The sequence below is a fragment of the Oncorhynchus mykiss genome, chromosome 12 (genome assembly GCF_013265735.2).
Source record: "Oncorhynchus mykiss isolate Arlee chromosome 12, USDA_OmykA_1.1, whole genome shotgun sequence".
Classification (NCBI taxonomy): domain Eukaryota; kingdom Metazoa; phylum Chordata; class Actinopteri; order Salmoniformes; family Salmonidae; genus Oncorhynchus; species Oncorhynchus mykiss.
The window spans coordinates 62,683,674-62,816,080 of NC_048576.1; the positions used below are offsets into that span (position 1 = coordinate 62,683,674).

At 42.7% G+C, this 132,407-nt stretch overlaps 6 protein-coding genes across 12 annotated transcripts in view; 3 read left to right on the top strand and 3 right to left on the bottom strand.

Annotated features, from left to right (window-relative positions):
* The first annotated feature begins 26,804 nt into the window (after positions 1–26,804).
* Positions 26,805–29,448, top strand: LOC110537946 (ferritin, middle subunit). The gene is made up of 4 exons (XM_021624425.2): positions 26,805–27,313; positions 27,701–27,847; positions 28,605–28,730; positions 29,019–29,448. The coding sequence occupies exons 1-4, from the start codon at positions 27,212–27,214 to the stop codon at positions 29,172–29,174; spliced, it is 531 nt and encodes a 176-aa protein (XP_021480100.1). The 5' UTR covers positions 26,805–27,211; the 3' UTR covers positions 29,175–29,448.
* Positions 29,449–42,571: 13,123 nt separating this feature from the next.
* LOC110538929 (ferritin, middle subunit-like) lies at positions 42,572–49,023 on the top strand. Its single transcript, XM_036939521.1, has 4 exons — positions 42,572–42,586; positions 43,107–43,175; positions 48,357–48,491; positions 48,809–49,023. The coding sequence occupies exons 1-4, from the start codon at positions 42,572–42,574 to the stop codon at positions 48,962–48,964; spliced, it is 375 nt and encodes a 124-aa protein (XP_036795416.1). The 3' UTR covers positions 48,965–49,023.
* An 840-nt stretch (positions 49,024–49,863) lies between these two features.
* On the top strand, positions 49,864–65,907 carry syt5a (synaptotagmin Va). Of its 2 annotated transcripts, XM_021624439.2 has the most exons (10): positions 49,864–50,145; positions 59,579–59,742; positions 59,884–59,898; positions 60,819–60,997; positions 61,192–61,281; positions 61,854–62,021; positions 62,184–62,351; positions 62,510–62,627; positions 65,023–65,156; positions 65,329–65,907. In XM_021624439.2, exons 2-10 carry the CDS (start codon positions 59,589–59,591, stop codon positions 65,536–65,538), a joined length of 1,236 nt encoding a protein of 411 aa, XP_021480114.1. In that variant the 5' UTR covers positions 49,864–50,145; positions 59,579–59,588; the 3' UTR covers positions 65,539–65,907. The 2 variants fall into 2 exon arrangements, with proteins under 2 accessions (XP_021480114.1, XP_021480115.1); XM_021624440.2 differs by lacking the exon at positions 59,884–59,898.
* A 4,856-nt stretch (positions 65,908–70,763) lies between these two features.
* On the bottom strand, positions 70,764–84,802 carry tnnt1 (troponin T type 1 (skeletal, slow)). 3 transcript variants are annotated; one of them, XM_036938026.1, is made up of 14 exons: positions 84,711–84,802; positions 78,258–78,290; positions 78,031–78,047; positions 77,483–77,545; positions 73,482–73,505; positions 72,960–72,981; positions 72,787–72,847; positions 72,496–72,612; positions 72,155–72,232; positions 71,928–72,041; positions 71,600–71,712; positions 71,311–71,401; positions 71,124–71,164; positions 70,764–71,000 (listed from the first exon to the last, which is right to left on the bottom strand). In XM_036938026.1, the coding sequence occupies exons 2-14, from the start codon at positions 78,281–78,283 to the stop codon at positions 70,955–70,957; spliced, it is 813 nt and encodes a 270-aa protein (XP_036793921.1). In that variant the 5' UTR covers positions 78,284–78,290; positions 84,711–84,802; the 3' UTR covers positions 70,764–70,954. The 3 variants fall into 3 exon arrangements, with proteins under 3 accessions (XP_036793921.1, XP_036793922.1, XP_036793923.1); XM_036938027.1 differs by having other exon boundaries at positions 78,258–78,285; positions 84,711–84,746; XM_036938028.1 differs by lacking the exon at positions 73,482–73,505.
* A 544-nt stretch (positions 84,803–85,346) lies between these two features.
* On the bottom strand, positions 85,347–101,854 carry pih1d1 (PIH1 domain containing 1). 2 transcript variants are annotated; one of them, XM_021624446.2, is made up of 11 exons: positions 101,553–101,854; positions 99,720–99,803; positions 94,930–94,990; positions 93,332–93,520; positions 87,411–87,472; positions 87,242–87,323; positions 86,967–87,063; positions 86,701–86,733; positions 86,492–86,570; positions 85,570–85,713; positions 85,347–85,446 (listed from the first exon to the last, which is right to left on the bottom strand). In XM_021624446.2, the coding sequence occupies exons 2-11, from the start codon at positions 99,798–99,800 to the stop codon at positions 85,411–85,413; spliced, it is 864 nt and encodes a 287-aa protein (XP_021480121.1). In that variant the 5' UTR covers positions 99,801–99,803; positions 101,553–101,854; the 3' UTR covers positions 85,347–85,410. The 2 variants fall into 2 exon arrangements, with proteins under 2 accessions (XP_021480121.1, XP_021480120.1); XM_021624445.2 differs by having other exon boundaries at positions 99,720–99,808; positions 101,553–101,817.
* Positions 101,855–111,974: 10,120 nt separating this feature from the next.
* The window catches only part of LOC110537960, a 30,788-nt gene continuing 10,355 nt past the window's right edge, over positions 111,975–132,407 (bottom strand). The window contains exons 2-14 of one of the 3 annotated variants that reach the window (XM_021624448.2): positions 129,807–129,876; positions 129,286–129,354; positions 128,910–128,957; positions 128,571–128,702; positions 128,296–128,425; positions 126,797–126,814; positions 126,492–126,527; positions 118,041–118,091; positions 117,828–117,917; positions 117,623–117,646; positions 113,211–113,320; positions 112,900–112,959; positions 111,975–112,786 (exon numbers count right to left, since the gene is read on the bottom strand). In XM_021624448.2, the coding sequence (XP_021480123.2) occupies positions 112,757–112,786; positions 112,900–112,959; positions 113,211–113,320; positions 117,623–117,646; positions 117,828–117,917; positions 118,041–118,091; positions 126,492–126,527; positions 126,797–126,814; positions 128,296–128,425; positions 128,571–128,702; positions 128,910–128,957; positions 129,286–129,354; positions 129,807–129,848 (840 nt within the window). In that variant the 5' untranslated portion in view covers positions 129,849–129,876 and the 3' untranslated portion in view covers positions 111,975–112,756. Of the gene's footprint in view, positions 112,787–112,899; positions 112,960–113,210; positions 113,321–117,622; positions 117,647–117,827; positions 117,918–118,040; positions 118,092–126,491; positions 126,528–126,796; positions 126,815–128,295; positions 128,426–128,570; positions 128,703–128,909; positions 128,958–129,285; positions 129,358–129,806; positions 129,877–132,407 lie in introns of those variants that run through there. The other 2 variants (XM_021624447.2, XM_021624449.2) reach the window with 2 other exon arrangements.

The window sequence follows — 132,407 nt, forward strand, 5'->3', positions numbered from 1 at the left end:
TAAATAGAATAATGGGTTTTGACATTGGTGGTGACTTTCTGAACTGTTATAGTTAGACCAACAGTTTAAAGTAATACAGAAATATATTGGTATTTGAGTTCTGATTGACTAAATTGACAACATTTTCTGGACATTTGTTGTATTTTCCCTTCAATTCATCAGAAACAACCATTCACAGCTATTTGTTAAAAAATGCCTTAGTAAGTTACACAGTATATGGAAGTTGCATAGTATAGTATATGTTCCTGCTGTTCTCTCCTTCTTCCCTTCTTCCTTTTCTTCAAATCTGGTATCAGCCGGTCTTCGCCCATTCATCACCCCTCATGTCTGTTTCTGCAGTCACAAAACTCCGCCTCCTTCCACATTGTCACTGTGATAACAGAACAGAACTACCTCGAGACAAACAATGGTGGATAAATGAAGATAGTTAACTCAGGCCGTTTACCACTGTCGGCTTTAGGAGGTGGCTCCTTAAGCAGACAACAATGCGATAGTGCGATGACTTCCTATGGGGGGGATGAAGGAGTGGGCTGTCTCGCTTCCTCATCCATCTCTGCTTGAGACTCCAGAATGATGAGTCACAATGACAAGGCAGAAATACAGCCAGGGCAGAGCCTGAGTCATTCCATACTGTAGTAGAACCAACAGGAGGTTATGACAGGAATAAGCAGGGGTGCTAATTTCACTGGGGACAGGGGGGACATGCATTTTTGTCCCCTCCCCAGTTTTATCATTGGAATGTGATACAAAACGAGGCAACGGTGTGCTTTAGGACCATGCGGATGCCTCCGAGCAGTCAGGTAGGCTGTTTGCTGTGTTTATTCGACCAAAAATATATATAAATATATATGTCCCCTCCACATCTAAAACCAATATTGCGCCCCAGGTAAAATAAGTGGGAGGGAGCAATTGGGAGAGAGGGGAAGGGGGAAAGAGTACAGACTAAAAACACTGTGTCACCCTTCAGAACTTAAATAGAAAGAGTTATGTAATGGTTAATCATTTACTGTATTACTTACGGTTTATAACTTTGTGCAGCTGGTCACATGATGGACCCTGTCATTACTTTAACAACTTAACACAGGTTCTCGGGGTTGAACATTACAGAAAAGAATTGCAATTCAAAAATGAAGACAATTCTATGTCAATTTCATTTTTAACGCTATGTTTGCCCTTCTGCTAAAATATGGTCACTTAGAACGATCTGGACTCAGGGGTAGACGTAACATAGTAAAAGTACATTCAGGATACTCCAATTAGTATGATATGTTTTGTATGGTATGTATTAATTTGTGGATGTCCATCATCAATATCGTATTATATTTTACTAATTGCAATTTTTACAATATGTTACGATTTGTTTGTTACGATTTCAGGTTCTTTGCTCTTTTACTGAGCATCTTCATACCAGTGATGAATACTGACAATTGTAGACCTACTGGCTGAGGGTCATAACAATAGAAGTTCAACATGAGGTTTTATAAAGGATGTTACGTCTGACCACAGAGGGTGTCCTTTACCGTATCTTGTAATACTGCCATGTCAATTAAGGTCCCAGCTGTCAACTCTAGGTCCATAAGAGTGAAATGGGTAACTACAGTTGATGTAGACCTTTAATCTGAGCATCACAAGTGTATTATTATACAGCCTAGAGGTCACTCAAACCCTTGCAAGTTCAAACCCCTGAGCTGACAAGGTATAAATCTGTCGTTCTTCCCCTGAACAGGCAGTTAACCCACTGTTCCTAGGCCGCCATTGAAAATAAGAATTTGTTCTTAACTGACTTGCCTAGTTAAATAAAGAGAATAAAGTCCTGCCTGTTAGGACTGGTACAAGATTTCCTATACAACGGATGGGTCCCATTATGTCTGGCGAGAAACCAAACACTGCATTCCACAATAAGAACATCATACCAACGGTCAAGCATGGTGGTAGTGAGATGGATTGGGGATGCTTTGCTACCTCAGGACCTTGATGACTTGCCTTAATAGAAGGAACCATGAATTCCACAGCAAAATGTCAGGCCATTCGTCTGAGCTGAAGCTGAAGCGCAGCAAGACAATGATCCAAAACACACGTCTACATAAATTAAAAAGCAATACATTTTACATTTTTGGAAAGTCCAGACCTAATCCCAATTTAGATGGAGTGGCCGGACTTGAAATGAGCTTGAAAACCCAACAAATTACGCTGAGTTAAAGAAGTTCTGCATGCAAGAGTGGGACAGAATTCCTCCACAGCAATGTGAGAGACTGATCAACAACTACAGGAAGCATTTGGTTGCAGTCATTGCAGCTGAAGGTGGCAATACCAATTACTTAGTGTAGGAGGGCAATTACTTTTTCACACAGAAGAATTGGGTGTTGTGTAACTTGGCTAATTAAATGAGTATCCATTTTTTTGTTATTTGTAAACTCATGTTCCCTTTATCTAATATTAGGTTTTGGTTGAAGATCTGATCAAATTCAGTTACAAAACATGCAAAAATAGAGAACATCAGAAAGGGGAAATACTTTTTAAAACTTTATTTTTACTTTTGTAACAGTACTGTATATATATACACTGAGTGTATAGAACATTAAGAACAACTTCCTAATATTGAATTGCAAACTCCCCTTTTACCCTCAGAACATCCTCAATTCGTTGGGGGCAAGGACTCGATCTACAGGGTGTCGACAGCGTTCTACAGGGATGCTGATTCGTTGACTACAATGCTTCCCACAGTTGTTTTAAATTGGCTGGATGTCCCTATATGAGGTGGATCATTCTTGATACACACAGGAAAGTATTGAGTGTGAAAAACCAAGTGCTTTGGTGGTGATATTCTAAACTGTTAGTTAGACCTACAGTTTAAAGTAATATTGGAAAATATTGTTACTTGAGTTGTGATTGGGGTATATTGGCCAAATGATCAGGAAAGTTGGTGTATTATACCTCCAACATTCATCAGAAACAACCATATTACAGTTTAAAATGCCTTAGTAAGTTACATAGTATGTTACTACTGTTCTCTCCTTCTTCCCTTTTCTTCCTAGTCTCAGGACGTTTTCGCCCACTCACCACCGCTCAAGTCTGTTTCCACAGTCATGAGACCTAGTCTCCTTCCACCATTGTCACAGTGATAGTGGGGTTCTCCATAGACACCAATACGATAGCGGTGTGCTTAGTCCTTGACTTTCATTGAAACAGAACCATTGAGGGAGTGGAACATTTCACTTCCTCTTCCGTCTTTCGCTTCCTCTTCCGTTTTTGCTGCCTAAACAATGCCGTGCTGTGTAGGCCTACAGTGGCAGGAGGAGAGTCAAAGAATTCCTCAGAAAATTATTTTTGATTAGGCATTGTCCAAAAATTGCAATATCTTGCCGGTAGACTAGCCTGTGTTCTGTTCAGTTTGAGAAGGAGAGCGTGAAGTGGAGGACCGGAGGTCAACTTTGATAGCTTGCTACTACTATAATTGATTTTAAGAAAAACAATGTTTCTTTCCCATGATGTATTTATCCAAGTTATTGACATCACAATAAGCCAGATTTTAGTTACTTACATTGTGGTGCTGAAACTTGAAGCAGCAGTCACGGCACAATCAATTGAAAATGGACAGCTGATAGTGCTGAAAATAGGCAAATTAGAGAAGGAATAATTCATTTCAACCGTCTTCATTTTAATTAGACTTTACTAACAACAAGAGGGCTTTGTGTTGGAGCCTATTTCTTCCTTTTTAAGAAATAAGAGGTAGCTCTACCTGTTTGACAGACAGAGTTACGCTGCTATATCCATCGATTTGTGGTTTGTTGAGGTAGGTTCCTTATCAATCATATGCTTATTTGCGAAATCAGCAATCAGACAATATCTTTAAGTTAATCAATCATTCATTTATTAATACAATTACAGATAGAAGTTGACAACGGGAACATGTTTCCGAGGAAGTTCTGCAAAATAGGAAAGGGTCTAAGTTGCTTTAATATGCTTGCAGTCAACCCCTACTGATGTAACTGCCTACATCAACACCTTCTACTCACGAGACCAATCCCATGCATCATGAGAGACATAGTTCCAGTGTTTTCTAAGGGCTCAGCAGTAACTTTCCACTTCCCAAGTTTCTTTATAGTGGTATGTCTGACTAGTCTCTTATCTCTTTCACTTCCCTGCGGGGTTCTGTGTCTACGAATCTCTTTTAGCCTTGAGGCGCTTTCTCACAGACACCCTGTTTTTACTGCAATAACTCACACATCTCTCAGACTGTTTCTTATAAGAAGCAGAGACTAGAAAAAAACTGTGGAACAATATTAAACCTTATATATATATATATATATATACAGTGGGGAGAACAAGTATTTGATACACTGCCGATTTTGCAGGTTTTCCTACTTACAAAGCATGTAGAGGTCTGTAATTTTTATCATAGGTACACTTCAACTGTGAGAGACGGAATCTAAAACAAAAATCCAGAAAATCACATTGTATGATTAGCAAGTACTTAATTAGCATTTTATTGCATGACATAAGTATTTGATACATCAGAAAAGCAGAACTTAATATTTGGTACAGAAACCTTTGTTTGCAATTACAGAGATCATACGTTTCCTGTAGTTCTTGACCAGGTTTGCACACACTGCAGCAGTGATTTTGGCCCACTCCTCCATACAGACCTTCTCCAGATCCTTCAGGTTTCGGGGTTGTCGCTGGGCAATACGGACTTTCAGCTCCCTCCAAAGATTTTCTATTGGGTTCAGGTCTGGAGACTGGGTAGGCCACTCCAGGACCTTGAGATGCTTCTTACGGAGCCACTCCTTAGTTGCCCTGATTGTGTGTTTCGGGTCATTGTCATGCTGGGAGACCCAGCCACGACCCATCTTCAATGCTCTTACTGAGGGAAGGAGGTTCTTGGCCAAGATCTCGCAATACATGGCCCCATCCATACTCCCCTCAAAACGGTGCAGTCGTCCTGTCCCCTTTGCAGAAAAGCATCCCCAATGAATGATGTTTCCACCTCCATGCTTCACGGTTGGGATGGTGTTCTTGGGGTTGTACTCATCCTTCTTCTTTCTCCAAACGCGGCGGGTGGAGTTTAGACCAAAAAGCTCTATTTTTGTTTCATCAGACCACATGACCTTCTCCCATTCCTCCTCTGGATCATCCAGATGGTCATTTGCAAACTTCAGACGGGCCTGAACATGCTCTGGCTTGAGCAGGGGGACCTTGCGTGCACTGCAGGATTTTAATCCATGACGGCGTAGTGTGTTACTAATGGTTTTCTTTGAGACTGTGGTCCCAGCTCTCTTCAGGTCATTGACCAGGTCCTGTCGTGTAGTTCTGGGCTGATCCCTCACCTTCCTCATGATCATTGATGCCCCACGAGGTGAGATCTTGCATGGAGCCGCAGACCGAGGTTGAGGTCTTCCATTTTCTAGTAATTGCGCCAACAGTTGTTGCCTTCTCACCAAGCTACTTGTCTATTGTCCTGTAGCCCATCCCAGCCTTGTGCAGGTCTACAATTTTATCCCTGATGTCCTTACACAGCTCTCTAGTCTTGGCCATTGTGGAGAGGTTGGAGTCTGTTTGATTGAGTGTGTGGACAGGTGTCTTTTATACAGGTAATGAGTTCAAACAGGTGCAGTTAATACGGGTAATGAGTGGAGAACAGGAGAGCTTCTTAAAGAAAGACTAACAGGTCTGTGAGAGCCGGAATTCTTACTGTTTGGTAGGTGATCAAATACTTATGTCATGCAATAAAATGCAAATTAATTACTTAAAAATCATACAATGTGATTTGCTGGATTGTTGTTTTAGATTCCGTCTCTCACTATGATAAAAATTACAGACCTCTACATGCTTTGTAAGTAGGAAAACCTGCAAAATTGGTAGTGTTTCAAATACTTGTTCTCCCCACTGTGTGTGTGTATATATATATATATATATATATATATATATATATATATCCATGACGGCGTAGTGTGGGCTACGCCGTCGTATATATATATATATATATATATATATATATAGCTAATCTGTAGTCCAGGACACTATAAATGTAGTGGGGGAGGGGTCTTATAGCCCTTCCCCTTCTTTTAATACAACATAAACGTAATCAATTATTATAATACATCAATCATATGGTGCAGCCACTATCACGACCCCAAGGTGAACCCCATCAGGTTCAATTCTTTCACTTACCATGCACAACAAGCTGAACATAACCTGGAGAGACATGACTTTCGATGCATATGGGAATATCATCGTTTAGTTTCTTTGACATTCAGAGTCTGAGCTACAATCTTCTACAGTGGAGAAGGCAAAACATGGTATTTGCTTTGGAAGTTATCTAATTCTGTCACTTTCCATTGATTAAACTATTCACTTTCTGTACGAAGATGTTTACACCCAGACAGCTTTTAGGGAAACCCTTGTGACCTTCTGTTGTGAAAGAAGAGTAGCCATCTGTTGAATCTTACATTTTTCTACGTCGGTAGACCTACTGTCTGGGGTGGAAAGGTAGGCCTACTGTCTGGGGTGGAAAGGTAGGCCTAACTTTTGAAAGTGCCAAGCTCAGATTCCTAACAGGGACAGTTTCGTTGCAAACAAGACTCACTGATTTGGCATTGGAGAAATATGACAAGATCAGTGGCGATTTTAGCATGTAAATCTTGGTTTGGGCAAACTCCCCCCCCAAAAAATGTAGATGCATGCCAGCAATGCACTAAACAATACATCAATTGCGCTATAACGGTGCACAAACTGTTAGGGCCTACATAAAGCTGCTCCAACAACAGTCCCAACATCTTACTACTGCTACACCTGGAAGCAATACAGTTCATTCAGCCTCAATTACTGCCTTTAAAAGAACACATATCAGCCTTTTCTACTGACAATTGAGATGTACAAATTATGGCATAAGGGGATGACGAGCGGATAAGAGGCAATCCGTAATTTTGATTAAGACATTAATGTGTGAGGTAGGACGAACGTAGTCAATATAACTATTTGGTCAGCACTTTTGAAATGTACAGCAACAGAATTCAGAACATGGGCCGTCCTTACAGTATTCTCCCTGTGCACCAAGTTAGAACCGTAGGATAAAGACAACTGGGAACTCTACAAAAAACAAGGTCAAATCATGAAGTCAGTGATCTTCAGGTCGGAGCTCCAGAAAGATGCCTGAGTTCCCGACTTGGAATTCCAAGTTGGATGACCGTTCAAAACGTATTTTCCCAGTCGGAGCTTATTGAGTTCCGAGTTGTCTTGAACTCACTGAAGTCTGAGATTTCCAAGTTCCAAGTGTCCAGTTGTTTTGAACTCGGCCAATGGCATGGCCAACGTGTCATGTATTGTCATGTTGTGTCTTTCTGTCCTTTCCTTTCACCCTGTCTCCCTCTGCTGGTCGTACTAGGTTACCGTTTCTGTCCCTCTTTCCCCCAGCTGTTCCTTGTCTTCTCTGACTACCTCATCCACCCCTTTTCCCACCTGTTCCCTTTTTCCCTCTGATTAGGTCCCTATATCTCTCTCTGTTTCTGCTCCTGTCTTTGTCGGATTCTTGTTTGTTGTGTTTCATGCCTGAACCAGACTATCGTCATGTTTGCTGTAACCTTGTCCTGTCCTGTCGGAATCTGCCGGTCTATCTGAGCCTACCTATGTTTGGTTATTAAAGAAGCTCTGTTTATGTTAATTCGCTTTTGGGTCCTCATTCACTCACCGTAACAGAAGAATCCGACCAAGAATGGACCCAGCGACTTTGGATCCTCTCCACTCAGCCGTCGAGATCCAGGGAGCGATGCTAGGCAGACACGAGCAGGAATTGTCTGCTGCTCGACATGCCGTTGAAACCCTGGCCACCCAAGTCTCCAACCTCACAGAACAGGTTCACCATCTCCGCCTCGATCCACCGGCCACTTCCAGGGCTTTCGAATCTCCGGAGCCCAGAATCAATAACCCGCCGTGTTACTCTGGGGAGCCCACTGAATGCCGCTCGTTCCTCACCCAGTGTGATATTGTGTTTTCTCTCCAGCCCAACACTTACGCCAGGAGCACTGCTCGTGTCGCCTACGTCATATCTCTCCTTACTGGACGGGCTCGTGAGTGGGGCACGGCAATCTGGGAGGCAAGGGCTGAGTGTACTAACCAGTATCAGGACTTTAAGGAGGAGATGATACGGGTTTTTGATCGATCTGTTTTTGGGGAGGAGGCTTCCAGGGCCCTGTCTTCCCTATGTCAAGGCAATCGATCCATAACTGACTACTCTATTGAGTTTCGCACTCTTGCTGCCTCCAGTGGCTGGAACGAGCCGGCTTTGCTCGCTCGTCTTCTGGAGGGTCTCCGCGCAGAGGTAAAGGATGAGATTCTCTCCCGGGAGGTTCCTTCCAGCGTGGATTCCTTGATTGAACTCGCTATTCGCATTGAGCGACGGGTTGATCTTCGTCACCGAGCTCGTGGAAAGGAGCTCGCGTTCTCCGTTGCCCCCCTCTCCGCATCACTACCATCTTCCTCTGCCGGCTCGGGAGCTGAGCCTATGCAGCTGGGAGGTATCCGCATCTCGACTAAGGAGAGGGAACGGAGAATCACCAACCGCCTCTGTCTCTATTGCGGTTCTGCTGGTCATTTTGTCACTTCATGTCCAGTAAAAGCCAGAGCTCATCAGTAAGCGGAGGGCTACTGGTGAGCGCTACTACTCCTGTCTCTCCTTCAAGATCCTGCACTACCTTGTCGGTCCATCTACGCTGGACCGGTTCGTCAGCTTCCTGCAGTGCCTTAATAGACTCTGGGGCGGAGGGCTGTTTTATGGACGAGACCTGGGCTCGGGAACATGACATTCCTCTCAGACAGTTAAGGGAGTCCACGGCCTTGTTCGCCCTGGATGGTAGTCCTCTCCCCAGGATTCAGCGTGAGACGCTACCTTTAACCCTCACTGTTTCTGGTAATCATAGCGAAACCATTTCTTTTTTAATTTTTCGTTCACCTTTTACACCTGTTGTTTTGGGCCATCCCTGGCTAGTTTGTCATAATCCTTCCATTAATTGGTCTAGTAATTCTATCCTCTCCTGGAACGTCTCTTGTCATGTGAAATGTTTAATGTCTGCTATCCCTCCTGTTTCCTCTGTCTCTTCTTCACAGGAGGAGCCTGGTGATTTGACAGGGGTGCCGGAGGAATATCACGATCTGCGCACGGTGTTCAGTCGGTCCAGGGCCACCTCTCTTCCTCCACACCGGTCGTATGATTGTAGTATTGATCTCCTTCCGGGAACCACTCCCCCCCGGGGTAGACTATACTCTCTGTCGGCTCCCGAACGTAAGGCTCTCGAGGATTATTTGTCTGTAGCTCTTGACGCCGGTACCATAGTCCCCTCCTCCTCTCCCGCCGGAGCGGGGTTTTTTTTTGTCAAGAAGAAGGACGGGTCTCTGCGTCCCTGCATAGATTATCGAGGGCTGAATGACATAACAGTGAAGAATCGTTATCCGCTTCCTCTTATGTCTTCAGCCTTCGAGATCCTGCAGGGAGCCAGGTTTTTCACTAAGTTGGACCTTCGTAACGCTTACCATCTCGTGCGCATCAGGGAGGGGGACGAGTGGAAGACGGCGTTTAACACTCCGTTAGGGCACTTTGAATACCGGGTTCTTCCTTTCGGCCTCGCTAACGCTCCAGCTGTCTTTCAGGCATTAGTCAATGATGTCCTGAGAGACATGCTGAACATCTTTGTTTTCGTTTACCTTGACGATATCCTGATTTTTTCACCGTCACTCCAGATTCATGTTCAGCACGTTCGACGTGTCCTCCAGCGCCTTTTAGAGAATTGTCTTTTTGTGAAGGCTGAGAAGTGCACTTTTCATGCCTCCTCCGTCACATTTCTCGGTTCTGTTATTTCCGCTGAAGGCATTAAGATGGATCCCGCTAAGGTCCAAGCTGTCATTGATTGGCCCGCCCCTAAGTCACGCGTCGAGCTGCAGCGCTTTCTCGGCTTCGCGAACTTCTATCGTCGTTTCATCCGTAATTTCGGTCAGGTGGCAGCTCCTCTCACAGCCCTTACTTCTGTCAAGACGTGCTTTAACCTCTTAGAGCTCTAGGGGCGCTATTTCATTTTTGGATAAAAAACGTTCCCGTTTTAAGCGCGATATTTTGTCACGAAAAGATGCTCGACTATGCATATTCTTGACAGTTTTGGAAAGAAAACACTCTGAAGTTTCAGAATCTGCAAAGATTTTGTCTGTAAGTGCCCCAGAACTCATTCTACAGGCGAAACCAAGATGATGCATCACCCAGGAATTAGCAGAATTTCTGAAGCTCTGTTTTCCATTCTCTCCTTATATGGCTGTGATTGCGCAAGGAATGAGCCTACACTTTCTGTCGTTCGCCCAAGGTCTTAGCAGCATTGTGACGTATTTGTAGGCATATCATTGGAAGATTGGCCATAAGAGACTACATTTTCCAGAGGTCCGCCCGGTGTCCTTTGTCTAAATTTGTGCGTAATCTTCAGGTGCAGGCATTTTCTCCTGGGATTCAGGAGAGAAAGCATGTTTCCAAGAACGATGTATCAATGAAGAGATATGTGAAAAACACCTTGAGGATTGATTCTAAACAACGTTTGCCATGTTTTCAGTCGATATTATGGAGTTAATTTGGAAAAAAGTTTGCGTTTTGAGGACTGAATTTATGGATTTTTTTTGGTAGCCAAATGTGATGTATAAAACGGAGCTATTTCTAATACACAAGGAATCTTTTTGGAAAAACTGAGCATCTGCTATCTAACTGAGAGTATCCTCATTGAAAACATCAGAAGTTCTTCAAAGGTAAATGATTTTATTTGAAGGCTTTTATGTTTTTGTTAATGTTGCGTGCTGGATGCTAACGCTAATGCTAACGCTAAATGCTAACGCGAAATGCTAACTCTAGCTAGCTACTTTTACACAAATGATTGTTTTCCTATGGTTGAGAAGCATATTTTGAAAATCTGAGATGACAGTGTTGTTTACAAAAGGCTAAGCTTGAGAGATGGCATATTTATTTCATTTCATTTGCGATTTTCATAAATAGTTAATGTTGTGTTATGCTAATGAGCTTGCTGATAGATTTACACAATCCTGGATACAGGGGTTTTTTCATAGCTAAACGTGACGCAGAAAACGGAGCGATTTGTCCTAAACAAATAATCTTTCAGGAAAAACTGAACATTTGCTATCTGAGAGTCTCCTCATTGAAAACATCTGAAGTTCTTCAAAGGTAAATGATTTTTTTGAATGCTTTTCTGTTTTTTTGTGTAAATGTTGCCAGCTGAATGCTAATGCTAAATGCTACGTTAGCCATCAATACTGTTACACAAATGCTTGTTTTGCAATGGTTGAGAAGCATATTTTGAAAATCTGAGATGACAGTGTTGTTAACAAAAGGCTAAGCTTGAGAGCTAGCATATTTATTTCATTTCATTTGCGATTTTCATGAATAGTTAACGTTGCGTTATGGTAATGAGCTTGAGTCTGTATTCACGAACCCGGATCCGGGATGGGGAGATCAGAAAGGTTAAGTGGTCCGTTTCCGCCCAGGGAGCTTTTGATCTCCTCAAGAATCGTTTTACATCCGCTCCTATCCTTGTTACACCTGACGTCTCTAGACAGTTCGTTGTCGAGGTTGACGCGTCAGAGGTGGGCGTGGGAGCCATTCTTTCTCAGCGCTCCCTCTCTGACGACAAGGTCCACCCATGCGCGTATTTTTCTCATCGCCTGTCGCCGTCGGAACGTAATTATGATGTGGGAAACCGCGAACTGCTCGCCATCCGGTTAGCCCTAGGCGAATGGCGACAGTGGTTGGAGGGGGCGACCGTTCCTTTTGTCGTTTGGACTGACCATAGGAACCTTGAGTACATCCGTTCTGCCAAACGACTTAATGCGCGTCAGGCGCGTTGGGCGCTGTTTTTCGCTCGTTTCGAGTTCGTGATTTCTTATCGTCCGGGCTCTAAGAACACCAAGCCTGATGCTTTATCTCGTCTCTTCAGTTCTTCAGTAGCCTCCACTGACCCCGAGGGGATTCTCCCTGAGGGGCGTGTTGTCGGGTTGACTGTCTGGGGAATTGAGAGGCAGGTAAAGCAAGCGCTCACTCACACTCCGTCGCCGCGCGCTTGTCCTAGGAACCTTCTTTTCGTTCCCGTTCCTACTCGTCTGGCCGTTCTTCAGTGGGCTCACTCTGCCAAGTTAGCCGGCCACCCTGGCGTTCGGGGTACGCTTGCTTCCATTCGCCAGCGTTTTTGGTGGCCCACCCGGGAGCATGACACGCGTCGTTTCGTGGCTGCTTGTTCGGTCTGCGCGCAGACTAAGTCCGGTAACTCCCCTCCTGCCGGCCGTCTCAGGCCGCTTCCCATTCCCTCTCGACCGTGGTCTCACATCGCCTTAGATTTTGTCACCGGACTGCCTTCGTCAGCGGGGAAGACTGTTATTCTTACGGTTGTCGATAGGTTCTCTAAGGCGGCTCATTTCATTCCCCTTGCTAAGCTTCCTTCTGCTAAAGAGACGGCACAAATCATCATCGAGAATGTTTTCAGAATTCATGGCCTTGCGTCAGACGTCGTTTCGGACAGAGGTCCGCAATTCACGTCTCAATTTTGGAGGGAGTTTTGCCGTTTGATTGGGGCTTCCGTCAGTCTCTCTTCCGGCTTTCACCCCCAGTCTAACGGTCAAGCAGAACGGGCCAATCAGACTATTGGTCGCATCTTACGCAGTCTCTCTTTTCGCAACCCTGCGTCTTGGTCAGAACAGCTCCCCTGGGCAGAATACGCCCACAACTCGCTTCCTTCGTCTGCGACCGGGCTATCTCCTTTTCAGAGTAGCCTCGGGTACCAGCCTCCGCTGTTCTCATCTCAGTTCGCCGAGTCCAGCGTCCCCTCCGCTCAGGCTTTTGTCCAACGTTGCGAGCGCACCTGGAAGAGGGTCAGGTCTGCACTTTGCCGTTATAGGACGCAGACTGTGAGGGCTGCTAATAAGCGTAGAACTAAGAGTCCTAGATATTGTCGCGGTCAGAGAGTTTGGCTCTCCACTCAGAACCTTCCCCTTAAGACGGCTTCTCGCAAGTTGACCCCGCGGTTCATTGGTCCGTTCCGTATTTCTCGGGTCATTAATCCTGTCGCAGTTCGACTTCTTCTTCCGCGATACCTTCGTCGCGTCCACCCGGTCTTCCATGTCTCCTGTATCAAGCCCGTTCTTCGCGCCCCCGCTCGTCTTCCCCCCCCCCCCCCATCCTTGTCGAGGGCGCACCCATCTACAGGGTCCGTAGGATTTTGGACATGCGTCCTCGGGGCCGTGGTCACCAGTACCTCGTAGATTGGGAGGGGTACGGTCCTGAGAAGAGGAGTTGGGTTCCCTCTCGGGACGTGCTGGACCGTGCGCTGATCGAGGATTTCCTCCGTTGCCGCCAGGTTTCCTCCTCGAGTGCGCCAGGAGGCGCTCGGTGAGTGGGGGGGTACTGTCATGTATTGTCATGTTGTGTCTTTCTGTCCTTTCCTTTCACCCTGTCTCCCTCTGCTGGTCGTACTAGGTTACCGTTTCTGTCCCTCTTTCCCCCAGCTGTTCCTTGTCTTCTCTGACTACCTCATCCACCCCTTTTCCCACCTGTTCCCTTTTTCCCTCTGATTAGGTCCCTATATCTCTCTCTGTTTCTGCTCCTGTCTTTGTCGGATTCTTGTTTGTTGTGTTTCATGCCTGAACCAGACTATCGTCATGTTTGCTGTAACCTTGTCCTGTCCTGTCGGAATCTGCCGGTCTATCTGAGCCTACCTATGTTTGGTTATTAAAGAAGCTCTGTTTATGTTAATTCGCTTTTGGGTCCTCATTCACTCACCGTAACACAACGTTAAATATTTATCCTTTTAAGCTTGGAAAAGAGAACCTTAAACACAAACTTGGACCACACACCAACTCCACTGAATAGTAGGCTAGTGATGGCTTTGCAATGCTTGCAGTTGGCCACTGATTCCTTCCAAACCACTCATTGTGGAATTTGCGATTACCAATTTGTTGTGCAATGTTTGTTGTGCAATGTCCAATGGCCGATTAGCACCGATACATTTTATCTATAATTTCTCCTCAGAATTTCCTTCATATGACAAGGAATGAAAAGGATTTGCCAGTAGACTGTCAACTTGATTCATGATGACTAGCACCCAAGGGGCTGCCATATCAAGGTCATTAGATTTTGCTGTGACTTAGAGTCCCCATGAGTAACAGAACACTAAGCCAATCACAGCGTAAGTAGAGAACACTACCAATCCCTACGCTTTGTATTTCCTGGCTGCCCCACCACCACCACAGAAAGCACTGAGCTAGGCTGAAACACCTGCATTTTGGAGCTGCCTTTCTCAAGAAAGCAAAAAAGAGACCATGTTTGTATGCGGCTTTATTAACTTAACGATTTTTCTTTTTTGTACATTGTTTGCAAACTGATATGTCACAGTATTAATGTCAAAATAACATGCAAAACAGGTGAGGCTCAGACAAAACTAAACCTGAAAAACAAAGCTGCTCAGAATGACAGGTCATCACTGGATAAGATGAACACATAGGCCTATCTCGATGTCCATTCTTAGCCTGTAATTTGAGTAATTTGTGTAGTATTAAAAATTATACTGCTAATGTGTAAAATGACATAGAGTTGCATGATATGTTTATAAAGGCACATTTTTCTCTGACCTGCAAATACGATGATAGATTCATGCAATGCTTTTACTAGAAATTAGATCTTTCCACCCTTACTCTTGTCCATAGGGGTCTGTGAACACACAACCTTCTGCCCTGCAGACCTGTGCACTATCAAAATTCCTGCGTTGCCATGTAATGCTGACAGGACGAAGAACAGTTTCTAAAACAACATGTCTAAGGCTCTGGTGTCTCCAAGAGGTGAGGTTAAACTGTAAGGATGTTCTGTTATCCACTTTGTTTTAATAATTGTTGGGGTCTGAGGAGTGTCACTTGTTTTTTTCTCAAGCGTTCAGGGAAGGTTTAGGTAAAATATAATTTGCTGAAGGCAGATTATAGATTATTTTTTTTAATAAAAAAACATGTACAAAAAAACGTAACATTTACATACTGTCATGTATATGCAGGGAGTCGGGAAGCAGGTGCAGAAGGAGAGTTTAATAACAATGATGCAAGGCAAATTAACAAAACAGGAGATGCGTACTGAACATGAAGACAAACCAAAACTGCCTAATGACTGAGGCTACTGAGGGCTAAATAAAGGGAAGGTAATCAAGGTGATGATGAAGTCCAGGTATGCGTAATGATGGGGAGAAAGTGTGCGTAATGATGGGAAATAGGTGTGTGCAATAATGGTTGCCAGGGCTCGTGGTTAGTAGACCAGCAAAGTTGAGCGGAGGAGAGCGGGAGTAGGTGTGACAATAACCCCTCCCGACAATGCCGGCCAGGGGGACGGCCCTGGGACGAAGAGCGGGCCGGTCCAGGCGGCGGAGATGGAAATCCTGGACAATGTTGGGGTCCAGAATGTCGGCCGCCAAAACCCAATAGCTCTCCTCTGGGCCGTACCCTTCCCAGTCCACCAGGTACTGAAGCTGACGTCGGGGGTCCAGTAGGGACCTGACGGCATAGGTAGGGGTCCCATCGATGTTCAGTTGAGGCGGAGGGGTGTCACGGGGGATGCATCAACCAGGGTGAGATCCGGTAGTTGGTGGGGAGTTGAGGTAACTTACCATTTTCATTGACCCTCCGGAGGACCGTGACAGGCCCCACAATCTCTGGGCTCAGCTTCCGGCAGGGAAGGCGGAGCGCGAAGTTCCTTGTGGAGAGCCAGATGGGATCACCAGGATGGAACACAGGAGCCACACACTGTGGTGGCGGTCTGCCTGATCCTTCTGATGGCGGACTGCGTGCCGGAACCACTCGTCAACTGCAGGGGCCCCGGTCTGGCTCAGAGTACACGGAGCCAGGGCCGACTGGTTTCTCAGGATGCAATGGAAGGGAGTCAGCCTGGTGTAGGAGTGATAAAGTGAGTTCTGGCTGTATTCCTCCTAGGGAAACAACCGGACCCACTCCCCCTGTTGGTCCTGGCAGTAACTCCCTAGGAACCACCCCAGCTCCTGGTTGGTCCTTTCCACCTGCCCGTTGGACTGAGGCCGGTACCCAGATGTGAGATTGGCCGTGGCGCCCATCTTCTCCATACCCTCTACATGAATTGGGGGCCACGGTCAGAGACGATGTCCTCTGGAAGGCCATAGTGCCAAAAGACCTGCTTGAACAGTGCCTCAGTGACCTGGAGATGGTAGGGGGACCAGAGAGAGGGATAAAATGGCAGGATTTGGAGAATCTGTACACAACAACCATAACAGTGGTGAAACCATCAGACTGGGGGAGATCAGTAACGAAGTCTATGGACAGATGGGACAAAGGCCACTGAGGCACGGGAAGGGAAAGTAGTTTCCATGCTGGAGCGTGCCCGGGGGATTTGGATCAGTCCCATATGGAGCAGGAGTTGACATAGCAGGCGACGTCCTGCACCAAGCTGAACCTCCAGTACTTTTCATAGAAGGATTGGATAGCATGGGTGATACCTGGGTTTCCAGCGGCGAAGAATGTGTGTGCCCAGGTCAACAGCCGATCTCGTACCCCCGTGGTGACGTAGATGCGTTCTAGAGTACAGGTAGCAAAAGCGGGTTTCTTCTCCAGAGCTTAGCGGATGTCCACATCTATGTCCCAAATCACAGGGCCAATGATATGGGAGGACCGACTGATGAGCTGGAGGGCACTTTCAGGACTCTTAGCTGGTGTGGAACCACAGGTTACAGGAAAGAAGGTCTTCCAGCATCCTGGTACCCAGGCAGTGATTTTCATCCTCGACCAGGAGATGGTGGGGTTATGACATTGGAGCTACAGGGGGCCAAGGATGACTTTGTGATGATGACTTTCTGCAGTGATGATAAGGAAGGGACGGCTTTCCTGGTGCATGGATCCTATGGTGAAGGTAAGTGGTGCTGTAATGTGTGTGATTGTGCCAGATCCCAATGGTTACTTTTCCAGGGCTTGGACGGGAAAAGGAGAGGAGAGCGGGTGCGGAGTTATGGTCAGGGAGGAAGCGAGGGCCTGGTCAATGAAGTTCCCTGCGGCCCTGGAGTCCATTAGAGCTGTAGAGACAACACCAGAGGGAGAGCCAGCCAGTAAAATGGAAACCAGAAAAGGTTTGGTGGAAAACGATGATGATGGAATACTGCTGTTCTGCCGTGGAGAGGTGGGTGGCCCGTACCTCCATGGGTTCAGGCTCTCTGGAAAAGAATGGAGAGCCATGCTAATGGTATCGAGGTGGTGGAGAATGTGGAGGGCCTCATCCATGGCCGTACCCAGTTGCGCCAGCTGGTCGTGGTGTTCCGGTGGAGTAGATGACCCTGTTCCTAGACCGTCTGGATGATGGTTTTCTCTGCTGCTTCCATATTGAGAGGCAGTATCCTGCCACAAATACGCAGCAAGTCAAGAAGCAGGTGCAGAAAGAGAGTGCAGCCTTATTCTAAAATGTATTATATTGTTTTTTCCCCTCATCAATCTACACACAGTGTCCCATAATGACAAAGCAAAAACAGGTTTAGAAATGTTAGCAACTTAATAAAAAAAATGTAAAAACTGAAATATCACATTTATTTAAGTATTCAGCAGTGATGTAAAGTACTTAAGCATAAATACTTGAAAGTATGACTTAAGTCGTTTTTGGGGGTATCTGTACTTTATTATTTATTTTTTGGACAACTTTATACTTTTACTTCACTACAGTCCTAAAGAAAATGATGTACTTTTTACTCCATACATGTTCCCTGACACCCAAAAGTACTTGTTACATTTTGAATGCTTAGCAGGACAGGAAAATTGTTAAATTCACACAATTATCAAGAGAACATCACTGGTTATCCCTGCTTCCTCTGATCTGATGACGCACTAAATACATGCTTCGTTTGTAAATTATGTCTGAGGGTTGCAGCATCTGTAAATGAAAAAAAAACAAGAAAATGGTGCCATCTGGTTTGCTTTATATAAGGAATTTATTTATACTTTTACTTTTGATACTTAAGTATATTTCAGCAATTACATTTACTTTTGATACATAACCCTTGTGTTTTCTTACGGGTAAAACTGACCCGCCACTATGATTTAACAGCAGAGAAAACCCCCTAAATGATCTTTCTTCAACTTGAAATTTGAGGACTTTTCCTAGAGTGACCCCAACATTAGACAAAGTGAAACATCGCCTTTGTTCATATTTCCATGAAAGCTGTACACCACCAGGGTACAAAGATTGTCTTAGGGTCATTTTTGACCCTGCAGTTTGAAAATCATTTACACACCACATAAACCACAAAGACACACACAATGAGAAATTGAGATTGTGTGCTACTGACTGAACTCAAGACAAAACTAAAACTTTCTTGTGCATGTGCAGCATCTCTCCTCCACGACCCCACAAATGACTCTAGTTCACAGACAAAATAAACATTTCTTGACAGCATTGTTTACTAATGTGGAACACAGTCAGAGGCTATAAAGGTGCTGCAGATGACAGTCCTCCCAGGTCTCTCTTTGCTGAAGCCATGAGTGCACGTTTCAGCGCCCAACAGGTTGTAGATCAGATTTTTTCCGATGTCCAGGAGGAACAAGAGAACAATGATTTAGAAGAGGAGGTGGTATCTGAAGAAGAAGAATGCTGCTGAATCTTAGCTGGAGTGTATAGGTCCCGAGACGAAGCTACATATAGTCTCTGAGATGCAGAGAGTGGAAGGGCGATTTTCAATACCACGAAGAATGCTACGATTTGATACCGTGAGAAAAGAGATGCAAAACGTGTGAGAGACAAACTGGCGGCCATAACAGAGGTCTGGGAGAAGTGGGTGGAGTGTCTGCCATACCTCTACAACCCTGGGCCTGAAGGAACAGTGGATGAACAACTGGATCCATTCAGAAGTAATTATTCTCATATCTGTAATGTAAATGATTTTCACTGTCAATTTTATTTTATATTGCTGTAATATCATTGATTTATGTGATTGTTTTCTGTGACACTGATACTAATTACTGATAGTAATCTCTTTTGTCACAAGGTTGCTGTCCTTTCTGGCAGTATATGCCCAGCAAGCCAGCAAAGTATGGCATCAAGATATGGGTGGCCTGTGACGCACAATCCAACTACGCTTGGAAGATGCAAGTCTACACAGGGAAGCCGACCGGTGGAGGCCCAGAGAAGAACCAGGGGATGGGGGTTGTGCTTGATGTGACAGATGGACTGAGGGGGCACAATGTCACGTGTGACAATTTCTTCACCTCTTATGAACTCAGCCAGCAGCTCCTGAAGAGGAAGAACACCATGGTTGGCAAAGTTATAAAGAACAAGCCTGAGCTCCCCCCTGCATTCCTAACAACAAGGGAGAGAGAGGCCTTCACATCAAAGTTTACCTTCACGCCCACCACCACTCTAGTTTCTTACCTACCAAGGAGGAACAAGAATGTGGTCCTCCTGAGCACACTGCACAAAATGGCTGAGATCAGTGATAGTAAGGACAGGAAGCCAGCCATCATCCTGGACTACAACCACGACAAAGGAGGCTTTGACAAACTGAACAAGGTAATTGGAACTTACAGCTGCAGGAGGATGACTGCCTGCTGGCCCCTGGTCATCTTACACAACTTCATTGATGTGTCCTCATACAATGCCTTAGTGATATGGAACAAGATAAGCCCTACCTGGATGACTGATAAGCAGAGCAGCTGGGAAAGGCACTTGTAACCCCACATATTCAAAGAAGGGAGCACCTCCCCCGCACAACAGCCTCTACAGTGCTTGTGAAAGCTGTTCAGGGGGCTGAATTTTGTCCTGTTCCACCTGAGGCTGCAGCTGGGCCAGGCAAGAGGAGGAGATGCCAATTCTGCCCCCCAAAGAAGGACTGTAAAATAAATACTATGTGCTGCACATGTGACAAATACATCTACAAAGTCCATGCTAACACATGCATACTGTCCTACATGTGCTAATTAGAGATGATTTGTTTGTTTTGTATCTATTATCTAATTTTATATTCATTGTTGTTGTTTATACACCTTGTGGGTGGGGGGAAAGGTTTAAAAAAATGGTAGAAGACTAGTATTTTTTAGGTGAATTCCTAACTGTACAGTATATAAGAATATAACACTACGTTACTACTATGTTACCAAAAACGTTCAAGACTATTATTATTTCCCTTCAATTAAATGCATTCAGAATTACTTTCTGCACGTTTCTGCTACTTTCTTAGGCAATACAAGTGCTATCTCTTGCAAAAAAAAATATGTTAACACCTATGTAGTTCCTTTAGCAACAATAATAATAATAATAATAAACCTCTACTTTAGTAAAGAAAACAATTATGACAGCTATGTTGTAATAAAACGAGTGGTGTCCACTGAATAACTGCAGTCTTTCTGCATTGTGAAGAGGGAAAACCCAGATATTCACAAAGTTTGTGATGCATGACAGGTTGTTTCTTCATGCGAAATAGATTTGGGGTTTAAAATACAATTAACCTGCTTCATTTTAGGGGTTTAGTGAAGGCATGCCCTTTTTTACCCTTAAGACAAGGGTAGTATACAGAATGTTAAGACTACACAAGGGTTAAGTATATTTAAAACAAAATTATTTTAGACTTTCACTCAAGTAGGATTTTACTGGGTGAGTTTCACTTTTACTTGAGTCATTTTCTATTACGGTACCTTTACTTTTACTAAAGTATAACAATTGGGTACTTTTTCAACCACTGGTATTCAAAGCCTTTACTCAATACTTTGTTGAAGCACCTTTGGCAGCGATTACAGCCTCAAGTCTTCTTGAGGTTTAGTGAAGGTGAACCTTCACTCAGTCTGAGGTCTTGAGCGCTCTGGAGCAGGTTTTCAACAAGGATCTCTCTGTACGTTGCTTCGTTCAACTGTCCCTCAATCCTGACTAGTGTCCCAATCCCTGCCTCTGAAAAACATCCCCACAGCATGATGCTGCCACCACCATGCTTCACCGTAGGGATGATGCCAGGTTTCCTCCAGATATGAAGCTTGGCATTCAGGCCAAAGAGTTCAATCTTAGTTTCATCAGACCAGATGATCTTGCTTCTCATGGTCTAAGAGTCCATTAGGTGCCTTTTGGCAAACGCCAAGCGGGCTGTCATGTGCCTTTTACTGAGAAGTGGCTTCCGTCTGGACACTCTACCATAAAGGCCTGATTGGTGGAGTGCTGCAGAGATGGTTGTCCTTCTGGAAGGTTCTCAAATCTCTACAGAGGAACTAACACCCTTAAGATGTATTTATTTTGTTGTGAATATTCTGAACAAAAATTGTAATCACTGTTCTGCAACATAAGCGTCAACAATTAATGTATTTGCTGTGCTAGATCTAAGGGATAATGTTAGCTTAATAATTGTTATTTTATGTTCAAGATCTAGAAAACCATGCCAGATTTTAAACTAAATTAGCTCTGAAGCATTTAATATAGCTGTAAAACAAAATTGGAGATTTGTATTACACATTTATGAATAATCTAAATGTTAGCATTAAACAATCAAGGCCTTTAAACACTTGTTTGACAATAATGGTGCAAATGAAATGCCTATTATGGTGTCTGACAGAGTTAACATAAATCCACTTAGTTGCATTTAATGAAAAAAATGGTTGTTCCTTTACATGGTGTTAATAGCTGATACTTTGCTCTGTCAAAATATAAACTTCACATTTTGTTAAACTTAAGACAAAAATTTGTGGAAAAAAAGTTGATTGTCCCATCTTTTAAGAATCCCTGAGCTCTAAAACTGCAACATTTTTCTCTCTGCCCCATGGCCAAAAAAAATCCATAGATTGTAGCTAACTATATATGATATAACCAAAGATTGTTGTTATCCAGCATTTCTGGACATTACAGGTTAACCTAATCAAAACACTGCAATAGATTCTACAACTAACCTGGTATTCGCTGTACTCTCTTTGTTCCCAAATCTGGAAACCAGTTACCTTAAACATGTGGGTGTCCAGTTGCAGGTGGTTCTAGAAATACCAGAGAAAATGCAGGTAGATAGCAAATCAAAATATATTTCTTAGTTTTCTCTAGTGTTTGTGCATTTGCCTGTTGCCTTTTCTTTGCAGGTTTTGCCTTACACAATCTAATGCAGGAGTATTCAATTTACCCTACGAGATCCAGAGCCTGCTGGTTTTCTGTTCTATCTGATAATTAATTGCACACACCTGGTGTCCCAGGTCTAAATCAGTCCCTGATAAGAGGGGAACAATGGAACTGGATTCTTGGTCCAGAGTTGAGTTTGAGGGGTATAGTGCATTTTAGAGTTGAAGAGCACCAACCACAGATACATGTGCTCGCTAGACCATCTCGAAGATTAAATTCAATATAGAATCAATGTGACAAATATATTGTTTTACTATTGTAACATGCAGTGAATAGAATTATGTTGTCATCTGGTTTAGAAATCAAACTCTAGTTATCTTATTGTGTAACGGATGTGAAACGGCTAGCTTAGTTAGCGTGGGCGCTAAATAGCGTTTCAATCAGTGACGTCACTTGCTCTGAGACCTTGAAGTAGTAGTTCCCCTTGCTCTGCAAGGGCCGTGGCTTTTGTGGAGCGATGGGTAACGATGCTTCGAGGGTGACTGTTGATGTGTGCAGAAGGTCCCTGGTTCGCGCCCGGGTATGGGCGAGGGGACGGTTTAAAATTAAACTGTTACAATTGCAGACCAAATTTTATACATTTCTCCCAGTTGTTTTTTAGAGAACATTGTATTGCAAGGTGTGCTACAGTATATGTGTAGAATATGCTGTGTTGGATCATTTGCATATGCATCTTAGATTTTGAACCTCCATTCTAGCATACATGACACACACATCTTTCTATATGCTTTTATTTGGCTTTCTAATCAAAGTATATGATTGAATGTTTCTTTAAGCCTGCAGCTTCTTACTTGAAAAGAGACATGTAATCAGACCAAAACATGATTTAAAAAATGGCACTGACAGATAGCTAATGAAACACTAGCCTCATGAGCAGGCAAATTAACAGTTACAGTAGCAGGCTAGGCTAGTCAAACTAACATTGGCTAGCTTAAAAAAATTATTTGGTCTAAATGGTGAACGGAGTTACCTCTTCATGGGACAATTTGTATTGCATGCTGCACTTTTCAAGTGCACTCAAAAACAGATGTTTATCTTATTTCAGTCTTTGAGAGTTCCTCAAACACATACAGCAAACAGTTTGAGTTTTCAGACCTCACTTGAGGCTGTGTTTACATCCTAGATAGAAGTTGAGTTAAAATATACTTTTTATGAGAAAATGTGCAAGAATTGAAGGTGCCAACAAATGTTATAGTTATTATAAGAATATTTTACTGTCATATACAAAAAATCGGCTCCTCCCTCAATGGGGATCGATCAACTTCACGGTTTTTGGGCTTCTGCCCAGAACCTACAGGCTACTGCATATTTTAATGAATACTTGAGTGAGTAGCCCACTATTCACATTCTATTCCATATTCTGAGCCATAGGCCTATCCAAGCCTTTACACTTAATGTAGTTGGTCCAAAGGTGGCATCGCGACACTCACTTTAATTGGATTGATAATGTATTTCTATCCCAGTTCACTTTCACTACAACAAAGTAATCAGCCTCTCTGTTTTCAGCAAGACTAACACAACACTTGTTTAATTTTATTCATTATAGAATCTTCAGCTTATTAGGACTGGACATGATTTCCTTTACAAGTATGTATGTATACTTTTTAATGAATTCATACTGCAATTAAAGTGTGTAATCAAGTCAGCAGTTTCTTGACTTTAAGTGCCTCGACTCCTATTAAGTTAATTGAGTATTAGACATTAATTTTGTGCCATATTCTGGTCTAGTGGTAATGCTGCTGACTCTGGACCACACATGGCCCTTTGCGGCATGGATTCAAACCCTGCCTACGCCTTCAGATCTGTATTCATCCTGATCTCAATAAAGAGAGAGAAAATACTAATATATATAAAGAAATTAGTAATCTCCAGACCATGTACTAACCAAACATGGTGAAGGGAACATAAATAGAATAATGGGTTTTGACATTGGTGGTGACTTCGTGAACTGTTATAGTTAGACAAACAGTTTAAAGTAATACAGAAATATATTGCTATTTGAGTTCTGATTGACTAAATTGACAACATTTTCAGGAAAGTTGTTGTATTTTACCTTAATTCACCAGAAACAGCTATTTGTTTAAAAATGCCTTAGTAAGTTACACAGGATATGTAAATTGCATAGTATAGTGTTTGTTCCTGCTGTTCTCTCCTTCTTCCCTTTTTCCTTTTCTTCAAATCTGGTATCAGCCGGTCTTCACCCATTCATCACCCCTCATGTCTGTTTCTGCAGTCACAAAACTCTGTCACCTTCCACCATTGTCACTGTGATAATAGAACAGAACTACATTGAGACAAACAATGGTGGAAAAATGAAGACAGTGGTAAACGGCCTGAGTGAACTGCCTGCTTAAGGAGGTGGCCCCTTAAGCAGACAACAATGCCATAGTGGTCTGCTTAGTTAATTGACTTCCATTGGGGGAAAATGAAGGAGTGGGCTGTCTTGCTTCCTCTTCCATCTCTGCTTGAGACTCCAGAATGCTGAGTCACAATGACAAGGCAGAAATACAGCCAGGGCAGAGCCTGAGTCATTCCATACTGTAGTAGAACCAACAGGAGGTTATGACAGGAATAAGCAGGGGTGCAATTTTCACTGGGGACAGGGGGGACATGCATTTTTGTCCCCTCCACAGTTTAACATTGGAATGTGATACAAAACGAGGCAATAGTGTGCTTTAGGACCATGCAGATGCCTCCGAGCCGTCGGGTAGGCTGTTTGGATTGTTTATTAGACAAAAAAATATGTATACACTACCGGTCAAAAGTTTAAGAACACCTACTCCTACATCAAAACTATGAAATAACACATATGGAATCATGTAGTATCCAAAAAAGCATATTTTATACTTGAGATTCTTGAAAAGATACCCTTTGCCTTGATGACAGCTTTGCACACTCTTGGCTTTCTCTCAACCAGCCTCATGAGGTAGTCACCTGGAATACATTTCAATTAACAGGTGTGCCTTCTTATTAAAAGTTAATTTGCGGAATTTCCTTCCTTCTTAATGCGTTTGAGCCAATCAGTTGTGTTGTGACAAGGTAGGGGGGGGGGGGGGGGGGGGGGGGTGTATACAGAAGATAGCACTATTTGGTAAAACACTATATTATGGTAAGAACAGCTCATATAAGTAAAGAGAAATGACAGTCCATCATTGACTGACATGAAGGTCAGTCAATCCGAAAAATTTCAAGAACTTTGAAAGTTTCTTCAAGTGCAGACACAGAAAACATAATGTGCTATGATTAAACTGGCTCTCATGAGGACCTCCACAGGAATGGAAGACCCAGAGTTACCTCTGCTGCAGAGGATGAGTTCATTAGTTACCAGCCTCAAAAATTGCAGCCCAAGTAAATGCTTCAGAGTTCACGTACCAGACACATCTCAACATCAACTGTCCAGAGGATACTGTGTGAATTGGGCCTTCATGGTTGAATTGTTGCAAAGAAACCACTACTAAAAGACACCAATAATAATAATAATAAGAGATTTGCTTGGGCCAAGAATCATGAGCAATGGACCGGTGGAAATTTGTCCTTTGGTCTGGGGAGTCGAAATTTTAGATTTTTGGTTCCAGCAGCCGTATCTTTGTGAGACGCGGTGTGAGTGAACAGATCTCTGCATGTGTAGTTCCTACCATAAAGCATGCAGGAGGAGGTGTTATGGTGTGGGGGTGCTTTGCTGGTGACACTAAACCAGAATGGCTACCACAGCATTATGCAGCAATACACCATCCCATCTGGTTTGGGCTTAGTGGGATGATCATTTGTTTTTCAAAAGGACAATTACCCAACACACCTCCAGGCTGTGTAAGGCCTATTTTACCAAGAAGGAGTGATGGAGTGCTGCATCAGATGACCTGGCTTCTACAATCCCCCGACCTCAACAAAATTGAGATGGTTTGGAATGAGTCGGACCGCAGAGTGAAGGAAAAGCAGCCAACAAGTGCTCAGCATATGTGAGAACTCCTTCAAGATGGTTGGAAAAGCATTCCAGGTGAAGCTGGTCGAGAGAATGCCACGCATTTGCAAAGCTGTCATCAAGGCAAAGGGTGGTTATTTGAAGAATCTCAAAATTAAAATAGATTAGCTAGGTGGCTAAAGTTAGCTAGGCTAGGGGTTAAGAGTTAAGGTTAGGTCTAAGGTTAAGGTCAGGAGTTAGGTTAAAGGGTTATGGTTAGGGGAAGGTTTAGCTAACATGCTAAGTAGTGGCAAAGTAACTGAAAAGTTGCAAAGTTGCGAATTAGCAAAAATGCAAAAGTTGTCTGTGACGAGTTTCAAACAAGCAACCTTTGGAATGCTAGAAGATCGAGTTACATCCTCACCCAAATGTATCCTTTAAGCATGACACTTCATTTAGTCAAAAAGAAATGCCAAGCATGTCATAGAACAAAAGTACTTTTTTTAAACAGACTAAGATGAAGAGGTCGAGGCGAGAGCATTTACTCCGCCAAAATCTGTCCGCGTGAGATAAACCCGTTTTTGTGTGGAGGTATATAACAGAGTGTCAAATTACTTGAGGATGCACGTGTGGATGCACGTGGCACGTGTCATTCCGGCAACTTTGAGCAAAACGACGTTTCGTTCTGTGTGTTGTTCACACGCGTACCTGCACTCTCATTGGCTAGAATGGTCCCACCTGATCTTGCCTGTCTTCAATCGTTGAGCACATGTATTTCCATTGTTAGAGTGGTCACTCGGCTCTCTTGTCAATATAATAAATACTCTTTGCTTCAGGTCAGTGGGATCGTCATCAAATTATCTGCCTAGTTCCTGTTGATATTCTAAAGGTGATTGGCTACGCTCTGTGAAGGTGGAATTCACTGACGTATTCCGTTTGGGACAATAAATAGAGCGAACAAAGCTCCTTCTAGTTCACAAGTCTGAGAAGACGCATGAAGAAGTTCTTGCTTCAACAGTGATTGAACGGAACTCCTCTGCCTTCGTCTCCCAATATTGAACATTCCGGATTGATAACGTAACACTTACTTGAACTGTAATAGCAAAATAGTCGAAGAAACTCTATTTTTGTACCGTTAATTTTGATATAAAAGAAAATCTGCCAAAATGGAGTCTCAGATCCGCCAGAACTATCACCACGATTGCGAAGCTGCCATCAACCGGATGATCAACTTGGAGATGTTTGCCTCCTACACCTACACTTCAATGGTAAGGCGTCTGCCAAGATGACCGTTTTGTTGATTTACCTGTGTATTATAATGCCTGGGCCTAAATGGCTTTTTTTCACCAGACCTTTTTCTGTTGGCTTAGATAATTAATAGCCAAAACTCCGTAAAGTACTTATTTGAGTTATACTTGGCAAGGCTATTAATTGCCTTCAGGTATGTATAGCATCCAAATGAACCCGGGAATCTATCCTACCTTTCACAGAGCGCGTAACAGCTCATTGACAGGTTAATTGTCAGGTTACCAAGTACATTACGGACGACTGATTCATGCCTTTGTCATTAAGTTTAGTTGCCACAAGAACTTAACACCAGTCACGTTTGGGATGTCTCTTTTCTTCTAACCACAATGTTTTGTTTGTCCACCCAGGCTTTCTATTTCTCCCGTGACGATGTGGCTCTGTCTGGCTTCGCGCATTTCTTCAAGGAGAACAGCGACGAGGAGCGAGAGCACGCCGACAAGCTACTCTCCTTCCAGAACAAGCGAGGTGGACGCATTTTCCTCCAGGACATCAAGGTGAGTCCCTGAGCGTCGAAAAACACATTTAGATTGTAGACTGATAGCAAAAAGGTCTACATAGACCAGAGTTCTCAGTTAAAGGTTATTCATGGACCCAAATGGTTCATCTATAGGGACAAATGAAGGACGCTATGGTTCTAGGGGTGTTTTTTTATTTTTTTATCTCTAAACTGTTTACTTCAAGTATTGGAGTTATTTTGAATGAGTTGTCATTAATGCTAATGCTGAGTGAGTTCATTGAGGTGTGCCTTAAGTGACTGCCCTGGTATTAGAGCAAGGCGGCTAAAGATGTGGCCTGACTGCTTACTGTAGGTCTATGAGTACAGGGTTTTGACGTCATTGGAATGGCGGCCTAAGCAGGGGGAAGTTTTTATTTTTTATTTGTGTTTCTGGGATGGCAAAGCCCTTAGTTTATACTAAAACTACATTGTCTCTGTGCTGCATGGCAAAATTGACTTGGCCATGTGTGCATACATTTTATGTATAGGTGTCCCCAGTAGGAAGTGAACCATGCCCATTGGCGTTGTAAACGTCATGCTCTACCGACTGAGCCACACAACCGGTGTGCTTCATGAACTAAAGCATGTGGTTGTTTGTGGTGACAAATTGACCCCATCTTTTTGTTAACTTGTTTCCAGTTCATTAATCCATTTATGTGCCAGATATACTGGCTAACTGGTGGCTGTTGGTAGGTATGCATTGAAACATCTGCTAGTAGTCCCTAACCCTCCGGTGTTCTCTCTGACCTGTGTAGAAGCCAGAACGTGATGAGTGGGGCAATGGGCTGGAGGCCATGCAGTGTGCTCTGCAGCTGGAGAAGAATGTGAACCAGGCCCTGCTGGACCTGCACAAGATTGCCTCTGACAAGGTTGACCCCCATGTAAGTTATGGTGGAACCACAACACATGTATGTATCACATAGAATACAGGTACTGTCTCAGGAGATGATCAGGTTGTTTTAGCTCTGCTAACTAATGACACAGGATTGTGTGACCTGCCACTTACATGCACACAATACACACACACAATGCAGCAGTTAGACATCTGCGAACACCTCATTGAGTTGTCCGTCTGCCCTTACCATGCCATTACCACCAGGCTCTTGTGTTACTGTATTTACAGTAGTATGTAGTCATTATCTTGTCTGACCTGTGTTATCCCTCTTTAGCTGTGTGACTTCCTGGAGACCCATTACCTGAATGAGCAGGTGGAGGCCATTAAGAAGCTGGGAGACCACATCACCAACCTCACCAAGATGGATGCTGTCAAAAACAAGATGGCAGAGTACCTGTTTGACAAGCACACCCTGGGAGGCCAGAGCTAAACCACTTCCATCCCCAGGCTACGGCCTCCAGCCTCAGACCAGGACTCCTGGTCTTTCTGCTCTATTCTGCTGGCTTTGCATTTATAAGGAGGGGAGAGCATAACAGCTGTAATGTTGACAAATTTGTTATTGGCAGGGAGGTGTATTGTAAAAGTTTGTACTATTCCGTTGCGCTGTCTTACTGAGCATTTCAATACTTAAAACACAAGGATCTTTTTCACTAGGTGTGACTTCTCATATTGAAGTTGAGGAATAAAACCTTTTTTGAGCTGGATTCAGTTGTTTACTGTGTATGAATGTCACATGAGACTGACGATACTTGTTGCGTTTATATATTTTTGTCCAACTGCCATGAGCCCAGTCTACCATCTGGGCATGAATTTCTCTATAGAAATGATAAATACTGACAATTGTAGTCCTACTACAGTGACTGAGGGTCATATTAGGTTGACATGAGCTTTATAAGGGCTGTTACATAACTTGTAATGGTGTCATGTCTATTCAGGTACCATAAAACAACTAGTTCATTAACTGGGACATGGGTAACTGAATTCGCTACAATTGGTGTTGCCTTTAACCTGAGCTAGCAAAGCTACTAGCAATCTATTGACCCACAGGTCGTCCCAGGGTTGATTGTTGAAGGACAATATTTGCTATCAGTATATTTGCATGACATATACTGCTCATTCAAATTAATACTTGTGTAGCCTTCAATTCACTTCCATATGTTGAGCTATAAGGCACTTGAACTGTAGAGGGATACCTGGGGAAAATTTGGACACCCTTACACTCAAATTCACCCAACTTAATGTGTGATGCTTGTAGATAGCTACCTGAAAAGTTTTACCCAAGTTAAACAATTAAAAGGCACTGCTACAAAACTGTGTATGAACTTCAGACCAATGGAATGAGCTGAAATAAATCACTATTCTGACATTCCACATTAAAATAGTGGTGACATAAGACCAGCAATTTTTACTTGGATTAAATGTCAGGAATTGGGAAACTGATTAAAAGTATTTAGCTAAAATGTAGGTAAACTTCTGACTTCAGCTGTATATTTGTTGGATAAAGTCTAAATAGCCAAAAATGCAATTTCAATGTGTAGGGGACATGTTCCTATTTCTCCCTCCTTCCCACTCTTATTCCTGTCATAACCTCAAGTTCTATGTGGACCGACTCAGGCTATGCACTGGTTGTATTTCTGGCTTGTCGTTGTGACTCAGCAATCTGGAGTCTCAAGCAGAGACGGAAGAGGAAGTGAAACATCCCACTCCCTAATGTTTTCTGTCTCAATGGAAGTCAAGAACAACGCATTACCTATGGGACAGGCTGTATCACAACCGGCCGTGATTGGCCAGGGTTTGGCAGTCATTGTAAATTAGTATTTGTTCTTAACTGACTTGCATAGTTAAATAAAGGTTCAATAAAACATTTTTAAAAATGGCCTGAGTGAACTACATTATCCAACATATTTGGTCTCAAGGCCATTCTATTCTGTTATCACAGTGATAATGGTGGAAGGAGGCGGGGTCTCGTGACTGTGGCGGTGGTGAGGGTGAAGACCGGCTGAGACCAGATTTGAAGAAAAGGAAAAAGGGAAGGAGAGAACAGCAGGAACATATACTGTACTATGTAACTTACATATACTATGTAACTTACTAAGGCATTTTTAAACTAATATCTCTTAAATGATTGTTTCTCTTTAATTTTGGAGGGGAAATACATCAACAACTTTACTGATAATTTGGTCAATATACTGCAATCACAACTCAAATACCAATATATTTCTGTATTACTTTAAACTGTTTGTCTAACTATAACAGTTCAGAAAGTCACCACCAAACCTCTCATATAACAACATTTAAATGTAAAAACCCATTATTCTATTTGTGTCCCCGTCACCACATATACATATACCTAGTGCATAGTCTTGAAATGAAATGTTTTTAAAAATATATATTTATTAGTATTTCCTCTCTTTATTGAAATAGAAAGTTATAAATGAGAGGGGGAGACAGAAAGGTGGAGAAATGTTTGGTGTTTCAGCCTAGCTCAGTACTTTCTGTAGTGGTGGGGCATCCACGAAGGATCGCTACGCCACCTTCCTGTTCAATGGAGCACAACAAATCCAAAAATGTCTTGTATGCTGCTGCATAAATGATGTAATATGCCGGAGGTTTACATACACCTTAGCCAAATACATATAAACTCAGTGTTTCACAATACCTGACATTTAATCCTAGAAAAAAATTCCCTGTTTTAGGTCAGTTAGGATCACCACTTTATTTTAAGAATGGGAAATTTCAGAATATTAATAGAGAGAAGGATTTATTTCAGCTTTTAATTCTTTCATCACATTCCCAGTGGGTCAGAAGTTACCATACACTCTATTAGTAGTTGGTAGCATTGCCTTTAAACTGTTGAACTTTGGTCAAACATTTCAGGTAGCCTTCCACAAGCTTCCCACAATAAGTTGGGTGAATTTTGGCCCATTTCCCCTGACAGAGCTGGTGTAACTGAGTCAGGTTTGTAGGCCTCCATGCTTGCACACGCTTTTTCAGTTCTGCCCACAAATGTTCTATGGGATTGAGGTCAGGGCTTTGTGATGGCCACTCTAATACCTTGATTTTGTTGTCCTTAAGCCATTTTGCCACAACTTTGGAAGTATGCTTGGGGTCATTGTCCATTTGGAAGACCCATTTGCGACCAAGCTTTAACTTGCTGACTAATGTCTTGAGATGTTGCCTCAATATATCCACAGAATTTTCCCCCCTCATGATGCCATCTATTTTGTGAAGTGCACCATTCCCTCCTGCAGCAAAGCACCTCCACAACATGATGTTGCCACCCCCGTGCTTCATGGTTGGGATGGTGTTCTTCAGCTTGCAAGCTTCCCCTCTTTTCCTCCAAACATAACGATGGTCATTATGGCCAAACAGTTACATTTTTGTTTCATCAGACCAGAGGACATTTCTCCAAAAAGTATGATCTTTGTCCCAATGTGCACTTGCAAACCGTAGTCTGGCTTTTTTTATGGCGGTTTTGGAGCAGTGGCTTCTTCCTTGCATGAGTGGCCTTTCGGGTTACGTCAATATAGGACTCGTTTTACTGTGGATATCGATACTTTTGTACCTGTTTCCTCCAGCATCTTCACAAGGTCCTTTGCTGTTGTTCTGGGATTGGTTTGCACTTTTTTCACCAAAGTACGTCAATCTCTAGGAGACAGAATGCGTCTCTTTCCTCAGCGGTATGATGGCTGCGTGGTGTCGTGGTGTTTATACTTGCATACTATGATGTCAAGCAAAGAGGCACTGAGTTTGAAGGTAGGCCTTGAAATACATCCACAGGCACACCTCCAATTGACTCAAATAATGTAAATTAGCCTACCAGAAGCTTCTAAAGCCATGACATAATTTTCTGGAATTTTCCAAGCTGTTTAAAGGCACAGTCAACTTAGTGTATGTAAACTTTTGACCCACTGGAATTGTGATACAGTGAATTCTAAGTAAAAAAAATCTGTCTGTAAACAATTGTTGGAAAAATTACTTGTGTCATGCACAAAGTAGATGTCCTAACCAACTTGCCCAAACTATAGTTTGTTAACAAGAAATTTGTGGAGTGGTTGAAAAACAAGTTTTAATGACTCCAACCTAAGTGTATGTAAACTTCTGACTTCAACTGTATATGTCTCCACCACTTCTAAAACCAAAGTTTCACCCCTGGGTGTAACGGTTTTCTTCATCTGAAGGAGAGGCGGACCAAAATGCGGCGTGGTGGTTATTCATGTTTTTAATAAAGACAACTATACATGAAATAACTAACAAAACAAGAAATGTGAAAACTCAAAACAGCCCTATCTGGTGCAAACACAGAGACAGGAACAATCACCCACAAACACACAGTGAAACCCAGGCTACCTAAATATGGTTCCCAATCAAAGACAATGACTAACACCTGCCTCTGATTGAGAACCATATCAGGCCAGACATAGAAATAGACAAACTAGACATGAAACATAGAATGCCCTTTCAGCTCACACCCTGACCAACCAAAACATAGAAACATACAAAGCAAACTATGGTCAGGGTGTGACACTGGGAATAATAGTGGGAGAGAGGGAGCAATGGGAATAGAGGGGAGGAGGAAAAGTACAGACTAAAAACGCTGTCTCACCCTTCAGAACTTCAATATAAATAGTTTTGTAATGGTTAACCATTTACTGTATCAGTATCACTTCTGTTTATAACTTTGTGTGGCTGGTCACGATGGACCCGGTCATGACTTTAACAATTAAACACAGGTCACCAGGGTTTTAATGCTATGTTTGGCCTTCTGCTAAAACAAAGGTAACTTAGAATAAGTGAGGGTTGCTGTTGACAAACAACAGTTCATAAGGGTTGCTGTTGACAAACAACAGTTCATAAGGGTTGATGTTGACAAACAACAGTTCAGAAGGGTTGTTACTGACTAACAACAGTTCATAAGGGTTGTTACTGACTAACAACAGTTCATAAGGGTTGTTACTGACTAACAACAGTTCATAAGGGTTGTTACTGACTAACAACAGTTCATAAGGGTTGTTACTGACTAACAACTGTTCATAAGGGTTGTTACTGACTAACAACAGTTCATAAGGGTTGTTACTGACTAACAACAGTTCATAAGGGTTGTTACTGACTAACAACAGTTCATAAGGGTTGTTACTGACTAACAACAGCTCATAAGGGTTGTTACTGACTAACAACAGTTCATAAGGGTTGCTGCTGACTAGCAACAGTTCATAAGGGTTGCTGCTGACTAACAACAGTTCATAAGGGTTGCTGCTGACTAGCAACAGTTCATAAGGGTTGCTGCTGACTAACAACAGTTCATAAGGGTTGCTGCTGACTAACAACAGTTCATAAGGGTTGCTGCTGACTAGCAACAGCTGAGTTGACAGAAATGACAGGGACATTTGTCCTTTTGTGATACTATGAAAATGACTCAATCTCAATCCCATGACCTGAACCATGGATTACAATCTCTCCTGGCCCATAGACTAGGGCCTACTGTCAGGGTAAGGATTTATAACTAGGCCTATATGCTTGACTTTTCACAACAATAAAAAAGGAATGCCAAGTTTGTCCACAGCCCTTTTGTAACACTGTCACTCCCAACAGTCTGAAGAGGCTTCGACTCATTGTCTCCAAAACCTTGTTTGCACTAATAATTAAAACATTACGCTATGAAGTGAGGTTCAGCCTAGAAGAGTTGGTCAAACGGAGAGCACACATTTCAAGGGCTATCTATGTTCAAAGACCCTTACTTTTTCAACAAACAATAAACCTAGATAGTAGCGCCTGATAGATGGAGCCTGTTTTGGGTAACATGTTAGGAAAAAGGCGGTTCTGTTCTCAAACAATTGGAGTAGAGGTGCTACCATACATATTAGGCCAGGACAGACTAGGGGCCGTATAAATGTATCAAGCCTCTTGTCAGAGTAGGAGTGATGATCTAGGATCAGGTCCTCCCTGTCCACGTACTCTTGGGTACATTACCTGTAAAAACAATATAAGGCCATGTTTATATGACGCCATTTCAAACAGCCCCTTATTTACCATTTTCTTGCAGGTATACACTTTTTATACATGTCAGTGGGTAACTGGCAAATTGGGAGGGGTGGGAGCAGGGGGGTGTTGTTATCACGCCCTGACCATAGAGAGCCCTTGGTTCTCTATGTTGTTGTAGGTCAGGGCGTGACTAGGGGGGTGTTCTAGTTTTCCTATTTCTATGTTGGTGTACTTGGTATGGTTCCCAGTTAGAGGCAGCTGATTATCGTTGTCTCTAATTGGGGATCATACTTAAGTTCTCCATTGTTCCCACCTGGGTTGTGGGATATTGTTTTGTGTTTGTGCTGGTTGTACCACATAAGTCACATTTTGTTGCTTGTTTATTGTTTTGTTTGACAGTTTCACTTAAATAAAAGATGTGGAACTCCAACACACGCTGCACCTTGGTCCGACCTTTTCAACATCCGTGACAGTTGTTAAACCATGGGATGTTTGCATCAAATTAGGGATGTGTTACACAATGGACATCTTAATGACTTTACCTACAAATAATCAGAACCATTCACACAGACCTGATACCTGCATTTTGGTTACAGGGTCTGTATAAATGCAGGAATCATGACTAGGTCTTTAGGTGGTTTTTATTATTCTTTGTTTTTTAACCACCTACCCCTTTCGCAAAAAGAAGCAGGGGGATTCGGTCTATGTATGAAAGGGAAATTATTCATTAAGATCAAAAAGGCAAAACTGATCCAAAATCAGCAATCTTACTCTGAGACGCTTCATACATACTGCCCCAGAAGACCTAGTTCTTATGAATACCAATGACGTTTCAACTACATGGCTGTATTGAGCAATAACCCGGCACCCTGAAAGCACCCTGTCAACAGTTCTGGAAGATCAGGTCATGTGAACTGAAGTTGTTAGGACGGTTACTTTATTACTGTAGTCTTTGATTTTCATTAGCTGTAAAAAGATTTCCACTTCACAGTTTTAGCTTAATAACCTATGTATGGTTAGATGTATGTAGCTACTGATTTTGTGTAGTGATTTCTAGGCTAATGTAATCAACTTTGATATACCACTTGTCAACTACAATACGTCATTTGAAACCGAAAGGTGTTATTGTGAAATAAAATAAAACAAAAGCCAACCTTTCTCTGTCCACTACTGTATTCCCATACCTCATACTGCAAATTGAGTTTATATGAAAAAGTGTGTTAAACCCTACAGTTTTTCTTTTGACTGCCTTCGGATAAAGGTAAATAATTAAGCTACATATGCTATTGCAACATGTGCTCTTAGAGAATGAAACACGAAGTTCACAGAACTGCGTCTCAAAGTTCAATTCCTTTAATAGCCTAAATAAAACGTAGACCTCGGCTATTTCTCAATTAGCCTATTATCCAAAATAATTGTCAAATTAGCACTATTTTCTTCTAAGGACATAATACACACATTTTGCAACAATAACAGCTGTATTTAAACTGTAGCACTGCTTTTGGTTGATACTGTTTTAGATGTTGCCAATCAAATGTTACTTTGTAACAAACATTGATTTCTTCAGGTCATGTGTATGAGCGAGATCATCATCAAATGATCCGCCTATTTCCTGTTTATATTCCAAACGCGAGGGTGGATTTCACTGACGCATTCCGTTTGGAACTATAAATGCAGCGAACAAGGCTCCTTACATTTCACAACTAGTGATGGGCTTCCCGGCTCTTTTTGTTCCCAAACGGCTCTTTAAAAAAAACAGTTTTGTGATAGTTTGACTATGATTGGTGTTAAAACAATTCTAATTAAATTATGAAATGAAATGATACTCTACCTTAACCACAATGTATTTAAAAATGCATTGGTTTGTTATGAAAAAGAATGCTGTTAAACATTGTGCATTTAAAGTTGAACTTTTTTTTAATGTATATAAACAAAGTGCATATAAATGTAACAATTCAAAACTAATACAATCTGAACCCTCACTTTCGAGCGGCTGATGCGTTTTTTTCTCTCAGTAATTATTTGTCCCATTTTCGAGAAGACCCTCTCAGACGGAACGGATGTGGCCACTATGCAGTCTCCCTGTCATGACTTTAGTAATCCGTGGGTAGACAAAGGCCTTGTTCTTCCACCAGCTCAGAGGATCTGCAGATCTCCTCCAAATAGGATCGGCCCTCCATTATGGCTGAGGGACTCCTTCGTGCTGCATCCCCAGTTGCTCTCTCGTCAAACAGCATCCAAACAGCAGACGTTTGTGGCACTACTGCTGGTGCTTCTGCTCCATCTGATCACTCTTCTTCCTGTTGCCCTGGTGCCTGAGCCAGCTGACTGCTGGGGATGTCCCTCCCTGCTGCTGAGGTTATTTTTTGAAAAGCCTCATCAATCGCTCGGGCATCACTGAAGGCTAACTTCTTAAACCTGGTGTCAAGTGCAGCGGTTTCTGATAGCATGTGATTATATTCCATTCTGTGGAACATTCTGTCTATTGTTGAACATAGGGTGTCCATCAACTCTGTCACATGTCCTGTGGTTACATTTGCTTCTCTCTGGCGGCTGGCTGTGATTCGCTGCAGACCCTTAACCAGGAGTATCATTTTTGAGGCTGTCACATAGCTGAAAAGAGAGAACAGTAACTTATTAGTTCAGGTTCATGTTTTGTCTACTGATACTACACTCTCATCTACTGCTCATATACATATATAATACTGGATTAAATAATGATGTGGTAATAACTGCTTACTGTACCTCTCGCCACTGATCTCCACAGTGACCTGCTCAAAGGGTTGCAGGACTCTGCACAACACCTCCACCACCACCTCCCATTCCTCTTGGGTCAGAGCATCAACAGATGCATTGACAATGGCCAGGGTAGAGATGATGGCGTCCTTTGACTCAAGAAACGGCTTCAACATTTAAATGTTGAATTCTACCTTGTAGTGCAGTCTTGTTTAGGCCTCATCCCCATCTGGTGGTGTGTAGACTTGGGTTTTTCAGCACCTATTGTGCACCTGGGGAAGTATTCCACAGCTGCTTTCACTTTGTCCACAGTGGGCTTCATCACCTTCAGAGCATCTCTTACAATCAGGTTGATTGTGTGGGCAAGACATGGATGATGGGTCCATTTTAATATTTTCAAGGCTTTGGTTATGTTAGCTCCATTGTCGCTAATACAACAGACCACTTTTCCATCTACTTGCCATTCTTTGACCACTCAACAGTTCCTCTGCCAAGTTCTCTGAGGTGTCTGTCGCTGAACTCAAAGCAGTCCAGAAGACAGCTAGACATCAAAAAATCTTAAATGAAGTGACATGTAACCGACATGTAAGAAGTAGTTACCCTTGATGTCCAGCAGTCAGTGGTAAGGTAAACTGCAGTAGCTTTTTGGACTCTTTCCCACACTGAAGCCTGTGTGCTCTCGTACAGTTGTGGAATAAGTGATTTTGAAAGCGTTTTGTACATTGGATTTATACTATTAATATAATTTTTAAAACCTCTGTCCTCAACGATCGAAAATGGCTGGAAATCGGTGGCAATCATTTTAGCCAATGCAATATAAATTTGGCCTTGTTTTGCTACAGACATGGACTTTGGTATAAACTGATCCATAGAAGACTGCATTGCTGTGGGTCGCGGAGTAGGCTGACTTGACTGAGTGGATACATCTTCAAGTGTGGAGGTGCTGGCTCTACCACCATCACTAGCAGGCCCGCTAGTTTCTCGAAGCGCTAGAGCTAGCTTCACAGTTGGGTGCACAGTTAGCATATGCCGGCGTATGTTGTGCGTAGAACCGGCTTTATATGAGATTTTGTTTTGGCAAATTCTACACTGTGCTCTATAATTGTCTACATTATTAGGATGCATCCAAATGCTACTGTGCTTCCGACTCATTTTTCAGCTGTTGTTTTCACAGCTGTCCTTCCTCTCTGTCCTCGGCTGCTAAGTGTGTGACTGTGAGGGAGTTGGCTCTGCCCTCCCTCACGCATCTTTGCACATCTTTGTTCCTTGTTCCTGCATCCTGCATCTTTGTTCCTGTCTGATTGACAGGAACAACAGATGAGGCTGTTGGTGTAACGGCTGTGTAAGGGAGGCAAGTCAGGCGCAGGAGAGCAGAGTAGAGTAAACAGGCACACTTTTATTCCGGTCAAGAAATAGGCACAAAATTACATCAAAGTGCTCAGAACATGATACAAAAGTTTAGAGCGTGAACATACTCACATAACAATAAACAATTACACACAAAGACATGGAGGGGAACAGAGGACTAAATACCTGCAGTGTGATTATGGAATGAAGACCAGGTGTGTATGGAACAAGACAAAACAAATGGACATATGAGAAATGGAGCGGCGATGGCTAGAAAGCCGGTGACGTTGATCACTGAACGCTGCCCAAACAAGGAGAGGAGCCGACTTCGGTGGAAGTCGTGACAGTGCCCCCCTCTTGACCCGCGCCGACACCGGCGACGGTGAAACTCCCCAGCAGTTCAGGTCCAAAACATCCGCGACCGGAACCCAGCACCTCTCCTCCGGTCCGTACCCCTCCCACTCCACGAGGTACTGAAGCCCCCATGCCCGACGCCTCGAATCCAGGATGGAACGAACGGAGTACGCCGGGACCCCCTCGATGTCCAGAGGGGGCGGAGGGACCTCCCGGACCTCAGATTCCTGGAGCGGACCAGCCACCACCTGCCTGAGGTTAATACGGTAATCAGAGGGAAGCTGTAATCTGTAACACACCTCGTTCACCCTCCTCAGGACTTTGAATGGCCCCACAAACCGCGGACCCAGCTTCCGGCAGGGCAGGCGGAGGGGAAGGTTTCGGGCTCGAGAGCCAGACATGGGTGGCCTCCCATGTCCCCTCCGCGCGCCTGAACCAGTTGTCCACCGCAGGAGGCTCGGTCTGACCCTGATGCCACGGCGCCAGAACCGGCTGGTACCCCAATACACACTGAAAGGGGGAGAGGTGAGTGGAGGAGTGACAAAGCTAGTTCTGTGCCATCACGGCCCAGGGAGCGAACGCCGCCCACTCCCCCGGCCGATCCGGGCAATGGGACCGCAGAAACCTGCCCACATCCTGGTTGACTCTCTCTACCTGCCTGGGGTGAAAACCTGCCTAGATGTACTCCTGGTTGCGGTGGTCAGTCCAGATGAGAAAAGGGTGTTTAGCCCCCTCAAGCCAATGTCTCCACGCCTTCAACGCTTTGACCACAGCCAACAGCACCCGGTCCCCAAAATCATAGTTACGCTCCGCTGGGCTGAGCTTCTTCGAGAAGAAAGCCTAGGGGCGGAGTTTTGGAGGCTTCCCCGAGTGTTGTGAGAGCACGGCTACACCTCCACTATAAACGCCAAAGAGGGATCTGGATGAGCCAGCACGGGAGCCGAAGTAAACAGAGCTCTTAACTGCCCAAAAGCCCTGTCCGCCTCAGCCGACCACTGCAACCTTACCGGACCCCTCTTCAGCAGTGAGGTAATGGGAGCAGCCACCTGACCAAAACCCCAGATAAATCTCCGGTAGTAATTGGCAAACCCTAAAAATTGCTGCACCTCCTTTACTGTTGTGGTAGTCGGCCAATTACGCACGGCTGCAATGCGGTCACTCTCCATCTCCACCCCTGATGTAGAAATGCGATAACCTAGGAAGGAGACGACCTGCTGAAAGAACAGGCATTTCTCGGGCCAGGTCATGCTCCAACAGTCGTCCAAGTACCTTGCGTACCAAGGACACATGCTCGGCGCGTGTTGCGGAGTATATCAGAATGTCATCGATATACACCACTACACCCTGCCCGTGCAGGTCCCTGAAAATCTTGCCTAAAAAGGATTGGAAAACTGATGGAGCATTCATCAACCCATACGGCATGACTAAGTACTCTTAATGCCCTGAGGTGGTACTAAACGCTGTCTCGTCTCCCTCCCGGATACGCACCAGGTTATACACACTCCTGAGATCCAGTTTTGTGAAGAAGCGCGCCCCATGCATTGACTCAATCGCCGTGGCGATAAGAGGTAGCGGGTAACTGTATCTCACCGTGATTTGATTGAGACCTCTATAGTCAATGCACGGGTGCAGACCTCCATCCTTCTTCTTCACAAAAAATAAACTTGTGATTCGGAGACATATGTCTCCATAGCCACCGTCTCCGCTTGCGACAGGGGATACACGTGACTCCTGGGAAGCGCAGCGTCTGCCAAGAGATTTATCGCACAATTCCCCCGTCGATGATGTGGTAATTGAGTCACCTTCTTTTTACAGAAGGCGAGAGCCAAATCGGCATATTCTGGGGGGATGCACACGGTGGAGACCTGGTCTGGACTTTCCACCGTGGAAGCACCAACGGAAACCCCTACACACTTGCCCGAGCACTCTCGCGACAACCCCGTGAGAGCCCTCTGTTGCCAGGAAATAGTGGGGTTATGATGAGCTAACCAGGGAAGGCCTAGTACCACGGTAAATGCAGAACCCCCTGTGTCTCCATGGCCAGGGTGATGGTGGCTTCCCTGATTGGCCCGGACCCTAATGGTCGACTATCCAGAGCGTGAACCGGGAAACGTCTACCTACAGGAATAATGGAGATCCCTAAACTAAGGGCTAAAGCTTTGTCGATAAAATTCACAGCTGTGCCTGAATCGACGAGCACCTTATGCTGGGAATGCGTGGGAAAAATCCGGCAAACAAACAGGTGGTCAACATGAGTGTGGGTGTGGTGCAGACTCACCTGGGGTGACGCCAGAGTGCCCTGCCTGTTGCCTCGACTCCCAGAGGAACTGACGCGGCACTGACCGGCACAGATGGTGCATGTGATGGCTCCTCCTCCACTCTCCCTACGCACAGCCCCTCCCAACTACATGGGCACCGGAGCGGGGGTGCTGGAAGATGGCACCGACAGAGCCTTCTCTGGACGTCCGTGGGTGACCAGCAGGTTATCCAACCGGATGGACAAATCCACCAGTTGGTCAAAGGAGATGGTGGCATCCCTGCAGGCCAGCTCACATCGGACGTCCTCGCACAGGCTGCACCGATAGTGGTCGATGAGGGCCCTGTCGTTCCAGCCTGCTCTGGCGGCCAAGGTCCGGACTTCCAGGGCGAATTCCTGGGTGCTCCTCGTCCCCTGCCTCAAATGGAAGAGACATTCCTCGAAGTGGTCCAACGCCGTGTCTTCCTCTCCCCACACGGTGTTTGCCACTCCAGAGCTCTTCCTGAGAGGCATGAGACGAGGGCAGACACTCTCTCCCCTCCCGAGGGAGCTGGGTGCACAGTGGCCAGGTTGTAACATGAATCCCTGGCACTGTGCTGCCACTCCATCATACTCCCTGGGAAGGGAGAGGCGCAATCCCACTGGGACTGGCTCCAGACGGGACAGGAGGAGGTAACCCCAGTTGAGCTGGTCGAGGCACTGGGGAAACTTCCTGTCTCTCCCAGCGGTCCATAGTCTGGACAATGCGATTCATCATGGCACCAAGATGATATAACATAGCGGAATATTCCTGGACACGCTCCTCGACTCCTCTAACCGGGGTACCTGCTCCTGCTGACTCCATAGTAGGGTGTGTAATTCTGTTATGGCTGTGTAAGGGAGGCGAAGTCAGGTGCAGGAGAGCAGAGTAGAGTAAACAGGCACACTTTTTTTCCGGTCAGGAAATAGGCACAAAATGAAATCAAAGTGCCCCAAAAAAACACGGAACATGATACAAAAGTTTAGCGTGTGAACATACTCACAGAACAATAAACAATTACACACAAAGACATGGAGGGGAACAGAGGACTAAATACATGCAGTGTGATTATGGAATGAAAACCAGGTGTGTACAAGACAAAACAAATGGACATATGAGAAATGGAGCAGCGATGGCTAGAAAGCCGGTGACGTCGATCGCCTAACGCCGCCAGTCGTGACAGTTGGTCTGAGCAGACAGTCAGAACGATTGTGAGTGCACTTGAGCATTTAGGCCTATATTATATTATATATTATTTTGTTCTTTTAAATCTTTTGATTATTCATGTCTTTGTATTTTATTTTATGTTTTAAATAGTGCCGACTCCCAACGTTAACCTACAAGAGCTGACTCGTTTGCGAACGACCCATCACTATTCACATCTGTGGGTAGACGCATCTAGAAGTTCTTGCTTCAACAGTGATTGAACGGAACTCCTCTGCCTTCGTCCCGCATTATAGAACATTCTGGATTTATAACTTAACACGTACTTGAACTGTAATAGTAAAATAGTCTAAGAAACTCTATTTTTTGTACCGTTCTGTTTGATATAAAAAATTATAAAAAATCTGCCAAAATGCAGTCTCAGATCTGTCAGAACTACCACAGCGACTGCGAAACTGCCATCGACCTGATGATCAACATGTTGATGTTTTCCTCTTATGCAGCTGGGGAAGAATGTGAAACAGGCCCTGCTGAACATGCACAAGATTGCCTCCGACAAGGTTGACCCCCACGTAAGTTATGTCTGTTATGGTGAGTGAATGAGGACCCAAAAGCGAACTAACTTAAACAGAGCTTCTTTAATAACCAAACATAGGTAGGCTCAGATAGACCGGCAGATTCCGACAGGACAGGACAAGGTTACAGCAAACATGACGATAGTCTGGCTCAGGCATGAAACACAACAAACAAGAATCCGACAAGGACAGGAACAGAAACAGAGAGAGATATAGGGACCTAATCAGAGGGAAAAAGGGAACAGGTGGGAAACGGGGTGAATGGGTAGTTAGAGGAGACAAGGAACAGCTGGGGGAAAGCGGGGGAGAAAAGGTAACCTAACAACGACCAGCAGAGGGAGACAGGGTGAAGGGAAAGGACAGAGACAAGACACAACATGACAGTACATGACAGTACCCCCCCACTCACCGAGCGCCTCCTGGCGCACTCGAGGAGGAAACCTGGCGGCAACGGAGGAAATCCTCGATCAGCGCACGGTCCAGCACGTCCCGAGAGGGAACCCAACTCCTCTCCTCAGGACCGTACCCCTCCCAATCTACGAGGTACTGGTGACCACGGCCCCGAGGACGCATGTCCAAAATTCTACGGACCCTGTAGATGGGTGCGCCCTCGACAAGGATGGGGGGGGGGGGGGGGGGGAAGACGAGCGGGGGCGCGAAGGACGGGCTTGATGCAGGAGACATGGAAGACCGGGTGGACGCGACGAAGGTATCGCGGAAGAAGAAGTCGAACTGCGACAGGATTAATGACCCGAGAAATACGGAACGGACCAATGAACCGCGGGGTCAACTTGCGAGAAGCCGTCTTAAGGGGAAGGTTCTGAGTGGAGAGCCAAACTCTCTGACCGCGACAATATCTAGGACTCTTAGTTCTACGCTTATTAGCAGCCCTCACAGTCTGCGTCCTATAACGGCAAAGTGCAGACCTGACCCTCTTCCAGGTGCGCTCGCAACGTTGGACAAAAGCCTGAGCGGAGGGGACGTTGGACTCGGCGAACTGAGATGAGAACAGCGGAGGCTGGTACCCGAGGCTACTCTGAAAAGGAGATAGCCCGGTCGCAGACGAAGGAAGCGAGTTGTGGGCGTATTCTGCCCAGGGGAGCTGTTCTGACCAAGACGCAGGGTTACGAAAAGAAAGACTGCGTAAGATGCGACCAATAGTCTGATTGGCCCGTTCTGCTTGACCGTTAGACTGGGGGTGAAAGCCGGAAGAGAGACTGACGGAAGCCCCAATCAAACGGCAAAACTCCCTCCAAAATTGAGACGTGAATTGCGGACCTCTGTCCGAAACGACGTCTGACGGAAGGCCATGAATTCTGAAAACATTCTCGATGATGATTTGTGCCGTCTCTTTAGCAGAAGGAAGCTTAGCAAGGGGAATGAAATGAGCCGCCTTAGAGAACCTATCGACAACCGTAAGAATAACAGTCTTCCCCGCTGACGAAGGCAGTCCGGTGACAAAATCTAAGGCGATGTGAGACCACGGTCGAGAGGGAATAGGAAGCGGCCTGAGACGGCCGGCAGGAGGAGAGTTACCGGACTTAGTCTGCGCGCAGACCGAACAAGCAGCCACGAAACGACGCGTGTCATGCTCCCGGGTGGGCCACCAAAAACGCTGGCGAATGGAAGCAAGCGTACCCCGAACGCCAGGGTGGCCGGCTAACTTGGCAGAGTGAGCCCACTGAAGAACGGCCAGACGAGTAGGAACGGGAACGAAAAGAAGGTTCCTAGGACAAGCGCGCGGCGACGGAGTGTGAGTGAGCGCTTGTTTTACCTGCCTCTCAATTCCCCAGACAGTCAACCCGACAACACGCCCCTCAGGGAGAATCCCCTCGGGGTCAGTGGAGGCTACTGAAGAACTGAAGAGACGAGACAAAGCATCAGGCTTGGTGTTCTTAGAGCCCGGACGATAAGAAATCACGAACTCGAAACGAGCGAAAAACAGCGCCCAACGCGCCTGACGCGCATTAAGTCGTTTGGCAGAACGGATGTACTCAAGGTTCCTATGGTCAGTCCAAACGACAAAAGGAACGGTCGCCCCCTCCAACCACTGTCGCCATTCGCCTAGGGCTAACCGGATGGCGAGCAGTTCGCGGTTACCCACATCATAGTTACGTTCCGACGGCGACAGGCGATGAGAAAAATACGCGCATGGGTGGACCTTGTCGTCAGAGAGGGAGCGCTGAGAAAGGATGGCTCCCACGCCCACCTCTGACGCGTCAACCTCGACAACGAACTGTCTAGAGACGTCAGGTGTAACAAGGATAGGAGCGGATGTAAAACGATTCTTGAGGAGATCAAAAGCTCCCTGGGCGGAAACGGACCACTTAAAGCACGTCTTGACAGAAGTAAGGGCTGTGAGAGGAGCTGCCACCTGACCGAAATTACGGATGAAACGACGATAGAAGTTCGCGAAGCCGAGAAAGCGCTGCAGCTCGACGCGTGACTTAGGGACGGGCCAATCAATGACAGCTTGGACCTTAGCGGGATCCATCTTAATGCCTTCAGCGGAAATAACAGAACCGAGAAATGTGACGGAGGAGGCATGAAAAGTGCACTTCTCAGCCTTCACAAAAAGACAATTCTCTAAAAGGCGCTGGAGGACACGTCGAACGTGCTGAACATGAATCTGGAGTGACGGTGAAAAAATCAGGATATCGTCAAGGTAAACGAAAACAAAGATGTTCAGCATGTCTCTCAGGACATCATTGACTAATGCCTGAAAGACAGCTGGAGCGTTAGCGAGGCCGAAAGGAAGAACCCGATATTCAAAGTGCCCTAACGGAGTGTTAAACGCCGTCTTCCACTCGTCCCCCTCCCTGATGCGCACGAGATGGTAAGCGTTACGAAGGTCCAACTTAGTGAAAAACCTGGCTCCCTGCAGGATCTCGAAGGCTGAAGACATAAGAGGAAGCGGATAACGATTCTTCACTGTTATGTCATTCAGCCCTCGATAATCTATGCAGGGGCGCAGAGACCCGTCCTTCTTCTTGACAAAAAAACCCCCAGCTCCGGCGGGAGAGGAGGAGGGGACTATGGTACCGGCGTCAAGAGCTACAGACAAATAATCTTCGAGAGCCTTACGTTCGGGAGCCGACAGAGAGTATAGTCTACCCCGGGGGGGGGTGGTTCCCGGAAGGAGATCAATACTACAATCATACGACCGGTGTGGAGGAAGAGAGGTGGCCCTGGACCGACTGAACACCGTGCGCAGATCGTGATATTCCTCCGGCACCCCTGTCAAATCACCAGGCTCCTCCTGTGAAGAAGAGACAGAGGAAACAGGAGGGATAGCAGACATTAAACATTTCACATGACAAGAGACGTTCCAGGAGAGGATAGAATTACTAGACCAATTAATGGAAGGATTATGACAAACTAGCCAGGGATGGCCCAAAACAACAGGTGTAAAAGGTGAACGAAAAATTAAAAAAGAAATGGTTTCACTATGATTACCAGAAACAGTGAGGGTTAAAGTAGCGTCTCACGCTGAATCCTGGGGAGAGGACTACCATCCAGGGCGAACAAGGCCGTGGGCTCCTTTAACTGTCTGAGAGGAATGTCATGTTCCCGAGCCCAGGTCTCGTCCATAAAACAGCCCTCCGCCCCAGAGTCTATTAAGGCACTGCAGGAAGCTGACGAACCGGTCCAGCGTAGATGGACCGACAAGGTAGTGCAGGATCTTGAAGGAGAGACAGGAGTAGTAGCGCTCACCAGTAGCCCTCCGCTTACTGACGAGCTCTGGCCTTTTACTGGACATGAAGTGACAAAATGACCAGCGGAACCGCAATAGAGACAGAGGCGGTTGGTGATTCTCCGTTCCCTCTCCTTAGTCGAGATGCGGATACCTCCCAGCTGCATGGGCTCAGCACCCGAGCCGGCAGAGGAAGATGGTAGTGATGCGGAGAGGGAGGCGACGGAGAGCGCGAGCTCCTTTCCACGAGCTCGGTGACGAAGATCAACCCGTCGCTCAATGCGAATAGCGAGTTCAATCAAGGAATCCACGCTGGAAGGAACCTCCCGGGAGAGAATCTCATCCTTTACCTCTGCGCGGAAACCCTCCAGAAGACGAGCGAGCAAGGCCGGCTCGTTCCAGCCACTGGAGACAGCAAGAGTGCGAAACTCAATAGAGTAGTCTGTTATGGATCGATTGCCTTGACATAGGGAAGACAGGGCCCTGGAAGCCTCCTCCCCAAAAACAGATCGATCAAAAACCCGTATCATCTCCTCCTTAAAGTCTTGATACTGGTTAGTACACTCAGCCCTTGCCTCCCAGATTGCCGTGCCCCACTCACGAGCCCGTCCAATAAGGAGAGATATGACGTAGGCGACACGAGCAGTGCTCCTGGAGTAAGTGTTGGGCTGGAGAGAAAACACAATATCACACTGGGTGAGGAACGAGCGGCATTCAGTGGGCTCCCCAGAGTAACACGGCGGGTTATTGATTCTGGGCTCCGGAGATTCGAAAGCCCTGGAAGTGGCCGGTGGATCGAGGCGGAGATGGTGAACCTGTTCTGTGAGGTTGGAGACTTGGGTGGCCAGGGTCTCAACGGCATGTCGAGCAGCAGACACTTCCTGCTCGTGTCTGCCTAGCATCGCTCCCTGGATCCCGACAGCTGAGTGGAGAGGATCCGAAGTCGCTGGGTCCATTCTTGGTCGGATTCTTCTGTTATGGTGAGTGAATGAGGACCCAAAAGCGAACTAACTTAAACAGAGCTTCTTTAATAACCAAACATAGGTAGGCTCAGATAGACCGGCAGATTCCGACAGGACAGGACAAGGTTACAGCAAACATGACGATAGTCTGGCTCAGGCATGAAACACAACAAACAAGAATCCGACAAGGACAGGAACAGAAACAGAGAGAGATATAGGGACCTAATCAGAGGGAAAAAGGGAACAGGTGGGAAACGGGGTGAATGGGTAGTTAGAGGAGACAAGGAACAGCTGGGGGAAAGCGGGGGAGAAAAGGTAACCTAACAACGACCAGCAGAGGGAGACAGGGTGAAGGGAAAGGACAGAGACAAGACACAACATGACAGTACATGACAATGTCCCCCACATTATGGTGGAACCACATGTCACATGTATATATCACATAGGATCCAGCTACTGGATCAATGGTAAGGAGACTGCAATTGGCTACCAAGGGGACAATTTTCTTGCTCTACATAGTAGTGTATTATTATGCCAGATCGTGATGAGTGGGGCAATGGGCTGGAGGCCATGCAGTGTGCTCTGCAGCTGGGGAAGAATGTGAAACAGGTCCTGCTGGACATGCACAAGATTGCCTCCGACAAGGTTGACCCCCACGTAATGGTGGAACCACATGTCACATGTATATATCACATAGAATCCAGCTACTGTATTGTCCCAGAAGATGAGCAGGTTGTTGTAGCTCTGATAACTAATGACACAGGATTGTGTGACCTGCCTCTTCACACAAACACAATAGTCCACAGACGCACGGATGCACACTATACACACAATGCAGCTCATGCATGAGTTGGACAGCTGCAAACACCTCATTGAGTTAGCTGCCCTTTGCCATTACCACCAGGCTCTTGTGTGTTGATGCATCTACAGTAGTGTCTGTAGTCACTCGTCTCGCCTGTGTTTTCCCTGTTTAGCCGTGTGACTTCCTGGAGACCCATTACCTGAATGAGCAGGTGGAGGCCATTAAGAAGCTGGGTGACCACATCACCAACCTCACCAAGATGGATGCTGTCAACAACAAGATGGCAGAGTACCTGTTTGACAAGCACACCCTGGGAGGCCAGAGCTAAACCACTTCCATCCCCAGGCTACGGCCTCCGGCCTCTGACCAGGACTCCTGGCTTCTCTGCTCTATCCTGCTGCCTTTGCATCTTTGAGGAGGGTGAGTGATGAACTGGTACAGAGCAATGCATCTGTTTCAGTTTGACAACACTGTACTGGATTTGGGAGGGAATGCATCTTGTGAAACAATTAAGTAAAAAGATCACAAAAGTTGTTGCTTTTGAGTAATGGATGTATCAGTTTATTCTGGTGAGTAGAGAGTAGCTCAATACCAAACAAGAATACCAAACAAGGATCCTTTTCACTAAGTGTATAACTGGTCATTTTTTATCTGCACTGAATCTGAAGAATGAAACGTTTTGAGCTGGAATCACTTTGTTTAACTCAAATGCTGGTTGCCCAAAGTCTACATCAGTGTGCATGTATTTATATATATTTGAAATTATTATACTGACAATTGTGGGCCAACAGTGACTTCGAGGGTCATAAAATGGGGAAAGGCTGACTTGAGGTTTAACGGACACTACCTCTGATGAACACAGAGTGGCGCCATTACCGTATCTTGTCACGGTGCCTTAATGCGTGGCCCATAAAACAACCGTCAACTCTAGGGCCATAACGGAGTGAAATGAGAGCCACATTTTCTCGATCAAATGGTGGTCTGTGGAAACGTATGTTACATGCATAATACAATTTAAATATATACATGATAGCAGACATCCTTTGAAATTGTGTATCAATAAGTTGGGTTTTTTACGGTATTCACTGGCTCCCCTCCCACAGTCTGAAGATGAACCATAACACATGATGACAATAGACCAAGGGGGGAAAAAAGCCCAGACTGACAAATGGCCTTCAAAGTAGTTCTCTCTTTCACAGCAGTGGATAGTTTTTTACAGGCATTGCACGAGAGAAATGATAGCCAAACAGATGGGGATGGAAAGATTAATTTGAGTGATGTCGGGTTTTGGTGTTTCACATGCGTTTCGAGAGCGAGTGACCAATGGCTTATAAAGTGGATGATAAGTAGTTGGCACAGCGATATTGAGGAAGATTAACGGACAGGGGGAGGGAGAACGCGATTGAGGGAGGGGGTGGTGCGCAGCGCAACAGTTCTTTCAACACGGAGTCCATAATTCATCGTTAACAAAAGGAAGACGTTTGGGTTTAAATTGGGGATTGCAATCGGGTGAGTTCTGTTGGTGTATGATCATGGGGTAGCCTATACTCCACACTGCATTTTAAAAGTGTATAATTAGACGGCCTAGAGGTCATTCAAACCCTTGTGCTATGCTCGGTAAATCTGCTAGCGAGCGGTTATGGTGAATGGGACGTCCAGTGTTACCGGTTGATGGGCACAATATTTGCCATATCTGATTAACATATTTGTTAACTGACATACGCTATTGCTGCTTTGAATTAATACTTGAGAGAGTAGCTTACCATTCACATTCTATTCCATATTCTGAGCCATCGCCTATCCAAGCTTTTACCCATAAGGTGCTTAGCCGTTTTCGCTGGTCCAAAGTTGGCGACACTTATTTAATTGGATTGATAATGTATTTTTATCCGTTTACTTTCATTAGGTGAAAAACAACAATTTTACTGTAGCTACCTCACCTCTGATTTTATGTGTGTGCACATGTCTAATGTCCACCCCTCCCCTCCCCTCCACTCCAAAGCTCCCTGTGTGCGTAACAACCAGCACATATGAAATATCGAAGTTGGCGCTTATTTTGGGTTTTAACAATTTTGGACTGGTACATTTGTGTCTTGTGCCATGTTTGCTTGGTAAGCCGTTAAATCCCGTAGTTGTATCTGTTAGTGGAGTAAAAAGTATCAAATTGGAGGAGATGTATGTACATCTTTGATGTTGGCTACAGTGTGCACCATGCATGCGCATTGCACAAGGCAGGCTTGACGACGATGACAATGGTGATGATGAAGATGAGACAGTGCACTCCAGTCTCAGATGGTCAACTTCCTTTTTTTTACTGACTCGCACAATAGAGAGAGCCATAAAGCACCACATAGCTACTAAGCCTTGAACCCTCTCAAAATCCCCCTGCCAGCTGTTCACCTCTCCTGTCATTTATTTACCACCGCTAGTGCGCTACTCTGTCCTCAGTTCCCATATGAGCCAAATCACCAATCCCAAAACTAGTCCCTCCCCCTACAGTTTTGGGGCGGCAGGTAGCCTAGTGGTTAGGACGTTGGGCCAGTATAACTGAGAGGTTGCCGGATCGAATCCCCGCGCGGGCGAGATAAAAAAAAATCTGTCGGTCTTCCCCTCAAGTTAACCCACTGTTCCTCAGTAGGCTGTCATTGTAAGTAAGAATTTGTTCTCGACTGACTTGCCTGGTAAAATATGTGTATTTTTTTAAAGACAGGTGGGTGGGTGTAAACAATAGCAGCTTTCAGTAGTTTGGGGACCAGGTTACCTGAGGGCTAACCATATCCCTGATAGCCATCCAATTCTTTCAGGTCTGCAGAATGGTGTCAATATGTGCCTATTATTTGGGGTGAGGAATCAGTTTGGGATTGGTTTTAGGATATTACCACCTGTAACAGATGGCCCAGCATAGGCCTTCTGAAGTGTTTCCCAATCGTGGTCCTGGGGACCCCAAGGGGTGCACATTTGTGTTTTTGTCCTAACACCTGGTTCATATAATCAACTCATAATTAAGTTTTGATTATTTGAATCAGGTCACTGTGTAGTGCTAGGGCAAAAACTAAAATGTGCACCGCTTAGGATCCCCAGGACCAGGATTGGGAAACACTGGCCTACATGGTCTTCCTGGTGTCTAACCCACAAAACAGACAGGTGTGATGATGATGTGTGCCATGATTGTTTCCTTCATACTCTTGTTGTTCAGGATATAAACATAGAAGGCAGATAAATGGTTCTTGGCAATCTGGTTCCCGACATGTTTTCCAGAGGAAGTCAGAAACATTTCAGATGGTCAAGGTCTCATTTTGTGATGGACACTCTAGAATTTGGGTTGATGAACTCATGTTGGAAAGTTCCGGCCTGGATTCAGTTGTAAATCCTTTCTCCTTGTCAAATCGTTTCACACCTGCTTTACTTGAAGTCCTACTCCAGTCTCCTTTTCAGCTAATTTACCACTCAATGTACTTAACAAAAGGCACATCTCAATAGATGGTTCAGGTAAGTCATGACATGGCACAAGTTGGGGGGTGGGCCTTTCCTCTTTTGTTCTCTATCTCCTCTATTGTTCCTCAAGCAAGGGGGGAAGACGATGACATCACAACTTCCCATCAAACCAAATCAAACCTTGAGTGCCCGTACTCCTTGAAGTTTTCAGTTGTGTCTAAGAAACACTATTTTGCTCAAAACATGTTTGTTTTTTTACCTTTAGTGTGTGTACATTTCAAAAGTAAAAAAAAATCAATGGAGGACGTCTTTAAGGCTAGGATCGATTAGGGATGGAATACTGATGTTGGGACAAATAAGGAGGGAACTGTCACAGGTATTGGTCACAGGAAATGCACAATTATTGTATATATACAGAACCAAAATATAAGCGCAACATGCAACAGTTTCAAAGATTTTACTGAGTTAAAGTTCATGTAAGGAAATCAGTCAATTTAAATAAATTCATTAGGCCATAATCTATGGATTTCACATGACTGGGAATACAGATATGCATCTGTTGGTCACAGATACCTTAAAAATAGTTAGGGGTGTTGATCAGAACACCAATCAGTATCTGGTGTGACCAACATTTGCCTCATGCAGCGCGACACGTTTCCTTCGCATAGAGTTGATCAGGCTGTTGATTGTGGCCTGTGGAATGTTGTCCCCACTCCTCTTCAATAGCTGTGCGAAGTTGCTGGATATTGGCGGGAACTGGAACAAGCTATCGTACACGGAGATCCAGAGCATCCCAAACATGCTCAACGGGTGACATGTCTGGTGAGTATGCAGGACATTTTCAGCTTCCAGGAATTGTATACAGATCCTTGAGACATTATCATGCTGAAACGTGAGGTGATGGCGGCGGATGAATGGCACAACAATGGGCCTCAGGATTTCATCACGGTATCTCTCTGCATTGGTTGGATTATCTTTGCAAAGGAGAAATGTTTTCTAACAGGGATGTAAACAAATTTGTGCACAAAATTTGAGAGAAAAGCTTTTTGTGCGTCTGGGATATTTTATTTCAGCTCATGAAACATGGGATCAACACTGTCCATGTTGCGTTTATATTTTTGTTCTGTTATTTGATCGATTTTTATGTTATTCCAAGGGTTTTATACAGTACACGTCAAAAGTTTGGACACACCTACCCATTCAAGGGTTTTTCTTTATTTTTACTATTATCTACACAGTAGAATAATAGTGAAGACATCAAAACTATTAAATAACACGTATTGATTTATGTAGTAAGCAAAAAATTCTTAAACAAATAAAATAAAGAAGCCACCCTTTGCCTTGATGACAGCTTTGCGCACTCTTGGCATTCTGTCAACCAGCTTCACCTGGAATGCTTCTCCAACACTTGAAGGAGTTCCCACATATGCTGAGCACATGCTTTTCCTTTACTCTGCGGTTCAACTCATCCCAAGCCCTCTCAATCGGGTTGAGGTCAGGTGAGTGTGGAGGCCAGGTCAGCTGATGCAGCACTCCATCACTTTCCTTCTTGGTCAAATAGCCCTTACACAGCCTGGAGGTGTGTTGGGTCATTGTCCTGTTGAAAAACAAATGATCGTCCCACTAAGCACAAACCAGATGGGATGGAGTATCGCTGCAGAATGCTGTGGTAGCCATGCTGGTTAGTGTACCTTGAATTCTGAATAAATCACCAACAGTGTCACCATCACACCTCCTCGTCCATGCTTCACGGTGGGAACCACACATACGGAGATCCGTTCACCTGGCTGTATCACAACCAGCTGTGTTTGAGAGTCCCATAGGGGGTCGCACAATTGGCCCAGCGTCGTTCGGGTTTGGCCGGGGTAGGTAGTCATTGTAAATAAGAATTTGTTCTTAACTGACTTGCCTAGTTATTTAAAAAAGTCCTTGCATCCCTGACCTTTGCAAACTGCAAATTTGTAACTGAATCTAGATAGGCACTTTCCAACATGAGTTCATCCATCCAAATTCTTAAGGAGATTATTTTATCTGGACTTCATTGCAGAATAACTTTAACTGCCAATGGCCCAATAGAATCAACCAGTAGCATGTTTAGCTAGGCCTATTCCAATGACCTTGGCCAGCACAAATCAATCCAAAGGCTTATACTATTGTGTGACCATAAAACCCTTGGAATAACAGTGAATTTATCCAAGACTGGAAGCGAAAAAAGAAGCCTCCAACAGAGTGGTCAGTCAGGCATGAAAACCCTAATCACTGACACAGTGATCTACCTGTTAACCAGTATCTAATCAGTAAGGCCCTGCCCTGAATCCCTGCATTCAGCCACCATGACCAGCTTAAGGGAACATACCATGAGTGAGAAGTGGTGGCCGACCCTATGCTACTCAACCAAGCTAGCCTCCGTCTCACCCGTACTGTGCGTGTGCTTGTGTGTGTGTGTTAGCGTGCGTGCGCGTATGTACAGTGCCTTGCGAAAGTATTCGGCCCCCTTGAACTTTGCAACCTTTTGCCACATTTCAGGCTTCAAACATAAAGATATACAACTGTATTTTTTTGTGAAGAATCAACAACAAGTGGGACACAATCATGAAGTGGAACGACATTTATTGGATATTTCGTACTTTTTTAACAAATCAAAAACTTTTCAGTTTTTTGGCCGTGCAAAATTATTCAGCCCCTTTACTTTCAGTGCAGCAAACTCTCTCCAGAAGTTCAGTGAGGATCTCTGAATGATCCAATGTTGACCTAAATGACTAATGATGATAAATACAATCCACCTGTGTGTAACCAAGTCTCCGTATAAATGCACCTGCACTGTGATAGTCTCAGAGGTCCGTTAAAAGCGCAGAGAGCATCATGAAGAACAAGGAACACACCAGGCAGGTCCGAGATACTGTTGTGAAGAAGTTTAAATCCGGATTTGGATACAAAAAGATTTCCCAAGCTTTAAACATCCCAAGGAGCACTGTGCAAGCGATAATATTGAAATGGAAGGAGTATCAGACCACTGCAAATCTACCAAGACCTGGCCGTCCCTCTAAACTTTCAGCTCATACAAGGAGAAGACTGATCAGAGATGCAGCCAAGAGGCCCATGATCACTCTGGATGAACTGCAGAGATCTACAGCTGAGGTGGGAGACTCTGTCCAAAGGACAACAATCAGTCGTATATTGCACAAATCTGGCCTTTATGGAAGAGTGGCAAGAAGAAAGCCATTTCTTAAAGATATCCATAAAAAGTGTTGTTTAAAGTTTTCCACAAGCCACCTGGGAGACACACCAAACATGTGGAAGAAGGTGCTCTGGTCAGATGAAACCAAAATTGAACTTTTTGGCAACAATGCAAAACGTTATGTTTGGCGTAAAAGCAACACAGCTCATCACCCTGAACACACCATCCCCACTGTTAAACATGGTGGTGGCAGCATCATGGTTTGGGCCTGCTTTTCTTCAGCAGGGACAGGGAAGATGGTTAATACAGGACCATTCTGGAAGAAAACCTGATGGAGTCTGCAAAAGACCTGAGACTGGGACGGAGATTTGTCTTCCAACAAGACAATGATCCAAAACATAAAGCAAAATCTACAATGGAATGGTTCAAAAATAAACATATCCAGGTGTTAGAATGGCCAAGTCAAAGTCCAGACCTGAATCCAATCGAGAATATGTGGAAAGAACTGAAAACTGCTGTTCACAAATGCTCTCCATCCAACCTCACTGAGCTCGAGCTGTTTTGCAAGGAGGAATGGGAAAAAATGTCAGTCTCTCGATGTGCAAAACTGATAGAGACATACCCCAAGCGACTTACAGCTGTAATCGCAGCAAAAGGTGGCGCTACAAAGTATTAACTTAAGGGGGCTGAATAATTTTGCACGCCCAATTTTTCAGTTTTTGATTTGTTAAAAAAGTTTTAAATATCCAATAAATGTCGTTCCACTTCATGATTGTGTCCCACTTGTTGTTGATTCTTCACAAAAAAATACAGTTTTATATCTTTATGTTTGAAGCCTGAAATGTGGCAAAAGGTCACAAAGTTCAAGGGGGCCGAATACTTTCGCAAGGCACTGTATATACACTGAGTGTATAATGTGATCTTGACTGGTAAATGTGATCTTGACTGGTAAAGTCACAAGCCTATTAGCCAGAAGTCTATAACCTCTTATGTTTGCCTCCCCTCACTCACCATCACATAGCTGTGCTTACTAATCCTGCGCCGTTCACTCTATCTGTTGGGATTTAACGGGTTGATTTGACAAGCCACAAATCAGATATTGTTATGGAAATGTGATTATTGGTATGGATAACTAGGTGGGATCTGTCTGTGTGACAGCAGGTAATGTTGTGGGGGTTAATGGTAGTGGCTTAGGGTGGATAAGGGATAGTAGGGGATAGGACAGGAACGGGAGCAGAGAGTGAACTGACCTGTCCCTAATTTAGTTAAGCTCTGGGATTTGGGGATTACCTTTGGCAATTAATCCTGTTACGTGTCTGTGCACAGTGAGAGGAGGACAGCAGATGTTGGAGGGTCGCAGTGTGTGTGTGGCATAATGCAGCCTTGCAGGGAGGTATTCATATGCATATGTAACAGAGCTGGTCTTGTTTGCATGTTAGTATGTGTGTGTGTGCGTGTATGTGTATGTGCATGTGCATGCATGTGTGTGTCAACAGCCAGCCTGTGATGGAGTCTGGGGGATTAGTGATGGACACTATGAAACAAGAGAGGAAGGAGGGAGGGAGAACGACATAGGGGGATATGGAAGGGAGGAGAGAGATAGAGAAAGGGTTGGGGAGCGGGAGGCAGCGGGTGAGGAGGGAGGCATGGAGGGAGGGGATACCGGACACAGACGGGACGAGAGCGATGCGGTAGATAGAGAGATTAACTGACGAGAGGAAGGGGTGGAGTGAGAGGGAGGCAGGGGGTGATGATGGGGGAAGAAAGTCTCAAGAGGCGAGTGGGATTGAGAAGAGTCAGGGAGAGAGGGATGAGTAGGAAGTTTAGTATCGGAGGGGGGGAGAGAGTGTCTAGGAAGTAAAGGGAGAGCGATTGTGAGGAAACAGAGGAAAAATAGACATATAGAGAGAGACATATTGATGAACTGGATTATAGGGTGCGAGAAAGGGGAAAGCAGACAAAAACAATCATAGAGAGAGACAGACAGACAGACAGAGAGATTTTATTTTATTTACGATCTCCATTAGCTGAAGCCAATGGCGAAAGCTGTTCTTACTGGGGTCTGACACAATGAAAAACAAAGACATTGCAGACAAAAATACTTCACAATCTACATACATTTAAAACCATTAATATGTAGACATTCCAGATGTGTGCGTGTGTGTATCTATTAGTTGCACAGACATGTCAGTACATACGCACACAAAGTAGGAGAGAGAGATAGAAAGAGAGCTAGAGGGAGACAGATTGGAAGCCGAGGCAAAGCCTTATCCCTTGAGGCTTTGTTTTAAATGAAGGGACAAACACGAGAGCCGATTGCCTTCCAGTTGTACGTTGAATCAACGTCATTGCCATTCTGTTGAGCAATCTCACAATCCTATTGCAGCTGGTTGCCTTACCATTTTACATTGATTCAAACCTCAATGCTGACTTGCAAAGTGATGTGTAATTCCTATTGGAGTCCAGAGTGAGGATATCCAGCAATTGGAACTTTTATTCACCTGCAGCCTGCATTGAGAATGACTGTAAGGAAGATTGATTAGTGAGACTACCTAGATCATATACACTGGAACAGACAGCTCAGTGACAGGAGCAAAATGTCCAACTACTAACAGATTGAATTAGATTAGAAAATGTATCTTATTTATGTTTGTGTAATCAACCAATTAATGTACGTGAAAAAAAAAATATTTTTATTGAAACAATTCTGAAAATCAACCTGCAATAGAGCATGCTGGGAAATATAACAATGGCCGTGGTTTTAAGCAAACATTTGTAATCTTACCTAACAAGCTTGTTCAAATTCAGGTCACTTCGAGCAGTTTGTTGATACAACGTAGAATTCTAAGGAGCCCAGCTGCAGTAGGATTGTGAGTGCACAAACTTTGGGCATAAATCTACCCAAGCCTTTTTAAATTCAGCTCACTTTGAGAAAAGTTTGTAGAGTGAACAAACGTTCACACATTAGCTACATTTCTTGTCCTTCTGAAGTCCACCCAAATCACAGAATAATTCTGGTTAAGCTAAATTGGCTTTTTTACAGCGAAGACAAACATGAATTTGTATTTTGACTCAACAAGTTTTTATACATTCAGCTCACTGTTAGCAAAGTTTGTTGACTGAACACATTAGCTCAATTTATTGTCTTTCTTATGTCCACCAAACTCACAGAATAATGCTGATTAAGCAATTGGTTAAGTTGGCGCTATTCTGTCACAGGGCTTTACCTACCAATCTGTCTCTTTAAAGCTGAGTGTCAAGCAAAAGGTGCATTGACTCACTTAACTTACTTACAATGTTTTGGGGGAAATGGTATGACTCAGCAGGGTACATTCTTTAAAATAAAGGTGCAAGTTGGAACCAAATAAAGTTATTGAGAGCAATTTCATAGGGTAACCATTTTAGGATCTCTAGAGAACCACGAATGGGATGGTTGTTTGAAGAATCATACAAAAATCCTAAACCAGAAATGTTTTGAACCCCCAGGACTGCAATTTAATAGCCCTGCTGTAGGGTTTAAGCCTTATTTGCATATTTTCCAGTTAATTTTAGTTTTATAGTACCACCTATAACTTTGTTTGCTGGTGACAGAGACATGGTTGTTGCATTCATTCATTTTCAATCCTGTGGGAAAGTGAGAGTAGGGACATCCAATGTTTAGTGAAAAAAATCACCCATAACCTGCATTCAGAATGACTGCCACGGTTGGGAAGACTAAGATATGAGGCGAGCTTAAACATCTTAACTGGAACAATCAATTCAGGAACGAGTGAAATAAATCCAAGTAACAGATTGGAATAATTTAGAAAAATGTATGTTATTTATATTTGAGTAGCATGAGATTAATTAATGAATCAATGTTCATGCAAGAATTTACCTGCAATAGAGCATTCTGGGAAATATGATAAAAATACCAACACTTGAGGTTCCTTTATACCAATGAGTGCTAATTTAACTCTTGAATCAACACTAGAAATGTTACATTGGAAAATAAACAGTTAGCACTGGCCAATTTCCTGTGAATGGGACACATCTGCAGGCTTCCACACATTTCAAGAACCTTTTAGAATTTTGAAGAACCGTAGATGCCAGGTCAAGGACCCCACACTTAACTCAAAGGTTCTCTAACGGGCAAAGGTTCTCCAAGGAGCTGAGGAAGAACCATTTAAGAACTTCCAGTCTCAGGGCCGACACTCGAACCATAAGACCACTGAGTTGGTTAACCTATCTAGTCGACTTTACCTACCAGGATGTTTAAAATTCATGGCATATTAAAATACTTCTTACACAGCTCTTAATGATTGCTCTTTTGTTTTCTCTGCCGTTTAGTTGAGCTGCAATGCGATTGGCCAGTGTGCAAGCGCGGGCTCGTCGGGCGGCTGAGGAGAGAGAAGAGCCGCCCCCAGGCCCCGCCCCTCCCTCCACCCACCACTCTGATCACCAGTTCAAGAACATGAAGAGCAAGTTCTTCAACGAACTCACCCACATGCCAAGTGAGCCCTGGACACAATGAACACACACACACACACACACACTCATTGCTAATTCTGTGTGTGTAATTTTGTTTCACAAAATGTCCTCTCGTCATCTCTTCTCTTTCATTCCATCCCCTGCTTTTCCTCCACTTATCCCAGATCATAAACTCAAAAGTAAGTTACTATTGTTTTCCCATCGCTTGTGCTCTCCTTTTCCATCCCTCCTCACAATAACATGTCAGATGTTATTATTCCATGGCATAAGGCCGACACAAGGCCTATGTATGTCGTGTTATACACTATGTGTACAAAACATTAAGGACACTTTCCATGACATACACCGACCAGGTGAATCCAGGTGACAGCTAGGATCCCTTAGAATGTTTGTTTTATAAAGTCTTTATATAATGTATAGTCTGTATTCCCCTGACTGTTGTTTGTAATGTTTGGAGAGAGAAAAAAAAAAGCCACGATCCCTTATTAATGTAACTTCTTAAATCCACTTCAACCAGTGTAATTTAAGGGGAGGAGACAAGTTAGAAAACATATTTTTTGAAGCTTTCAGACAATTGAGACATTGGATTGTGTATGTGTGCCATTCAGAGGGTGAATAGGCAAGACAAACTATTTAAGTGCCTTTGAACAGGGTATGGTAGTAGGTGCCAGGTGCAACAGTTTGTGTCAAGAACTGCAATGCTGCTGGATTTTTCCACACTTAACAGTTTCCCGTGTGTATCGACAATGGTCCACCACCCAAAAGACATCCGGCCAATTTGACACAACTGTGGGAAGCATTGGCGTCAGCATGGGCCAGCATCCCTGTGGAATGCTGTCGACGCCTTGTAGAGTCCATGCCCCTGACGTATTGAAGCTGTTCTCAGGGCAAAAGGGGGTGGGTGCAACTCAATATTAGGAAGGTGTCCTTAATGTTTTGTACACTCATTGTATACGTCATAACCCTACATAAGGCCTATGTACAGTATGTTGTATAATAGATGTCATAAAGGCTACATAAGTATTTTATGTATGTTATATGTATGTTTTATTATGTATGTCACAAGGCTACATAAGGCCTATGTTTGTCTCTCCTCCAGTGCCCATGTGGGCAATAGGAGCCATAGTGGTGGTGGTGCTGGCTCTGGTGGCCTGTCTTTGTTTCTGTATCTGGAAGAAGTGCATCAACAAGGGCAAGAAGCCCAAGAAAGTGCGCGAGAGGAAAGGAGGCCGAGGCAGAAGAAAGAAGGAGGGAGCCGGAGAAGGAGAGGAGGGCAAGGTGAGAGGAGACAGAGGGAGGGAGGGAGGGCAATATAGTGGGTGGTGTAATGGGTTCAAGTATCTCATTTGCAACTGTATTTGAAATGATCTGAAGTGATTTCCAGATGTAACTGTGTGAAGGGAGAGACTAATGCAGTGACTGTGTAATGATACCTGTGATAAATGATTGATATGATGTTCTCTGTCATTAAGGAAGGAGAGGGTAAGGAAGGAGAGGAGGAGGAAAAAGAGAATTTCGGAAAACTGGAGTTCACCCTGGACTACAACTTCACTGACAACCAGGTGTGTGTGTGTCCGTGTGTGTGTTTGTGTGCATGTGTGTCTTGTCCTCCCTGACATTTGACCTCCTTGATGTGAAGTGTCTGACTAATGACACGTCTAAAGAGTCTCTGACCTCTGCTCAGATCTCAGCTTTAACCTCTGACCTCTTATTTGTGTCTTCAGTGATTTATGACCTTTTCCTCTTCACGGCTCAGCATTAAAGCTGTGGCCTTTAGAGGGGACATGTTCTATCCGCTAAGCCACTCTTACATTTAAAAGTCAGTTTAAGTGCACTGCGCTATTATGCGGCTTGAATTGAATCCCGGGTAACATTGCATATATGTGACAAATGAGATGTGTACTGCAGAAGCACTCCAAAATCATTTTTGGGACGAAGTGCTGTGCCATTGTTTTGAAGTGTTACGTTTGTGTTTGGTCAAATCTCAGGTATGTTATCGCAATAGCCCTATGTGGATTGAATCCCGGCCTAAATCCGCCTAAATCATCACTGCGTTCTTACGGACGTTGTTAAAAATATTTTGTTGGCCATTGCTTACCTCTGACCTTTTCCCCCTCTCTGCCCCCTCTTTCAGCTGATCGTGGGCATCCTGCAGGCTGAAAACCTGGCAGCCATGGACATGGGCGGCACCTCAGACCCCTATGTCAAGGTATACATGCTGCCAGACAAGAAGAAGAAGTTTGAGACCAAAGTCCAGCGCAAGAACCTATGCCCCGTGTTCAATGAGACCTTCATCTTCAAGGTCAGTCTGTGGTGCTGGAGAACAGATGGCGATAGAGAGATGTGGTACTCATTCATGTGTACAGGTATAACCCTTAGAAAAGCTCTTACAGTACTGAGGTTTCTGTAGTCGAGAACGCTCGGTCCTGACCGTCTCCTCCCTGTTCTGTGTGTCCCTCCACAGATCCCCTACCAGGAGCTGGGCGGTCAGACTCTGGTCCTGCAGGTCTTTGACTTTGATCGCTTTGGTAAACACGACGTGATTGGGCAGATCTCCATCCCCATGAACAGTGTGGACCTGGCTCAGCCACTCCACGAATGGAGGGATCTGGTTGGAGGAGAGAAAGAGGAGGTGAGGAAGGATGTATTACAGTCTGTCTGGGTTTTGGATGCATGTTTTCTCTACATCTACCTGTATGTGTCTGTCTGTGCACATCAAACTGTATCGAACTGCCTGTTTTAATACATCTTTCTGTCTTCGTGCCTGTGTGTGTTTGTCTGGTCACACAGGTAGAGAAGCTAGGGGACATCTGTATCTCTCTGCGCTACGTCCCCACGGCCGGTAAATTGACGATCAACATCATGGAGGCCAAGCACCTGAAGGCGATGGACTGTGGAGGCTTGTCAGGTGACCTTCTATTAGTCCTTACACTCTCCTACCCAATACCAGCCATGCTGTGGCTTTACACTCTCCTACCCAATACCAGCCATGCTGTGGCTTTACACTCTCCTACCCAATACCAGCCATGCTGTGACTTTACACTCAACTAGTTAATACCAGCCATGCTGTGGCTTTACACTCAACTAGTTAATACCAGCCATGCTGTGACTTTACACTCAACTAGTTAATACCAGCCATGCTGTGGCTTTACACTCAACTAGTTAATACCAGCCATGCTGTGACTTTACACTCAACTAGTTAATACCAGCCATGCTGTGACTTTACACTCAACTAGTCAATACCAGCCATGCTGTGGCTTTACACTCAACTAGTTAATACCAGCCATGCTGTGGCTTTACACTCAACTAGTTAATACCAGCCATGCTGTGGCTTTACACTCTCCTACCCAATACCAGCCATGCTGTGGCTTTACACTCAACTAGTTAATACCAGCCATGCTGTGGCTTTACACTCAACTAGTTAATACCAGCCATGCTGTGGCTTTACACTCAACTAGTTAATACCAGCCATGCTGTGGCTTTACACTCAACTAGTTAATACCAGCCATGCTGTGGCTTTACACTCTCCTACCCAACACCAGCCATGCTGTGGCTTTACACTCAACTAGTTAATACCAGCCATGCTGTGGCTTTACACTCAACTAGTTAATACCAGCCATGCTGTGGCTTTACACTCAACTAGTTAATACCAGCCATGCTGTGGCTTTACACTCAACTAGTTAATACCAGCCATGCTGTGGCTTTACACTCAACTAGTTAATACCAGCCATGCGGTGGCTTTACACTCAACTAGTTAATACCAGCCATGCTGTGGCTTTACACTCAACTAGTTAATACCAGCCATGCTGTGGCTTTACACTCAACTAGTTAATACCAGCCATGCTGTGGCTTTACACTCAACTAGTTAATACCAGCCATGCTGTGGCTTTACACTCAACTAGTTAATACCAGCCATGCTGTGGCTTTACACTCTCCTACCCAATACCAGCCATGCTGTGGCTTTACACTCAACTAGTTAACACCAGCCATGCTGTGGCTTTACACTCAACTAGTTAATACCAGCCATGCTGTGGCTTTACACTCAACTAGTTAATACCAGCCATGCTGTGGCTTTACACTCAACTAGTTAATACCAGCCATGCTGTGGCTTTACACTCAACTAGTTAATACCAGCCATGCTGTGGCTTTACACTCAACTAGTTAATACCAGCCATGCTGTGACTTTACACTCAACTAGTTAATACCAGCCATGCTGTGGCTTTACACTCAACTAGTTAATACCAGCCATGCTGTGGCTTTACACTCAACTAGTTAATACCAGCCATGCTGTGGCTTTACACTCAACTAGTTAATACCAGCCATGCGGTGGCTTTACACTCAACTAGTTAATACCAGCCATGCTGTGGCTTTACACTCAACTAGTTAATACCAGCCATGCTGTGGCTTTACACTCAACTAGTTAATACCAGCCATGCTGTGGCTTTACACTCAACTAGTTAATACCAGCCATGTTGTGGCTTTACACTCAACTAGTTAATACCAGCCATGCTGTGGCTTTACACTCTCCTACCCAATACCAGCCATGCTGTGGCTTTACACTCAACTAGTTAACACCAGCCATGCTGTGGCTTTACACTCAACTAGTTAATACCAGCCATGCTGTGGCTTTACACTCAACTAGTTAATACCAGCCATGCTGTGGCTTTACACTCAACTAGTTAATACCAGCCATGCTGTGGCTTTACACTCAACTAGTTAATACCAGCCATGCTGTGGCTTTACACTCAACTAGTTAATACCAGCCATGCTGTGACTTTACACTCAACTAGTTAATACCAGCCATGCTGTGACTTTACACTCAACTAGTTAATACCAGCCATGCTGTGACTTTACACTCAACTAGTTAATACCAGCCATGCTGTGGCTTTACACTCAACTAGTTAATACCAGCCATGCTGTGACTTTACACTCAACTAGTTAATACCAGCCATGCTGTGGCTTTATACCCAACTAGTTAATACCAGCCATGCTGTGGCTTTATACTCAACTAGTTAATACCAGCCATGCTGTGGCTTTACACTCAACTAGTTAATACCAGCCATGCTGTGGCTTTACACTCTCCTAACCAATATTAGCCAGTTGTGACCTGTTAATGACATCTGGTTGCCGAAATGTTGTTGAAGTAACTCAACATGAACCACTGGGCAACATTACAGAGTTGCAGACACCACACATTAATCTACTGCACAATAATGTGTCCTCAGGTGTTCTTCATCCCGGCTCACCCTCGGTTTGACCTCTGTTTGACCTCTGTTTGACCTGTGTAACTGACATTCCTCCAGATCCCTTCGTTAAAGTGGTGCTGCAGCACCAAGGCAAGCGGCTGAAGAAGAAGAAGACGACGGTCAAACAAAACACTCTGAACCCCTACTTCAACGAAAGCTTCAGCTTCGAGATCCCCTTTGGCCAAATACAGGTCTGTACACCAAACGTCCCGCAAGGAAGACATCTTGGGGTCGTTATGACAGGTTGTCCTGTGTGTTGAACAACACAGTACATGTGGTGGTATTTTGATTTCACCTGACTTTTTTTAAATGTATTTATTTTTTAACTTGCCGCTTTTTCCACTCTTCCCTTTCCTCTTGCAGAAAGTCCAAGTGTTGATCACGGTGTACGATTACGACAAGCTGGGCAGCAACGACGCCATCGGGAAGGTTTGGATCGGCTTCGGCGCCTCAGGGGTGGGCCTCCGCCATTGGTCAGACATGCTGGCCAATCCAAGACGTCCCGTGGCCCAGTGGCACGCCCTGTGTCCCGAGGAGGAGGTGGATGAGGCCCTGAAGAAACCCCTCCGCTAAACACACACACACGTACACTGAGCATTCCTGTGCACGTTCAAAGAAAACAGCATAGGACCTGAATATTACACAACAGCGAATAAGCTCAGTAGTGCTGATCATGACACAACGGCACTACTCAAATAGAAACTTCCAAGAAAAACAACTTGAGCTACCACTCAAACACTACAAGCCACCTGTACATCGATGTAGTGCTGGATTGCCATTTCGGATCGTTTTGTGCACTCTTTCCTTACTTATTATTCTTTCGTAACTTTTTTTTGTTTGTTTGCGTATTAACTCGTTGTGCTGTATGATGTTAAGTTATTATCGTGTGTACGAGCGCGTGTGTCTGTGTGTGTTCGTGTTAAACCGTAGTACATGAAAGCTTTCTCTGGTTTATTTCCCGAATGTAATGTGAGTGGTTGTAAATAACGAAATAAATCATTCCCAAAATGACCAGAGGGATAGTCAGGTAGATTTGCCAGCTTGAGTATTTATTTCTTTAACCTTTATTACAGATGAGCCCCGAGTTACGTCATTTACAGGAAGTAGGCACATCAGAATATCAAATCAAAATGCAAGCAGGAAGAGAAACAGTATGAGTATGAACACACGCTCCTTACGGGAAAACCACATGGATTTCACATGTGATCTTGAGCAACAACATGCAAGCACATGCGAAAAAGATGATCTCATGTGAAATAAATATGACAACGCAACATTTGAGCGTAGGTGAAAACCCAGATGTAAAATATTCTCAGTGACATTTGACATTAAAGGGCATAATTTACATTCATTCAATCAGTCATGGTCCCCCATCATATTTTGTCTAGCTCACATTCTGTTCCAGGGCTAGAGGCATCACTACAGACCCTGGTTTGATTCCAGTCTGTATCACAACTGGCGGTGATTGGGAGTCTCATAGGGTGGCGCACAACTGGCCCAGCGTCATCCGGGTTTGGCCGGGGTAGGCTGTCATTGTAATATGTTATTAACTGACATGCCTAGTTAAATAAAGGTATAAAATAACATTGTGTTATACCTCATTTGGGATTTGAACTCAGAAGCTTTTGGTTAGATATACTAGATATGTGAAGTTCCTGCTGCACCACCAGGTCTATGGAAATAACATTGATTGGCTATACTGTACATATATGTGTTACTGTATGTTCTTGGTAACAAATAATTATCTCAAGGCACTGCTGAGACATTAATGCCTGGACCAAAAGGTTACAAGTTCAGATCCCGAGAGCATTTCTGCACAGTTAATATCAAGTCTCCCTGAACCCTGCTACACTTCTGTTGGTGTTGTCAGATAATCGCACAATTATTGTCTTGATTCTGGGCATCTTTTAGAAGTGCAGAAATGTATTCTTGTCAATAAATATGTGGCAGTCATGGCCACAGACCTGGTGGTGTAGCAGGAAATTCAGATGGCTGGCATCCACCTTAAGGAAAAACCACATGATTTCACATGGGAAATTACACATGTGAAATCTTATGAAAATGTGGTTTTGGAACACTTCACATGTGATTTTCCACATGTGAAATCATGTGGTTTTGGAACACTTCAAATGTGAAATTTCATATGTGTTTTTGGAATACATCACGTGACATTTCACACGCGAAAACGTGGTTTTGGAGCACTTCACATGTGATGTAATCATGTAAAAGTCATGTCGCCTTTCCGTAAGGATTAGGAACGTTACCAGTCGTCAGGATCTTTCTGCTACGCCACAAATTCTGTAGCATTCCCATACACATACATTCCCTTAGGTAATAGACCTATAATACATCTCAGCGTTTTGCAAACGAGTGCCATCTGCACTGCTATTTTAGTTATCAATTAATCTGACTCTCTCATCATTTCATTTACTTGTTATTTCAGCAATTTGAGAGTTTTCCGCGTTATCTAAAGTCAGTGGGACATATTATTTTGATTAAAAGTTACTCCTGAATATATTATATTCGTTTTTCTTGAGTTTATGAGCTGATATTCACTTTGAAGCCCAAAATATAGGAATAAAGGTGTAATCAGTTATTAGCACGGTGTTGTGGTTTAGCAGAAATATTGGAATGTTGGGAGATCAAATCCCAGGTGAGGACACGTTGAATAATTATTACTCTATAAATAAACGTACACAATGTATGTCAAATGCGTAAATTGAAAACATTGTATGTTAAAAGCACGTTGTGTATCATAATGACACATTTTCTTCATGTGTAGTGTTCCAAAAACACGTTTTCAGATGTGAAATGTCATATGGAGTGCTCTAAAAACAAATTAAATAATGTGTTTTTTCAGTAAGGGGACACACACGCACACACCCGCAGCCACACATGAACGCTACACTGACATTGGACCAATCGCTAAAACACGGGGACATTGCCTTTAAAAGAAAATCATGCTGTAACGCTGAATTGCTGCGATACGGATTGATTAGAGCCCTAATTTTCATGGATGGTTCAATCCGTGTCGCGGAAGATCCGCTTGAACATTTTGAGATCATTTCATATTGAGCCAACATATGCAGCCTTTACCATGAATGCAATCTCCGCGAATGTGGGAACATTGCCTTTAAATGTCAATCAAACTATAACGCAGATCTTCCGTGATACGGATTGAACCCATCGCTTAAACACACTGAAGTGGAAATGGCGATCAAACATATATTTCATCCAATCCCATATTATCATACTATTACTATGTATCCAAGTAATCCCATTTTGATGAAAAGAGGAGTGATACCTCACCCAAAATGAGCGCATACACATTTATGGTCATTAAAACAATTTAAAAAGTGTGTTCAGTACTGTATCTTGTAGTATTTTCTATCTTGTTAAAAATGGGTGGTGAATTTTCCACAGTGGTCGAGTTGTATTTACAATTTAAGCTTCTGAGCGGACATCTGTGGGATGGCTGCATGTGAGAGGGAAAAGACTGGATTATTTCTGTGTCCTCTTTCCTCGCTCTCTGTCAGTCTGACGCATTGGACTGGACTGGCCTCAGCAAAACATGTGAGCAGGGATTTAGAGAGAGGGGGAAAGAGAGGAGGGAGGGGGACGAGGAGGGAGGGGACATACACAGTACCAGTCCAAAGTTTGGACACAACTACTCATTGAAGGGTTTTTCTTAATTTTTGCTATTTTCTACATTCTAGAATAGCAGTGAAGACATTAAAACTTTGAAATAACACATGTGGAATCATGTAGTAACCAGAAAAGCGTTATAGAAATCAAAATATATTTTATATTTGAGATTCTTCAAAGTAGACACCCTTTTGCCTTGATGACAGCTTTGGACACTCTTGGCATTCTCTCAACCAGCTTCATGAGGTAGTCACCTGGAAGGTATTTCAATTAACAGGTGTGCCTTGTTAAAAGTACATTTGTGGAATTTCTTTCCTTCTTAATGCATTTAAGCTAATCAGTTGTGTTGTGACAAGGTAGGGTTGGTATACAGATAGATGATGGCCCTATTTGGTAAAAGACCAAGTTCATATTATGGCAAGAACAGTTCTATTAAGCAAAGAGAAACGACAGTCCGTCATTACTTTAAGACATGAAGGTCAGTCAACCAGGAAAATGTCAAGAACTTTGAAAGTTTTTTCAATTGCAGTTGCAGAAATCATCAAGCGCTACGATGAAACTGGCTCTCATGAGGACCGCCACAGGAAAAGAAGACCCAGAGATACTTCTGCTGTGGAGGATAAATTCATTAGAGTTACCAGCCTCAAAAATGGGCAATTAACTGCACCTCAAATTGCAGCCTAAATAAATGCTTCACAGAGTTCAAGTAACAGACACATCTCAATATCACCTGTTCAGAGGAGACTGCATGAATCAGGCCTTCATGGTCAAATTGCTGCAAAGAAACCACTACTAAAGGACACCAATAAGAAGAGACTTGCTTGGGCCAAGAAACACAAGCAATAGACATTAGACTGGTGGAAATCTGTCCTTTGGTCTGATGAGTCCAAATTTGAGATTTTTGTTCGTGTCTTTGTGAGACGCAGAGTAGGTGAACGGATGATCTCCGCATGTGTGGTTCCCACCATAAAGCATGGAGGAAGAGCTGTGATGGTGTGGTGGTACTTTGCTGGTGACACTGTCTGTGATTTATTTAGAATTCAAGGCACACTATCCAGCATGGCTACCACAGCATTCTGCAGCAATACACCATCCCATCTGGTTTGGTCTTAGTGGGACTATCGTTTGTTTTTCAACAGGACAATGACCCAACACACCTCCAGGCTGTGTAAGGGCTATTTGACCAAGAAGGAGAGTGATGGAGTGCTGTATCAGATGACCTGTCCTCCACAATCACCCAACCTCAACCCAATTGAGATGGTTTGGGATGAGTTGGACCGCAGAGTGAAGGAAAAACAGCCAACCAGTGCTCAGCATATGTGGGAACTCCTTCAAACATTCCAGGTGACTACCTCATGAAGCAGGTTGAGAGAATGCCAAGAGTGAGCAAAGCTGTCATTGAGGCAAAGCGTGGCTACTTTGAAGAATCTAAAATCTAAAATATATTTTTTTGGTTTAACACTTTTTTGGTTACTACCTGATTCCATATGTGTTATTTCATAGTTTTGATGTCTTCACTATTATTATACAATGTAGAAAATAGTAAAAAATAAAGAAAAACACTTGAATGAGTAGGTGTCCAAACCTTTAACCGGTTGTGTAAGGGCTAGTCAAAAGTCAAAAGTTTGGACACACCTACTCATTCAATCTTGATTTTTTACTATTTTCTACATTGTAGAATAATATATATATACATAGAGAGAGAGAGAAAAAAAGTGTGTGTGTGTGAGCTCTCTGCAAGTAGATCAGGCCTATAATTCCCTTCTGCCTGTCTAGTAACGTTATGGGTTGATGATTACTAGTATGTGCTGTAATAATGGTTTATAGTGTCAGCTAATATGTGTGTTTAAACCAATGAGTGTGTCTCATTAGTGGTCACCCGGGTGTAGTGTACCTACTGTATGTAGCTCTACAGTGGGTGTTACACATCTATCCAGCAGAGGGCAGCATTCCTCTAGTTCAGTAATGTGGGAGTAGGAGGAGGTAAGCCAGCCTTGACACTGATCTAAGGTCGATTCTGAGTCATTATACTTTCTCCCACGCTCCCAATAAAGTAATACGTGTGTGTGTGTGTGTGTGTGTGTGTGTGTGTGTGTGTGTGTGTGTGTGACAATTTCCAGAGGAACATCAAACTAGCAATCTCAGCGAGTGTGCACCGTGTTATTATCAATACATTTTTATTAGAACTTGTATTTTTGCAAGGAAACACATGAGGACATGCCAAAGAAGAGGGTGGCCACAATAAGAGAGGAAAGATGGAAGAGGGGATGGTGGGATCTCCCTCCTTTCTTGTTCCCTCCAACGCCGTCTTCTCCCTTCTCCCCCTATGAGAGCGGGAGCTTCTTTACTTCCACCGACCGCCAACCTTCCCCTTGCCATGGACCTTCTTACTACAGGGGAGAGAGAGAGAGGAGTTACTTGTCGACCATACAAACACGTGTTACTGAAAAAAAGTGGCTAAAAAGTTCATCTAAAGAAATCAAGAAATTGAATAGGGTTATTACTGTACTTACAATTTCTGGGCACTCGTGATTCTATTCAAGAGAACGATAATCTGCACACACACAAAAAAAATGAGACGAGATCACATTTGCATCAGTGGTTTCACGAATACTACACAACAGACGCACACAGTCGCTCACACATGAGCCTAAACATCTGTGGATTCTGCCCTTGGTACATGTGTCCAGGTCTTCCCACCTGATATTTCTGTTTCTTCATGTGGTCAATGAAGTCAAACTTATCCGACTCCAGCGCGTAGATCCAGTTCCACATCTCCTGAGCTTGTTGCCTGGGAGACCAAGAGAAGGTGGGGGGGGGGGGGGGGGTTACAGACGGTAACCATAGAAACACAGTTGGCAGCCAGCTGTGGGGTCTTTGGACGTGAATTGTAGAAAACTCTGATGTGGTGGTTTAAGGAAGATTTTTGGCCCATGTGTATTTGGCTTGGGGATAAGGTGAGGTGTTGCGTGATCGGCCCGGGACTCACTTCAGGGCGTCCTCTCTCAGGTTGTCGATCTCCAGTGTGGGTCGTCTCTCAGCCAAGGTCTTCTTCTTGATCTCTCTCCCCGTTAGACGCTTCCCTCTCCCACGATGCTCCGCCTGGAACATGTCAAACACGCCTAGAACTTCACAAACTTCAAACTATATAGAATGTTCTGATTCTCTCTGTATGTTCGCAACAGTCTGACAGAACATTTGACCCGCAACTGACCAACAGCGTAGATATTTATCTTAATGAAACACATTTGCTGTATGAATCTAAAAAAATCATCTGCTCCTAAAGCTAACAAGCGAAGGACAGTGGACATAAGTACCTTTTGCAGGAAGCCCCCAAAGTTGGCCCCCATGTTGGAAAGAACCTTCTTCTTCTTGGCCTCGTCTTCGTTCTTCTTTTTAGCCTCCTCGTCTTCCTTTCTCTGCCGCTCTTCCTGAGAAAGAGAGAACGCTAAAGTTAGAAAGGGAGAGGACATTCCCGAACACGACACAAGTCTACCTGTTGCTTAAAACCAGGAGTACCACAGTGGTGTCTGTTTGTCCCTACCGCAATCCTGTTCTGCCGGTCCCGCTCCTTCTCCGCTCGAACCCGCTGCACCTCTGCCCTCTCAAACCGACGCTTCTCCTGTGGGGGATGAGAGAGGGAAAGGATGAGAGGAAAGGACATTGGACTTTTTCTTATCAACTTTTTTTTGGGGGGGGGGGGGGGGGGGGGGGATCATGAGCTTGTGCGCTCCTTGACCAGGGTCGTGGTCTGTTGGGATGAAACGTAATAAAAAAATATTTAAAAAAACATGAGCATTGTTTGACAAGTTCATGTAGTTAAGGTGGTACTTCCTCTGTTCCATTTCAACACTTCAACATGATGTATACAGGAAGTTGACTCACAATTCGGTCCTTCAGCCCAATGAGCTCCTCTTCCTCCTTCTTCCTCTGGTCAAAGTGGACATCAATCAGACTCTGCAACTCAATGAGGTCCTTCTCCATCCTCTTCCGGTGGATGTCCTGAGAGAGGATTGAGATGAAATAGATTCTTATTCAGAGATGTGGTGGAAAGCGAAGCTGCATCAAACTAACAATCACTATTACTGTTCAGTGGTGAATTTGGACATTGAAGGGGAACAGCCAATCAGGACCCAATAATGGACCAATTCCTTGATATGAGATGACATCACTCACATCAAAGTCCACCCTATCCCCCTCTGGAATCTTGGGAGGGGCTAGCTGGGGCACCATGGGCCTGAGTGGGGGGAATAAGTGAAATAGAGGATGAACAGAACAGAGAAATAAACGTTTTAACCTATTTGTCACACAACACAAAGCAAAATTGCCACAAACAAAAGTGAACATACTTGGGCATGGGGAGTTTCTCCTCTGTATAGAGAGAGAGAGAAAGAGAGAGAAGAATTAACACATGAAAGCACAGAAATTGATATTCTTGCTCTCATTCTGAAGATGTCATATGAAATCCATCGTCCTGAAGAAAATAGAGGACACAAATCTCAAAAACAGGACAAAAAGTCAAGGCCATATGTTTTGAGTAAATCACACATTGATATCAAAAGGGTGTACAACAACAAAAAATATTTGAGTTATGCCTACAGATCTGAAAGTTAGTATTTGACCTCCAGAGTACAACAGGAGCAACAGCATGCACTATCATCATCATCATCATCATCATCATCATCATCATGTGTCTGTGTGTGTAGCTACAGCAACAGTACAGCTTTGTTGATGAGGTCATGAGTTAAAGAGTTAGAACATGTGATTCCTTCTTCTTACAGGCATTTCAAATCTGGTTAGATTTAATGTGATTTTTAAAAAATCAATGTGTGCCTCGGGTGTATTAGAATCACTCCCACAATCACTCTCACCTTCCTCCTCCTGAGCTTCCTGCTCTGATGTGCCAAAGGCAGAGGGAGCGAGAGAGAGAGAGAGCGAGAGAGAGAGAAAAGAGAGAGAGATATACAGTAGATATTGAGAGAAAGAGAGAGAGAGAGAGATGGGAATGGGGAGAGAAAGATAAAGATGGGATAAAAGATTGAAGCAGAAAATTTATAAGAAATATGAAAAACAGAGGGAAGGAGGGAGGTGCAAGAAGAGAGATATGGAACGATTGAAGAGAGAGTAAGTTTAATGCAGTGGTGCCGACAGGCTTAGGAAAACTCACATGTCCCATCATGCACTGAGGGCCACATCATTGACTACAATTGTGTGACCCCAACAGTTACTAGAGAGAAATGTAGTTTTCTGAGACTTGTACTGTACAAGCATTCATAATTACGTATGCACACAATCACACATGTACATACAAGAAGTAATTGCAAATGTTCTACATATGAGGATGTACACTGAGTGTACAAAACATCAGGAACCCTACTATTTCCATGACATAGACTGACCAGGTGAATCCAGGTGAAAGCTATGATCCCTTATTGATGTCACTTGTTAAATCTACTTCAAGCAGCGTAGATAAAGGGGAGGTTACAGGTTAAAGAAGGATTGTTAAGCCTTGAGACATGGATTGTGTATGTGTGCCATTGAGATGGTGAATGGGCAAGACAAAATATTGAAGTGCCTTTGAACGGCGTATGGTAGAAGATGCCAGGCGCACAGGTTTGAGTGTGTCAAGAACTGCAACACTGCTGAGTTTTTCACGCTCAACAGTTTCCTGTGTCTATCAAGAATGGTCGACCACCCAAAGGACAGCCAGCCAACTTCCCTGTGTAACACTTAACCCCTTTGTAAAGTTCATGCCCCTACGAATGTTTTATTTTTTACTTATTTTTATTTAACTAGACAAGTCAGCTAAGAACAAATTCTCATTTACAATGACAGCCTAGGAACAGTGGGTTAACTGCCTTGCTCTGGTTTTGGATTTGATCTAGCAACCAAACGTCCAATGCTCTAACCACTAGGCTACCTGCCGCCCAAGTCTAAAGTAGTGTTGTGTTGTAGGGGATATACGAATAGAGGCTGTTCTGTGGCCAAAAGGGTTGCAATGCAATATTATGAAGGTGTTCCTAATGTTTTGTTCACTCCATGCATATTGTCCCCACATAAAGGAAGTGCAGAGCATTAAAAAAGTCGAAAACTAAGCAGCGAGAGCAACAAAAACAAGCAGTTGAACACTGAAAAGTACCGCAGCGATAACAACAACTGTAAAACCCATACCGGAAATAGATTGAGGCTAAATAGAATGGAATAACCCTATATGTACTCCGTAGATATAGATCATATCATCATTTTTTATTTTATTGGCATTTATTTCTTTAATATTTTTGTTGGGATAATGTGTTCTCACCCTACCTGTGTACTCTTATTTCTCTGATAGCCAGGACCAGCACAGGGTCAGCCAATGGAAGCGGGACATAAGGGATATTGACAGGTCAGAGTGCATCACCCATTAGTCTGGCATTATACACAGAATACCTTGCTCATTAAGATACTAATGTCGTCCGTATCTCATCTGAGTGACCTCGGCTCTTAAGTCAGTCTGATTGGACAGACAGGTTCTGTCGCTGATGAGGACTTGTGAGATCTGTTCATCTCTAGATTCTTATTGGCTATTTCTACACAGTGGGCTAATCATCATTATGGCTTGACATCCTAGGCAATTCCCACGTAATCAAATCAAATCATAGTTGATTGGTCACACACACAGTTTAGCAGGTTTTATAGCTGGTGCAGCGAAATGCTTATGTTACTAGCCCTAACAATGCAGTAGAATGTCAAACGAGTACACAAATGATTTAATATGGATATATATATATATACAGTGCCTTGCGAAAGTATTCGGCCCCCTTGAACTTTGCGACCTTTTGCCACATTTCAGGCTTCAAACATAAAGATATAAAACTGTATTTTTCTGTGAAGAATCAACAACAAGTGGGACACAATCATGAAGTGGAACGACATTTATTGGATATTTCAAACTTTTTTAACAAATCAAAAACTGAAAAATTGGGCGTGCAAAATTATTCAGCCCCCTTAAGTTAATACTTTGTAGCGCCATCTTTTGCTGCGATTACAGCTGTAAGTCGCTTGGGGTATGTCTCTATCAGTTTTGCACATCGAGAGACTGACATTTTTTCCCATTCCTCCTTGCGAAACAGCTCGAGCTCAGTGAGGTTGGATGGAGAGCATTTGTGAACAGCAGTTTTCAGTTCTTTCCACATATTCTCGATTGGATTCAGGTCTGGACTTTGACTTGGCCATTCTAACACCTGGATATGATTATTTTTGAACCATTCCATTGTAGATTTTGCTTTATGTTTTGGATCATTGTCTTGTTGGAAGACAAATCTCAGTCCCAGTCTCAGGTCTTTTGCAGACTCCATCAGGTTTTCTTCCAGAATGGTCCTGTATTTGGCTCCATCCATCTTCCCATCAATTTTAACCATCTTCCCTGTCCCTGCTGAAGAAAAGCAGGCCCAAACCATGATGCTGCCACCACCATGTTTGACAGTGGGGATGGTGTGTTCAGCTGTGTTGCTTTTACGCCAAACATAACGTTTTGCATTGTTGCCAAAAAGTTCAATTTTGGTTTCATCTGACCAGAGCACCTTCTTCCACATGTTTGGTGTGTCTCCCAGGTGGCTTGTGGCAAACTTTAAACGACACTTTTTATGGATATCTTTAAGAAATGGCTTTCTTCTTGCCACTCTTCCATAAAGGCCAGATTTGTGCAATATACGACTGATTGTTGTCCTATGGACAGAGTTTCCCACCTCAGCTGTAGATCTCTGCAGTTCATCCAGAGTGATCATGGGCCTCTTGGCTGCATCTCTGATCAGTCTTCTCCTTGTATGAGCTGAAAGTTTAGAGGGACGGCCAGGTCTTGGTAGATTTGCAGTGGTCTGATACTCCTTCCATTTCAATATTATCGCTTGCACAGTGCTCCTTGGGATGTTTAAAGCTTGGGAAATCTTTTTGTATCCAAATCCGGCTTTAAACTTCTTCACAACAGTATCTCGGACCTGCCTGGTGTGTTCCTTGTTCTTCATGATGCTCTCTGCGCTTTTAACGGACCTCTGAGACTATCACAGTGCAGGTGCATTTATACAGAGACTTGATTACACACAGGTGGATTGTATTTATCATCATTAGTCATTTAGGTCAACATTGGATCATTCAGAGATCCTCACTGAACTTCTGGAGAGAGTTTGCTGCACTGAAAGTAAAGGGGCTGAATAATTTTGCACGCCCAATTTTTCAGTTTTTGATTTGTTAAAAAAGTTTGAAATATCCAATAAATGTCGTTCCACTTCATGATTGTGTCCCACTTGTTGTTGATTCTTCACAAAAAAATACAGTTTTATATCTTTATGTTTGAAGCCTGAAATGTGGCAAAAGGTCGCAAAGTTCAAGGGGGCCGAATACTTTCGCAAGGCACTGTATATATATATATATCTGTAGAAACACAACAAGAAATCAGGAAATGTCGGAACGAATCCAATTAAGAACCCAAAGTCACCTAGAGCAAGTCACATGGTTCTAGTCTAAAGTGTTATACAAGATATGAGGTGTCTTTTGAGACAGCCATTGTTAAGTAGGTGTGTTGTAGGGGATTTAGAGTGTAATTTGGGACACAACCAGTCTAAAGTAGTGTTGTGTTGTAGGGGATTTAGGATGTAATTTGGGACACAACCAGTCTAAAGTAGTGTTGTGTTGTAGGGGATATAGGGTGTAATTTGGGACACAACCAGTCTAAAGTAGTGTTGTGTTGTAGGGGATTTAGGGTGTAATTTGGGACACAGCCAGTCTAAAGTAGTGTTGTGTTGTAGGGGATATAGATTTTCATTTGAGACACAGACAAAAGTAGTGCAGTGTTATTGTACATATAAGATATCATTCGAGAGACAACTAGTCTCACCTCCTTCATCCTCCTCCTGCGGTTCTTCTTCTGGCTCCTCCTCTTGCTCCTCCTCTGCCTCCTCTGGAGAGAGAGTAAGCGAGAGAGAGAGAGAGCGAGAGAGAGAGAGGAGAGAAGAGGGGGGGGGAGCCAAATGGAGAGAGAGAAAGTCAGAGAGCAGTTCAGAGGACACAAGAAGGGACATGGAGCAATGAAGAAATCCAGGCAACGCAGTAGACATGGGGGGGGGGGGGGGACCTAAGAAAGACAAGTGTGGAGACGAAAAAGACACATATGAGACAAGGGGATGGGGAGAGACATTAGAATGATGAGTAAAGAGATAGAAGATGAAAGGAATGGAGGGAGATGAAAAGAGAGACAGAGAGTGTGTGGCTAATAGGGGGTCAGAGGCTTGGGGCTTTAAAAAGCATTTGTCAGTGGTGTGCTGAAAGCAAAAGGATCTGAGAGAACAGGCTAATAATAACAGGGCCGTGGACTGCCACATGCAAGGCCAAGTGTGGTCCAGCATGAATGACAACACTAACACCTCAGCTCAGCAACCGACTCACCTTCCGCCTGCTCCCCCCTACCAGAGAGAGAGAGAGAGAGAGAGAGAGGAGGGGGGAGAGCAAACGTGTGTGTGTGTGAGAAAGAGAAAGAGAGAGAGAGAGAGAGAGAGAGAGAGAGAGAGAGAGAGAGAGAGAGAGAGATTCAGTTGGCAATACATTCAAAATTTAAACCAGGAAAGTGACCATCACAGCATTACATCGGTAATGTATATTATTTCCATACTCACTCGTATTCCTCCTCTACATCAGACATGGCTGCACTAGAAGAAAACCGAAAGGATAGTCGATATACATCTCATACATAATCACCAACCTCTTTACAATACAATTATCTAGTAACTATCACGCACTTCCACGACACAAAAATAAAATAGGTGCTCTCCCTCCTCTTTTGACAGTCGATTTGATGGCTTAACCCCCCTGCTCGATTAGGTTACATTCAGTTCAAAGTCTTGCACAGAATTCACTACATCAAAGCAAAACCAAATCATTTTTTCCCTCATACACAAACGACACCTGTGATGGGACACCACATTTCTCCCGCTGATCACACGTATGATTGATCCCACTCATATATTCCATTCATGCTCTAAGCTGCCAGAGTATTGGTCATCCTTTTTCCCACAATAAGAGAGGATGGTGGGATCTCCCTCCTTTCCTAAGAAGAGAAAGATGGAAGAGGGGATGGTGGGATCTCACTCCTTTCCTAAGAAGAGAAAGATGGAAGTGGGGGTGGTGGGATCTCCCTCCTTTCCTTTCCCTCCCACGAGCCTCTCTAAAGTTCTTGGTCTTGACCTGTGCCCTTTGACAGCTACGTTTGGAGTTCCATCCGTGCTGCGGTCTCACCAAAAGTAAAGCAGACAGACATGGTGACTTCCGGCGCCGACAGAGATGGCCGCCTTGCTTCGCGTTCCTAGGGAACTATGCAGTATTTCGTTTTTTTACGTGTTATTTCTTACATTGGTACCCCAGGTCATCTTATGTACATATTCTTTATCCCCTTACACTTGTGTCTATAAGGTAGTAGTTTTGGAATTGTTAGCTAGATTACTTGTTGGTTATTACTGCATTGACGGAACTAGAAGCACAAGCATTTCGCTACACTCGCATTAACATCTGCTAACCATGTGTATGTGACAAATAAAATTTGATTTGAAAGCCCACCGACTGATCTTACTTCACTGGATGTCCTCCAAACCACCCACTGTATCAGCCCGGGTTGAAAGACCTAATGTCCTTTCTTTGTTTGAAAAAGAAAGAAAAATACACCCAGAGGAAGTACTGATAACTTTTTCCTGAGATGTTGACCTTTAAATGATTTAAAACAATTTGGGCCGACAGGGGGCAAGATGTGATATATTTTAACATTGTTTTCGTATTGTGTGTTTTGTGTGTGTGTGTGTGTGTGTGCGTGCGCCTTTCGTTTGTTTTCACGTTGTCGTTTGGCTTTATATGTCCAATAAAAATGTAAGAAAATAATGGTTGTTCACATGAACAGAGAAAGATACACACACTCACAAGGGGATTGTGCATGTTGGACCACGGGGGTTTCTGCTATAAATTGTCCCATGGTGCTGACATCTTTCTGGCTGACAAGCAGAGAGATTGACAGTGTGAACAGGTGAGAATGTTACGGCCCTAAACACAGACAGGGAGATACAGTTTCTGTCACTTTCTTCAGTTCCCCTCCTTTATTTCTCTCCTCTATTTTCCATCCCTATTTGTCACCTTGAACAATAGACCGGTAGATGACTTGTGTGAAGGAGTAGAGAGTAAATTTGAGGGTACACAGCAAATTGGCTCGCGTTGATTGTTCAATGTAACATTTCTAGTGTTGATTTAGGAACTAAATGAACGCTGGAAGAGTGAAATTCATACTCAGTGGTGTAAAAGAATCGCAAGCGTTGGTGTTAATAGCCAAAAGTATTGTTTTACACTTTGAAGAGTAAAACAGTCCCATCAAAACCACACCCATCCTTATATTTCCCAGCATGCTTTACTGCAGGTAGATTTTGTTTTAGGATTGTTTTTAGTATCTGTGTTTTTGCATGTACATTGATTGATTGATTAATCTTATGCTGCACAAATATAACTAACATATTTTTTCTGAACTAATCCAATCAGGTAGTAAGATTTATTGTACTTGTTACTGGTTTAAATGGTTTCCGTAGTCTTTTTTAAAATCAACGCTGAATGCAGGTTAATAGAAATTACAACTGTATGACATCCTACCTCTGGCTGGATTCCAATAGGAATTACTCCTAACTTCACTGTGTTGGAGTAAAACTAGGCCATCAAAGCAAGGCCTTATGATATATGTAATGCAGTGTCATTAAGTTGAATGATAACATTCACCTAGGTACTCATTTGGTGAAAGCCACAGGCCTTTAAATAGAAAGAATTCAACAACCGTGCCTCAGTAAATAACAAATACAGTCATGTGTGGTATCTCTACAATTGTATTTAATTATTATTACTATTTTTTTTAACTAGGCAAGTCAGTTAGGAACACATTTTTATTTACAATGACAGCCTACCACGGCCCAACCCTAAAGACGCTGGGCCAATTGTGCGCCGCCCTATTGGACTCCCAATCACGGCTGGTTGTGATGCAGCCTGGAATCAAACGGGGGTCTGTAGTGACGCCTCTAGCACTGAGATGCAGTGCCTTAGACCGCTGCGCCACTCAGGAGTAGCTTCATTCAAAAAGAAAAGGCACCATGGGAAATATGCAAATGAGGATTTAGACCATAGTGTTAAAACAACACCCAAAAGGACTGTTTAACACTAATAGGACTTAACTCTAGATTAAAACTAGAGTTGAATATAAATAAAACAGTGTTAATTAACCCAGTGTTAAATTTGCATAACACGGGCAAGTGTAATGTAGAGTACATTTTTTACACTACCAAGTGTTACATTAACACGCTAAATGTAACACTATAATCAGAGTACTTTTTACACTCTGTAGAGTGGGCCCATATGTTATCTGTGGCAGTGTTAAAATGTACTTTAAGTGTTGATTTAATACTGTAAAAATGTACTGTGATAGCCGTGGTTGGTTATACTTGGGTTTGTATAATCAAAACCTATAGGTCTAGTCCTCAGCAATACATGTTGTCATTGAATGGAAGGGCTTTATAAAACGTTACACTTGTGGCATGGGGTTGGTTTCAGCACATTAGACAGAATCCTGGTCCTTCTTTCCCCAGTCCTTTCTTCTCATCTTCCTCTTATGTCTATCAACCCGTATTCTTTGTTGTGTCTATAAACCCCTATTCTCTTTTCCCGGTGACGTCTCTCTACAAATGGTGTCAGCTGAAACAATTTATAGCATAGCAATTGCCCAGGAAATATTTATAGGGCACATAGCTGTCTCTCCCTCACTTGGTTTTGTGCCTGAAACAATGTCGGCCGTCCTAAAATGCCATCGGCGCCTCGCATAGATGAATCCATCCCGCTTTCCAACGGGGTGTCACGGCTAATGAGTTACTCAGTGTGTTTACCTAGCCAACGGAGGGGACAATGAGACGCACTGACGGATGGACGAAGGAACACATGGTGGGTGACAACATCGGTGGAGGTCCAGCGTTGATAGAGTCAGTCCAGCGCTGATAGAGTCGGTCCTGTCGTTACCTCGCTTCCAAAGCTCCGCTGTGTTCTGTTTGACTTCTCGTGCTCGTTTGTGGTACTACATTGTCATGAGTTGATAGATTTATTTATTTATTTATTTTCAGTAGACTGTGTTTATCCAACATATTTGGTTAGTTAAAAGCTAGTCCTGGTGCTGCTTCCCTCTCCCTGACCATTACCACATTCACTTTAGGACAATTATCAGCGCTAGATCAGTTCTCCCTGTTTTTACCGGCCTAACATCTGAAATCCACCATTGTTTAAGACCTGACTCTAGGCCTGTACCCAAACTTATTCCACTCCAACCAGGAACAGGGTCATGATCATGGTCATTAGGCACCAAGGTAAAATATATATATATATATATATAAAAATAAAAACACAGACAAACGGGGAGAGACAACCTGGAATTGTACAATAAGAAACACACATTTTGGTTCTGATGCAAAACATGAAAACATGCTCTATTGCGTGGCCCCAATGACCGACCCAGGAGAAGCCAGCATGGATATGGAAAAAGGGTGTGAACTCAAGCTGAGGGAGGGTTAAGAATGCCGGCCTAGCAGTAGGCCGACCAGGCGAGGCAGCGGAAGCCCACCATTTGGAGCTAAATGGCAGTTGGTTGGTAAGCGGTCCGGCAAGACAGATGGGATTTGAGGCAAGTGTAAAGTTTCTCCGGGACAGCAGCGGAGGGAGCATTGACTGTGGAATTCTGATGGGCTCATTTTAGTCAAGGACGCCGTGGGATGGGAGGCAGGGTGGTGAGACGGTGGGAGATTAGAGTGAGTCACAGCGGCTCATTATCACTGCTATAGGGGAGAGGACAGTATTAATAGTCCTAGGGAGGGAGGGAGAACGGGGATCACTGCCCCTAGCTATCTGTCTGTCAGAATGTCTATCTAACCCGGTGGGAACGAGAAGGAGGAGGGAGGAAGAAGAGAGTTAGCACAGTATGACGGACTAGCTGACTGGACGTTAGGGCTGGCTACAAGAGCTACAAGGTCAATGAGGGTCCTGGACTTATCCCAGCCGCTGCAATTAAAGTACAATCCATAATCATCCACAGGAGACAAAATACCCAAAACACAAACCATCATATATGACCAGGCCTACATTGGTCAGTACAGGCAATACTTACAGTTGAAGTCAGAAGTTTACATACACCTTAGCCAAATACATTTAAACTCAGTTTCACAGTTCCTGACATTTAATCCTAGTAACAATTCCCTGACTTAGGTCAGTTAGGATCACTACTTTATTTTAAGAATGTGAAATGTCAGAATAATAGTAGAGAGAATGATTTATTTCAGCTTTTATTTCTTTCATCACATTCCCAGTGGGGCAGAAGTTTACATACACTCAATTGGTATTTGGTAGCATTGCCTTTAAAATGTTTCACTTGGGTCAAATGTTTTGGGGAGCCTTCCACAAGCTTCCCACAATAAGTTGGGTGAATTTTGGCCCATTCCTCCTGACAGAGCTGGTGTCACTGAGTCAGGTTTGTAGGCCTTGCTCGCACACACTTTTTCAGTTCTGCCCACAAATTTTCTATGGGATTGAGGTCAGGGCGTTGTGATGGCCACTCCAATACCTTGACTTTGTTGTCCTTAAGCCATTTTGCCACAACTTTGGAAGTATGCTTGGGGTCATTGTCCATTTGTAAGATCCATTTGCGACCAAGCTTTAACTTCCTGACTGATGTCTTGAGATGTTGCTTCAATATATCCACATAATTTTCCTCCCTCATGATGCCATCTATTTTCTGAAGTGCACCAGTCCCTCCTGCAGCGAAGCACACCCACAACATGATGCTGCCACCCCCGTGCTTCACGGTTGGGATGGTGTTCTTCGGCTTGCAAACGTTCCCCTTTTTCCTCCAAACATAACGATGGTCATTGTGGCCAAACAGTTATATTTTTGTTTCATCAGACCAGAGGACATTTCTCCAAAACGTACAATCTTTTTCCCCATGTGCATTTGCCAATTGTAATCTGGCTTTTTTATAGCTGTTTTGGAGCAGTGGCTTCTTCCTTGCTGAGCGGCCTTTCAGATTATGTCGATATAGGACTCGTTTTACTTTGGATATAGATACTTTTGAACCGGTTTCCCCCAGCATCTTCACAAGGTCCTTTGCTGTTGTTCTGGGATTGATTCACACTTTTTGCACCAAAGTGCGTTCATCTCTAGGAGACAGAACGCGTCTCCTTCCTGAGCGGTATGACGGCTACGTGGTCCCATGGTGTTTATACTTGCATGCTATTGTTTGTACAGATGGTACCTTCAGACGTTTGGAAATTGCTCCCAAGGATAAACCAGATTTGTGGTCTACAATTTTCTTTCTGAGGTCTTGGCTGATTTCTTTTGATTTTCCCATGATGTCAAGCAAAGAGGCACTGAGTTTGAAGGTATGGCATTGAAATACATCCACAGGTACACCTCCAATTGACTCAAATGATGTCAATTAGCCTATCAGAAGCTTCTAAAGCCATGACATAATTTTCTGGAATTTTCCAAGCTGTTTAAAGGCACAGTCAACTTAGTGTATGTAAACTTCTGACCCACTGGAATTGTGACAGTGAGTTATAAGTGAAATAATCTGTCTGTAAACAATTGTCGGAAAAATGACTTGTGTCATGCACAAAGTAGATGTCCTAACTGACTTGCCAAAACTATCGTTTGTTCACAAGAAATTTGTGGAGTGGTTAAAAAAACATTTTGAATGATTCCAACCTAAGTGTATGTAAACCTCCGACTTCAACTGTATATGCACCAACTAAAGACAATGACAGGGTGTCGGTTTGATCTAAAAGGTACAAAAACTGATGCCACAGACAGATAAGTATATTTTTGTTAGGAATATCTTAAGATGCCAGTTTCCCGGACACAGGTGAAACTGAGTCTTGGATCAAAAAAAACTTTAGGCCAAGACTAGGCATAATCTCTGTCTGAGAAACTGACCCTACATGACCAAAACTGAGCGAGCAGCATCAAGAGGTGAAAGGTCATTCAGAACCTGGATGTACAGGAGGAGTTGGAGAAAGACTTACCAAGAGCAAGGTGAGGATTCAACGGTGTGACAGACCGATAGACAGAGGAGCCCAGGAGAATGACTATTGTCGTGAGACAATGGGAGTTTTATACAGGGGAGGGGTGGTGATGGGCAGTGTGTGTGTAGGGCAGAGGGCCATGGGCGGATTAGGAGAGAATTTTGGGAGAAAGACAACCGCCTACTGGGATTAAGAGAACGAGGGAATGACCTCACTGAACAAAAGAGGGGCAGGTGGCGAGAGAGACAGAGACACACAGAGAATGAAAGTGGAGAGAGAGAAAGGGGAGACAAAAGAGGGATGGATGAGAGGGGCATTCCAGGGCCAGAAATAAATGGCCAGAAATAGGTGGGATGAGTATTTTCTTCCATCCCTTTCCACGAATAGGGTCTTCCGTTCATAGAGGGACTCCCGGAAACAAGTAGTAAAAAAAGAGTAAAACCCATACTAAAGAGACGGTTGAATGGGGTATTGTTGGGATACATGTTGACTAACTGCAAGAGTGTTTGAAGGATTGTTATGGCTAAATATGACTGGTGTGATAATGAGAATGCATGGCTAATGTTTCGTGTGATAACTCTTCATTTATCAAAGACGAACTGAAGTGATGTGAACATAAGCGCTCACAGACGGTGATTAAAAATAACAGTTTTATTTTGATATACAACAAAGATGGACAGATATCTGACATTCAGCTTCTTCATGAAGACACCACTGGCATTGTCACCGTGAGAATCTGTGGAGAGAGAAAGGAGAGGCGGAGAGAGCGAGAGAGGAGAACAAAGAGTGTCAATATCAGACACCGTGTGTCAGTGAATAGTTGTACTGTGTTTTAGAATGTGTGTGTGTGTGTGTGTACCTGTGTGTTGGTGTTGTACTGTGCTACGCTGCTCTCCTGGTCAATGAAGAAGGGAATGAAACAGTCCAGATGAAAGAGGGAGGGCCGGGCATTCAGGACAAGCCTGTCCTCCCCAAGGTCCAGAACGAGGGAGAGAGAGGAGGCCTGGAAAGAGAAGGGAGGGAGTGAAGGAGAGAGGACAAGGGAAACGTTGCTGGCTTACATATTAATGTCATAATAAGCACCCAAAGTTGACCAGTAAAAAAAATAACTATGGGTCCTATTAAAATCACTGCCACGTATGTTGATTGGATAATTCTTTTAAAAAGGTGTGTTCGTGCAGGGCTGGAACAAAACCCAGCACATCCGGTGGGTCCCCAGGACCAGCTAAGAAGAACACTGGCATAGAGTATAGGGAGGGAGTGAGGAAGCGGTTTAACACGTTGAGAATATGAAATTAAGATGAAGGGTTTACAATAGTATATAGATTATAGATCTACGGGTGAGGAAACCGTTTGAGTATAAGTGGTGAAGGAATGGGTTTAGGACCTAGTCTATAGGGCAGGGGGTGTCGAAACTGTATAAATTATCATGATAAAATATGGCTTGCGAGGGGGTATAATCCAGCCCCCGGGTTAAATAAAAAACAAACTCAATATACTTTAAAATGACTAAATAATGGACCTACATTCATACAGTTTCTCGACTGTGTCCAGCTCGCTAATAAATCACTAAATAGTCAGAGAGCATTGAAAACTCCCAAAAAACAATGGATAGAAGACTATTCGTTGCAAGTTTTGACTGAAGAAATAACCGATTTTTAGTGCGGCCCTCCGAATGCAGCCCCTGGGGCCAAATGACTGACACCCCTGCTATAGGGGAAGAAGTTAAACACAGAGTATAGGGAGAGAGAGATGTGTTTAGGACTGGGCTTGTCTCTCACCACTCCAGGCAGCTGTATCTCTGCTATCAGAAACTCTGGATCACCTACAGGGGGCTCCACCAGCAGACAGAACTCTGGCCTGGAGATGGATGGAAAGAAGAGACGAGAGGGAGAGAGAGGTGGGTTAGCGCAAGAGAGTGAGAAAATTCATATGGTCCAGTTTGGTATGTGACAATCAAATCCACAGCGGACAACTCAGACAGACCTACCGTTTGGCTGGTTCTGGCGCTGTGCGAGTATCCCTGTGTGTGGGGGGAAAAGAAAGAAAGAAAGAAAGAAAGAAAGAAAGAGAGAAAGAGAGAGAGAGAGAGAGAGAGAGAGAGAGAGGAGATTGAACTCCTCCACATACAGACTGTAGTTAACTTTGCACCATCCTCTAGTGGTGAATTAATGATAACAGATGTGAGTTGTGTGGTGTGTGAGAGTACAAAAAAAGAAAGAGAAAGAAAGAAAGAAAGAGCAAGCAAAAACATACTTGGGTTCTATTTCCTGAATCACAGGTTTGCTCTTAGTGCGGATATTTTGTTCGTTCACAGAGCCCAGAAACTTCCTGTTCTTCAGAACCTTCCAGTCTGGGAGGGAAAGAGAGAAAAACACAGGATGTAAGGTGAAACAGATGGATATTACCTCATCTGGAGTAGAACACACAGACCATGGGTCTGATTAATGCTCACTCACTCACACACACAAAACAAAAAAACAAATCCATATTGAATCTTACACGCACACTGAAGATACAGGCATACATACCTCGGCTGAGCTCCAGGTTGTATTTGTTCTCCAGCCCCTCCAATGACACAGCGATCAGAAACTGCTGGAATAGAGGATCCTTCTACAAACACACAGACAGAAGTTACACACACACCCCTGCAAACAAACACACACACACACACACACACACACACACACACACACACACCTGGCATTTCTGGAAGAACGCTTCACTGATGACCACGTCGTAGGCTGTGCAGCCTTGGGAGTCTGTGGGCACAGGACAGAACCAAGTCACTATTTCTCGAGTCACAAGCAAGTCTTGAGATCCGAGTCTCAAGTCGAGTCCCAAGTAGAACATGTAATCTCTCGAGTCAAGCCCAAGTCATGCATTCTATGAGTTAGTCAAGTCACAAGTCAGTCAAGCAAATAAATGATCTATACATGCAATGACTGAAAATCTTTGATTAGCCTATGTAATTGTAAAATAGGGACCTTGGAGCGTTGGTAGGGGAATGAAATCAGCAGAAGACAGGTTGACGTGCTCAGAGTGTATATTATTTACAGGTCTTGGTGATCCAATGGTAAAAACGCCATATCATACAAAATATACAACTCGATTGACCAAATATACACGGTCAAAAAAGATTGCTTCTGTATCAGGGTGTGACCTGTCCTATCTGAACGGACACAGGTAGAGGGCAAGACTGCACAGCCTCCCCTTGAGAAACCAAATCGAATCTGTCTGACAGGAGCTCAAACAGGTACAGTGCCTTCAGAAATGATTCACACCCCTTGCCTTTTTCTACATTTTGTTGTGTTACAAGGTGGGATTAAAATGGATTTAACTGTAATTTTTGTCAACGATGTACACACACAAAAATAGATATATATCTATCTTGATTACATAAGTAGTCAACCCCCAAGTCAATACATGTTACAATCAATCACCTTTGGCAGCGATTACAGCTTTGAGTCTTTCTGTCGCTAAGAGCTTTGCACACCTGGATTATACAATATTTGCAATACAATATTATTATTTTTTAAATTCTTCAAGCTTTGTTAAATTGGTTGTTGATCATTGCTAGACAGTCATTTTCAAGTCTTGCTATAGATTTTCAAGACGATTTAATTCAAAACGTTAATTAGGCCAAAAACAACCCAATTCCTTGCCGATGACAAGCATACCCATAACATGATGCAGCCACCACCATGCTTGAAAATATGAAGAGTGGTACTCATTGATGTGTTTTGTTGGATTTGCCCCAACATAACACTTTGCATTCAGGATATAAAGTACATTTCTTTGCTACATTTTTTTCCAGTTTCACATTAGTGCATTATTGCAAACAGGATGCATGTTTTGGAATATTTTTATTCTGTACAGGCTTCCTTCTGTTCACTGTCATTTAGATTGTTATTGTGGAATAACTATGATGTTGTTGATCCATCCTCAGTTTTCCCCCATCACCGCCAATAAACTCTAACTGTTTAAAAAAAAGTTACCATTGGGAACCTTACATATAATTCTGTGTGTGGTACAGAGATGAGGCAGTCATTCAAAAAATCATGTTAAACACTATTGCACGCAGTGTGAGTCCATGTAACTTATTATGTGACTTGTTAAGGACATTTTTACTACTGAACTTATTTAGGAATGCCTTAACAAAGGTGTTGAATACTTATTGACTCAATATATTTCAGCTTTCCATTTTTAATTAATTTGTAAGAACATAATTCTACTTTGACATTATATGGCATTGTGTGTAGGCCCCAGTCAAAGGTTGTTTGCACTATGAAGCAAGTCCCCATCAAGGATTTGCCTGTATTTGGCTCCATTCATTGTTCCCTCTATCCTTACCAGTCTCCCAGTCCCTGCCGCTGAAAAGCATCCCATAGAATGATGCTGCCACCACCATGCTTCACGGTAGGGATGGTGTTAGACGGGTGATGAGCTGTGCATTCAAGACAAAATGTTCAATTTGTCTCATCCGACCACAATCTTATGCCTTACGCTCTGAGTCTTTCATGTGCCTTTTTGCAAACTCCAGGCGTGCTGTCACGTGCCTTTTTCTCTGGAGTGGCTTCTGTCTGGTCACTTTCCCAAAAATGCCAAATTGGTGAAGTGCTGTAGAGACTGCTGCCCTTTTGGCAGGTTCTCCCATCTCAGCCAAGGAACTCTGTAGCTCTGTAGGAGTGGTCATTGGGTTCTTGTTCACCTCCCTGACCAAGATCCTTCTTGCCCGGTTGCTCAGTTTGGTCATACGGCCAGCTATAGGTAGTTCCATATTTTTTCAATTTCCCACTGTTTTTCAATTTCCCACTGGAATGGTATAAAACTATAAATAGTTTTATACCATTCCCCAGATATATGCCTCATCACAAATCTCTCTCAGTGCTCTCCAGACAGTTCCTTGAACTTCATAGTATAGTTTCTGTTCTGACATGCACTGTCAACTGTGGGACCTTATATAGACTTTAGTATTTTTATAAATCATGTCCAAACAATTGAATTGGCCACAAGCGGACTCCAATCAAGTTGTAGTGATATCAAGGACGATCAAAGGAAATGGTTTGCACCGGAGCTCAATTTGGAGTATAATAGCAAAAGGGTGTGAATATTAATGTAAATTAGATATTTTCACATTTCCTTTTCAATAAATTAGCAACAAAGAAAAACATGCTTTCACTTTGTCATTATGGGGTATTATGTGTAGATGGGTGAGATACATCTATTTAATCCATTTTGAATTCAGGATGTATCACAAGAAAATGTGGAATAAGTCAAGGGGTTTGAATATGTATAACAAACGGGTACTTTTTCCACCACCGAACATTTCAACAAGAGAACAAGCGCTCTCCACTGGTGGGAGTTTGGAGAGCGCAAATGGAGAGACACGCCTAGGCCATTTTGACATACCAAAAGACCAGTAGGACCTATGATAGTAGGCCTAATTGTTGCTTGATGCTTGGAAGTAACGTGATGATATGTTGTGTGGTCCTCCCACTACGACTCAGGAAAACATGCAGTTTATTATGCTACACATTAAATAGGTTATAATAAATATAGAGAGGTCTTACTCTGGTGACATGATGATTGATGCTTGGCTGCCATTTGACAAAAAAATGTCTCACTCTTATCCATAATAATCTCATCATGTAGGTTGACTACTCATGGAAGGACCAGAATGGGCATAACGGTGTATATAACGCAACAGTTTTTGTGACAAAACCATCAGTAGAGTTGAAAACGCGATGGAAACCGATTTAACTTGGATTTTTTATTAGGTACATGATAATTTACATGCAAAAGTTCTTACGTGCACCATGAAATCACGCACAGCCTTTGATCCGCAATAACTCAGTTCAGAGCCTGAAACTAACTTTTTGGTCCACCGGCCACAGATTTTTTACTAGCCAAAATATTTGACATAAAAAAAAGTACATGTTTTGTAACGTTTCTAAAACAATAAATGTGTTACTAGTTAAAAGTGGTATATTGCTCAATTTATTAACATTTTTGTGACCCGATGAGGCAAACAATTTCAGCTGCCCTTTTAAGGGCAGAAGGTTACCGTGGCAATGAGGGGCAATCGAGTCATCAGTGAAAGTATGCCTGTGAGATTCTGACTAGTAACAGTTTAAGTAAATTCATAACTTGGAAAACAACCTAAGTAATGTACACTGCTCAAAAAAATAAAGGGAACACTAAAATAACACATCCTAGAGCTGAATTAAGGAAATATTCTTATTAAATACTTTTTTCTTTACATAGTTGAATGTGCTGACAACAAAATCACACAAAAATGATCAATGGAAATCAAATTTATCAACCCATGGAGGTCTGGATTTGGAGTCACACTCAAAATTAAAGTGGAAAACTACAGGCTGATCCAACTTTGATGTAATGTCCTTAAAACAAGTCAAAAGGCTCAGTAGTGTGTGTGGCCTCCACGTGCCTGTATGACCTCCCTACAACGCCTGGGCATGCTCCTGATGAGGTGGCGGATGGTCTCCTGAGGGATCTCCTCCCAGACCTGGAATAAAGCATCCGCCAACTCCTGGACAGTCTGTGGTGGATGGAGCGAGATATGATGTCCCAGATGTGCTCAATTGGATTCAGGTCTGGGGAACGGGCGGGCCAGTCCATAGCATCAATGCCTTCCTCTTGCAGGAACTGCTGACACACTCCAGCCACATGAGGTCTAGCATTGTCTTGCATTAGGAGGAACCCAGGGCCAACCGCACCAGCATATGGTCTCACAAGGGGTCTGAGGATCTCATCTCGGTACCTAATGGCAGTCAGGCTACCTCTGGCGAGCACATGGAGGGCTGTGCGGCCCCCCAAAGAAATGCCACCCCACACCATGACTGACCCACCGCCAAACCGGTCATGCTGGAGGATGTTGCAGGCAGCAGAACGTTCTCCACGGCGTCTCCAGACTCTGTCACGTCTGTCACATATGCTCAGTGTGAACCTGCCTTCATCTGTGAAGAACACAGGGCGCCAGTGGCGAATTTGCCAATCTTGGTGTTCTTTGGCAAATGGCAAACGTCCTGTGGACGTTGGGCCCTCATACCACCCTCATGGAGTCTGTTTCTGACCGGTTGAGCAGACACATGCACATTTGTGGCCTGCTGGAGGTCATTTTGCAGGGCTCTGGCAGTGCTCCTCCTGCTCCTCCTTAAACAAAGGCGGAGGTAGCGCTCCTGCTGCTGGGTTGTTGCCCTCCTAAGACCTCCTCCACGTCTCCTGATGTACTGGCCTGTCTCCTGGTAGCGCCTCCATGCTCTGGACACTACGCTGACAGACACAGCAAACCTTCTTGCCACAGCTCGCATTGATGTGCCATCCTGGATGAGCTGCACTACCTGAGCCACTTGTGTGGGTTGTAGACTCCGTCTCATGCTACCACTAAAGTGAAAGCACCGCCAGCATTCAAAAGTGATCAAAACATCAGCCAGGAAGCATAGGAACTGAGAAGTGGTCTGTTGTCACCACCTGCAGAACCACTCCTTTATTGGGGGTGTCTTGCTAATTGCCTATAATTTCCACCTGTTGTCTATTCCATTTGCACAACAGCATGTGAAATTTATTGTCAATCAGTGTTGCTTCCTAAGTGGACAGTTTGATTTCAAAGAAGTGTGATTGACTTGGAGTTACATTGTGTTGTTTAAGTGTTCCCTTTATTTTTTGGAGCAGTGTATTATTGGACAAAGTCTCACTTTAGTAGACTTTCAAGTAAATTAGGCCAACTTTTATGCCTGTGCACAGCGCTTCTAAAAATGTATCTTCAGCACCTCAATCACGGTGCACACAGCTCCCCTGCCAGGTAGTGTGTTGCTGCAGTGGGATATATTGTAGGATTCTTAGTTCTTGTGTGATTATCTACCAACTATGAAACAAAATGACAGAAAAACTTTGAAAACAGCTACCGCAGCATTTATTTTGCTATACTGTACAAAGTGTAGCCGACTGAACACCCCCGATTTAGGGTAAAGGTTTGGGGGGGGGGGGTGAAAAAACGAATGGTTTACAAGAACTGCTCCGGTACAAGTACACACTTCAGGGATAAGTGAAGCGGGTTGAAGAAGAGTATCAAACAAGGAGAGGAATATTGGGATACATGGCTGCGTTCCAATTCTCTACTGTTCGCCAGAAGTGTGCACTCCTTCGCTCCCTCTCTTGCTTTGAAAAGTAAGCATGGCTGGAGATGGTTTCCACCATATTCCTCACACCAGTCCATTCTTAAATCCAAGAGATTTACAGAAATATCTGCACCCCCCGCACCCCTACTTCCACCACCGTCTCTGGCTACAGTTATGCTATCCCTTTTGCAATCCCTTTAGCTTTGCTAGCTAGCAGGCTAGCTACAGAGGTTAGCTGGCTAGCTCCATTAGCTAATGCTATCAAAATTGTTGTGTTATTAGCGATTTTTGCCTATTCCATCGTTTGCAGAATGCATACTGGCATTTGAACATAGCACGGGAAAAGTGAATCCAGACACAATGTGGACCAGGTAGACAAATGTACTGTAAATGTAGGTGTAGATGCACTCCATGATCAGAATAGAAAAACTGCATTAACTGTCAAGTCAAGACATCCTCAGAAAGTAGCCATTCACTCACTGTTGTCCACCTCTGTGTGGGCCTCTCCGATGCTCATGGGCACTCTGTATCCTGTGGGGTCTTCTGATTCTAGGAGCTCCACTAGTGCCTCCCTGGAGAGGGGGGGCGGGGGCGGGACGGCAGCAGACTGGCAGATGTTGACAAATACCTTCCGTTTATCAGGCAGGGTGAAAGTCTTCACACACAGACCTACGGATTCAACAAACACACAGCTGTTGTTTATGCGTGTGTGTGTGTATGTGTGTACAGTGCCTTGCGAAAGTATTCGGCCCACTTGAACTTTGCGACCTTTTGCCACATTTCAGGCTTCAAACATAAAGATATAAAACTGTATTTTTTTGTGAAGAATCAACAACAAGTGGGACACAATCATGAAGTGGAACGACATTTATTGGATATTTCAAACTTTTTTAATAAATCAAAAACTGAAAAATTGGGTGTGCAAAATTATTCAGCCCCTTTACTTTCAGTGCAGCAAACTCTCTCCAGAAGTTCAGTGAGGATCTCTGAATGATCCAATGTTGACCTAAATGACTAATGATGATAAATACAATCCACCTGTGTGTAATCAAGTCTCCGTATAAATGCACCTGCACTGTGATAGTCTCAGAGGTCCGTCAAAAGCGCAGAGAGCATCATGAAGAACAAGGAACACACCAGGCAGGTCCGAGATACTGTTGTGAAGAAGTTTAAAGCCGGATTTGGATACAAAAATATTTCCCAAGCTTTAAACATCCCAAGGAGCACTGTGATAGGGATAATATTAAAATGGAAGGAGTATCAGACCACTGCAAATCTACCAAGACCTGGCCGTCCCTCTAAACTTTCAGCTCATACAAGGAGAAGACTGATCAGAGATGCAGCCAAGAGGCCCATGATCACTCTGGATGAACTGCAGAGATCTACAGCTGAGGTGGGAGACTCTGTCCATAGGACAACAATCAGTCGTATATTGCACAAATCTGGCCTTTATGGAAGAGTGGCAAGAAGAAAGCCATTTCTTAAAGATATCCATAAAAAGTGTTGTTTAAAGTTTGCCACAAGCCACCTGGGAGACACACCAAACATGTGGAAGAAGGTGCTCGGTCAGATGAAACCAAAATTGAACTTTTTGGCAACAATGCAAAACGTTATGTTTGGCGTAAAAGCAACACAGCTGAACACACCATCCCCACTGTCAAACATGGTGGTGGCAGCATCATGGTTTGGGCCTGCTTTTATTCAGCAGGGACAGGGAAGATGGTTAAAATTGATGGGAAGATGGATGGAGCCAAATACAGGACCATTCTGGAAGAAAACCTGATGGAGTCTGCAAAAGACCTGAGACTGGGACGGAGATTTGTCTTCCAACAAGACAATGATCCAAAACATAAAGCAAAATCTACAATGGAATGGTTCAAAAATAAACATATCCAGGTGTTAGAATGGCCAAGTCAAAGTCCAGACCAAAATCTAATCGAGAATCTGTGGAAATAACTGAAAACTGTTTTATATCTTTATGTTTGAAGCCTGAAATGTGGCAAAAGGTCGCAAAGTTCAAGGGGGCCGAATACTTTCGCAAGGCACTGTATGTGTGTGCGTGCCAAAGGGAGACTGACCAGGCTGTGGCCGGATGACTCTAGAATCACGAGGATTTTCACTTTGCATTTTTCCCATTGTCTAAAAGAGAGAGAGAGAGTAAGATGAGCGAGAGAGAAAAAGAGAGAAGGAAATTGATTCAATGCCAGGCACATTCTCAGCTCTTAGCTTTGCGTTGCAGAGGCAGTTGCAGTCAGGTGCATACTTTGGATTTGCATCAAATTCGTGCAGATTGCTTGGCAGAAATGGTATCAGAAGAGGAATATTAATATTTTCTTGCACACATATCCAGATGCACCATTTTTTGCGCAATGACACTGTAGGTTTGATCAGGGCTTAAGGTTGAGGATGGATAGATGCATGCAGGGATAGATGTTCACACAGTTGACTTTTGAACTGAAAATTGGATTGGGACCAGGATTATGTGCCAGGGATATGTGTATGATGCTAAAACTACAAAATTATGTTTTTCTCATTTCAAGAGCTACAGCTTAATTACAAAATCTTCATCCTTACTACGCTCATGGTTGAAGAACAATTAAAATGGCCACAAATGCATTTAACCTAGGCCCTCATATCCAGCTTCATTGAGAGCCAAAGCCAAAGTTATAATCTTGATAGAAGCTGTCAAAACAACATCATAAATAGCAATATATACAGTGCCATCAGAAAGTATTCACATCCCTTGACTTTTTCCAAATTTTTTATTAATCAAAAGCTAAAATGTCTTGAGTCAATAAGTATTCAATCCCTTTGTTATGGCAAGCCTAAATAAGTGCAATAATAGTGTTTAACATGACTACCTCATCTCTGTACCCCACACACAATTATCTGTAAGGTCCCTCAGTTGAGCAGTGCATTTCAAACAGAGATTCAATCCAAAGCCTAGCAAAGAAGAGCACCTATTGGGAGATGGGTAAAAACAAGAAAAAAAGAGAATACATTGAATATTCCTTTGAGCATCGTGAAGTTATTAATTACACTTTGGATGGTGTATCACTACACTCAGTCACTACAAAGATACAGGCATCCTTTCTAACTCAGTTGCCGGAGAGGAAGGAAACCACTCAGGGATTTCACCATGAGGTCAATGGTGACTTTAAAACAGTTACACAATTGAATGGCTGTGATAGGAGACAACTGGGGATGGATCTACAACGTTGTAGTTACTCCACAATACTAACCTAAATGACAATGAAAAGAAGAAAGCCTGTACAGAATAAAAATGTGTTATGGGTATGCTTGTCATTGGCAAGGAAGATTGGGGTTTTTTTTACGATAAAAAGAAACGGAAAAGAGCTAAGCACAGGCTAAATCCTAGAGGAAAACCTTCAGTCTGCTTTGCAACAGGATTCACCTTTCAGCAGGACAATTTTTTATTTTTTTATTTTATTAAAATAACCAAAACCACAAGGACAAATATACACTGGAGTTGCTTACCAAGATGACATTGGATGTTCCCGAGTGGCCTGGTTAGTTAAATTTATGGAAAGACGTAAATGGCTGTCTAGCAATGATCAACAACCAACTTCACAGAGCTTGAAGAATTTTTTCAGACTAATGTGCAAATATTGTACAATCAGGGTGTGCGTCGCTCTTAAAAGACTTACCCAGAAAGACTCAATGCTGTAATCGCTGCTGAAGGTGATTCAAACGTGTATTGACACAGAGGGTTGAATATTTACAGTTGAACTCAGACGTTTACATACACCTTAGCCAAATACATTTAAACTACATTTTTCACAATTTCTGACATTTAATTATAGTAAAAATTCCCTGTCTTAGGTCAGTTAGGATCACCACTTTATTTAAAAAATATGAAATGTCAGAATAATAGTTGAGAGAATTATTTATTTCAGCTTTTATTTATTTAATCACATTCCCAGTGGGTTAGAAGTTTACACACACTCAATTAGTATTTGGTAGCATTGACTTTAAATTGTTCAACTTGGGTCAAACATTTTGTGAAGCCTTCCACAAGCTTTCCACAATAAGTTGGGTGAATTTTGGCCAATTCCTCCTGAAAGAGCTGGAGTAACTGAGTCAGGTTTGTAGACTTCTTTGCTCGCACACGCTTTTTCATTTCTAACCAACAAATATTCTATAGGATTGAGGTCAGGACTTTGTTGTCATTAAGCCATTTTGGCACAATTTTGGAAGTATGCTTGTGGTCATTGTCCATTTGGAAGACCCATTTGTGACCTTGCTGAACGGCCTTTCAGGTTATGTCGATATAGGACTCATTTTACTGTGGATATAGATACTTTTGAACCGGTTTCCTCCAGCATTTTCACAAGGTCCTTTGCTGTTGTTCTGGGATTGATTTGCACTTTTCGCACCAAAGTACGTTCATCTCTAGGAGACAGAACGGGTCTCCTTCCTGAGCGGTATGACGGCTGCGTGGTCTCATGGCGTTTATACTTGTGTACTATTGTTTGTACAGACAAACGTGGTACCTTCAGGCGTTTGGAAATTGCTCCCAAGGATGAACCAGACTTGTGGAGGTCTACAATTTGTTTTCTGAGGTCTTGGCTGATTTCTTTTGATTTTCCCATGATGTCAAGCAAAGAGGCACTGAGTTTGAAGGTAGGCCTTGAAATACATCCACAGGTACACCTCCAATTGACTCAAATTATGTCAATTTGCCTATCAGAAGCTTCTAAAGCCATGATATAATTTCCTGGAATTTTCCAAGCTGTTTAAAGGCACAGTCAACTTAGTGTATGTAAACTTCTGACCCACTGGAATTGAAAGTGAAATAATCTGTCTGTTAACAATTGTTGGAAAAAGTACTTGTGTCATGCACAATGTAGATGTCCTAACTGACTTGCCAAAACTATAGTTTGTTACTTTAACAAGAAATTTGTGGAGTGGTTGAAAAACGAGTTTTAATGACGCCAACATACGTGCACATAAACTTCCGACTTCAACTATATATAATATATATATATATATATGTTTTAAATACAGTGGGGCAAAAAAAGTATTTAGCCAGCCACCAATTGTGCAATTTCTCCCACTTAAAAATGAGAGAGGCCTGTAAATGTTCATCATAGGTACACTTCAACTATGACAGACAAAATGATTTGAAAAAATCCAGAAAATCACATTGTAGAATTTTTTATGAATTTATTTGCAAATTATGGTGGAAAATAAGTATTTGGTCAATAACAAAAGTTTATCTCAATACTTTGTTATATACCCTTTGTTAGCAATGACAGAGGTCAAACGTTGTCTGTAGGTCTTCACAAGGTTTCCACACACTGTTGCTGGTATTTTGGCCCATTCCTCCATGCAGATCTCCTCTAGAGCAGTGATGTTTTGGGGCTGTTGCTGGGCAACACGGACTTTCAACTCCCTCCAAAGATTTTCTATGGGGTTGAGATCTGGAGACTGGCTAGGCCACTCCAGGACCTTGAAATGCTTCTTACGATGCCACTCCTTCGTTGCCCGTGCGGTGTGTTTGGGATCATTGTCATGCTGAAAGACCCAGCCACGTTTCATCTTCAATGCCCTTGCTGATGGAAGGAGGTTTTCACTCAAAATCTCACGATACATGGCCCCATTCATTCTTTCCTTTACATGGATCAGTCGTCCTGGTCCCTTTGCAGAAAAACAGGCCCAAAGCATGATGTTTCCACCCCCATGCTTCACAGTAGGTATGGTGTTCTTTGGATGCAACTCAGCATTCTTTGTCCTCCAAACACAAGTTGAGTTTTTATCAAAAAGTTATATTTTGGCTTCATCTGACCATATGACATTCTCCCAATCTTCTTCTGGATCATCCAAATGCTCTCTAGCAAACTTCAGACGGGCCTGGACATGTACTGGCTTAAGCAGGGGGACACGTCTGGCACTGCAGGTTTTGAGTCCCTGGCGGCGTAGTGTGTTACTGATGGTAGGCTTTGTTACTTTGGTCCCTGCTCTCTGCAGGTCATTCACTAGATCCCCCCATGTGGTTCTGGGATTTTTGCTCACCGTTCTTGTGATCATTTTGACCCCACGGGGTGAGATCTTGCATGGAGCCCCAGATCGAAGGAGATTATCAGTGGTCTTGTATGTCTTCCATTTCCTAATAATTGCTCCCAATGTTTCTTCAAACCAAGCTGCTTACCTATTGCAGATTCAGACTTCCCAGCCTGGTGCAGGTCTACAATTTTGTTTCTGGTGTCCTTTGACAGCTCTTTGGTCTTGGCCCTAGTGGAGTTTGGAGTGTGACTGTTTAAGATTGTGGACAGGTGTGTTTTTCACTGATAACAAGTTCAAACAGGTGCCATTAATACAGGTAACGAGTGGAGGACATAGGAGCCTCTTAAAGAATAAGTTACAGGTCTGTGAGAGCCAGAAATCTTGCTTGTTTGTAGGTGACCAAATACTTATTTTCCACCATAATTTGCAAATAAATTCATTAAAAATCCTACAATGTGATTTTCTGGATTTTTCTCTCTCATAGTCTATGATGAAAATTACAGTCCTCTCATCTTTTTAAGTGGGAGAACTTGCACAATTGGTGGCTGACTAAATACTTTTTTTGCCCCACTGTAAATGTTTGACATTTGCTTCCACTTTGACAGAGTATTTTGTGTAGATCGTTGACAAAAAAAATTACAATTAAACATTTTTAGTCCTATTTTGTAACAACAAAATGTGGAAAAAGTCAAGGGGTGAGAATACTTTCTGAAGGCACTGTAGGCCAGAGTCAAATGGGCATACCCAATGTGTATGCCCACTTGGCAGCAATTGGATGTCAATGGTGTTCATCTTTAATAAAGTGCACACTTCAAATTTATTTTAACACAATCATCCAAACCTGTATTAAAAGCTGTTGGTAGAGCTCCTCTTGCTGCTGCAGTTCCATTTCCGAGCTCAGGAGAGACGAATCTGCCTCCATCTTCTGTTCTACAAAAGAAAGAGCAAGAGATTAATCTGGAAGAATCTTCACCAGATCCCAAAGGCTACATCTTAGGTCCAAACACTGATGCTAGAAGATATGGCATTATATGTACTCTCTGCTATCGCATTGTAAGCAGTACTGGAACGCCAAGTCTGGGACCAAAAGGCTCCTGAACAGCCCCCCCCCCCCAAAAAAAAGTTAATTAAACGGCTACCCGGACGTTCTGCTCGTCACCCCCTACCTACATGTACATTGTACTTCAATTAATCACCTTACCAAAACTACAAGCACTTATTACCTCAATCCCCAACTACCTCGTACCCCATTACACTGACCCAGAACCGGTACTCCTTGTATATAACCTGTATATAGCGTTCACTGGAACTAAGGGACCTAGCCCGAACCATGAAAAACAGCCCCAGACCATTATTCCTCCTCCACCAAACTTTACAGTTCGCACTATGCATTGGGGCAGGTAGCGTTCTCCTGGCACCTGCCAAACCCAGAGTCGTCCGTCGGACTGGCAGATGGTGAAGCGTGATTCATCAATCCAGGTAACGCGATTCCACTGCTCCAGAGTCCAATGGCGGCGAGCTTTACAACACTCCAGCCAACACTTGTCATTGTCGAATGGTGATCTTAGGCTTGTGTTCGGATGTGATACAGCCTGTAATCGAACCAGGGACTGTAGTGACGCCTCTTGCACTGAGATGCAGTGCCTTAGACCGCTGTGCCACTCGGGTTACCGACGTAATTACAAATGTTTTGTCATACCTATGGTATACGGTCTGATATACCACAGCTTTCAGCCAATCAGCACTCAGAGCTCGAACCACTCCGTTTATAATTAAGCAATAAGGTCACATTGGCAATAAACCACAAACACCTGAGGTGCGTTATTGCTGTTATAAACTGGTTACAAATGTAATTACTGTAGAGAAGAAAAAATACATGTTTTGTCATACCCAGTATGATATACCACAGCTTTTAGCCAATCAGCATTCAGGGCTCGAACCACCCAGTTTATGATTCAGAATGCATTGTTTTGAATTATAAATGACCCAATCGAAACCGGGTGGGCGGTTTGTCACCTTAGACTCCTAAGCTCAAAAAGTTTTTGTCATGAGTTCATTTGAATTGGAAGAGTCTGAAGCTTTACCATACATGAATTAGACCAATTCAGCCACTTATGGAAACACAACATCACTATCACGTCTATAAGTTCTCATTATAAACTGGGTGGTTCGAGCCCTGAATGCTGATTGGCTGACAGCCGTGGTATACCACAGGTATTATAAAACTGCTCTAATTACGTTGGTAACCAGTTTATAACAGCAATAAGGAACCTCTGGGGTTTGTGGTACATTGCAAATATACCTGGGCTAAGAGCTGTGTCCAGGCACTCCGCGTTGCGTTGTGGTTATGAACATTCCTTGGCAGTGGTATATTGGCCATATACCACACCCACTCGGGCCTTGTTGCTCAAATATTTGTGTGCGTGCACAGTCTTTTCAGAAATTGCGCGAGCAGATTACTGTAACATTTACGCAACCGTTATAAATGAGGACCACAGGAGAGCGTTGCTAGGGACAAGTTAGCAATGTACGCTAGCTAGCTAGCCCAGCTAGCATTAGCTAGCTATGTAATAGCTGTCGAACAACAAGTATTTAAACGTCAGCATATACACATGTGGGTGAACACTAAGAAATGCATTCGGGTTATTTCGCTTTCAATTAGGATAACACGTACCTTATTTCACGTCCTGCTTGATTTCACCAGCTAGCTACAACTTCTTCTTCGGTGGGGTTTATTGGCGGTTGGCATCCAACGTTATGGTGCATTACCGCCACCTACTGTACTGGAGTGTGGGCCAGAGACAGGGACAAACTAAATCCTACCCGTCAGCCCCGTTGCTCTTAAAAAAATATAAAATATTGTTGAATATATCTAATGACGTTCTCCTCAATATTGGCTAAACTAATTTCCTGTATCCCCTTCTCCCTCATACTAGATTTCAGACTCTCTCTCTTTCCCTCTGATACTGCCCACACTGTAGCAATACATGCTCCACGGTCTCTCTTTCCTGGCAATAATTACACTTTCCTGTTGGATGCTTTCCTATCACATTTAAGGGCATATTCAACTGGCCGTGCCCCACCATTAATCTTCTGTCCCTCTATATAGATCCTGCAACTACTACCCACCCATTCACATAACATTGTTTTAGGGCTGGACACAAATTAAGCCTAGTATTCCCCATTAAAATGCTTTTTAGTCTAGGACTAGGCTTAATCTATGTCTGGGAAGCTGGCCCTTAATGTTTTGTAAATTCCATATACAGTTGAAGTCAGAAGTTTACATACACCTTAGCCAAACTCAGTTTTTCACAATTCCTGACTTTTAATCTTAGTAAAAATTCTTCCCTGTTTTGGGTCACTTAGGATCACCACTTTATTTTAAGAATGTGAAATGTCAGAATAGTAGTAGATAATGATTTATTTCAGCTTTTATTTCTTTCATAACATTCCCAGTGGGTCAGAAGTTTACATACACTCAATTAGAATTTGGTAGCATTGCCTTTAAATTGTTGAACTTGGGACAAATGTTTTGGGAAGCCTTCCATGAGCTTCCCACAATAAGTTGGATGAATTTTGGCCCATTCCTCCTGACAGAGCTGGTGTAACTGAGTCAGGTTTGTAGGCCTCCTTGCTCGCACACGCTTTTTCAGTTCTGCCCACAAATTCTCTATAGGATTGAGGTCAGGGCTTTGTGATGGCCACTCCAATATCTTGACTTTGTTGTTCTTAAGCCATTTTGCCACAACTTTGGAAGTATGCTTGGGGTCATTGTCCATTTGGAAGACCCATTTTCAACCAAGCTTTAACTTGCCGACTGATGTCTTGAGATGTTGCTTCAATATATCCACACAATCTTCCTCCCTCATGATGCCATCTCTTTTGTGAAGTGCACCAGTCCCTCCTGCAGAAAAGCACCCCCACAACATGATGCTGCCACCCCCGTGCTTCACGGTTGGGACAGTGTTTTTCGGCTTGCAAGACTATTTTTATTTAATCAGACCAGAGGACATTTCTCCAAAACGTACAATCTTTGTCCCCATGTGCAGTTGCCAACCGTAGTCTGGCATCTTTAAGGCGGTTTTGGAGCAGTGGCTTCTTCCTTGCTGAGCGGCCTTTCAGGTTATGTTGATATAGGACTTTTTTTAATGTGGATAAAGATACTTTTGTACCCGTTTCCTCCAGCATCTTCACAAGGTCCTTTGCTGTTGTTCTGGGATTGATTTGCACTTTTCGCACCAAAGTACGTTCATCTCTAGGAGACAGAACGGGTCTCCTTCCTGAGCGGTATGACGGCTGCGTGGTCTCATGGCGTTTATACTTGCGTAATATTGTTTGTACAGGTGAACGTGGTACCTTCAGGCGTTTGGAAATTGCTCCCAAGGATTAACCAGACTTGTGGAGGTCTACAATTTGTTTTCTGAGGTCTTGGCTGATTTCTTTTGATTTTCCCATGATGTCAAGCAAAGAGGCACTGAGTTTGAAGGTAGGCCTTGAAATACATCCACAGGTACACCTCCAATTGACTCAAATGATGTCAATTAGCCTATCAGAAGCTTCTAAAGCCATGACATCATTTTCTGGAATTTTCCAAGCTGTTTAAAGGCACAGTCAACTTAGTGTATGCAAACTTCTGACCCACTGGAATTGTGATACAGTGAATTATAAGTGAAATAATCTGTCTGTAAACAATTGTTGCAAAAATGACTTGTGTCATGCACAAAGTAGATGTCCTAACAGACTTGCTAAAAATATAGTTTGTTAACAAGATATTTGTGGAGTGGTTGAAAAACAAGTTTTAATGACTCCAACCTAACTGTATGTAAACTTCCGACTTCAACTGTAGGTTGTAAGTCTGTCATATAGTGAAAATACCATCATTGAACTATTATTATCTATTTTTCCCCATTACCCACAAATACAATAAATGTTGCACTTTGTGCTCCACACATTCTTGAGTCAGAAAGAACACAGTTCAACCAATTTGAATAGCACAGTTAGAGCAAGACATAGTTACTTGGTTGTAATACTGTGTTGGCTTTGTCAAATGATTTTGACTTTGGCTCTGAATGAAGCTAGAGATTGAGGACAAACGGTAAATGTTTTTGTGGCCATTCCATTTGATCTTTAACTTTGAGCAAAGGAAGGGGGGAAGGGGTTATGATCGAGGCAACAATGTGTTGAATTGTTGTTTGCTTGTGTGGTTGAGTATGTTTGAGCCTTTTCATTTGTTCACAAATGTTACTGTACCATATGGTGTTGTAAAAAAAACAAAGTTTGTTATGATGCCATATTCTTTAAAATTAAAAGTCCACAGATTTCTTGATCCACTTGAGATGGACATTGGTGATTTGGGAACATTACCAGTTTGAGAGCTTTTAACGTTTGACCTTAGTTAAGAAAGCCGTAGCTCCTGAAATGAGCAAGAAAATCTTATGAGAATTGTGGGGAATAATCTTATCATCAAGCACATACCCCTGGCCTAAATCATTAAGCACATAATTCTGTTCCCAATCAAATTTACAGTTCAAAAGTCAATCCACATTTTCAGTTCAAAAGTCCAGTGTTGACTCCAATGTTTCCCACAGTTGTCACAAGTTGGCTGGATGTCCTTTGTGTGGTGTACCATTCTTGATACACACGGGAAACTGTTAAGCATGAAACACTCAGCAGCTTTGCAGCCCTTGTCACACTCAAACCAGTGCACCAGGCACCTACTACCATACCCCATTCAAAAGACACTTCAATATTTTATCTTGCCCATTCACTCTCTGAATGGCACACATACACAATCCAAGTCTCAATTGTCTCAAGGATTAAGCATCTTGGACCACACACCCTCTCCACTGAATAGCAGAATAGTGATTGCTTTGCAACACTTGCAGTTAGCTACTGATTCCTTTCAAAGCACTTGTTGTTGAATTTGTGATTTCCAACTTGTTGTGTAATGTTTATGTCCAATGGCCAACGAGCACCGATACGTTTTATCTATAATTTATCTTCTTATGACAAGGATTGAAAAGGATTTGCCAATATATTGTTGACTTGATTCATGATGATAACTGATTGTCTAGCTTGCTAGCTAAGATTTTGAAAGTATGACGTTGACATGATCAGTACAATCAAAGCCACAGTAGATATAACATGATTTGATGTCATTTTATCTGTGGCCAATGACCTTGAGCCGTCTTGGATGGCACTTCTAATGTAACTCTATGGCAGCACCCAAGGGAATTGAATGTTAGAGCTTTCCCTTGTAGATTTTGTGGTGACGTACAGTAGTGTCCCCATGAGTGACAGAACACTGAGCCAATCACGGCTCAACTAGAGAACATTACCAACCTCTACGCTCTGTATTTTCTGCTGGCTGCCCCACCACCACAGAAAGGACTGAGTTAGGTTGAAACACCTGCATTTTGGAATTGCCTTACTCAAGCAAAAAAAGAGACCATGTTTGTTTGCTGCTTTATTAGCTCTGCCCCACCTGCCCTGAATGATGGGTCGCCACTGGTATACACATTCACACATCAAGTCTTCTCTTAAATTGGGCTCAGGGTTCGGAACAACTGTTTAACATCTGAGCTTGTGGTTGTTTGTAGGGGAGGGGTTAGGAGAGTGCGTGTAGGTATCCCACATCTGTTGCCATGGAGTAATGATGTTAGGGACCGTATAGGATGAATCACAATAATTGTTTCCTTGATGAACATTTCTATTTTTGTAATGTCAGTCCTGGTTATAGGATACATTATTCATTAGTAGGACGTGCCTACATTATTAAACATATTATTTGTTAATTGTGGAAATAAATTAAGATAAGCTAGAATTTGTAATATATATTTTTTTTGGGGGGGGGGGGGGGGGGGGGGGATAACTGTATACAGTATATCCAAGGAGGGGGACTTGGAAATGCTTTTGGCTGTTGATCTGCTTCTGTTTTGTAGGTGGCACAGTGTGCACTTTTCAAAGGATGAGTCCCAATCTCTAAAAGACCCTAGGATCCAGGTGGACAGTGCTGGTATGCCAGTCACTGGGACTGGCAAGTTTTAGGAGGTAGTGGAGAACAATTGGAGGTTTAGTCAGTAGCTGTGCAAATATCATGGTACAGCTATATGGACACTCAATCATCATCGTACATTTTGTGACGTTACAGCCTTATTCTAAAATGGATTCAATTGTTTTTTCCCCCCTCATCAATCTACACACAGTACCCCATAATGACAAAGCGAAAACAGGTTTGTAGAAACTTTTTTTATAAAAAATACAAAACAGAAATACCTTATTTACATAAGTATTCAGACCCTTTGCTATGAGACTTGAAATTGAGCTCAGGTGCATCCTGTTTCCATTGCCCATCCATGAGATGTTTCTACAACTTGATTAGAGTCCACCTGTGGTAAATTCAATTGATCAGACATGATTTGGAAAGGCACACACCTGTCTATACAAGGTCCCACAGTTGACAGTGCATAAAAGAGGAAGGAATAAGCATATGTTTTCGTTTCAGTCTCCAACTCCACTAACCAAAGATAATTGTAAGGATTTTTTTCTTTTAATAATGTAAAATTGACATCTGCACTGAAAGGCTCATGTGAAGACCAAATTATAGAGGAGGAACTTATTGATGCAATGAAAGCCTTTAAGTCTGGGAAAACTCCAGGGCTGGATGGCATACCAGTTGAGTTATATCAAACCTTTTTTTAATGTACTCTGAGGACCGTTATTAGCATTTTTTTTAACCACTCCTATAAAAATAGTAGACTATCTAATACTCAGCAAGAAGGTCTTATTTCACTATTACTGAAACAGGACCTAGATGCTAAATATAAAGATCCAGTCCATTTAAAAATAATTGGAGGCCCCTTACACTTCAGTGTTGTGATGCGTATTAATACGATATTGTCGGATATAATTCACCCTAATCAGAAAGTTAAAAAAAATATACATTAACAATACATTGGAGATAATATAAGACTGGAACACAATAGAAGACTATGAAAAATCGGAGAAACCAGGCCTGGTATTCATAGCTGATTTTGAAAAGGCTTTTGATAAAGTACGACTGGAATTTATATATACATGTCTGGATTATTTTAATTTGGGAGAATCTCTTATACAATGGTTTAAAGTTATGTATAGTAACCATGGGTGTAAAATATTAAACAATGGCTACATCTCAGAAAGATTTAAACTGTCTAGAGGAGTAAAACAAGATTGTCCACTATCTGCATATCTATTTATTATGGCCATCAAAATGTTAGCTATTCAAATCAGATCCAACAATAATATCAAGGGGCATAAAATTCCAGGGCTTAAAAACGAAGGTGTCATTGTACCCTACTGATTCATATTCTTTTAAAGCCACAATTTGAATCCCTCCACAGCCTCATAGAGGATCTAGATGATGTTTCTAACCTCTCTGGATTACAACTCAACTGAACTATGATAGTATATTACATATTGGATCACAAAAAAATACAACTTTTAAATTACCGTGTAGTTTACCAATTAAAATGGTCTGATGTTGAAGTGGACATACCAGGTATAATCCCCCTGATACTCGGAAAATTCACCCTGATTAACTCTTTAGTCATATCCCAGTTCACCTACTTGCTTATGGCCTTACCTACACCTAACGACTTGTTAAAAAAATATATATATATATATGATACAAAAATATTCAATTTGATTTGGAATGGCAAACCAAACAAAATTAAACAGTCCTATTTATATAATGAATATGAATTCGGAGGGCAGAAATGATTAAATATTAAAGCATTAGACCTCTCAATAAAGGCCGCAGTCATACAAAAGCTATACTTAAATCCAAACTGGTTCTCTAGCAGATTAGTAACAATGGCTTTTTCCCTTTAATCAGATTACAATCTCTCACTTTCGGTTATTTAAAAATGAAATCATCTCCAAATTGCTATTTATTTTTTAAATGTTGGTTGCAATTTCAGTTTAAGCTACCAGAAAAATGAACAGAACAAATATTACAAGATATATTGTGGTTAAACTCAAATATAATAATTGATTTAAAAATACAATATAAAAAAACGTTATCAACTTTGTAAATTATATCATGAATAGGACTGGTGGAGTTATGTCAAACATGCAGCTAACAAAATATATGGAAATGTCTGTCCTATCCAAAATTACAACCAACCAATTTCAGCATTTCAACAAAAAAAAAAAAGAGGCAATGGCGTTAAGTTAAAGACCAAAACTGGTTAAAGAAAATTGTGATAAATAAAAAAGTATACCAGCTTCATTTAAGGACCAAAAAATGTACAGCTTGTAAATAGTTGGGAAGAGATTTTCGAATTGCCGATTCCATGGCACATTGTTGATGAACTGGTACACAAATAAACATCGGATTCAAAACTGTATATCCTTCAGTTTGCTGCCATATGACTGGTTTCACATTTGTCTCCAGCGATAATCATGTAAAATAGATCGAAAACAATAGTAATTTGTATTTACAATTCCCTTATCCAAAAGGATTACTCATTTACCTAGCTCTTATCGAGTTGTAAATTACAGTGCATGGAGAATGATGTTATATCTATCGGGAAAAATAAAGTTCCACTTGGAACCGGTAGGTTCACTAGGCCTTATTCATGGTTTCCTCGCGCGTAAAGGTGGTAGAATTATTAAGGTATTAAATAAAGGTCGGAATAGGGCATATCTGTGGATACACCTCCGCCACAACTTAATTCATTCGATCGCCACCCAAAACGAATCGCAGGTGAATAGCACGCTATTCTCATGCTTAAATTCAAGGTCGGAATACGCATGGAGAGAAAAGTGGAAATCGACTGGCACTCTCCTCCGTTGTATTGGCAAATGTCCAGTCACTCGATGGAGAGCTTTGTTCGAGAGTCTCCTATCAGAAAATCTTCTATATTATTTACCTTGCAGAAATTTGGCTGGCTCAATCTATGAACATAGAACTCATATGGTCTTGAACCAACACAGTTACAGAGCTTGTGTTTACATCTTGTAAAATCCCAAGAGTAAACAGTACTGCGAGGAGCACGTTTTATACAGGCATTTGTCTATGTAATAGCCTCCACATTGAGATCAAGCAAATAAAAAGTAGAAATAGTTTTCATTTGGTCAAGGCTGAATATAGCTCTAAACCTAGTCCTGGAGGTAAAAGCATGCTCATTGGAGAATATCCACGGAAGTAAATGTTTAGTCTTGGATTAGACTTAATCTGTGTCAGGGAAACCAGACCAGAAAGTATGTTATTAAACAGATCGTGTGTATAAAACACGTATTAAAATGCTTTTTTTAGATGTAAAGATTCTTTACAAATTGGATACAGCACAACAATAACGTCCCCTTTCAATAAAAAATTGTTGGGGCTTTTGAGTCCCGCCTATAAAAATATGTCTTGGGATAACACTGATAAGGAAAAAACAACATCTCTCACTGTACCAAAAGAGAACAAAGGCCATTTAAACAGTGTTCACGCACACACCCACTCTGTACAGTCTCTGCAACACAGTACAGTTCAACAGTTTGGGGTCACTTAGAAATGTCCTTGTTTTTGTCCATTAGAAAAACATAAAATTGATCAGAAATACAGTGTAGACATTAGTAATGTTGTAAATGACTATTGCAGCTGGAAATGGCTGATTTATCAGCAACCATGTTCAAATGGCACGTTGTGTTAGTTAATCCAAGTTTATCATTTTAAAAGGCTAATTGATCATTAGAAAACCCATTTGCAATTATGTTGGCACAAGCTGAAAACTGTTGTTCTGATTAAAGAAGCAATAAAACTGGCCTTTAGGCTAGTTGAGTATCTGGAGCATCAGCATTTGTGGGTTTGATTACGGACTCAAAATGGGCAGAAACAAAGAACTTTCTTCTGAAAGTCATCAGTCTACTCTTGTTCTGCGAAATGAAGGCTATTCCAATTCCATGAGAAATTGCCAAGAAACTGAAGATCTCATGCAACGCTGTGTACTACTCCCCTTCACAGAACAGCGCAAACTGTCTCTAACCAGAATAGAAAGAGGAGTGGGAGGCCCCGGTGCACAACTGAGCAAGAGGACAAGTACATTGGAGTGTCTAGTTTGAGAAACAGACGCCTCCCAAGTCCTCAACTGCTTCATTAAATATTACCTGCCAAACACTAGTCTCAACGTCAACAGTGAAGAGACGACTCCGGGATGCTGGCCTTCCAGGCAGAGTTGCAAAGAAAAAGCCATATCTCAGACTGAGATTAAGTTGGGCAAAATAACACAGACACTGGACAAGGTAAGATTGAAAAAAAGTATTATGGACAGACGAATCTAAGTATGAGGTGTTCGGATCACAAAGAAGAACATTTGTGCGACGCAGAAAAAATGTAAAGATGCTGGAGGAGTGCTTGACGCCATTTGTCAAGCATGGTGGAGGCAATGTGATGGTCTGGGGGTGCTTTGGTGGTGGTAAAGTAGGTGTTTTGTAAAGGGGAAAAGGGTTCTTGAAGAAGGAAAGCTATCACTCCATTTTGCAACGCCATGCCATACCCTGTGGACGGCGCTTAGTTGGAGCCAATTTCAATGACTCAAAGCACAGTCACCGGATATCAACCCTATTGAGCTGTTGTGAGAGCAGCTTGACCGCATGGTACGTAAGAAGTGCCCATCAACCAGTCCAACTTGTGGGAGTTGCTTCAGGAAGCACGGGGTGAAATCTCTTCAGATTACCTCAACAAATTGACAACTAGAATGCCAAAGGTCTGCAAGGCTGTAATTGCTGCAAATGGAGGGTTCTTTGATGAAAGCAAAGATCACAATTATTATTTCAACGAAACATCATTATTTATAACCTTGTCAACATCTTGACTATATTTCCTATTCATTTTGCAACTCATTTCATGTATGTTTTCATGGAAAATAAGGACATTTCTAAGTGACGCATTTCTAAGTGATGCATTTCAATGAAAAGGTGTGCCTTGTTAAAAGTTCCTTTGTGGAATTTCTTTCCTTCTTAGCATGTTTGAGACAAGCAGTTGTGTTGTGACAAGGTAGGGGTGGTATGCAGATGATAGCCCTATTTGGTAAATAAATTGCTCAAATAATCAAAGAGAAAAGACATGAAGGTCAGTCAATCCGGAACATTTCAAGAACTTTTAAAGTTTCTTCAAGTGCAGTCGCAAAAACCATCAGCACTATGATGAAACTGGCTCTCATGAGGACCGCCACAGGAAAGGAAGACCCAGAGTTACCTCTGCTGCAGAGGATAAGTTAGAGTTAACTGCACCTCAGATTGCAGCCCACAAAAATGCTTCACAGAGTTCAAGTAACAGACGCATCTCAACATCAACTGTTCATAGGAGACTGCGTGAATCAGTCCTTCATGGTCTAATTGCTGCAAAGAAACACCTGCTAAAGGACACCAATAATAAGAAGAGACTTGCTTGTGCCAAGAAACACGAACAATGGACAATAGACCGGTGGTAATCGGTCCTTTGGTCTGATGAGTCCAAATTTGACATTTTTGGTTCCAACCGCCGTGTCTTTGTGAGACGCAGAGTAGGTGAACGGATGATCTCTGCATGTGTGATTCCCACTGTGAAGCATGGAGGAGGTGGTGTGATGGTGCTTTGCTGGTGATACTGCCTGCGATTTATTTAAAATTCAAGGCACCGTTAACCAGCATGACTACCAAAGCATTCTGCAGCGATACGCCATCCCATCTGGTTTGCTCTTAGTGGGACTATCATTTGTTTTTCAACAGGACAATGACCCAACACACCTCCAGGTGGGATAAGGGATATTGACCAAGGAGAGTGATGGTGTATTGCATCAGATGACCTGGCCTCCACAATCACCAACCTCAACCCAATTGAGATGGTTTGGGATGAGTTGGACCGCAGATTGATGGAAAAGCAGCCAACAAGTGCTCAGCATATGTGAGATCTCCTTCAAGACTGTTGGAAAAGCATTCCTCATGGAGCTGGTTGAGAGAATGCCAAGACTGTACAAAGCTGTCATCAAGGCAAAGGGTGGATACTTTGAAGAATCTCAAATACAAAAAACATATTTTGATTTGGTTAACACTTCTTTTGGTTACTACATGATTCCATATGTGTTGTTTCATAGTTTTGATGTCTTCACTATTATTCTACAATGTAGAAAATAGTCCAACATTTTTTTTTTTGAATTAGTAGGTGTGTCCAAAATTTGACTGGTACTCTAAATATATACACACTTTGTACATAAAATGGTCTTCACTTTATTTATTCCATCTTTTTTTCTTCACTGATTTACTCCTTTGATATTTATCTTTCCCTCTGCGTCATAAAATCCCCTTTCATCAAGTAACACAGCCACATCATCCAAACACAGTCAGGAATGGATGCAGGCTTTGTTCGTAAAGTATTGTACTTCAGCAAAGTACAATAATACTCAATATCGGACCATCTTAGTTCTAATGTACGTCCCTAAAGGGTTCATCTTGTTGTTCATCTCACTGTTTTCTTCCCATTCACATGCACATATTATCTTTGGGCTGAACGGACAGCTGAAGGCAGGGGGTGACTTCAAGACCACAGTGTTCCCTTAATCCATGTCTTGTTCTTTAGAGACTCTTGAAAGACAGACATGTATTAGTTCTCCCATTCTCCCCATTAAAACACACGGAGGGGAGATTTTATTAATGTCTGCAACAGTAACTCCAGAATCCCAGTGGCAGGAGAAGAAGAGTTGTGGCCTCAGCCCTGGAAGTGTGAAGCGAGTGTGTGAGAGAGAGCGAGAGAGAGAGAGAGAGAGAGAGAGAGAGAGAGAGAGAGGCAGGACTGTTGGCTCCTTTTTCTTTGGCTCAGGATATATATTTGTCCATTGAAAGCGAGGGGCAAATGGTGGCAGATGAACGGGGTCAGTGCTGCAGAGCATCTCCGTTGTCGTTCTGAGAGAGAGTGACAGAGAGAGACTTTGTTGACTACATGCAAATCCAAACGCTCTTGGGTTCGATTGAAGAGTTCTCTAAGTCATCGATCCGTAGCATTCTGAGAACATTACCTGCATCAGATGATTTACCTCTACTGCGTTCAATACGGTCAGTTCAGGCATGGCAAGAGACTGAAAAATACAAGAAGCACTTTAGCCACAGAAAGCACACACTCATGCGCGCGCGCGCGCGCACACACACACACACACACACACACACACACACACACACACACACACACACACACACACACACACACACACACACACACACACACACACACACACACACACACACACACACACACACACACACACACACACACACACACACACACACACACACACACACACACACACACACACACACACACACCACTCACCACGCCCTCATGCTGGCGTCTCCCCCGGGTCCGAAAGATGACAACACCCAAAAGGAGGATATTAGCTATCAGAGAGATAGCTAACAATGTACTGACTGATATGACCTTCCCTAGGAGAGAGCACAGAGGAGAGAGATGAGTATACAGTATCTATCTATTTATAGTATCTTAGTATGTACAGTGCATTCGGAAAGTATTCAGACCCTTTGCTATGAGACTCGTATTTGAGCTAAGCTGCATCCTGTTTCCATTGATCATCCTTAAGATGTTTCTACAACTTGATTGGAGTCCACCTGCGGTAAATTCAATTGATTGGACATAATTTGGAAAGGCACACACCTGTTCATATAAGGTCCCACAGTTGACAGTGCATGTCAGAGCAAAAAAACAGCCATGAGGTCAAAGAAATTGCCCATAGAGCTCCGAAACAGGATTGTGTCGAGGCACAGATCTGGGGAAGGGTACCAAAACATTTCTGCATCATTGAAGGTGCCCAAGAACACAGTTGCCTCCATCATTCTTAAACGGAAAAGAAGTTTGGAACCACCAAGACTCTTCCTAGAGCTGGCTGCTTGGCCAAAATGAGCAATCGGGGGAGAAGGGCCTTGGTCAGCGAGGTGACCAAGAACCCAATGGTCACTCTGACAGAGCTCCAGGGTTCCTCTGTGGAGATGGGAGAACCTTCCAGATGGACAACCATCTCTGCAGCACTCCACCAATCAGGCCTATATGGCAGTGGCCAGATGGAAGCCACTCCTCAGCTAATGGCACATGACAGCCTGCTTGGAGTTTGCCAAAAGGCACCTAAAGACTCTCAGACCATGAGAAACAAGATTCTCTGGTTTGATGAAACTAAGATTGAAATCTTTGGCCTGAATGCGCCATATCTGGAGGAAACCTGGCAACATCCCCACAGCATCATGCTGCGGGGATGGTTTTCAGCGACAGGGACTGGGGGACTAGTCAGGATCGAGGGAAAGATGAACGAAGCAGAGCACAGAGAGCTCCTTGATGAAAACCTGCTCCAGGTGCTCAGGACCTCAGACTGGGGGGTGAAGGACCTGAACCTGTTCAAACATCACCGGAGAGACCTGAAAATAACTGTGTAGCGACGCTCCCCATCCAACCTGACAGAGCTTGAGAGGATCTGCAGAGAAGAATGGGAGAAACTCCCCAAATACAGGTGTGCCAAGCTTGTAGCGTTATACCCAAGAAGACTCAAGGCTGTAATCTCTGACAAAAGTGCTTCAACAAAGTACTGAGTAAAGGATCTGAATACTTTCCGAATGCACTGTACCTACAGTATCTTAGTATCTATCTACAGTATCTTAGTATCCATCTACAGTATCTATCTACTGTACCTTAGTATCTATCTAAAGTATCTTAGTATCTATCTACAATATCTATCTACTGTACCTTAGTAACATTCTACAGTATCTATCTAATATAGCTTAGTATCTGTCTACAGTATCTATCTACAGTATCTTAGTATCTATCAACAGTATCTATCTAATGTACCTTAGTATCCATTTACAGTATCTATCTACAGTATGTTAGTATCTATCAACAGTATCTATCTACTGTACCTTAGTATCTATCTACAGTATCTATCGACAGTATCCATCTACAGTATCTATCTACTGTACCTTAGTGTCCCTCTCCAGTATCCAACTACAGTATCCATCTACAGTATCTTAGTATCTATCTACAATATCTATCTATAGTATCTATCTACATAATCTTAGCATCTATCTACAGTATCTTAGTATCTATCTACAGTATCTATCTATAGTATCTTAGTATCTATCTACAGTATATATTTATAGTATCTTAGTATCTATCTACAGTATCTATCTACAGTATCTTAGTATCCAACTACAGTATCTATCTTCAGTATCTTAGTATCTATCTACAGTATATATCTACATTATCTTAGTATCTATCTATGGTATCTTAGTATCTATCTACAGTATCTATCTATAGTATCTTAGTATCTATCTACAGTATCTATCTATAGTACCTTAGTATATATCTACACTATCTATCTACAGTATCTTAGTATCTATCTATAGTATCTATCTATAGTATCTTAGTATCTATCTATAGTACCTCAGTATCTATCTACAGTATCTTAGTATCCATCTACAGTCTCTATCTACATTATCTTACTATCTATCTACAGTATGCATCTATAGTATCTTAGTATCTTTCTACAGTATCTATCTACAGTTTCTTAGTATCTATCCACAGTATATATCTACAGTATCTATCTACAGGATCTTAGTATATATCTACAGTATCTATCTATAGTATCTTAGTATCTATCTACAGTATCTATCTATAGTACCTTAGTATATATCTACAGTATCTATCTACATTATCTTAGTATCTATCTATAGTATCTTAGTATCTATCTATAGTACCTCGGTATCTATCTACAGTATCTTAGTATCCATCTACAGTCTCTATCTACATTATCTTACTATCTATCTACAGTATGTATCGATAGTATCTTAGTATCTATCTACAGTATCTATCTACAATTTCTTAGTTTCTTTCCACAGTATATCTACAGTATCTATCTACAGTATCTTAGTATCTATCTACAGTATCTTAGTATCTATCTACAGTATATATCTATAGTATCTTAGTATCTATCTACAGTATCTATCTACAGTATCTTAGTATCCAACTACAGTATCTATCTTCAGTATCTTAGTATCTATCTACAGTATATATCTACATTATCTTAGTATCTATCTACAGTATCTTAGTATCCAACTACAGTATCTATCTTCAGTATCTTAGTATCTATCTATAGTATCTATCTACATTATCTTAGTATCTATCTATAGTATCTTAGTATCTATCTATAGTACCTCAGTATCTATCTACAGTACCTCAGTATCTATCTACAGTATCTTAGTATCCATCTACAGTCTCTATCTACATTATCTTACTATCTATCTACAGTATGTATCTATAGTATCTTAGTATCTATCTACAGTATCTATCTACAGTTTCTTAGTTTCTTTCCACAGTATATCTACAGTATCTATCTACAGTATCTTAGTATATATCTACAGTATCTTAGTATCTATCTACAGTATCTATCTACAGTATCTTAGTATCTATCTACAGTATCTATCTACAGTTTCTTAGTATATATCTACAGTATCTATCTACAGTTTCTATCTACAGTATCTTAGTATCTATCTACAGTATCTTAGTATCCATCTACAGTATCTTAGTATCCATCTGCAGTATCTTAGTATCTATCTACAGTATATATCTATAGTATCTTAGTATCTATCTACAGTATCTTAGTATCTATCTACAGTATCTTAGTATCTATCTACAGCATCTTAGTATCTATCTACAGTATCTTAGTATCTATCTACAGTATCTTAGTATCCATCTACAGTATCTTAGTATCCATCTACAGTATCTTAGTATCTATCTACAGTATCTTAGTATCTATCTACAGTATCTATCTACAGTATCTTAGTATCCATCTACAGTATATATTTACAGTATCTTAGTATTTATCTACAGTATCTATCTACAGTATCTTAGTATCAATCTATAGTATCTTAGTATATATTGACAATATCTATCTACAGTATCTTAGTATCTATCTATAGTATCTTAGTATCTATCTATAGTACCTCATTATATATCTACAGTATCTATCTACAGTATCTTAGTATCTATCTATAGTATATCTCTATAGTATCTTAGTATGTATCTCTAGTATCTACCGTATCTATCTATAGTATCTTAGTATCTATCTACAGAATCTTAGTATCTATCAACAGTATCTATCTATAGTAACTTAGTATATATCTATAGTATCTTAGTATCTATCTACAGTATCTATCTACAGTATCTTAGTATCTATCTATAGTATCTTAGTATCTATCTATAGTACCTCATTATATATCTACAGTATCTATCTACAGTATCTTAGTATCTATCTATAGTATATCTCTATAGTATCTTAGTATGTATCTCTAGTATCTACAGTATCTATCTATAGTATCTTAGTATCTATCTACAGAATCTTAGTATCTATCAACAGTATCTATCTATAGTAACTTAGTATATATCTATAGTATCTTAGTATCTATCTACAGTATCTATCTACAGTATCTTAGTATCTATCTATAGTATCTTAGTATCTATCTATAGTACCTCATTATATATCTACAGTATCTATCTACAGTATCTTAGTATCTATCTATAGTATATCTCTATAGTATCTTAGTATGTATCTATAGTATCTTAGTATCTATCTATAGTACCTCATTATATATCTACAGTATCTATCTACAGTATCTTAGTGGGGGGGGGGGGGTGTCCACATACTTTTGGTAATGTAACGTATCTATAAACCAGGCTAAAACACTTACTTTGTAATTGCTGCTCTTGTGACTCTAGAAAGAAAGGAAAGCGATAATATCATGTCATAATGCACCACATTATTCATTTGGATTCAAAATCTGAGAAGTAGTAAGCGAAGGTTTTAACTTGGCTGGCACAAGGTCAGACATTCTTCACACTAACTGAGCTCTAATAATCATTAAAGGATTAAGCAAACATTGCAAAGTTTCCTACCCATGTTGCTGTTTGATATTGTTGACGATGTTAATGATGATGGTGGTGGTGTTGTTGATGATGTCGTTTTGGGCGGGATCGACGATGTTTCTAAAACAAATGTCCGAAAAAAGATTGACTTTCATCTAAAAAATTATTTTATCAACATTATTAATTCAAATTTTGAATAAAAAAGGTACATCATTGTATGACAAAATAGAGAGAGATGCTTACTGTAATTTATGGTGGGTAACGTGGTTGTATATATTGTTGGAGTTTTTGTATCTAAAAAGATGTAAAGAAAAAGGTTTGTATACTGAAACAAAAACATAAACGCAACATGCAACAATTTTCATTGACTTTAATGAGTTACAGTTCAAACGAGGAAATCAGCCAATTTAAATAAATTTGTTAAGCCCTGATCTTTAGATTTCACAACTGGTCGCCATGGTATGTCTATGCATTCTAATTGCCATCGATAAAATGCAATTGTGTTCATTGTCCATAGCTTATGCCTGCCTATACCATAACCACACACGATGCCATACACGTGTCTTCGGTTGTGAAGCCGGTTGGACATACTGTCAAATTCTCTGAAACGACATTGGAAGCGACTTATGGTAGAGAAATGGACATTCAATTATCTGGCAAAAGCTCTGGTGGAGTCAGCAGGCCAACTGCACGCTCCCTCAAAACTTGAGACATCTTTGGCATTGTGTTGTACGACAAAACTGCACATTTCATTTCAGCTCATGAAACATGGGACCAATACTTAGCATGTTGCGTTTATATTCTGGTTCAGTGAAGTTATTCCCTTGGAGACTGAGATCAGACATAGCAGGAAATATCAAACAATTGCCCACACACACGCACACACACACCCCATTGTCCTCAGATTCCATACCCATTGCTTCCATACACTCACACAGCGGCTACACACACACAATGACAGTACACACACGTAGTGGCGGGCCCTCTGGCCACAGAAGCAGTGAAGAATTCCCAGCCCAGCCAAGAGAATACTGTAACTAACCAGAGAGAGAGAGCGATGTATGTGACAGGATGAGGATGGTGTGATGGTTAACATTACAGTTCTTTGATAATGTTTGCCCCTGGTCGTCACACACACCCCAATGTCCACAGATTCCCACCCATTGCTTCCATACACACACACAATGACAGTACACACACATAGTGGCGGGCCCTCTGGCCATGAAAACAGTGAAGAATTCCCAGCCCAGCCAAGAGAATACTGTAACTAACCAGAGAGAGAGCGAGACAGAGAGAGAGCAAAGAGAGAGAGAGAGCGAGAGCGAGAGAGACAGCAGGAAGACAGGCAGACAGAGAGCGCATAATAGAGACACATATTTCCCTCAGATTACACAGGTCCACAAAGAATTCGAAACCCGATGTTGATAAACTCCCAAATCTACTGGCTGAAATACCACAGTTTGCTGTCACAGCAGCAAGGTGTGTGACCTGTTGCCACAAGAAAAGGTCAACCAGTGAAGAACAAACACCATTGTAAATACAACCCATATTTATGCTTATTTTTCCCCCTTTTGTACTTCAACCATTTGCACATCGTTACAACACTGTATATATACATAATATGACATTTGTAATGTCTATATTATTTTGAAACTTCTGTGTGTAATGTTTACTGTTCATTCTTAAGGTTTATTTCACTTTTGTATATTTTGTATACTTCACCTGCTTTGGCAATGTTAACATATGTTTCGCATGCAGAGAGAGAGAGAGGACAGTATGAGGATGTCATGATGGTTAACAATGCAGTCCTTTGATAATGTTTGGCCCCTGGTCGTCACACACACCCCAATGTCCACAGATTCCATACACACACACAATGACAGTACACACCCATAGTGGCGGGCCCTCTGGCCACGGAAGCAGGGAAGAATTCCCAGCCCAGCCAAGAGAATACTGTAACTAACCAGAGAGAGAGCGAGAAAGAGAGAAAGCAAGAAAGCGAGACAGAGAGAGAGAGAGAGACATAGAGAGCAGGCAGACAGAGAGAGAAGGCAGACAGAGAGAACAGAGCAATGGACACCCCGCTGAGACCAGCGAGACACCCTCCCAGACCTGCAAGACCCCCTCCTGAAGGACCTGCACCGAGAGAACCCATGCCAAGAGGACCTACACCCAGACCACAGCATCACCAGCCACACCCCAACCAGCTAAGACCACATCCTATATAGGCCCCCCCCATATCAGACCTATAACCCTTCTGCCCACACGATGCCCCCATCTCCTGCGGCACGGACCTCAACATGACAGCAGGACATATGCCCAGGCCGTGATCAGAGCAACAGGCCCAACCCCCACTATTACACCCACGCAAGCCCCATCATGTGACCTTAGAGGTATGTATCAGATGCTCAACATGCTCTGCTCACAGCTACTGTGATGGTCCAGGCCTAAACCACACAAAAACATCACTAGACACTATGGAACACAAAGATTTTACCATCTCATCCTGGAATATACAAGGTCTGAGGTCATCTGCCTTTGGCCTAAAGAGCAGGAACTCAGACTTCAAAGAAATTGGAAATACAGACATTGTCATCTTACAAGACACATGGTAAAAAGGAGATGGACCCACTGGTTGCCCTCCAGGTTACAGAGAGCTGGTTGTCCAATCCACCAAACAACCAGGTGTGAAACAGGGAAGAGACTCAGGGGGTATGCTAATTTGGTATAGAGCAGACCTAACCCACTCTATTAAATGAGTCAAATCAGGAACATTTTACATCTGGCTAGAAATGAATAAGGAAATGATCTCAACAGAGAAAATGTGTCATGTGTGCTACCAATATCCCCCCAGTAGAATCCCCATACTTTACCAATGACAGCTTCTCCATCCTAGAGGGGAGATAAACAATTTCCAGGCCCAGGGACATGCACTAGTCTGTGCCGACCTAAATGCCAGAACTGGACAATAAACTAACACCCTCAGCACACAGGGGGACAAACACCTACCTGGAGGGGACAGCATTCTCTCCCCCACATGCCCCCCTAGGCATAACTATGACAACATAAGCAACAACAAAAAACGAGTCACAACTCCTGCAGCTCTGTCGCACGCTGGGTATGTACATAGTCAATGGTAGGCTTCGAGGGGACTCCTATGGTAGGTGCACATATAGCTCATCTCTTGGCAGTAGTACTGTAGACTATAGACGACTTTATCACTGACCTCAACCCAGAGTCTCTCAGAGCGTTCACAGTCAGTCCACTAACACGCTTATCAGATCACAGCAAAATCACACTCTACTTGAACAGAGCTTTGCTCAATCATGAGGAATCAAAGCCAAAGGAGCTGAATAATATTAACAAATGCTATAGATGGAAGGAAAGTAGTGTGGAAATCTACCAAAAAACAATTGGGCAACAACAAATTCAATCCCTTCTAGACAATTTCCTGGACAAAATGTTTCACTGTAATAGTGAAGGTGTAAACCTGGCAGTAGAAAACCTAAAGAGTATATTTGACCTCTCAGCGTCCCTATCAAATCTAAAAATTTCAAACAGAAATTCCAAAGAAAATGAACAACAATGACACACGGTTTGAAGAAGAATGCAAAATCCTAAGAATGAAACTGAGAAACTTGTCCAACCAAAAACATAGAAACCTGAGTCTATGCCTTTACTATGGTGAATCACTAAAACAATACAGAAATATGCTACACAAAAAGAAGGAACAGCACATCAGAAATCAGCTCAATGTAATTGAAGAATCCATAGACTAACCACTTCTGGAAAACTCTAAACAAACACAAATAATTATCTTTCCAAAATGGAGACATCTCCAAGGGTAAACCACTTCTCCAATATTTTTGGCTCTATAACAAAGAACAAACAGCAAAAACAGAAACAGTTGAAGTCGGATGTTTACATACACCTTAGCCAAATACATTTAAACTCAGTTTCACAATTCCTGACATTTAATCCTAGGAAAATGTAGTCTTATTTCAGTTAGGATCACCACTTTATTTTAAGAATGTGAAATGTCAGAATAATAGTAGAGAGAATGATTTATTTCAGCTTTTATTTCATTCATCACATTGCAATTGGGTCAGAAGTTTACATACACTCAATTAGTATTTGGTAGCATTGCCTTTCAATTGTTTAACTTGGGTCAAACGCTTCATGTAGCCTTCCACAAGCTTCCCACAATAAGTGAATTTTGGCCCATTCCTCTTGACAGAGCTGGTGTAACTGGGTCAGGTATGTAGGCCTCCATGCTCGCACACACCTTTTCAGTTCTGCCCACACATTTTCAATGGGATTGAGGTCAAGGCTTTGTGATGGCCACTCCAATACCTTGACTTAGTTGTCAACTTTGGAAGTATGCTTGGGGTCATTTTCCATTTGGAAGACCCATTTGCGACCAAGCTTTAACTTCCTGACTGATGTCTTGAGTTGTTGCTTCAATATATCCACATAATTGTCTGCAGCAAAGAACCCCCACAACATGATGCTGCCACCCCCATGCTTCACGGTTGGGATGGTGCTCTTCGGCTTGCAAGCCTCCCCCTTTATCTTCCAAACATATGGTCATTATGGCCAAACAGTTCTATTTTTGTTTCATCAGACTAGAGGACATTTCTCCAAAAAGTACGATCTTTGTCCCCAGGTGCAGTTGCAAACTGTAGTCTGGCTTTTTTTAATGGCAGATTTGGAGCAGTTGCTTCTTCCTTGCTGAGCGGCCTTTCAGGTTATGTCGATATAGGACTCGTTTAACTGTGGATATAGATACTTTTGTACCTGTTTCCTCCAGCATCTTCACAAGGTCCTTTGCTGTTGTTCTGGGATTGATTTGCACTTTTCGCACCAAAGTACGTTCATCTCTAGGAGACAGAACGCGTCTCCTTCCTGAGCGTTATGACGGCTGCGTGGTCCCATGGTGTTTATACTTGTGTACTATTGTTTGTACAGATGAATGTGGTACCTTCAGGCATTTAGAAATTGCTCCCAAAGATGAACCAGACTTGTGGAGGTCAATTTTTTTTATCTGAGGTCTTGGCTGATTTGTTTTGATTTTCCCATGATGTCAAGCAAAGAGGCACTTCGTTGAAGGTAGGCCTTTAAATACATCTACAGGTACACCTCCAATTGACTCAAATGTTTTCAATTAGCCTATCAGAAGCTTCTAAAGCCATGATATAATTTTCTGGAATTTTCCAAGCTGTTTAAAGTCACAGTTAACTTAGTGCATGTAAACTTCTGACCCACTGGAATTGTGATACAGTGAATTATAAGTGAAATAATCTGTCTGTAAACAATTGTTGGAAAAATTACTTGGGTCATGCACAAAGTAGATGTCCTAATCGACATGCCAAAACTATAGGTTTGTTAATTTATGGAGTGGTTGAAAAACGAGTTTTAATGACTCCAACCTAAGTGTATGTAAACTTCTGACTTCAACTGTACATGATCAAATACAAATCTTAGAATCAACTATTAAAGACCTCCAGAACCCACTGGATTCTCCAATTACCTTGAATGAACTACAGGACAAAATAAAAAACCCTCCAACCCAAAAAGGCCTGTGTTGTTGATGGTATCCTCAATGAAATTATAAAATATACAGGCCACAAATTCCAATTGGCTATACTAAAACTTTAACATCATCCTTAGCTCTGGCATCTTCCCCAATATTTGGAACCAAGGACTGATCACCCCAATCCACAAAATTGGAGGCAAATTTGACCCCAGTAACTACCGTGGGATATGTGTCAACAGCAACCTTGGGAAAATCCTCTGCATTATCATTAACAGCAGACTCGTACATTTCCTCAGTGAAACAATGTACTAGGCAAATGTGAAATTGGCTTTTTACCAAATTATTGTACGACAGACCACGTTTTCACCCTGCACACCCTAATTGACAAACAAACAAACCAAAACAAAGGCAAAGTCTTCTCATGCTTTGTTGATTTCAAAAAAGCCTTTGACTCAATTTGGCATGAGGGTCTGCAAAACAAATTGATGGAAAGTGGTGTTGGGGGAAAAACATACGACATTATAAAAGCCATATACACAAACAACAAGTGTGCGGTTGAAATAGGCAAAAAACACACACATTTCTTCCCACAGGGCCGTGGGGTGAGACAGAGATGCAGCTTAAGCCCCACCCTCTTCAACATACAGTGGGGAGAACAAGTAATTGATACACTGCCGATTTTGCAGGTTTTCCCTACTTACAAAGCATGTAGAGGTCTGTAATTTTTATCATAGGTACACTTCAACTGTGAAAGGCGGAATCTAAAACAAAAATCCAGAAAATCACATTGTATGATTTTTAAGTAATTAATTTGCATTTTATTGCATGGCATAAGTATTTGATCACCTACCAACCAGTAAGAATTCCATCTCTCACAGACCTGTTAGTTTTTCTTTAAGAAGCCCTCCTGTTCTCCACTCAATACCTGTATTAACTGCACCTGTTTGAACTCGTTACCTGTATAAAAGACACCTGTCCACACACTCAATCAAACAGACTCCAACCTCTCCACAATGGCCAAGACCAGAGAGCTGTGTAAGGACATCAGGGATAACATTTTAGACCTGCACAAGTCTGGGATGGGCTACAGGACAATAGGCAAGCAGCTTGGTGAGAAGGCAACAACTGTTGGCGCAATTATAAAAAAATAGAAGAAGTTCAAGATGACGGTCAATCACCCTCGGTCTGGGGCTCCATGCAAGATCTCACCTCGTGGGGCATCAATGATAATGAGGAAGGTGAGGGATCAGCCCAGAACTACACGGCAGGACCTGGACAATGACCTGAAGAGAGCTGGGTCCACAGTCTCAAAGAAAACCAATAGTAACACACTACGCCGTCATGGATTAAAATCCTGCAGCACACGCAAGGTCCCCCTGCTCAAGCCAGCGCATGTCCAGGCCCGTCTGAAGTTTGCCAATGACCATCTGGATGATCCAGAGGAGGAATGGGATAAGGTCATGTGGTCTGATGAGACAAAAATAGAGCTTTTTGGTCTTAACTCCACTCGCCGTGTTTGGAGGAAGAAGAAGGATGAGTACAACCCCAAGAACACCATCCCAACCGTGAAGCATGGAGATGGAAACATCATTCTTTGGGGGATGCTTTTCTGCAAAGGGGACAGGACGACTGCACCGTATTGAGGGGAGGATGGATGGGGCCATGTATCGCGAGATCTTGGCCAACAACCTCCTTCCCTCAGTAAGAGCATTGAAGATGGGTCGTGGCTGGGTCTTCCAGCATGACAATGACCCGAAACACACAATCAGGGCAACTAAGGAGTGGCTCCGTAAGAAGCATCTCAAGATCCTGGAGTGGCCTAGCCAGTCTCCAGACCTGAACCCAACAGAAAATATTTGGAGGGAGCTGAAAGTCCGTATTGCCCAGCGACAGCCCCGAAACCTGAAGGATCCGAAGAAGGTCTGTATGGAGGAGTGGGCCAAAATCCCTGCTGAAGTGTGTGCAAACCTGGTCAAGAACTACAGGAAACGTATGATCTCTGTAATTGCAAACAAAGGTTTCTGTACCAAATAATTAAGTTCTGCTTTTCTGATGTATCACATACTTATGTCATGCAATAAAATGCAAATTAATTACTTCAAAAATCATACAATGTGATTATCTGGATGTTTGTTTTAGATTCCGTCTAAATTCCGTGAAAATACATGATCTAAGTGGTTGATAGTTGGTATTCAGCAATCATAAAAGCCTTTTTATGCCTTTTTTTGCCTTATTAACTTTAAAGAACTATTACAATTGTGATATTTATCAGACAGCATAGGCAGCAGCTCTATAGAGATGAGATGATGACTTGGATTGAAGTAATAAAGACATCAAATATTTTATTAAAGTAATGTGAATAAATTATGGATAATAAGTGATAAGCAATAATGGGTCGTCACATGGGACTTTTATGAATTGTTAATTCTGTGTTGTTACAGCATTTAACCCACATAAAGCATGTGCATCTAATGTCTAAAAATACAATTGAAACTCCAAAAAACGTGATTCTTTTTTAATAATTGAACTAAAACTGACCTCAAAAAGCCATAATCACGGGGCCTCCCAAGTGACGCAGCAGTCTAAGACACTGCTTTGCAGTGCTAGCGGCGTCAATGCAGACCCTGGTTCGATCCCAGGCTGTGTGGCAGCCGGACGCGACCGGGAGACCCATGAGGAGGTTCACAATTGGCCCATTGTCGTTTGGGTTAGGGGAGGGTTTGGCTGTCCTTGTCCATTCGTGTTCTAGCGACTCCTGTGGCGGGCCGGGCAGATGCACGCTGACATGGTCGACAGTTGTACGGTGTGTTTCCTCCGACACGTTGGTGCGGCTGGCTTCCGGGTTAAGCGACCAGTGTGTCAAGTGGCTTGGTAGGTTCGTGTTTCGGAGAGACGCATGGCTCTTCGCCTCTCCTGAGTCCGTACGGGAGTTGCAGCAATGTCACAAGACTGTATTGGATATCACAAAATTGGGGGTAAAAAGTACCAAAAAACGAAGAAGAATAAGGAAAAATAAATCGCTCGGCACTGATGGTTGATAAGCAACTGCTTGTTAGGGTAAGGGTTACATCTAGGGTTAGTTGAAATGTTATTGATCGTCTGTAGAGCATCTATAGATGGACAATCCAAATTAAGTGTTACCACACACACACACTTACCAAGTGTAGTTGCTTTTTGGCATCTCACTGCATCAACTAGAGAGGAAAAGAGAGAGATGAAGAGCAATGGGTTAAAACGACTAGTTATTGTAAATAAGCATATTTCCCACACGTATGTACAGAAGGCACACACACATGCATACGTACGCATGGACACAAGCACACACACATACACTTAACCGGTGCAGTTGCTTTTGGCCATCTATCTGCATCACACAGAGAAGGAAAGGTAAAAACATCCCTCTTTTTAATAAAAATATTTCACACACACACACACACACACACACGCACACACAAATGCTTACCAAAAACATCAGCACATTCTGTAAACAAAACACAGGGCATATAGTAAGAAGGGAGATGCGTTGATAATATACAACATACAGTGCCTTCGGAAAGTATTCAGACCCCTTGACGTTTTCCACATTGTGTTAGGTTACAGCATTATTCTAACATGTATTAAATTGTTTTTTTCCCCCTCATCAATCTACACACAATACCCCATAACGACAAAGCAAAAACATGTTTTTAGAAATGTTTGCTAATTTATATATATATAAAAAAACATAAATGGGTATTCAGACCCTTTACGCAGATGCATATTGGGCAGCGATGACCACCTTGAGTCTTCTTGGGTATGACGATACAAGCTTGGCACACCTGTATTTGGAGAGTTTCTCCCATTCTTCTCTGCAGATCCTCTCAAGTTCTGTCAGGTTGGATGGGGAGCGTCGCTGCACAGCTAACTTCAAGTCTTTCCAGAGATGTTCGATCGGGTCCAAGTCCGGGCTCTGGCTGGGCCACTCTAGGACATTCAAAGACTTGTCCTGAAGCTACTCCTGCATTGTCTTGGCTGTGTGCTTAGGGTCGTTGTCCTGTTGGAAGGTGAACCTTCACCCAGTCTGAGGTCCTGAGCGCTCTGGAGCAAGGATCTCTCTGTACATTGCTCCGTTAATCTTTGCCTCAATCCTGACTAGTGTCCCAGTCCCTGCCGCTGAAAAACATCCCCACAGCATGAAGCTGCCACCACCATGCTTCAGCGTAGGGATGATGCCAGGTTTCCTCCAGATGTGAGGCTTGGCATTCAGGCCAAAGATTTCAATCTTGGTTTCATCAGACCAGAGAATCTTGTTTCTCATGGTCTGAGAGTCTTTGGGTTCCATTGGGTTCTTGGTCACCTCGCTGACCAAGGCCCTTCTCCCCCGATTGCTCAGTTTGGCCGGGCAGCCAGCTCTAGGAAGAGTCTTGGTGGTTCCAAACTTCTTCCATTTAAGAATGATGGAGGCCACTGTGTTCTTGGGGACCTTCAATGCTGCAGAATTGTTTGGGTACCCTTCCCCAATCCTGTCTCGGAGCTCTACGGACAATTCCTTCAACCTCATAGCTTGGTTTTTGCTCTGACATGCACTGTCAACTGTGGGACCTTATATAGACAGGTGTGTGCCTTTCCAAATCATGTCCAATCAATTGAATTTACCACAGGTTGATTCCAATCAAGTTGTAGAAACAATGTTGAGTCTCATAGCAAAGGATCTGACCACTGATGTAAATAAGGTATTTCTTTTTAACATTTTTTAGAGATTTGCAAAAGAAAATCAAAACCTGTTTTCGCTTAGTCATTATGGGGTATTGTGTGCAGATTTCTGAGGATTTAATCAATTTTTAGAAAAAGGCTCTAACGTAAGAAAATGTGGAAAAAATCAAGGGGTTTGAATACTTTCTGAAGGCACTATCGATGTACTTCATGTAATATTATGATTTTATGCACTGGAGGTCATGGAACCAAAGGTATTTTAAACATTACCATCCTCTTGTTCTTGTGACAAATTATATTTCTGATTGAATGCATCTTCAACCAGACACTTGAAGCCTTTCAAACTGACCAACTCCACGTCAGCTAGACTGTATGTGACATTGGAGACACACTCAGGTTCCTGTTATACAGGGGAAGGAAGAAGAAGAGGCTCAGTACTGGAGGAAGACACACACACACACACACCACACCACCCACCCACCCACACACACCCACACACACACACACACACACACACACACACACACACACACACACACACCTACCTTCCCATGCAGACAGGTCAGTAAGTAACATACAGTAGAATTTGTTTTGTCTTCAGTGTAATCTTTGCATTCAAAGTCCTCCTTACAGTTCTCCCCATAGAACCTGCTAAGGGCTTTTGCAACAAATGTTTCCTGTAATAAACATGTGGAAATGACAGCAATTAAGTTTATAATCCTTTACGGCCAAAACATAGCTTGAGATAAGCTTGCACAACATTGACAGTTTCATAACATTTTGCATGTATGTCAATGGATTCAAGTTCAATTTACACTTGCAGATTTCAAGTTAGGAGTCAGGCTTTACAGATAGAATGTACAGAAATGGAATGGAACCCATACCTCACTTTTGTTCACTCTGAACAAATAGCCCTTTGGCAGACGTTCTACCTTGAAGGTAAAAAGGCAACCAGTTACTTAAAGGTTCAACATCATATTATGGGTTGGCAGTGTAGCCTAGTGGTTAGAGAGTTGGACTAGTAACCGCAAGATCGGTACAAATCTCTCGTTCTGCCCCTGAACAAGGCGGTTAACCCACTGTTCCTAGGCCGTCATTGAAAATAAGAATTTGTTCTTTAACTGACTTGCCTAGTTAAAATAAAAAATAAAATAAAACATATTTATTTTTTTTATTTTTTTAAATGAACCTTTATTTAAGTATGAAAATGCACCAAAAGTTTAGAAGAATTGTGATGAGTAACTAGTGACTATCATTTACCATTTCTGTCAGAAGTTCGTTATGCATGCAGTCATTCGCCTTACACAGACAGGCTCTCCACAGGCACACCTGCTGAGGAGAGGAGAGGCGAGGAGAGGAGAGAGTAGAGGATCAAAGCAGAGGAGAGGAAAGGAGGGAATCCGTGGAGTACACTATGTATCTGTTAATAACCTGAAGAGTGCAATGTGCATAATCATTCAATAATAGTCAATACCCAATTGAATTATATGCAAATTTCACTACAACCACATCAGATAGAATTCAAACCTGGTTTCATTCATCTGTAGCTAAACAAGTAGTGCACATAAGTAGTAGGAGCTGTGTGTGTTTCAGGGTCGCGGTTAAACCTTTTCCAGTCAATTCAGGGTGTCAAAGATTCACGGCCCACTGTTTTACATGATAAAGTGAGCGAAACCCAGATGGGTACTGGTATCTCCAGCTGCAGGTGTGCCTGTCAGTGCTGTGACAGCTTGAATAGTGTCGGTGAGAAATGATGAGGCAATATAGAGTCTAGAACTCACAAAGAGACAAGCTCTGATGATCCATGCCAAGTCACTTGTCATGTTGCCTTGGTAAACATTAGGATTCCCCCTGGGCAGAAAGAGACAGGGGGGGGGGGGGGGGGGGGGGGGGGCAGGGGGACAGAGAGAGTTAATAAATATTCTTCCTTGAACAATTCTCCCTGCAAAATTTCCTCAACTTTCAGTTAGTACTGGTTTATCCTGACAGAAACATTCCTGACAGACCATTCTTTGTCTGACCGCCATTTGAGGGACAGAATGTTTTTCAAGCGTCACTTCCATCCTTTGTGTGTGTCATCAGTGTGATTGTCTATGCTGTTAATTAAGCACATTTCATATGTTGTGTTGGTCATTAGCAAATACTGTAGATTTTTCAGGAGGTAGGATCGGTTTACTGGTGGCATAACAGTAGGAATGTATTTATCTAACTTTGAATGTGTAACCAAGCAGTTAATATCCTACCAGCTGAACATAACATATACTCATGCATGACCAGTGGTGGAACAAGTACACAATTGTCATACTTGAGTAAAATTATAGATTATATGGTGGAAATTACAACATTATGTTATTCGCATGACTTTATATTAGAATGTATTCTTGTATTAGTACTTTCACAGTCTGGCTGTTCATCTGAGAGGAGCTTCTGATGCTTAACGCTGGCAATTGATTTCCGATGCCTTGGTGATAAAACCTAGACTGCATAGCGTCTGTGTGAAATGCTGGCCTGTTTGCCAGGGCCAAGTACCCCTCCCTGCAGTTTATTGCTCCCACATCGCAGATGAACACTGGACTTCATCATTTGAGGGAAGGACCTAGTGTGCTATGTTACATGAGTATTTCTGTATAAACAATTACCTAGAGACAGAAACCTGGTGCAATGTAAATCTTACTGTCTGCTGCTTGATATCACAATGTACCTGTGTATAATTCTACACATCTGTTATTTGTCATGAACATTCAGGAGGATGCACTTTGCTATAAAGAGCAGTAAACCCAAATCTGCTCATTGGGCTCTCAACAATTACCGATGGGTGGTCGCTGTTCAGCTCTGTGATTGCAATTCTTAATCGATAATAAAGTTGGATTGTTTTGAAGAAATCTAAAAGTCTTGAATCCAAAATATTCCACGACAATAAATGTATAGAACGTTACTCAAGTAAAAGTGAAAGTCAGCCAGTAAAATACTACTAGAGTAAAAGTCTAAAAGTATTTGGTTTTAAATATAGTTAAGTATCAAAAGTAAATGTAATTTGCAAATGACAAATGACATGTAATTAAGCAAAGAAGATGGCACCATTGTTCTTGTTTTAAAATGTCCGGATAGCCAGGGACACACTCTAACACTCAGACAGTATTTACAAAATATAAATTTGTCTTTAGTGAGTCCACCAGGCCAGAGGCAGTAGGGATGACCACATGTTATCTTGATAAGTGTGTAAATTAGACCATTTTCCCATCCTGCAAAGCATTCAAAATGTAATGAGTACTTTGAAAGTACAATATTTTCTTTAGGAATGTAGTAAAAGTTATCAAAAACATAAATAGTAAAGTAAAGTACAAATACTCCAAAAAATTACATAAGTAGTACTTTCAAGTATTTTTACTTAAAGTACTTTACACCACTTTGTATGACAAAGTTGTCTTGAAGACCAAACTCAGGATCATATACTGTACATCACTGTCACAAGGCACTATTCCTTGTAAGATCAATTGACTAATGTTATGACCTGTTTTACTCAAGAGAGGGGAAAGTAATGTATCTGTATTTAAACTAAGAGATCCATTGGTTGCTAAATATAATATTTTACACTTAGTCTTAGTCGTCACTCAGGGGAACAGCTTTGGTGACCGTTGCAACACGCACGCTCTACCCAAGTCTGTAGCCTGTAAACAACAGCCATTGTGATACTTTGCCATAAGCGTTTGTTGACTGAGTGTGGGCTGGTCTAAGTCCAGGATTAAATCCCATTATGCTTTTCAGCGAAGCACCTTTTAAAGGCAACGTTCTCAAGCTCATGGGAAAGGGTCAAGGCATCAAAGAGAAGAAAGGCCCTGAAAAAGGTCACCAAGTTTCAAAGGTCGTTAAAATGGACCTGTGTCACCTAGGGGGTTGAATCAACATAGAAAACGAATTAGACTTGCAAAAATTAATCAACGTAAGGTGCATTTTGTCTTTTTTTGGCCCAACTTTGACCCTAAATCCAATGACATGGTGACATTTGTTTTGTTGATGTCACCTTGAATTCACATTAGTTGACAACTCAGCCAAATGTGAATCCAACCTAGACGTTGAACTGACGTCTGTGCTCAGTGGTTACCTTGATTATGCCAAACAGCTGCTGATACACTTACAGTGGACAGTGGACAATGTACATGTTCTCACTCACTTGGCAGATGTTGTATTTCACAACTGCTCACTCGATGAGCTTAATTGAGTTTGAGAACCAGCTGCAGTGGCTTAAACGTGCCAGCAAAAGCCTACGCTGTGACTGTCTTAATAAAGCCGAGTGAAACATACTGCCAAGAATATCCAATCGTATATACAGTATAGTTTAGCACGTGAGGTGGTTGCTTCCTCTTCGTGGACAAACGTGACTT

Bases quoted from the DNA above. Each gene is read 5' to 3' on its own strand.
- tnnt1 (XM_036938026.1), bottom strand. From the start codon at position 78,283: ATGTCTGATGTAGAGGAGGAATACGA. The intron at 72,848-72,959 runs GTATGTTCACTT...CCCCCCACTCAG, and splicing joins GAGAAACTCCCCATGCCCAA to GCCCATGGTGCCCCAGCTAG. The intron at 71,001-71,123 runs GTAAGTACAGTA...TCTCCCCTGTAG, and splicing joins ATCACGAGTGCCCAGAAATT to TAAGAAGGTCCATGGCAAGG.
- syt5a (XM_021624439.2), top strand. From the start codon at position 59,589: ATGCGATTGGCCAGTGTGCAAGCGCGGGCTCGTCGGGCGGCTGAGGAG. The intron at 60,998-61,191 runs GTGAGAGGAGAC...TCTGTCATTAAG, and splicing joins GAGAAGGAGAGGAGGGCAAG to GAAGGAGAGGGTAAGGAAGG. The intron at 62,628-65,022 runs GTGACCTTCTAT...ACATTCCTCCAG, and splicing joins GGACTGTGGAGGCTTGTCAG to ATCCCTTCGTTAAAGTGGTG.
- LOC110538929 (XM_036939521.1), top strand. The intron at 43,176-48,356 runs GTAAGTTATGTC...TCTACATAGTAG, and splicing joins CCGACAAGGTTGACCCCCAC to TGTATTATTATGCCAGATCG. The intron at 48,492-48,808 runs GTAATGGTGGAA...TTCCCTGTTTAG, and splicing joins CCGACAAGGTTGACCCCCAC to CCGTGTGACTTCCTGGAGAC.
- pih1d1 (XM_021624446.2), bottom strand. From the start codon at position 99,800: ATGGAGGCAGATTCGTCTCTCCTGAGCTCGGAAATGGAACTGCAGCAG. The intron at 87,064-87,241 runs GTATGTATGCCT...TTTCCCTCCCAG, and splicing joins CAACCTGGAGCTCAGCCGAG to ACTGGAAGGTTCTGAAGAAC. The intron at 85,714-86,491 runs GTGAGAGACAAG...TTCTCTTTCCAG, and splicing joins AGATACAGCTGCCTGGAGTG to GCCTCCTCTCTCTCCCTCGT.
- LOC110537946 (XM_021624425.2), top strand. From the start codon at position 27,212: ATGGAGTCTCAGATCCGCCAGAACTATCACCACGATTGCGAAGCTGCC. The intron at 27,848-28,604 runs GTGAGTCCCTGA...TGACCTGTGTAG, and splicing joins TTTTCCTCCAGGACATCAAG to AAGCCAGAACGTGATGAGTG. The intron at 28,731-29,018 runs GTAAGTTATGGT...ATCCCTCTTTAG, and splicing joins CTGACAAGGTTGACCCCCAT to CTGTGTGACTTCCTGGAGAC.